Below are 123,254 nucleotides of genomic sequence, written 5' to 3'. Positions count from 1 at the left end.
AATGTGTAAGCGCGTGTAAAATAAAAATAAGGAAAAACAAAAATAAAAAAAATAAAAATGGAGCCAACTCAAAAGGCCCCCGTAGGTACTCACTCACTCACACTTGTCTTAACTAAAGGCTTATCGGAAACAACGGTCGGCGCTGAGCGGACAGGGCGGCGAAACGAGGGGCAGAAGGAGGGGGGAGAAATGAACCATCAGTCTGGATTAATTATAGTTACAGAGCTAACACTAGTAGGTATGGGAGGTTACTACTTCAATCGCCCCATTTGAATGGTTCAAAAGGAATGCAGAGTGGATTTGAAAGGGTAAGGTCAAGTCTTGTAGCAGCGTGGTAGCAGCGCCAAATCTGGAGCTCTGGTAGTATTGTCGTTACCACCTCAATACCAATAACTTGATGATGGTCAGTACAACTTTCATCAACATCATCACTAGGTAGGAGGAAGTACTGGACGATGTTCCTCCGTCCCAGAAGGAAGGGTTCGGCCAGCACTGGGGAATGAACTCACCAGTGATATAATATACAGAGCAACAGGTGAAGTAAACTTTACTTAGTTCCAGGTACTGAGGACTTGATCCGGACGAACCGACACGAATCAGCGACTCGAACAGCTGTGGAGTCTCCATACGAGCGATACCTTTTTTACTTTCACTGCTGGAAAGAGGGACGTAATGAATGAATACTTTCCTTCAAGCGCCTACAGCTGGTTCTGTGAGATTAATGCGCGCTTGGGGAATTATCGGAAAATTCAACACTCGAGCTATAAATAATCTGTCTGATCTATCGGTTTATCCATGTCATCTAGCCTACGTCCAACTCATATCTCCCGATACAGAACAGTATTGGCGGCGGTACGAGACGGTATCAGGAACCCCCGGGGTTTTGCTGTTGCTCAAAGATCCCAGGATGTGGTCAGCCGGGTTACGGGGGGACTCGAGAGAATCTTGTCTCGGTCCTAGTAATTCATAAGGCTGGTTGGCGGTGGGGAGTAAGGGTAATAGAGATCGAGTCTCGAACCTGATGGTCTCCATCGTACCATGGATCTAGCCTTTCCGGGGTCCAGAGGCGTTCACACCCTCTGTCCACGAAGGTAAAGGCACCAGGAACTTGCTTTGGCTTCAGAAGAAAGAAATGAGGGGAAGGAACAATAAGCGGGTGAAATATCCCATGAAATCCTGGGGGATTAACCGTGGCGTGGTTTCTTGCGTTTCATGAATCATGATCTGGTTCATGGAGGAGGTCCTGGCCAGTGACCAGAAACGCCGAACGACGCCGACCGGTCTGTTGGACTTGGTGACGTCCACCATTCGAAGTGTATATCATGGTAACTTTTAACCCATCGATATAAGGGTAAAATCTCCCCCCAATGGCCTTGCAGTAACCAAATCATCAGCTGGCCTGGGGAACTAATCCAGGATCTGGTCGACCCAGTGTGCATGGCAAATTCTTCGGGGCCATGGTTGCTCACGGCCTCGCACCCATAGTTCGGAGTATACCTGAGTTTCCGCTACTTCCTGAACTCAGGTTAACCCTAGTAGACTGATCAAGTAAGAGACGTACTCCGGTATACCGTTCATGCTTGCCCAGGCGATCCCAGCATCAGACTGCGTCAGCAATCCCAATGCGTATGGCTCGATTGTTAAAGAGCCTGGGGCCGCAGAACAATGGCAAATACGAATGGCATGGTTCTGACCCTTCCACTGGCCCAAGTGATAGGCGCTGGAATTCCCCGTACGATCCTTCGGCAGCCCGAGCACATACCATGCAGAAGGGATAGTCCACACTTTGCAGGTACCTTACATTTAGGGCAGTATTTTTCATAACACGGCAACGGACATGGATGAGTCGGTAAGGCTTAGGCGTACTGGGCGTTTCAGTAAATTAAGATATCATTTAGTCGTAGTATTACCTGGATGGCCTAGTGGTGTGATTCTTGCTGTCTGAACAGCACTATCTCCGAGAGGTCCCGCGTCCGTCTTTTTTTTTTCTCTCCTATAAAGAAAACAACACCCTCGCCTTGCTTCTACATATCCCATTCACCTTTCGAATTGGTTTTGATTTTCGATTTCAATTTTTTGCCCTTTATGTTTATCCCCGAGATGACACAGGCTTGGGGCTGGAAACCGCCACTGCCGTTAACAGAGCGCGGGGAAGGCCCAACCCAAGATCTCCCATCTCTGCCAAAGTTTCACGAGAGTTTAAGAATCCAAACATCGAGCAGATTAATTCTAATTCTAATACTCAATCCAATGCTTTAACACACGAATACGGTCTGATAACTGCAAACGGCCACGGGAAACAGTGGAAGCTTCCATCAGTTCCCCTCCATCGATGACATATACTTGATGCAGTCCTGCAGCCAATTGGCAACAAGGAACAACCAAGATAATGCTGAAACGCCGGCGTTTCTGCACGTCACAGAATAGAGCGATGATGTGATTCATTGTTAAATCATAGGGAGCAAAGTTGAAGAACATCCTTGCCCCCCAGGATTGATGCCCCTGTTCGGTTGTCTACTATTGGTGTCGAGTACATCGAACATCCAACAGTGAACTTCCGTCGAATGTATTCTATTTAGGTTTCCTACTAGTACCAGGTAAGTAATTAACTGGACTACCCGACCATCAGTTAACGGGGCGAGTAAGGTTACTAAGAGATCATCTAGTGTATAACGCGGACAGTGCATTAGTTCAACAGTAAAACACCCTCCTTCAGCACCTCATTGGACCAGCCCATGATCCGATCGTGGAGGTACCTTACCTCCTCTCAAGGGGCCCTAACCTTGCTAAGGAAATTGCTCAAGGCCTAAAACAATAAAATTAGCGGTGATGAATTAGACGGAGTTGTTCCTTTCAGCGAAGTGGCGGGCAGAACTCCGGTGCGGAGGGGCTGATCGACGTGGCTGTCAACCAAACAGCACATCCGTCAAGAGCTTCCTCTTGGCCATGAGGGCGACTTTCTCGTTTAGCCCCTCATTGTATCCAAATCCCTAAAAGGGACTGGGCCAAGGGGCATTGACGCCACCACCACCATCGAGGAGGGGAAAAGTTTACGTGGAGGGGTCCCCCGTATCAGGTTTCGTCGTCTCCTCTGGCCTTTTTTCGATCTATCGAGAAATGTCTTGCGTTCGCTTCTCCCATTTCGTCCCCTTTCATTTGTTCAACTTTTCTTTTTACCTTTTCTATTCCTGCTATTTAATCTATGGATTAAAGTTGGCAGGGATGATGATATCAAAACGAATTTCGAGATCCTGGAAAGATACGGTAATTATAGTCATGGAAGGGAAAGTTCCTTATCAGCCTGTTTCTGAAACCTGGAGCGGGGTAAAAAGTCCCGGCTCTGTGGATGTCGCGCACGGTCTTTGCCTACTTTAAGTCCCTTAATCATTTATAGTCCGCTATAGAGTAGGTACACCGCAGGTACCTGCTCTAGTCAATCGGTACTAATTGGTAACCCGGTCCTAGTAGGGAATCAGGACCTACTTGGTTGTACTCTGTAGGTACCCAAGTCACTGGGACTATTAGTTTGTACCTGATTGACCCATTAATTGTGCTAAAATAGCCTCGGGTCTTACGTATACACGCCCGCAGATGAGACACCCCAAGACAATGTCTTGACGTCGTCCCTATTCAAGAAAGATCATGAGTCAATCAGGCCACGGTCTATACGAACCGGACCTGAGCAAAGAATACTATTTCCAGCCTCATAAAGTTTTAGATACGGAGCCAGTGGCGCATCAGCTCGCCCATCTCGTTCCAGGCACCTGTGAACATCTCCAGCGTAGTCCACTGTACCTGTCTTTCTACTCTGTCGTCTTAACAAAGAAAATCCAGTCACGCAATCTTAACAACTAATAATATAATCTACTACGATGTGGCAGCCGACCTGACTCATGACCATGCAAATCATCCTGCATAAACCCACCTGCACCCATCGACACATGTGGCAAGAATGCGGCGTAGCGCCCGAAACTAGCCGCTGGACAATTCACCAAGAAGCATTCGTTGGCATCCATCTGCATAGCTGACTTTTTGCTGATGGCTGCGTGGATGGATTGCGAATCGCTGAGGCTGACACACTCTACAGACATAGGCCGGGTTGTCCCTTGCTGTTTTCTTACACATCTTATTTTATGATTACAATTCGGACGATCTTCGTTTTTATGCCGACGATTGGCATTGCCCCGTTTTGATCAGCTGATCCCTCGTTCTTATGTGTACCTGAATTTTCTGGTTGGCAGGTTGGGGGGAAAAGATATCACATGTAAATGTGAATCCATAAGGTTGTCTGTGCTTATGCTCTGGTCTGTGCGACAACTGAGGCGTCAGATGTACGCGTTGCTTCTGCGGTTTTGGCTTTTCGTCTTGAACCTATCGGGATGGTTTTGGCTCGAAGTATAGATGTATGTATTGAGTTAGGTGTATGTATGTACATACGCTGGGAGGGAAGTATATATGCACAACCGTTGCGCGGGTGTAATGTAGATTTTATCTCGGATATTAGGCTATTTTGTCAAGTATTTTTTTTTCTTTTTGAAAAGAGACAGTCTTATCTGTCTAGGACACTGGCCACGGCACTAACCATCACCGCCGCTTCCCGTTCCCAGTTTCCCTTCGTTCCGGAGTCGGCTCCCATCCGTCCTTTATCGGTCGATGCTGGGAGCTGAGATCCCCGGAGGACACACTCTTTGATGTCCTTTTTGAGGCGGTCCCGGTTAGATCGGAGGGTCCTTGCCGAGACGCCGCCACGGTTGATAATCTCCTGGACACGCGAGGTGAGAGACGAGGCGAGGGAGCGCCAGAAGTGCGATGGGAGGGAAGATGCGTCGAGGGTACTGAGCAGTGGTTGCAGGAGATTATTCTTAGTACCACCTTGTGATTGGGGGTCGGGGGTAGGTGCTGGGGGGAAGAGTGGATGCGATGGCGGTCGAAGGCCGGCGAGGATGGATTCCAGCGCAAAAAGATCCTGGCATTTGGCCGAGATCTCGGCGAGGGTTTTGTCGAGCGTGGGCAGCATGGACAGGGACCGGGATAGGGCGTTGAGGGACGACATGACGGCCGTGTGCATGTAGCCTTGCAAAGTGGAGAGGAGGAGCTCGGGCTGGAAGTCCGATGCCGAAGGTAGGTCCTTAGGGATGGGCGAGAGGAGGTACAGGATTGTGGTGGCGGAGCCGAGTCGGGCTCTTGCATCGCGAGCTTGTTTGTAGCCTGACTGGGTGGACATGGTGAACCGATTGATCGCCTGCTGTGCTCTCGACTTCACCATGTTTTCTCCGGGGATGAGCAGTTCACTCCGTAGCGTCCGGATGACTTTGACTCTTTCTAATCCGTGGCCTTCCTCTCCTGGACCCGTGGCTGTGAACATCCGACGGAGACTCACGATCGTAGACGCAGCGCGTTCCAGAGCGCGGTAATCGTCTCTGCCCGGAGAAGAAGGGGCCGGTCCATCGGCGAGCCCACCACGCCCGGTAACCTCAGCAAGCTGGCCCTCCAGCTGCCTGCCGAGAGTGAGACAGCGCGCAACTGCTCTTGAGAGCCGCACGGTAGCGAGCGACTTCTCTGCGGCTATCCTCACCTCATCTGCGGCCTCCCACTTCCGCAGGACCTCTTTCTCCAGCCGCTCGTACCCCTGGGTCACGGAGGAGACTTGTTCCTCGGCTTCCTTGAGGATGTGGCCTGCCGCAGCGGTTTGATCCCGCGTGTGCGTCAGCAGGGGGAGGGCTGACTTGGTAGTCAGCGTGTGAATATGAGTATCGATCTCTTGTAAATCGAAGAGCACCCGTGACAATGGGGTTGACAGATCCAGCGGTGTGTCTGTCGCATTGTTGGTGGCTACGACCAATGAATTGGCAAAGGAGGCGGGAGAGAAGTCCGGGTCCAAGAAGGCCTCATAGTCAATGTATGACGGTTCACCTTCTGCCATGATTGGGTCCGACTAAGTCCCAGTTGCTTTTATTTTTCCAAGGTAATAACTGTCGTCCAGGTCGATTCAATATAAGACCAGGCAGGAAGAACGCAGACTAGGTAGTTAAAAGCCAATAGCGAGTTTGGGTATCGTAATAGATAGAAGATTGGCTGGGTAAAACAGCGTGTTTTCTCCGAGACACTTTCACACAACAAAAACTCAATACAGTAGGCTAGCCATGCGACAGATCCAATGAATCGAGGCCACTGAACCAGGTCATGGTCAGCCAATTGCTTGTGGAGAGAGATCGAGTATGCGATGTTGCTGATCCGCTCGGAGGTCCATTCATGCCATGTGTCGAGACTATGCCTCTTTGGTCGAAGATTAGTCAGCTGTCTATATAGTTCTCTCTCAAGAGGATGTTGTTTTCTACAACGTATCTAGGGCAACATATATGTATAATGGTATATACGTAAAGGATTTTATAATTGATTTGCTTAGATTATGTGGAGCTATGAGCATTAGGTCTTCTGAAAGCAACCTTGGTTGTTGAAATGGGACGATACGGTTATTTGAGCTTTGTATATATTTCCAACATAACAGTATATACTCAGTCCGTTATTGTATATTTTCACCTTTCCCTAGGTTTCCTAGGACCTTCAAACAAATACCGTACATCCAACAAGTGACTAATTGCCCAAAAATGCCGTATCGTATCCTATCCACAACATACTCATGGAACGGTAAAGTAGAGCCTCGAAACAGATCTATTAGCCCATACCTCTTGAGATGTAGGGTCGATGATATTGTGGCAATGCAGCGGCTCCGTTTGTATAAGTTTGGAACATCGTACCCTAGACTGAATTAGATTGAATATAACGTTTAGCCTGAGAAGGCAATGAGGGATTGCGCATGCCAATAAAGGCAGACGCGGCATAAAGGCCTAAGCAGAAAAGTGATACCAGACCAGACCACGAACAGCTCTGAGAAATGTATGTACACATTACGTATAAGAATATAACAAAAGCTATAATCACGCTGAGTGAATTCCATTCTCCCCATCCATCACCGACCTGGGAGTTGCGCCGGTAACTCGTGAGCTGGAGCATCATGTCGACTCTCCAGCTCATACCGGTACCCCTGCCCATCCACTTCAACGGGCTGATTTGAGATGTATTTGTAGTCATGAATTGGCGCATTCCCGCCTTGCATAGGTGCCGGCTGAGGCCGTGACCGGCGCCTCATGAACAGCCAAACGAAGGCTGCAATGAGAGCCACACCGGCGACACCACCGATAACACCACCTGCAACTGCACCCTTATCTACACCTGATGACGACGAGGAGGATGAGGATGTCTGGGTAGCTGCCGCGGAGGTAGTTGTAGCTGACGTGGCTGTGGATGTTGATGTTTCAGAGGTTGTCGCTGTTGATGGAAATGGTAGAACTATTTCATAGAATGATAAGCATTGAGATATCCTAGCATCCACATGGCGTAGACGAATACATGATATGGTGTGTGTATAAAACGTACCAGTCCCTGAGGAGATAACTTCTAACCTTGTATCCCGCTCACCAAATGAGTAACCTGTACCGGCACAGCCGTCAGTCTGTCCTGCCAGCGCGAATCCTATCGTATCGTGTGGACAGCAAAAATATCCCCCATTGTCATACAAATCCCATGTCGCATTCGCACACCTTGGTTCCTTCACTAACGACTCCGTGCAATTTTCGCCGCTTGGGCAACAATCGATGTTGTAGGCGATAGGGCAGAATGTACCTCCTGGGCAGCAGCCACGAAACCCGCCAACGGTTTCACCACAGTCGGTCTCAGTTCGAAGGCAGGAGCCGTTCTTACGGACAGCAAAACCGCTGGTCATTTTGGCCGTTCTGTTTACGGGAGACAAGGGAGGGATGTTGGTGAGATACGAGTAAGCGAAGAAAATGGAAATGAGCAGCGCCAAATAAGGCCTTTGCGGTCAAATTGACAGTGGAGAACGAGCAGTATGCCATAAGCAACGGGCTCCCTTGTTGGAGGAGCAGTTTCGTGCCCAGAAACCAAGGGATTCATTAAGATCTTCTTACATTTAAGGGGCCTGGGGTTTAGCGACCAATCACCAACTTATACTAAGGCTCCGGAGGGGGGTTGAGCACCCGATAGTTATTCAATTGGTTTACTCAGCGTGGACCCTGAAAGGTCCGGGCTGTGAGAAAAAAAATGGCAGTGGGTGTGGGTTAGGTCTCCAACATTGTCAAGAGGAGACCCTTGTTTCAATTAGGCAGTGATAATCATGATTGAGAGAATGGGCGAAAATAGCGCTGGCCCTGGGGAAATAAATGGGTCCTAGGGTAGGGGCCAGAGGCTAGTGATGGGGGCCGTCTCAGCCTCAATCTCTCTAGAGTAATCTAAAGGACTTTCTTAAGAATAGGCTCGTAGCCTCAAGTAGTTATTTAGAGGGTGTTGCTCATCGCTATATCATTTCTCTCCCCATCACAGAAGAACCCGCCCATTGGTCTCCTCCACAATGAGGTCGAACTCAGGTTGGAATTCAGTATAAAAATGATGCTGTGATGGTCAGTACATGCTCTTCCGAGGTTGTCGCAATGGGGAAGCCATACCGGAGTCTGTACCGCATTGGCCGTATACTGAGCCACTTCATCATTGATGACCTTCTTCGGTACCCCATTGGCAGCGGCTGCTTCAGCCATCAGCTGCGAATGACACGCGTGGTCCAAACTGGAAAGAAGGAAGGCTGCTTCATCTACTGTTCGACCTACGGTTAACAAACTGCGTACATCGTCAGCTGAATTGTACAACAAAACGGGGACCAGAAGCAGGCGATACCCATGGTTTTGCAAAATGCATGCCATGTTGTCCTGCCCTAAAGCCTTCGCAATCTGCTGCCCCTCTTCCTGAGCCAATGCAATTCCACCATGGTCAATATAGACACCTAGTCTACCATAGAAGTTACACGCGTCTACACCTGTCAGTCACTCTCGCCATCTAAGGAGATATCCACAACCTGTGCAAGTCGTCGTACCTTGGGTGATCATCTCGATTCCCTTCCCAAATGCGCTCCACGTCTTTCCATAAACCCCGTGCGTATGCGCAGCAGCAACAACGTCCGGTCTGGCCTTATGGATTTCTGAATGGATCATGAATCCAGCCTCGTTGATGAAGGCCTGATTGCCTCCTTCGGTCACATAGCCATCTTGGTCGACAAGGACGAGATCGGAGGCTTTCATGGCAGAGAAATGTTTGGCGTAGGGGTTCATCCAGAAATGGTCTTTCAAAACAGGATCTGCGAGACACTGTTAGTATAGTTCTCGTGTCTCTACTATTGCTGTAAATAAGTAGCACTCGCCTCTCATGGAGATGTGTCCAGAGATACCTTCGCCGTGTCCATGCTTTCCGAAGAAACGGAACGCGGCCGCCATGTGCTCTTTCATCCATTTACGTTTCTCGTAGAGGTCTGTGAATACTGGAATTCCTGGTAATTTAAGCGTTCCATTACGGTCGCCACGGGCAGTTGCTTGGAAAATGGTATCCTCGACCGCAGGCTTCACATTCATGTTACTGTAGTCTGCAGTGGAAACGACTACCTTCTGCTGGGTAGTAGTTTCGGTTGCCGTTGAAGTTGACATATTGGCTTAGATACCTTTTCTATGGGGAAAACAAAGTCAAAGTTGATAGAGTAACTACTGAAATTTCCAGTCGCGACAATGCTGGGGATATTTATCTCCACTTTCAAGTCTTATCAGTTGAGGTGGAATGTGGTGCCCCCCACATCCAGATAAATGGACCTCAACTCGTTTGGTTTTGATTGACCGGAAACGCCAATTCAGAGCGATTGCCATAGGCGCATATCGCCGACCGTACGGACTTTTGTCCGACAAGACGGATGTTCATGGAAGGCGCATTTTCTGTCTTCCTTGGGTCACGATTGGGTAGATTTGATACCCTTCAGTAGTAGTAAATACTACTCTCTACATGTTTGGGACGTCCCATGTCCCTATGACGTGACGCCATCCCAAAAGGCCATAAAGATTCCATAACAGGATGTTAGATACCAATGTGCCTGCACAAGCCCTTGAATGTCGCCAGAATGTAAGACCATGAAATGTACACATCGGCAAGATGAGAGGATGATACTCGAACCAGAACGCCATCTATACAGGTGCCAACCAGCTAGGGTATACAAAAATTGTGAACATATAGAAATCCGCATGTAAGTCGGTCATGCATCAACGTCAAAATATAAGAGAAAGAGAGGGGAACCGGATACAATCGAAGAAGGGAAGACCCGAAAGAAAGCTATACCGCTTGCTCACCAACCCCCTTCATTTCAGTCATCTCATACTCACCATCTTCACCCTGCAAGCTGCGTTCCCGGCCTCTTCCTCTGGACGGACTGCCCCTATCAGCCGGCGGTTGAGATGAACTTCCAGATGACTGTCCAGCACTGCTACCAGCTATACCGCCAAAGCTGATCGGTCTGAGTTCCCGCCATTGGCAGGCCCAGATACCACCAAAGGTCATTAGAGAAGCACTGGCAAACTGAAGACCCCACCAAAGCAGGTTGGATGGGATGGAGTGGGTGTAAAGGGACGTCGCGAGAAGATGGAGGAAGTGGATAGTGAGTGCAAAGTCAGGAATGAGTTTGGACCGAACGACGAGGAGTAGAAGAAAGATTATTCTGTAACAGTTCGGTTAGCGGCGCATCCTTTTTACGAGAGCAAGGGAGGTGGGCAGCTCACCCCGCAAGACTATTCAACATCCACACCAACCCCAGCATCCATCCAATCGTGGTATCTCCTCTCAGTGAGTCCCAACTCAGAACCAAGTCTAGGGAAAATGGGGTGCCATAGACGAGAGTGGTAAATAAGATCAGGGCCGTCGCGGAGGCATAATAGGCAAGCTGTAAGATAGCAATCTTCCGCACGATCTTCAGCGGCGGGAGCTCTGTCCGAGCCCCCGCAGGAGGCCGTCGGCGCGGGGGCATGAAATGTGTGGTAACTGGTACACACTAGTTATAAAAGTCAAGGGATATTTCGCCGTGAGAAGAGCCGGTGAGATGGTGAGTTCTGGCCGCGGAAAGACCGAGCATATACCCGATGCCTGCCTTTCCTTGGGGTTCTTCCCTCGTTAGTGAGGGATTGCAAGTGGATATGACAGTCGCGTCGCAAATATATTAAGACTGTAAAGAGAAAGCGATGATCTGTTGGGACATCGTCTGATGGGGGAAACTGAAGAAGTTGCTCCAGGTTACTGTGGCGCCACGAGCAGAGCCGCCAAGCGGGCAGAAAGGGACCGCAGATCATGCCGAACGGGAAGCGCATCTCCTAACTACGTCTTAGTATATAAATTTACTTGCGACGGTACCGTTCAGCCTACTTTGCTACTCCCACGCGCTTCATATTCGGTTCTTGATTCCAGTACCTTCCTCGCATCCCTCTTTCTAACTATCACTCGCCAAAAATCCCCAAATCACAATGGGTTGGTTACCGTGGTCCTCCGACTCGAAGAACACCGCTTCCGATGGAGGCCGCATAGCCCCCGATCGGTCCTCTCGACAAAAGTGCTGGGAGGGTCGTGACTTGTTCTTCTCCTGCTTGGACGATAATAATATCTTGGATGCGATCAAGGAGGATAAGGAAGCGCGACGGAAATGTGGGAAGGAGATTGCGGAGTTTGAGTCGGCTTGTTCAAAGGCTTGGGTATGTGCCCCATCTCAGTTTCGTCTACCGTGATGAGGGGTCGGTGGGCGTGACTCAACACACAGACAGAGTCTAGCCTTCCCAATTGTCGTCCCTCATAACAATCTTAGGCTTCCATTGGCTAGATACGGTACAATTGCTGACGATCAAACAAAATAGGTCAAATATTTCAAGGAAAAGCGGGTAATGGAATACAACCGAGACAAGACAATTGAGCGGATCAAGAAAGAGGATGCCGCCAAGGTTCAGGACTTGAAGGCACAGGGATGGAACCCTAGGTAGATGGATGGTTAGTTCGTTCCTATGTTGGGAGAAAACGAACAGCGAGAGAACGGGAGGGATTTATTCCAAGCCAAAAGGCTCTGTACTACATACCATGACTTATCAAAAGCTAATGCCACTCCAATCTTAATAATGTCCCGTGCTCGCATGAGCTCGATACCATTGGCCTTTACATATGTTGCACTGTATAGCGACTATTGAGAAAACCTCTGTAGGTCTGGATTACCGCATACTCAATGTTAGTATTATTTGTCCTTGTCATTACTCCAGCTGACCGCTATGCGCCCTAGTGTATCACAGTAACCGCCGGGAAAAACCATATAATCAGCACCGCGACACAGATAAAAGACACCGTATTCCCATGAAGATCTATTGTCCAGGTGTCCGGAGATTATAAGAATAGAGAAGAAAAAGAAAACCATTGCACTCCTGTCGCAGTTACAGCGTAATAACCGAAGGAAAACGTAAATCAAAATCGACAACCAGGCCATATGATCGTTTCCGATGGCTGAAACCCCATGCCTTAGAAATACCTCAACCGATCGATCAAATTAACGCCAATGCCCATGATGTTCTGTAAAAGATGATAGAGCTCCGGAGAAAAGATGTCAATGAAGAAAAATAGGAAAGAAGATGAGTCATAAAATCATTGCTTCCATTTGCCCAATTGATTCATGATGTTCTGTACATGAGGACCAACGGTTGCCTGATTTTGCGCCTGTTGTCCTCCCAAGCCCTTGGCTAGCAGTGATATCAAGTTGGGATCAGACACCACTGGAGCATTAGGTGCTTGGATTGGGAACGGTTGCGGAGGGAGAGGTTGTTGTGGGTTCGCGGGAACAGGGTGTCGTGTGGCTGCACTCAAAAGACTAGCGAGATCTGCACCGGCATTGGGTGTTGATGCTGTGGTAGAAAATGGCTGTTGCGCAGTTGGGACGGCTGCTTGCCGCTGCTGGAGCGCACCCAAAAGAGACTGTAGAGTAGGTCCGTCGAGGGACGTGATTAGGTTGGCGATGTTGGGGGGATTAGAAAGAGCTGGCAATGGGGCCTGCGGCACAGGCGGAGGTGCCAGGGAAGGAACCGCAAAAGCTGGATTGGGAGGGAATGGAGTAGGAGGCGCGCCGCGCTGCACTGACTGCGCGTGGAAGACGATCTCAGCGGCAATGTTCGGCTCAACATCGGGATACTCTGATGAACTGTTAGCAGGCCAGGCCTTCGTAAACAGATTGGTTGGACAGAAACCGAAACACTTACCATTAAATCGAACGTTGTCTGCACCCCCGCTTCGATCGAAAACCTGTAGAGGAATCTTCCTGGAGAACTGGTTTGGACGGGCGAGTCTCACCACTGCGAGAACACCTTCGTTGATCTGCCGTTGAACGGCCGCATTCAGTGGGATTCGGGGACCCAACACCAAAACATCAACTCGAAGACCTCTATTGCGGAATGCATTTTCCACATGGAAGATGAAGTTTCTAGCAAACTGATTAGCAAGAGACATGTCGCGAAGTGTTAGAACGCAAGACTAACCGGTCTACCTCCTCCAAGACGAGAATTTGCACCTCGGGGACATCTCTTGGGGCCCGTCTAGGCACTGGCAACTCTACATCACCTTCATACCCGCGGCCCGTGGGCTGGGGCTGCGGTATCTTCGGTCCCTTGCATAGGGGGACCGGGATCGGCGTCGTTCGCGTCGATCGTACCGCTCTGGCGTTCTATCCCGGGACCGATATCCGTCCCTTCCGCGGAAGCCACGAGGGGACGGGGATCGAGGGGGAGGCCGATAGTCATCGCGCCTACGGTGAGTAGGCTCATCTCTGAAATCGCTAAATGGAACTCTCGGTGATTCGTATGGTCGGTCGTAGCGATCCGTAGGAGCTCTAGGGTTGCGACTGCTCGACGGTCCCCCTCTGCTGTATTCGGGAGACCTCGAACGCCTGGCCGGCGGAGCGCGAGAAGGTTCTGCAGGAGCTGGGCCTGGCCTCGTATTTCTCTGTGGCTTGGATATTTCAAGGTCTAGGAGGTTCCATTAGTCCGGCTGAGCAATTTTTGAAGTCTGGACAGCTGATACTTACGAACTTTGCGCCCCCTCACCACGGCTCCTTGCTCTACGTCGAGCGCTTGCTTGCAGGCTGGAGCCTCCAGAAACTGTATAAAGCCGTACGCCTGCTTGATAGATATCTGCGCCAACTTCCCGTACTTGTGAAAGATATGATACAGATCTCGCTTGGTCACTCGTTCGGTTGGAAGGTTGCCTGTTGTTTTTGGGAACATGAGACGTCAGTTACTCCACTGCCAGAGTCCAAGATGTGATTCGTAATACTAACCGACAAATAACCTGGATCCCGCTGGGAAACGGTCCCAGAGTCCTTCTGTGACATATACCCTCTCATCATGTAGAAACTCGTCATACTTCTTTTGTACGTCTGGCCCCCAAGGGGCATCATCATCAGCGCTTTTAGATTGCCGAGGCTGCTGTCTATCCACACGCCCAGCCTTATTGGACACTGGGGAGGAAGGTGTCTGCACTTCCGCCGTGGCTGGCGGGGACTGCTGAAAACTAGCCACAGGAGGAGGGGGCAGGGTGCTGACGCCCGAGGTGGTCCCTGGAGCGCCGGCAGCTGCCAAGGAAGGGAGGGCGGGGTTAGACTGGTAATTACTTTGCTGGGCAGAGTAGGAGGCTTGGGCGTAGACGCATGAGGGGGAAGTTGATGATACGAGCGAATATCATCGCTAGGGTTATAGTTGGGATGGATGGAAGGCTTCTCCTGGGGTGGGGGACGAGGAGGCAAGCCCAGGGAAGATTGGAGAGCTTCATCGGTTGCTTGAGGGTCCGCAGAGGCGTCCCCGAAAGGAACGGCCTCAGATATTGCAGGGGCAGAAGGAGCGGTAGAGGAGGGGGAAGATTATCGAGGAGGTTCTGGAAATCCACACCATCCTCACCAGTGTTATGTGGTCTGTTGCGGGTGGCTAAGCGATCCTGTGGAGCCGACGAAGCTGCCCAGGAGGAGGCTGCATGGTCTATTTCGCTCGCAATGGGAATGCTCTGTGAAGCATGGGGAGCAGAGGGAGGGAGATCGGGGAAAGGGTGATGAGTTATATGGGTGGCGGAATCTGATGGAGGAGCAGTGGTTAGAGATGAGTTTGGTTCGAAACCCTGCGCAGCAGAGGTGGTCGCAGTGGTCATGGAAGAAGCACATGCAGATTGGTCTGATGGCAGTGACGCATGGGAAGACGCAACCACATTCTTGTTCATCGAACCGTCGTCCGCCTGAAATGCACCAGAGTGGTGGTAGCTACCTTGTGTTTGAGTTTGGAATTGTCCTGGAGCCTGCACGGAGCCATAGTTTCCTTGCACCCCCCCAGACCCAGCATAATGGGCATAGTGGATGGTAGATCATCATGCAGCTGGGCGCGGTGTTCAACAGCAGACTCGGACTTCTCATAAGTCGAAGTATCGTTGAAGACGGGGTCCATTTGATTCTGAAGCACCGGAATATTGGCTGGTTCCGCGATGTGTAGCGGACGAGGGCTCTCGGGAGTCAGGGTCTTGCCTCGAAAGTGAAGAGCTTCATCTGGGGAACCGGGCGTCATGTAGACCAAGGATGAAGAATTGATTCATCTACAAAACCACGCGAAGAAACAGTCCCAAGAGCCACAGGGGATTAGGGATTTTCCAAAATCGACCAAGCTAAGGTGGGGCTAATCTTGGGAAAAAAAAGAACCGGGCCGTTTGGGAGCTCCGGAGGGCGGTAAAGGGAGGATAAAGATGGAAAATCAATGAGAGGAAGGAGAAGCACCACGGGGGATGAAGAGGAACTGGCTGTTTGATCTGTTTGACGAATAGTAAAACCAAGCAGACGAACACTCCCAATAAGCACGAGACAAACAGAAGGCAGGGAGGAGAAACCGAGCGAGGCCGATAAGAAATAATAATAACAAAATAACAAGGATAAGGCTCGGGTAGGTATATAAAACAAGGTAGGGAGGGAAAAACAAAAGCTCGGACGTATGTAATGGAAAGATCTAGTAAGTATCGAAACGACAATCCGAGGGGTAAGCCCAGGCTATGAGGAGCAGATGAAAAGGATCCTTCCGCCAATCCTTGATAATTAGTCAACAATCGTACTATTAAACGACGCCAGAATTAGTAGATGGGGAAGTTGTTGGTAGTGTATGGAGTAGTATGTAGTCGGTAGTAGTACAGTAGGGAGGGGAGGGGATCGGAGGGGGGCGTGGTGGGAACGAGGGCAAGTGACTCGAAAAAAAAAAAAAACAAGCTAATGTACTCCGGGAGGGGTGACCAGGGTAACTGATGAAGATCCCTCTTTTAGTTGGAATCACACACACACGCACACAAATAAAAAATGTATTAATTAGTTCCAAATGGGTCGAGGAGTGTGGGAGGGTAAAAGGGAAAAAAAAATTCGCATGGCAAGACGGACGATGGAAGATTTTCCATGTTGTAAAGTTACGGTTTGCGCACGTCAGCTTTACAATGCTGCACAAACTTCAAGCGCCTTTCCCTATCGGGTAGGGCGTTAGCGCGCAAGGTCTCCTCATGCCGACGGTATGACTGGATGGTTCCATTGCCAACCAGTCTTAGTGGCGGGTCAAGTCATGCTCTCAATGATTTCCCCTGGAACTGCTCGAAAGTTCCTTCATCATTCGTCAAGAGAGTTATTCTTAGAGTCAGGTCCAGACCCTGGTCAGACCGGAGTATCTCCGTCTATACTATAGCTTGATTCAGCAATCGACACTTGTCAGCACTTGTTATCCCTCATTTCTCCGAATTCTTTTGTACCTTTCAGGTACCCAAATTGTACCGAAGAGTGGATTACCTAAGAATCTTGAACTCCTAGCCACGTTACCACCTGGTGAGGGCGATCTGAAGGGATTCTGTGCCGGTGGAAAGCCCGCGGAAGTGGATGGTACCCAGCTACGAGAGGATACCCACTACCTCACTTGACCTTCCCGATCGGCTATAGCGCCAAGTATCGGGTTCTTCAGTCTCAGAGCACAGCATCTTTCCCGGCAACTAACCTTCAAGCTAAGTCGGATTTCTAGAAGATCCCCATGCTTGTTACCGGTTAGTATCTCATTCTTAATTCAATGTCCGAGTTGCAGGTACTCAGTACTGCGATTACTTCAACCACCAAGGAGAATATAACAAAAGAAACGAGATAACCTCCTGAAGCATAAATGAAAAGAATGGTCACGCTGCAGTTGTGTCCTCGGATAGTTCATTGGTTCCCCCTTCTTCGTCCCTTCTCCGCTCTCACCGCAAGAACATTCGCTTCTAAACAAGCGGCCGCCACGGAACGCCTCCAAGACTCAAATGAGGATCTAGCCGCAGCTCGAAAATGGCTCACGGGACTCACTTTGAAAACCATCCCACGCCATATTTGTGAAATTTCATTTAGTCGCTCCGGTGGTCCTGGGGGGCAGAACGTGAATAAGTCGGTCGACCTCGTGTAAATAACCTCCGATCGTGTCGACTTATCACTAACTGGGCCTTGCGGATCTGAATAGGGTGAACTCTAAAGCTACTCTGAGAGTACCTCTTCATTCTCTCTTACCGCTTGTGCCTCGGATTTTACACCGTCCATTGCGTTCATCACGATACTTCGCCGAGAGATCACAGAGTCTAGTCATACAGTCGGAAGAATCGCGGAAACAAGCCGCCAATGTGGAGTCATGTTACGAGAAACTGCACCAGTTACTTAAGAATACTGCAACAGATGCCATTCCTGGGGAGACATCTCAGGAACAAAGAGATAGGGTATATAAATTGTACGTTTATACACGTTGCTGTATTGGCTTTGTTTCCTTTTTACAAACACCCCGAAAGGCTTCAAGCTCACATTGCACAGGAAGAAGGCTGAAAACGAAGCCAGGATCAAGTCTAAGAAGCTGCACAGCAGCAAAAAGGGCAATCGGCGGGGTAGTAAATTTGATGAATGATTGACACAGAGCTAACTTTTATCTGAACCACCCATGTGCGATGATGAACTCCAATAGGCGCCTTTGAATGACAGCGGAGAAGTAGAAGGGTACGAACAAGAGCAAACGAGGAACTGCCATCTCTAAAGTGAGAGCACACGCTCCGCATTGCGGACCGTAGCAGTAATGGCTTTTTGCAGAGACGGATCCAGACCTTCTGCGTTCTCCAGTGGCCGCAGCCAGTTGATAACCTCCTTTGCGACAGCGGGGTCCTCGCGGTGCTCCTTCAATCGGGCAAAAGATGTAACCAACGCCCGCGGGAATTCGGGCGATGTGGGCTGGATTCCGGCGGTAGGAAGCCTGATATAGCAGATTTGTGTATGATGACTGGTAGGACTGGACTGCTGCAGCGCATTGACAACATGGTCCAAGATTTTGCGCAGACATGGCAAATCAGAAAACTCCACGGCCATGTCGAAGAACTCCCGACCGAATTTGGCATCTTGTTCAAAGTTATTCATTGCTGTATCGAATATGGCCAACGGGATAGCACCGCTCATTGCAGGTGTTGAGCGGAGATTCTCTAACGCCACTTGGTCCACTCCACTACTATCTCCAACGCTCGGATTGATATCTTCACCGGTGATCTGCGGTAGCGCAATCATGTCGGCGTTAGGATCTTCAAAGGAAGCATCTGACGTCGGCTTCGGGGCTTCAATCTCTCTGTCAAGACCCAGGATACGCTGCCGAGCAACAAGTTTGGCTGTATATATCAATTCCAGCTTCGCGTAGTGAACCCATAACTTCCTAGAGCTCTTACAGAACCGTAGCCCACGTTGCATGTGGCTTCGGGACTGCGTCATATCTGCATGGTCATCCAAAGCATATTGCGCTGCATATATCCACAGATCCACGTTTGTTGGGTGTAGCCGTAGGGCATCTTCGAAGATCGTTGAAAGCTTTTTGAAAGCTTTCTGGGCCCTAGCATATTCAATGTATTGAATCCATAACCCAATATCGCCGTGAAATTTGCGAGTTGCGCGATCCAGGATGAAGAAAATTCGCCGCTGGCCAGAATATCCCGCATTGCGAATACCAAGCCGCTTTACTCTTTTGCGTCGGAGGGTATCGAGGTTTATTTCGTATTCTGCATACCGTACAAAGTCGGAAGGTTGAGCACCGCGAGCATTGAGCTTGTGCTCAAAGTCCGACCGTTTCTTGATGATTGCTGTGATCTCATCCTACTCAATGAAAACGTAGTGTAAGTCTTCCGCATACTCTAAGTGTTGTGCAGTTTAAGGAAATACCTTGCTAAAGATCTTCTTTCTCTCATACTCTTTCAGTTCAGGTACTGACTTTTCTAGAAAGAAGCGTGCCTTATCAGTAGCGGCAGACATGGTTGCGATTGTCGTTGCTGCAGGATACCTCTTTGAGATTAAGCAGCCATCAACGGAGTGATAAAAAAAGTTGTCGGCATCCCGCAATCAAAAGCTCCGACCACGTCGAAGTGCCTGTCCGCTTTCCTAACTCGGGCTAGCGCTTATTTACACCCGCAAGTTACCGAGCCTCAGTTCCATTGTCAATCATCGTATGTTCATCTGGCTCAGGGGCTTCTGACCATTGCTGTCTGAATTTCCGTTTGTTAATTTGTTCTTTCTTTTCATATTTTTATTCCATTCTTGACACTCGTTTTGTCTCCTTGATTGCTATTTATTCTCTTCGCTTCCCCCTTGTTTCGTCGAGTGGCCGGGGACTGGTCCGCCTGTCTTCTTCGCTGCCATGGCACCCAAATTCAAAGATGGGGATGCCGTTGTAGCGGTTAGTCTTGGCTATATCAAGAATTGAGGTACTTTGGAGAGTCACTGAACAATTGTTAGGTTAATGGGAAATGGGTGTCTTGGGCGCACACAGTCGCTGCCTATGCGGCCTTCTTGAGCGCTTGGTAGTAGGAATGTCTCTGCATTTCAGGAAAATCGTGCAAAACGAACATTATGGCTATCCTGACGAATGGTTTCCGTCGGTGTCAGCAACGATCGGTGATCGCTATCCCGAACGATCCTTCTTTCAAGTTTTCATCGCTATCACCTCGGGGCCTCGGTTTGCTCTAGTGTTCCTTTGGTACATTCTGACCTCGCGCCCCAACTCAGCTCTTCCTAAGTTTATCGCGGGCGTTGGATTGTTCCGGACGTTTACATGCGGTGGTTGGACGTACGTTACATCGACGGACGACCATGATTGGCATGATATTTTCATGATCTCTTACCTCGTTGCGACGTTGCCCTGGACTCTTGGCTGCCTTGCGCTCAGCCCGAACAACCGTCGCGCTGTGAAGTACAGGAAGATCTTGGCGAGCTGTTTCTTCGGAACTCTTGTTCCTTTAATTTACTATTTCATTCAGCACAAGGTGCACAAGGTCGCGGGAGGTATGTCTGTCGTTATATAGCTTCTTTAGTCCCTTGTTTCTAACTCTATTACTTTTAGCTTACACCAAATACGCCTTTTTTGAATGGTCTCTTATACTGTTTGATGTGGGTTTCGACGCTGTCACTGCACTCGACTTCGAGGCATTTGAGATCGTGGTCAGGGATGTCAAAGGGATTAGCAGAGGGTATGTACAGTGGCTTCCGAAGTAAACCAAGAAGAAAAATGTACGGTTGCCAAGATGTGGATGTTGGAATTTGAGAAGAGTGTTCTAAGGTTTTAATCTCCAGGCAGTTGAAGACCACTGCAGACTCCGTCCTCGAAAAAGAGTGTGTATAATCTACTCTCCAAGGCTATCAGAACTCTTGGCAATTAACTCGTAGCTAGGAAAGGAAAGCCTGTTGGAGCTACGTTCGGCGAAGGTTTCTTCTGGACAGAGATCATTGATGCCGCTGCAGATGCCTACAATATGGTAAACATTAGATTGGCCTCATAAGTGGACTTGATTACTGACCAAGTGTAGTTTGTCTTCTGGTCCTTGTGGACTGCCCTTGGTGTACTCGTCTGGTGTAAGTGTCTGTGAAAGTTTCTCCTACAATCCTCTGACAAAGTTAGACTTCCCTCTTTGGCATATGGGTATCTCTGGCTACGAGTTAGCCATCCTAAGCTATGTGTCTCCGGTCCTCCTGGTTATTCCCTCCTTGAAGTCTGCTGCCACGAGAAATCCTCGTCTTTTCCATTTTCTGTCACTTTCCGGGCTACTGGCGTATAAGGTGCAAGACCCTGCCAATCGACTTTTTATGACCACTTTCGCGGTTGCTTGCAGCTGTATCGCATGGTCTGCGACACTATATGCCGAGAGGGCAAACAGCTCTAGGCTGGAATCCCGTATCTTTGCATGGGGTATTGGTTTGATTATGTCGAGCATAGCTAAATTCGCATGCAAAACAAACAATCCCATCTGGCCGATTATGCATGCAGAGAATGGAGGATGGAATAAATTGGGACTTTTCCTTGGTATCCTGGCCGTCCTCAGGTCACACAGAAGGCCTCCAACTAATGGAGGAGACTACTTCCCCTCGAGCGGCAGGAAAGGCTCTTCGTTATTTGCCGCCTTTGGTATCGGCGGTCTGCTTTTCGCAATGCATTCCCTCCTCTCCGACTCCAGCACCATGATCGCTTGGGTCTGGGAGGGATATCCCGTGCGCGGCCCTATTGCAGTACCTCATGGTGCACTCACTATCCTTGCAATGGGTGCTGGACTTATTTACGGTCTGTATTATCCCCGCGTTGCTGGAAGCTGGACTGCATATGGGATTGCGTCTGTTGGCGCGGCACTGCTTACTTGCTCCAGTCACTGGACTGGATTCTATGGTGGCCTTGTCCTTGCTTTCTACCTTCTTGCGATCACTCCAGTCCTGGTTTCGTCAGCTGTTCGCCATTCACTAGCTAAAACCTTTGGTATCGGTTTCCTCCTGTACACATTCCTGATTCTTTTCCATGTGTGGGTTGTTGCATACGCCTTTGTGCCCGGTGGGCCTCTCGTCAGAGAACACACCGATTGGATTATGATCACCACTATGTTATCTATTGGAGCTGGTGTCTTTTCTGCTGCTGTCACCAACTCATCCGGTACTAAGAGCAAGATTGTCAGCCCGAATGGCAAACGACAGCGGTCATATTTTATCTATATTCTCGCGGCGCTGCAGCTATTTTCCATGGCTATTGCATATCTTCGCTTCCCTACAAACGACTATGTGCCATATCACAAAGAGGATAAGGTTGCGACTGTCGGCATTTGGACAGTTCACTTTGGTCTCGACAATGACATGTGGTCATCGGAACGGCGTATGCGCAATGTTATCCAGGAACTTGAGATTGATGTTATTGGCCTTCTTGAATCTGATAACCAGCGCATCATTATGGGCAATCGCGATATGACCCAGGTCCTGGCGGAAGATCTTGGCATGTACGCAGACTTCGGTCCTGGTCCAAACAAGCACACTTGGGGCTCAGCTTTACTTTCCAAATTCCCAATTGTCAATTCTACTCACCACCTCCTTCCTTCTCCTGTCGGTGAGCTTGCTCCGGCCATTCATGCCACCCTTGATATGTATGGCGAGCTGGTTGATGTTGTCGTGTTCCATTCGGGACAAGAAGAAGACCCGGAAGACCGCCGCCTCCAGACCGAATATTTGTCAAAGCTAATGGGTTCATCCCCTCGCCCCCTTATTTTGCTGAGCTACTTGGTCACAAAGCCACTGGAAGGTAATTACAATACCTACGTCAGTGAACTCAGCGGCATGAAAGACATCGACCCTACTGATTGGGACCGATGGTGTGAGTACATCCTCTACAAGAACTTGAAGAGGACTGGCTACGCACGTGTTAGTCGGGATTCTATCACAGACACAGAGATTCAGGTAAGCCATGCCGTGTATGCCCTCTGCGGAGGGGGAAGCATCTCATCCTTGCTGACCAACTGCCGTGATAGGTTGGCAAATTCGTCATTGGAGAACCCGAGCCTGAGAACGAGATGCGACTGCCAGAAGAAATGGTGCCAGAAGGGCGTCGATTCCCGGGTTTGTTCCGCGGACAGGGAGTCCGCGGTCATCGTTATCATGTCTTTGATGAGCCCAGGTATTGGCAATGAATGCCACGTGGAACGGCCAGTGGACCTTGATTCATTCCCTCTCTGGGCGGCTCAGGGTTCCGGAGCCCTGGATTATTTGTATATTCTACGACGCGAAAAATTCACCCCTTTGATGGCTGGTTATTCGCGATATTTGCCACGACTATGTACTGTGAATCTCAATCAAACTGTTTTTTCATAAACATTTCTATATTTAAGTTTTGAATAACTGCGGTATGTTCCTACTTTTGAAAACAGGAAGCCGTTGTACAGAGCACATGAGACTTAAAAGCAGACTCTAAACGCATTGACTAGAGAACGTGTTGATATGGCCATTGACGTCTACCAAGACGAACTCATCCTGTGTTCTTCCATCACGGATCACAACCGAAGTAATCGCTTGGGAAAGTCAAACCTATCCCCGAACTGGGATGTGGAATGTGGAGATCATACCGTTCCTCCTTGGTGTACGTGACCGAGTACATATGACAAAAGTATGAGCTTCCTGAGCAGTAGCTTATGATTCTCCCATGACTCATCAAGGGAGGGGAGCTCGTTTCACTTGGTCTTTCGAACAAGGTATTCAGGCCGTAAAACTTGCATTGAGCCTTGAATAAGCACATTCCAGCCCTGCAGACTCAACTGCTGATCTTCGCGCCTCGAGCTGTTGCACATCGTATTCTCAATCTACCGTGGAATGTGTGGTTCCTTTCATGATTAACATTTTAATCTTTGCTTATCAGCTAGCTTTCTGGCCCAATTTCGAAACACAGTTAAGCCCCGGGCACGAGTATCTCGTGAATGGCAAAGCTTTTCTTTTTCTTCCTTTCACATATTTCTGCCCCTCAGTAACTTTATTTTGGGACTTCACCTTAAAAAGCAGGCATAGCGATGCTTCTGCCTACTTGTGCGTGCTTCTTTCCATTTCACCAGTTGTCGGGTTCCCAGAACGAGAACGTGCCCAGAAGCCGGTATTCTCGTGTCTTACTCGTGAAGACTTGGTGCACTTCATTTCTTTGGCTTATCTAGCTTTGATTTGTGAGTAATACGTAGCCAAGCGGAGGTACTCGAGTCCCTGTACTCCATCTATCTCTCCAATCATTCCTAGATATGTCGTTAAAAGAATTTCTCGTATATCCGTGTTAACTATTTGCAGACCCATCTCCACCACGACGTATATCGAGAATATCCTGCCGTATAGTATATGAACTTTCGCCTCAACCATACTTTGTCATTTGAATCATATACAAGAAAGAGTTTGGGGAATGTATGAGCGCCCTAGTCGAGGTTTCGTCACCCGTATAGGTTGGGACGACACAGCGAGCTGTCGTATGGTGGACTGCACAAGATCCTCAAAGCTACAATGTCGAAATCGCCAATAGAACCGCATATGCCAAAACCCAAGAAGGATATACAGCGACCCTCCGGCTCAGAAAGTCCGGAAGTTCAACATGTTGAAATGGCCTCTGGCCCTGGGGCGGGTTCACGTTCTAACCCTATTGATCTGAGTGATGAACGCCAGCTCTATTCAAGGACACCTCTTCCTTCGCGTACTCTGGCCAATGCACGAGCTGCACTGCAACAACTAGTTCTAAGATCTAGATATGGTTCTTCATATATATTTGAAGGTTGTGGCTCGCAGGATTCAATTAATCTTCCTCCTCAGCCGCCTCCTGCTAGAGTCGTCGGTCAGTCGGGTGTCTCAAGTCCCAGAAGATCTTCTAGCCATAGCGCGGGCTTTGATGTAAGATGTGCTCAACACGCGCTCCCAGAGATCTCATTCGGGGCCAATGCACCCATGCCACGTTGGCGAATTGAGCATATTCATCCACTACTTGCGCGGGGAAGCCCAACGCTGCAATGGGTGTTCGATTCTGGTACAGACTTTGCCAAATTCGGATGGTCAGGGGATATGGTTTACGAATACGCATACAGGTGGCTTGAGGAAGCCCTTAACGATCCGTCATTTGGACGATACACGAGGTCCAACATTCTAGACGGACATGGCGAAGATCCGTTACCGACCCTCCCGCCAGCACCAAGTACATGCTATTTTCAAATATGGTCTCAATCATCGAGAACCAATGATAACTGGCATACGCATCCGGACTATGAGTCTTTACGGATGGCTTGGCCGATAGGTATGCAATCACAGTTCCAGTTCTATTTTTCGTTTAACTCCCAACATCAACACTTCAGCGAGGACAAAGCTGACGCCTCAGAAGCTCCTAAACAGCCGTTTTCTGGGTATCACGGAATCCACAACAATTATATGTTTGACTTTGAATCTTCCGAACGCTGCAATGAGACAGATCTCGAGCTTGGCCGACATAAATCGACTCAAATGTCGGGGGAAGCAACTATGGACGAAAGCCAGCCAATGCAATTCAATGGATATAGATGGGTGTGGTTCAGCATCGCTTTTTTGGTATTGAGCATGTTTCTGTGTCTTTTCCTATATGCTTTTAGGATCATCAAATGATGTAACTTGTTGTATATTGCTTCGTTCTGATTATTCGATTGTGTTCCTTGCCGTGCCTTTGAGTTGACAATCATGTGGTGTTGAAGTCAGCGAGCAACGGGGAGCTTTAGACAATTTACTGTGTATGCGAAACATTTATCGTTGTACATTCTTGCTTGAGGCGACGGGCCTCCTCCTACTAGTACTAATTTATGGCCGCATTTCTGCCCTTAAGTCCCAGCGGCGAGCTGCCTTTCATCAGGGCCTCAATTCCCGCAAAAGATATATAGTGGAGACCTCCAGGCTGTATACAATCTTCAATTAATTGAATACACCAGGTCATGTGAATGTTAATCTTGCAAACAAGACAAACACCGGATCCGCGATGCTTCATCGGAACTCTCCAATCACCTCAATAACACGATTCCTCCTCAATGCCTTGAGTTTTAATCCATATCTAAGTGAGGAGAGACGTGATGTTATAATTGAAGTCTAATAGCTTTAATCATTCTTGTATTCGGATTGATGACTCGATTGGAAGCGCTGTACCGCTAAGTCCGAGACAAATCCAACTCCGTCGCCGACTTCGAGGTTGGCCGATGAGCGACGCCTGAAAACTGCAAAGATGTTTACGTTCACACCTTTGCTTGGCGCACAGTCGTCCTCCTCGAAGGCTTCTCAGTCAATCTTAGAGCTGGATGGTGGAATCAAAATCCTTGTGGACGTCGGCTGGGACGATACCTTTGATCCTCTGGATTTGCAGGAACTAGAAAAGTAAGCTCCGTTATATGATGACAAGACAGCTAGCTTGTCTTCCTTTTCGATGATCCTTAGTCTGATTGACTGTGGTAGACATGTTCCCACCCTTTCGTTGATCCTTCTGACCCACGCTACCCCTGCGCATATTGGTGCCTTCGCGCATTGCTGCAAGACCTTCCCTCTTTTTACACAGATTCCCGTCTACGCCACGAGCCCCGTTATTGCGCTTGGTCGCACATTGTTACAGGACCTGTACGCCTCCTCGCCGCTAGCTGCAACATTTCTACCCAAAGCCTCGATTTCTGAGCCGGGCGCATCTACTTCTGCAGCGTCTGCCGCAGCATCCGTACCAGAAGGCGAAGGGGGCGCAGATGCTAGTCATTCCGGAAGAATCCTCCTTCAACCTCCTACCGCAGAGGAAATTGCCAGATACTTCTCCCTGATCCTTCCCTTAAAGTACTCGCAGCCACACCAACCACTTCCTTCCCCCTTTTCCCCTCCACTGAACGGCCTTACGCTCACGGCTTACAATGCTGGACACACTGTGGGAGGAACAATATGGCATATACAACATGGCATGGAATCGATCGTTTACGCTGTCGACTGGAACCAAGCACGAGAGAGTGTAATGGCAGGTGCTGCATGGTTCGGCGGGTCAGGCGCCAGTGGAACGGAGGTCATAGAGCAATTGCGCAAACCCACCGCGTTGGTATGTAGTACAAGAGGAGGTGACAAGTTTGCCCTTCCAGGAGGACGAAAAAAGCGAGACGACTTACTATTGGATATGATTCGGAGTACTATCGCCAAAGGAGGCACTGTTTTGATTCCCACTGATACCAGCGCTCGAGTCTTGGAACTGGCATATGCGCTGGAACATGCGTGGCGCGATACTGCTGGAACAGGACAAGAGGAAAATGTGCTAAAGGAGGCCGGACTATACCTCGCAGGTAGGAAGGCTAACACGACGATGAGGTTAGCCCGGAGTATGTTAGAGTGGATGGACGAGAATATTGTGCGAGAGTTCGAGGCCGCGGAAGGTGTAGATGCAGCTACGGGTCAATCTCGAACTAATCCCGGTGGTCAACGTTCTGGCCAAAACCAGGGCAAAGAAGAGAAAGGCACCGGTCCTTTTACTTTCAAACACTTGAAGATCGTCGAGAGGAAAAAGAAGCTGGAGAAGATTTTGAACGACCAGACACCCAAAGTCATTTTGGCTTCCGACACGTCACTGGACTGGGGTTTTGCAAAGGAATCTCTCCGCCTGGTAGCGGGGGGTCCGAACAACCTTCTCCTACTCACTGAGTCTTTCCATAAGGAGAGGCTTGCCGACAACCAGGAAGATCTTCATCGGAAAACTCTGGGTAATATGATCTGGGAATGGTATGAAGAAAGGAAAGATGGTGTCGCATTGGAGAAATCTTCCGACGGTGAGATGATTGAACAGGTTCATAGCGGTGGTCGAGAACTCTCCTGGTCAGACGTTCATCGTGCACCTCTAGACCCTGGTGAACAACTACTCTATCAACAGTATCTTGCCACGAAGAGACAATTACAAGATACTTCCCAAGCGAGGGGACAGGAAAATTTGGATAATGCAGCGGATGCGCTTGATGACCGATCTAGTTCCACATCCGAAGACTCTGAGACAGAACAGCAGGGACGGGTCCTAAACTTCTCAACTTCATTAGCTCATTCCAATCGCAACAAACTCGGTCTCAGTGATGAAGACCTTGGTGTCAATATCCTTTTACGGCGGAAGAACGTGTTCGACTGGGATGTCCGGGGCAAGAAGGGCCGCGAACGAATGTTCCCGTACGTAGCGCCCAGAAAGAAGGGAGATGAGTATGGAGAATTTATCCGACCTGAGGAATACTTACGAGCAGAAGAGCGTGAAGAGATCGACATGCAGCAGCGCAGATCTGACTCTCAGACCAAGCTTGGTCAGAAACGACGATGGGATGAAACAGGACCGGGCGGGCGTCGGTTGTCTAGCAGCGGGGCCAAACGTCAACAATTTCCTGGAAAGAAGGACGCCAGCACAGCGGACGATATGAGCTTGACGGAGGATGGAGAAGGTGCCGATGCTGCCCTGGAGTCGGAAGATGAAGCGGATGGTCAGACGTTCGAGGGGCCCTCCAAAGCGGTCTATCAGAAGGCTAGTCTCACTATTAATGCTCGTATCGCTTTCGTGGACTTTACGGGATTGCACGATAAGCGGAGCTTGGAGATGCTGATCCCGCTCATTCAACCACGCAAACTGATTCTAGTGGGCGGTATGAAGGAGGAGACCACGGCCCTTGCAACAGAGTGCAAGAAGCTCCTCGCAGCTAAGGCTGGAGTTGATGTCTCCGCTGCGGACTCTGCTGTGATTTACACCCCGGCTGTTGGAGAAGTTATTGATGCTAGCGTTGATACAAACGCCTGGATGGTCAAGTTGAGCAACAGTCTCGTTCGGCGCCTGAAATGGCAGCATGTCCGTAGTCTTGGCGTGGTGACATTGACTGCACAGTTGAGGGGTCCTGAATTTAATCCCCCAGAGGACGCAGCGGACTCCCCAAGTAAAAAGCAAAAACTGTTGCAGGAAGAGGCCAGTTCACAAGCTACGGCACCTACGTCGACGGCACTAAACCCACAGCAGACAAGTCTGATGTCTACCCGGTGCTTGACATACTTCCCGCCAACATGGCAGCAGGAACGAGATCTATGACTCGCCCTCTCCACGTGGGTGATTTGCGCCTGGCGGATCTCCGTAAGATCATGCAGGGAGCTGGCCACACGGCCGAGTTCCGTGGTGAAGGAACTCTTCTCATTGACCGTATGGTCGCGGTCCGCAAATCAGGCACAGGAAAGATCGAGATCGAAGCTACGGCTCAATCAGCTGCTGCTGTAGGACGTGGGGCGGGAAGCTTCCTGGACGTGAAGAGGAAAATTTACGAAGGACTGGCTGTTGTTGCGGGTAATTGACTGTAAACTAAACATTATACCTATACCTACTACATTTGAGGCAATCGGAAACCCCGAAGATCGACATTGTCCGACGTAGCAAGTATAAAGAATCAGAACCCCAACCCACCGCCAAAAGGAAACGTGAATGTAACCTAACCCTATGTAAAAGTTCTCTAATTACTGAAGGGACGTAGAATAAGCAACATCCACCGTCCCATAACCACTACCCAGATCCTCAGTAGATACCTCTTGGATGTGATCGTCTGTTCGAGGACCCTTGTATATCCTACACAAACAAGCGTACATACGTCAGCCTCCTATCCCAACCCATGACCAAACCAAACAAAAAAAAGCGAAAGAAAAAAGAAAAAATAAATTTTCACTTACCCCCGTGCAGCAACCCACCACCATACCAAAGCAAAAGCGGCAATGAATGCGCCAACACATATACCGTAATTCCTAGCAACTAAGTCAGCCACCACCCACATCACGACTCACGTACTGTTCCCAGGCACAACACCAGAAGCGGGCACAAAGAACATGCAACTTACATATTAGTAACTGTGATAGGCACACGAGGCGGGAAAAACAACACCGCACTAATGAACAGCACCCAGATCACAGACACCCAGTTGATAAACGGACCCCATTTACCCAACGTGAAGGGCCCCTCGATGAACTTGACTCTGTTCCTGTAGATCCTGTGCGCTAGGATTACGGATATATAGGATATGTCCAGTGCCGGGGCAGTGATGCTGAAGATCGCCGTGGCGGTTTCGGTCGAGCCAATGGCAATGCAGTTTAGGCAGATGCTGAAGAAGACGACGAACCAGACCGCGTTGACCGGCGTGTGGGTGTATTTGTTCACTTTGGAGAGGGTGCTGGATATAGAGGTATTAGGAGCCTTGTTTTTCCCAGGTCAACTTCTTCGGTGGATACGTACGAGGAAAATGGAAGCGCTTCGTCACGGGCGAAGGCATAAGCCATCCTTGTATCTGCCAGCATGGCTGAACAGCCGGTGAAGAACTGGACCAGGATTGCGAGACCCCACATCAGTGTTCCTCCCCTTTTGCCTCCTGCGTTGAGGAAGATCTGGGCTGCGGGAAGCCCGGTGGGGCTGTTCAGGATGCCTTCGAAGTCGCTCAGACAGAAGCACATTGAGACAGTGAGAATCCAGCCTAATGCGCCGGAGACGAAGACTGCGGTCTGAATGGCTATAGGTCCCAGAGTGGCGGCATCGTGGGTTTCTTCGGACATGCTTGTTCTTGGTCAGTTGTTGTTTATTTTTATATTTTTTATATTTTTTTTTCTCTTGGGGGAAAGCAGCTTAGAAACGCACTGGGTAGTTCCGTCATAATCTGTCATTGTCCATGCCACAGAGATGAATCCGAGCAGGAAGGAAAAGAATTTCGAGCCCCATCCTGAACCGTCGGTGAAGTGGGTGAAGACCCAACTGGCTGATTGTTTGTCGGGCGTGTAGGCGAGGAGCACAATGCAGATGATAATCGTCGCGGAAACTGTAATTGTCAGAGCCAACTTGACAAGTATGATGGGCATCGTGCATACTGTTGATGGGAGCAAACCAATATACTATCCGATGCAAAGTCCTGGTTGTTAAGGAGCATATAGCCCCTAATATACACAAGAGAATTATGGATAAGAGAACCGTTTCCAATGCGGTTCTGTATAAGTTAGCTCGAGGCGAAGAGCAGGAAGATCAAAGCATACGGTGAATATGAGTATCTGCCATCGACCAGCTCCGAGTTCATGCTAACGCAGGCAAGTAGCATCTGACTCACAGTGTAGACAACACTGGACACACCAGCAGTTTGACCGAGAAGGTTGCACCAGCCTTGTACCCAAGAAAAGATAGGCACTTGTTCTTCGGGGACAACGTGCTTAGTGACAAAGTACATTCCTCCCGCTGTGGGATACGCAGAAACTAACTCTGCCACCGAACTGCCGATACACATCGCCATACATGAGCCAAAGAACCAGCACCATACGGCTGTAGCTGGGCCACCTGCAGCCAGAGGAGAACCAAAGGTTGCGGGGACAGATCCCAGGATACCCAGGATGGAGATGGCGTAAGAGACCGTGGACCATTTGGAAAATTCTCGGCGCAATTCCTAAGGGAAACAGGGATTAAAACTTTACTAGAATATGTCTGGTTTTGAAGTGTACCTGTTTATAGCCAATTCGAGCTAGAAGAAGCTCGTCGTCGTCGCGAATGCTCGCCATTGAATGAGACACTGACGAAGGATATAGTGTGAATGTTTCTTTGCTTCTTCGTCTTTTCCAATGAATACTGATAAAATAGCGTAGTAAAAATTATAATGAGGTTATAACATAAATCGCTGGGAGATGACCGCACTTTAAGGACAATTTTGATATAGCGCGTGTCAATGGACGAAGACCTGAATACATTGAAGTTGTGTCACAGTTGCGAAGAGACGGTGAGAAAAGCCCCGCCGATCTAAAACAGCGCCGACATGGTCTGACATATAACGGCAAGCTCACGAAGAATTGCAGGTCACAAGTAGCACAGTCCAAATAGCTGTGTCTACCAGAGGAATGATTACACCGGAGCCAGGAAGATGAATTATTCGGTTTATATCAGCAGAAATTCAGAGCACAATGACTCGGCCAGGGGCTTATCGTGGCATTGCGCAATATTGATAAGCCCAGTAAGGGAGACAGACCATTCGGGATGACTACCCTCGGAAATTAATCGAACGAATCAATCCAAGGTATCCATTGAATTCACCCATTCATCTCTAGACTCACCAATCTTCTATTCTTTTGGGTTGCGATTAGATTGATTAGGGTGTAGCATGCCCCGTGCCAGTTTCGGAACAACATATGTCCGTCGGCTTCAGATTAGGTGGTCAGTTGCTTGATTGGGTTAACGGATTTGTTTGGATATACTCCGTACTTGTCGCCCTTTTCGCCCAAACTCCGTTCGGTGATGGTTCGGTGCTAATCGGTCGTGGGCTGTGAAAGACCTACCTTCCTCATTCTTCCTTCCCTGAGTCTGTTCATAAAATTATGAAGCACCATGGCAGACCAATCCATGTATAACACTCTCGGTCAGGGAACCGCTCCCGCTGAAGACCCCTCGAATCCGAATCGAATGGCTCACCAAGTTCCTTCACAATCGCAACCTGCTGCCGGATTTCCTCCAGGCCCTTATCCTCCTCAGCCTGGTGCCTACTACGGGAATCCGCCTCCAAATCAATATGGTGCACCTGCTGCTGCTGCACCACCACCACCACCACCAGCACAGCAGCTGCAATCTCCACCTCCGCGGGGCCTGGCACCTAGTCCTCAACTCGCCTACGGTACCGAGACACAGACACATATGGGAGCCGCTGCAGACCCAATGGCAGGATTGACTTCGCAGATGAGTGGCTTGGGAATAATGGGAGATAGCGGTGCCCGGCCAGGAAAGAAGAAGCACCGACATGCGCATCATGAAATTGGAGGAGCTACTGCTTCGGCGCCTCAGCAGTTTGCCGGGATGCCGCAGGCAGGCATGCAGCCTTCATCTCAGTTCCTGAATACTGGGTTAAACCAGGCACCACGTCCGATCTCACCCGCCGCTGGTGTTCCGCCAGCGGGGATTGTCCCTCAGCCAGGTGTTCCAGCCACAGGCTCTGGCTCTGTCCCTACCCAGGGCAAGATTGACCCGGAACAGATTCCAAGCATCCCCCGGTCTCGCGACATACCGGCACTGTACTACTTCAGCAATATCTATCCGACGATGGAACGGTATCTGCCCCCTCCGGCAGCTGTGCCCTTTGTGGCCCACGACCAAGGAAACTCATCCCCTAAACATGCCCGACTGACTTTGAACAACATCCCCACCACCTCCGACTTCCTCTCTTCCACCGGTCTGCCTCTAGGAATGGTTCTACAGCCCCTGGCTCGCCTCGACCCCGGCGAACATGAGGTCCCAGTGCTCGATTTTGGCGAAATGGGTCCTCCGCGATGCCGGAGGTGCAGGGCGTACATCAATCCTTTCATGACGTTTAAGTCCGGAGGAAACAAGTTCGTCTGTAACATGTGCACCTTCCCCAATGACGTGGCACCAGAATACTTTGCTCCTCTGGATATGTCCGGGGCGCGTGTTGACCGTCTGCAACGGCCGGAGTTGATGACGGGCACAGTTGAGTTCATGGTCCCGAAGGAGTACTGGAACAAGGAACCCGTTGGTCTTCAGCGGCTCTTCTTGATTGACGTCAGTCAAGAATCGGTGAACAGGGGTTTCTTGAAGGGGGTGTGCAAAGGAATCACGGAAGCTTTATACGGCGCACCCGATGCTTCTGAAGAGGATGCAGCTGCGCGACGAGTGCCTGAGGGCTCGAAGATCGGTATTGTCACCTATGATAAAGAAGTGCACTTCTACAATCTCAGCGTGAGTCCTCGTGTGCCTTAAACCCCACCACGATATACTTACAATACCCAGGCACAACTTGATCAGGCACAGATGATGGTGATGACGGATTTGGAGGAGCCATTCGTTCCTTTGAGTGAGGGCCTGTTTGTAGATCCCTATGAATCAAAGTACGCAAGTAATACTGGAACGGTTTGACGAATACAGATCTCTAACATCTACTCATAGGGATATCATTACTTCTCTGCTACATCAAATCCCCAAGATGTTCTCACACATGAAGAAACCTGAACCAGCTCTGCTCCCAGCTCTCAATGCGGCAATGTCTGCTCTGCAAGCTACCGGTGGAAAGATTTTCGCGTCTATATGCAGCTTACCCACTTGGGGCCCCGGCGCGTTGCATATGAGGGACGACCCTAAAGTGCATGGCACGGATGCCGAACGGAAATTATTTACCACAGACAACCAGGCATGGAGAACAACCGCTGGAAAGATGGCCGAACACGGCATCGGTGTTGACATGTTCGTGGCGGCACCTGGCGGGACGTATATTGATGTGGCTACGATAGGTAGGTTTTCTGCGATTTTATTGCTGCAGAATATATGGATATTAATGCTATCTAGGCCATGTCGCCGAAGTATCAGGCGGGGAAACATTCTTCTACCCCAATTTCCACGCTCCGCGAGACATTCTGAAGCTTTCGCAGGAGTTTGCACATGCAGTTACTCGCGAGACAGGCTATCAAGCAATGATGAAAGTCCGTTGTTCCAACGGTCTCCAGGTATCAGCGTATCATGGTAACTTTATACAACATGCTCTCGGGGCGGACTTGGAGATCGGATCCATTGATGCCGACAAAGCGATTGGTGTCATCTTCAGCTATGATGGCAAGCTTGACCCCAAATTGGATGCACACTTCCAAGCCGCCTTGCTGTATACTACGGCCGAAGGGCAGCGACGGGTGCGCTGTATCAACGTGGTAGCAGCAGTCAATGAAGGAGGGTTGGAAACGATGAAATTCATAGACCAGGACGCTGTTGTCAGTATTATGGCTAAAGAGGGTAAGTCAACCACCCAGTGCTGTTATTCAGAGCAGACGTGCTGACAGTTTTAACCACAGCGGCTGCCAAAACCGTGGACAAATCGCTCAAGGACATTCGGGCCAGCATTACAGAAAAGACCGTGGACATCTTCAGCGGCTATCGCAAGGTCTTCTCCGGGTCACACCCACCCGGACAACTTGTACTCCCGGAGAATCTCAAGGAGTTTTCCATGTATATGCTGGGCCTGGTCAAATCACGAGCATTCAAGGGTAGGGACGGCTACATCCGGGTTACACGTGAGAGTGGCTAACTTGAATACGCAGGCGGCCAAGAAGCATCGGACCGACGGATTCACGACATGCGGATGTTACGCTCGATTGGGGTCACAGAACTAGCCCTGTACCTGTATCCCCGGATCATTCCGATCCACAACATGCAACCCCAAGATGGCTTCCCCAATGAGCAAGGACAGCTGCAGGTCCCACCGTCCCTTCGAGCCAGCTTCTCTAAGATTGAGGAGGGTGGGGCATACCTCGTGGACAATGGCCAGATGTGTCTGTTGTGGCTCCATTCCCACGTATCACCCAACCTGCTGGAGGATCTCTTTGGACCTGGGCAGTCGTCTCTTCAGGGACTCAACCCCCAGACGTCGTCGCTCCCTGTGTTGGAAACCCATTTGAATGCGCAAGTGCGCAATCTACTGCAGTACTTCTCGACTATCCGAGGGTCCAAGTCAGTTGCGATCCAGTTGGCTCGCCAAGGGTTGGATGGGGCCGAGTATGAGTTCGCAAGGTTACTGGTGGAGGACCGCAACAATGAAGCGCAGAGTTACGTGGATTGGCTGGTACACATTCATCGGCAAATCAACTTGGAGCTGGCGGGTCATCGCAAACGCGAGGATACCTCTGCCGAGGGGTCGTTGACCAGTCTTGCCGGTCTTCGGGCTCCATACTGGTGATCATATAGACTACCCCGAATTTCATTGTTCCGTTGATATTCTTTACTTTGTATTTTGGTCGCTTTCGAGTGAGAGTTACGCGCTAGTATACCACAGAAGTTGATGTTCCCTGGACCGTATTTCTTGGAGCGAAATTTAATTGTTAAGGCTTTGTTTCATCACGAGAACAGCAAAAAGAGCGCTGTAGCGAGTGGTTAACACAGTGGACCAGCGGCGATGATCCCTGCAAAAGTCTAGAACGCCGAACCGAACTCCCAAAGAATAATAGACTACACACTAGTCAAACGATGATGAGGCCACGGTGAGATCGTCACGGAAACCTCGGCGACTAAAAGAAACGGTTGTGGTGATAAAGGCAAGTCAAGCGCTTGGCGAGGAGTGGATCAGCAACCGGTTTTGATGGTCTGTGTGTAAGGCGTGGCAGTATCTCGGGAAGAGAAGAGAGAACGACAAGAAAAAAAAGTCCCTCGAGTACCATGACTTGTCATCCTTGGAAAGCTCGTCGTCTTTTCCCTTTCAGCCAAAACATCCGTCCTCGCCAAGGGTGTCATGGAGGCCATAAAAACTTGCACATGGCGACGCCGTCTTTGCCGGCAGGCGGACCACAGAACAGAGATTGAACCCTCAGTGAACCCCTCGTTTTCTCTCCACACAAGACCAATAATAGGGGAGGCGAACCATTGGAACCAGCTTAGAAATGTAAAGAATTCTCAAAGAAGTTCATTACTCATTCAGGAAGCTTTCTCGAATGTCACGGTCTTTGTTCGGAGGGAATCCGTGGTTGTAATCCTTTTTTTGCCTTTCGACGGAACCAGGGTTAGGGCTGGCCGAGCGTATTACCACTTCCTCTGTCTAGTCTGTGGATGGCATTCCCACGGGATTCTTTGACAATATCTTTATTTCCACGCATACCGCTCGCTCAGCCACGACCTAGGGTTTTCCAAAGAAGCGGGTGGATCAACGAGATCGAGTGGGACGCGCTGATTCCATCAGGATTCTGCCCAAGTCTGGATTTTGAAGAGTGGGAGGGAAAATGGAGCCGATGGCAAGTGCACCCATTGTGGTTCTCCACTACTCATTACTCAGTACAGGCTGTATGCATGTAATCATTGTCAGCTGCAGTGTCGAACCCCTCGTAGTAAGTAGATCGGGTATGAATCTGGACGGTGTGAGCTGTCGCACCGACAGAATCTAATCTTATTCTCAGTCGACGAGTAGAGCATGGAGGACAGGACCTGTCAGCGCGACTGCTATTGCAACAAGTCTGCGGTCGTGGACGAGTCACAATCGAGTCCCCAAAGTGACGGCAGTATTTCCCGTTGTACAGTACCGGAGTGTCGTTTCATTTTCCACCAGATTCCCTCCACGTTTGGGCCCAGTACCCCCCGTGGCGTCGAAGTCAAACCATGTATCCGATGTCAGGTACAACCTTCTTCAACGTCATGCCAGCGAACCAGAGTTAGTCCCCTGAATGGACCCATATTACAGTCTTGTTTGGGTACTCATGTGGATCATTTTTCTCTGTTCTTTTTTCTTTCTCTAGAGTTTTCTTATCGTTCCAGACTTTACCAGTCTGTCAGGTACCGAGAGTTGGAGATCATTGCCGCCATGATGCCTTCCCAAAAAGATATATAAACCCTGACGAGGTCCATCCTAAATCGTCTCTTCTCCTTCAACCATCGACATTCTCTTATACATTCTCTAGACAAGCTCTGTCTGTCCTTCCTTTCGAGATCGAATCTCGTCCTTCTTTTACCACCCACTTCAAAAAAGTTCCTTCCTTGCGTCTGTAGAACAGGCCCAGTCAATCTCTTGACTTCAAAAAACTCAAAAAACTTCCAACCAGCACAATCTCATCACAGTCTTTTGTCTTCTTCTCCAACTCATTCAAAATGATGTTCAGCAAGACTATCACTTTGGCCGCTCTTGCCAGCCTCACTGCTGCTCTCCCCACTGCCAACCCTGTCAAGCGGAGTGGCGGTGTCAACATTGTCAACAACCTGGGTGAAACCGTTTACGCGTGGTCTGTTTCTGATAGAGTCAGTAACATGCATTCCCTTTCTGCGAACGGTGGCAACTACCAGGAATCCTGGCAAACCAACGACAACGGTGGTGGCATCTCCATCAAGTTGTCCAACACTCAGGAGCAGACCAACGTCCTCCAGTTTGAGTACACCCAGTCCGGTGACACCATCTACTGGGACATGAGCTGCATCGACCTCGGCGGAGACAACGTCTTCACCAAGTACGGTTTCTCCGTTACCCCCTCCACCACTGACGGCAACTGTCCCTCTGTCAACTGCGCTGCCGGTGACACTGCCTGCGCCGAGGCTTACCTCAAGCCCAACGATGACCACGCTACTCACGGCTGCCCCATTGACACCTCCTTCAGTGTCACCATTGGCCTCTAAGCATCTTTTTCTCTTCTTCTTTCAACGAGATAAGATGACTTCACTACGCTCCTTTTTGCTACATCGATTGCTTTTGCTTTCACCAATGGCGACCATCTTACGGTGAATATGATTCCCACGACGAATATGGACAACGGAGTTCGGTATGGTTACGGGGGAAATGGGAAAGAAAAACAAACAACTCCAAATTGACTTGCTTGATGCAAGATTGTGATACCACCATGACAGAGCTGACTCCCGGATGAGTGTTCACTCTCTTTTGCTTTTTTCACGACTTCATGTATCTAGGATACAGGAGTGATTTGATATCACGATCACGAATTTCACGTGGGAAATAGAAATTACGTTACTATAGAAATAGACCTTTTTTTCGAACTTTAAAAAATTTCTCGCTTTTATTTCTGGTTTTGTAGTAGACTTCCTTGTTCCTTTTTTTTCCTCTCTTACTAATTTGGTAAAAGTGATGATGAATTGATCCTTAATCGATGATTCTTTGATTTCAATCAGAAATGGAAAAATCAGAGCACGACACGTAGTCTCGCAGTTCATCAGTCCATGACTCACAGACTCCCCAGGATATCCGGGAAACTCTCGGCCACCGACACTCGTTCTCTCATCGACTTCCGGCCTGAACACTTGTTCAAATCACATGGGTTTTCACTCGCCAATCCTACCGAACCCGTATACCGGGGAACCGGGAAGGACGGACTAGGGTGCTGTGCTGTGGTTTCTCTTCCCTCTTTTTTTTTTTTTTTGCCCTTTCCTCTCGCCTTACATCCCTCTCTCCAATTACAATCCAAGGAAAGTCCGGCAAAGAAAACCCAGACTAAGACATCGAATGTGAGGGAATTACAAGTCCACTACCTAAAGGAAGGTCCAAAGAACAGCCACAGTGGGGTGTGTACGCAGTATCCACAGGGGGACCCTCCGAAAACTGTTGACCATCTCAGATCCAAAGGGCGGTTTGACACTGTCCAATGATCAATCAGCATTGAGGGCCCCAGACGCAGAGCTTATGTAAGGTACCACACCGTCAAGTGTGGTTTGATTGGCTGAATTTGGGTGGGGACACACTGAATTGTAAAGTGGTTGGCATGGCTTTATTGGCTGGGGGTGAATGGGAATTGTTCTGTGATTGGTGAACCTGGGGATGGTTCTTGTCAGCCACTGCTTTTTCAAAGTTGTGGTGAGTTCAAATTTCAATGGAAACGCCGCAGGGCGTGTTTCAAGTGTTGTTTGAGGAGGAGGGGTTCAGGGCCTTTTGCAATTGTGGGATAGATATGGGGGAAACTCATTTCTTTGATTGATTGTGAGTGTGCCTTTTTCCAGATTATCTGGCTGTTTTGCTGGATGTTGTTGTGCTGTGCTGCCTTGGGGGGTTGAGCACAGACGGCAGAGTCTAGACCGTTGTGCATGACGAAGAAAATGGCTCAGTGGCAAGAAGTACTGTCCTCTTTCTTTTTGTTTTTTTGTTTTTTTGTTCTTCTCTTCAAATGGAATTTTTCTTCTCGGAGTACCACGCTCGAGCATGTACCGAATCTCGCTGACTCTTATTCGTCCTAACACACTCGCAGATCCATCGCTCGGGCGTCGACCGAATACTTCCGCGCATTCATTCTCATTGGATGCGTGATATCATATTCTACTACCAGTCAACTACCTAGGTACTAACTGTTATTTCCTTTCCCACCGCATCCCCTTCACCAGCCCGTAAGCAACCACCCGATAAATTATCGTACAAACACCTAAGGCCATCACATTCATCGCCCCGTTCTTGTCCAGGTTGTAGAGCCGGAGCACCTGCCGTCCGTTCTGGATTGGACAGCTTCCATCCGCCAATCGCTGGGCCGCCGTACACACGAACTCTTGGTTCCGCATAGCATAGGACGCCAGGTTGGCGACGGCATATTTGACGGGCGAGAGGTGGTTGAGCCCCTGGAGGACCTCGTTGACGTTCAGACTCATGACACCGCCTAGGATGTTCGCGATGGAGAGCAAGATTGACGTCACGTTGACTGCGAACCCAACGTGCGAGAAGAGCGTGCAGAACATGATGCCCAGCGACTCACCGCAGCTGACGATGCAGAAACAGTTGTACGCGCAGATCAGGAACATCGTGGGACTGCGCCCGAGGTTGTCCGCGTATGCGGCCAGGACGCCGAAGATGAGAGACGACAGCACCTCGAAGGGTACCTCCAGTGTGGTGTACTGCAGGATGAATGTCTCAGCCGAGTAACAATGGTCGGCCTCCTCGCGGTAGAACACATCGCGTTCGTTGGGGTAGATGGCGATGTTTTGAAGCATTCCTGCCCGGTTTTTGGTTAGTCTATACATGCAAGTTTAACTGGAGCCGTAGGTAAGGGGGTTCCCAACGCACCCACAAAGTACAAGGCGCCAAACTCCTGGATGAAGCCCATCCGTGATTGCACCGCGGCGTAATCGTTCTTCAAGGGCGCAAAGAACAATGCCATGATAATTGCGATCCCCACGACCTGCATTGATCGTGCCATGACAAGCGGTGGCTGTCGCCAGAAATTGATCGCCGACCGATGCAGCACCAAGGGGTACGTGATCCGTAATGGGAGCATCTGCCGCTTCAGGCTGCCCAGTTCGGCTGGTGTAGCGATGTGAGATGTTCGCCGTCCGTGATCGAATGTCTTGCGATCCCAGCCGACAATGAGCTTCTGGACCCTCTCGCGGGTCACCGCTTCTCGGTCTGCTTGTTGTAGGTCCACTGTAATCAAGTCCAGCACGAAGTCGGCTGGGTTGGTTGTCTGCGGACAGTGGTATCCCAATGCCCCAAAGTATGATAACATTGTTGAGCCGTCGCCCGCATATACTGGATACCCCCCTCGCGCAAGAAGCAAAACACTGGAGAAATGCTGGAACAAATCCGATCGGGCCTGATGGATGGTCATGACCAGAGTGCGCCCCTCTTCGGCGAGTCCCTTGAGAACCTCAATGATAGACATGGCCGTAAAAGCATCCAGGCCTGAAGTGGGCTCGTCGAGCAGTAACACTTTCGGATCGGTCAGGATTTGAATGGCGATCGTGACGCGCCTTTTCTCTCCGCCACTGATGCCTTTGATCAGTTCGCTCCCAATCAGATTATCGGCACACTCTTTCAACCCCAGCTTGAGCAGAACCTCTTCCGCCCGGCGGTTTTTCTCTTCTCGTGACATCCAAACGGGCAATCGTAGTCCCGCCGCGAATCGAAGACTCTCGCGCACTGTCAGTGAGGGCATTAATGCATCGTCATCTTGGGTCACAAACGACGTGACAGAGCGGATGACACTTTCGGAGGGGACAGCTCCATTGTATAGCATGTCGCCGTGGACCTGGTACTGTGTGTTCAAGGAACCATGTAGTCGTCGCGCAACAGAGTTGAGGAGCGACGTCTTCCCGCTGCCCGAGGGCCCCATAATCACGTTCAGATTACCTGGCTGAAACTCTGCGGTGATAGGTTTGAGAATGGACAATGTTCGCGATCCTCGTCCAAAGAACCCTCGTTTTCGTATGTCAAGAGCATACTTGTCTAGTGATATGGCTACTTTGCGCGCTTCCTCGGCTGGTCGGACGGCCATCTTCTCCACCCCAGTACTCATATCTTTATCGGTCTTCCGTGCCTGCGCTATATCCATTGCAAAGTGATTGTACTGTAGAAGAATACCAGCCAGGAAGTAATGGCCAACGACAAATGCCACTAATACTACGATTGGCCGCCATATCCAATTAGATGGGAATCCTAGGCTCTCCATGATATACCGACCCGTGTATTGCGTGCACGCAGGATCATTGGGGTCGTCGGAATAGGGACAATCGTAGAACTGGCCTTCAGGCGGCCCGTTGGGGCCAATAAACTCATTGGCACATAGCGCCCCAAAGATATAGAAGGTATACGCCACCCACTTTAGCCAACGCACATAGACCGGAATCTGATTTGACTGCACGAAGTAGCCGCACGCGAACGATTGCACCGTAAACGAGAGGTTGCCTACTAGACTCGCCCCAGGGAAGCTCCTGGCGATGCCGATGGAGACGGCCGCAAAAGTTATGGCAATGTAATGAGTGAGGATTGTAATGGCCAGAAAGATAAAAAACTGGTCCACACTCAGGCGATATCCCACCATGAAATAGAAAATGATAGCGAAGATAACTGGAACGGGTAAATCTTCCAAAGGCAGTCTCGCTGCACGTCTACTCAATAAGAAAGCCGGAACCCCAACAACACCTTCCGTTCTCTCCCGGTCAAATTGCCGTATGTCGATCGTTAGTCGGTATGTCTCATAAAGGAGAATGAGATATCCGTTTAGACTGCTTGAGGTATAAAGGCTTCCTTGTCGGGAGCGAATCCCTGCTTGGCTCTCATCCAGCTGCACGAAGATCCAGCCGCTGATGACACCCATGCCGATAGCCTCAAGGAGACTACCCGCGAGACCCATAGGATCACGAATTGTTGTCTTGAATGTACGAGAGGTGAGGACACGGAACTGCCGATTGAAAGATACAGTTTTCGCCATCGGTATGTCTTGTGCCCGTGTAGTTGAACCCTCACGCTTCTCGTCATCTTGCCGTAATCCGCACACTTCCTTGTCGGTCTTCCGTTTAGTTCTCCACGAAGTTTTGAGAAATTCAACTCTCGCCAGGGACGCTGCTTCCAATTCCTCTGTACGGTTGTCAATAGCAGCAAGATCGATCAGAAACTCCGCTGGATTGACAAAGGGAGGAAGCACATGGCTATGACTTTCAAAGTACGTCAAAGACCCGCTTGATGGTCCACTATAAACGACCGACCCCCGGGCTAGGAGAATGACATTATCAAAAAGATTCCAAATCTCTGAGCGAGGGGCATGGATCGAGACGATGACTGTTCTTCCCTCTTGGGCGAGCCGTTTCAACGTTCGGACAATTTGAAAGGCGCTTGTCGCGTCGAGGCCTGTGGTCGGTTCATCGCAGAATAGTACCGACGGGTTTGCCAACATCTGCACCCCAATACTCGTGCGTCTCTTCTCACCCCCACTGCAGCCCTTGTGGATATTGGTGCCTATCCGTGTATCGGCGCATTCTTTCAGGCCTAGCTCCATAATGACCTGCTCTACAATTTGATGGCGCTCCTTCTGCGTGGTAGGCGGCGGGAGCCGTAGATCGGCCGAGTACCGCAGAGTCTCTCGGACCGTCAGTGTGGGTATGAGGACATCTTCCTGCATGACATAGGCACTGCGAACGCTCTCAATGTTGGCATCGCCATTGAAGGTCGTAGTCCCTGCGACAGCGGCCTTGCTCATACCCATTCTGCCTGCCATAAGGTTGAGCAGCGATGTCTTCCCAGATCCACTACTACCAATGATCGCCGTCAAGCTGCCACTCGGCATGGAAGCGTCGATTCCGTCCAGCACGGTTTTCTGCGCATCGGCCGCCGTCTTCCCGCGTAAACGGCGCCATATCTGTGACGGGGCGGTTTCCCATATCGGGGGAGAGATATCAACTTCCAGCGATAGGTTCTTCACGCGTATGTCAACGGGCTGGACTTCGCGAAAGGATAAATTAAAAGTGGCCGATTGGTCTTGTAAACTTTCGACATTGACGCCATGTTTTGGGTCATCCAGTGGGCAAATGTCGTCTCCATCCATGGTAACAGGTCGCCTATACACAGCAGGCAACTCCCAACATTCTCAATTACTCCGTATACAGACCCTTTGTCTATCCACAAAAAATGAAAAGAGGTAGATAAAAAGAGAAAAGGGGCCAGGCCCTCAGGGCATGATAATCGGTAATTAAGCTGGAGGCCCTACTGTACCCACGCGGGCGGGGCCAAGACCAACGGTCTGGGGGAATCGGCCACCGTCGTTGGTTTGGCGTATCAGAGCTAAAAGGAGCATAAACCCCAAAGAGACTAGCTGGAAGCCATCGGGAATTATTGGCTGGAAGGTTGGTCAGCCTAACGGGAGTCGACATTTCTGTAAGGATAGTCGGGAAGCCTCTTAAGTCTTTCGTTTCTTTTTTCTCTGTTGGGAAAGGATGATGCGATAAACTAGTTATATATTGACGTAGAAGCCATTAATGCATCCTTGATCCTTGTGGAGACAGAAGAGAATCATACAGAATATCCCGAGTGTCTTGCAGAAGCCTCAGCGATTGTGACCGCGAGTCTGATTTTTTATAATGAAAAAACCAAATCATGTGCCCTTGTATATAGTGGCACAAAGGCACACCAACTAGATCTGGGACCTCGCCATGGTGTTGTGTCAGGCAGCTTGCTCAAAATGGGATATCTCTTCCTGAATGGAAGTCCATTCAGTACCCTTGGCTTGGTTTGTCCCATAAGCAGTATCGATGGGTCTCGAGTGATGGTCTCAGTCTGATAAAAAAACCATCCTTTCGCTTATTATATAGAGATTCATGTATTATGCCGAAATGATAAGATGCAAATAAGATTAAGTAAAGCGAAGGACTTGACGCTTGGAAAAAGAGAGTGACTCTGGTGTACGTGGAGAACGAGTTATAGTAATCCTAGATGTAGACTCGTAGATAGCTGAAATACAATAGGAAAGTAAAGTAATGGTAAGGGGAGAAAGACGGACATTCCCAGTAGCATCTGCTAAATATTCACCATAGCGATACACAGAGGCAGTCCTGCAAAGCAGCTCACCTGATACACCTTCATAGTATATATCCTCTAGTAATTATTGGGAACCTGTCGATCACCAGCTAAACACCCTACTTAAAAACAGCTTGAGCTACTATAGGTTCTCCTCCGTCCTCTTTAAGTTTGTAGACTTTTCGAACTAGCAAGGTTTTGTCGCGTAAACATGATATCTGTACACATTTGTATACTCATTACTCCTGAGTAGGTTATATTATGTAGACAGTTGACGTTTGATATCAAAAGTTGAATAGAAATATTCACTCATAACCGCAATCGTTATACAAAGAAAGGAAAAGGTCATCAAAGTCAATCAAACCACGAAGAGCTCATCGACACAACTGGATATATAGAATACAGGCAAAAATAGAAGCTGATAGTCGTCCGGCAATTCCCCTTAGACACTCCACCAATGAAAATCTGAGATACAATATACTGTAATCCATGACCGCGCGTGCCATCAATCATGCACTGACACCATTTCCCTATTCCGTAGCCGTAGAGAAACACGGACTTCGTGCTCTCATCCTTATTTTTGACACCGGGTTCCGATCCCCCGACCACTCCCTATCGCCAAAAGAAGCAAGGAAAAGAAAAAAAAAAAAAAAAAAAAACACCAAAAGAAAATGCTTGCATGGGCCACATAACGCCATGTGCTCACTCCCTAGATGGATAGTGAACAGTGCAGATCGAAGAAATCGAAATATCGTTCCAAAAACTGTCGTATCAGATAGAAGATATACGCGGTCAATATGCAATAATGCAGATGAGATTGCGAATTTTGACTCAGGTAATGAGAAAATCCATCTCCATATCATTGATGATTTTCTCCCAATCCCAACTTTCTTCGATGTTGGAGTCCATGACTTCCCACACCTTTTCTACGACCTTGAATGCAGGTTCGATGTTGCGAAGGTTGGAGTATGACTTGAGGGTTTCGAATCCTTTCTGGATTCGCTCCCGCTGGTGCTGCAAGAACGCCGAGCATCCGAGGAGGAACAATGGCATCAGGACAATGCTATACGCGCCAGCGTCCTGTGGAAGCTGATCCAGGTATGCCAGGCCATCATCCACCACTTGACCTATCTTGTCACCTGGTTGCGAAGGGCGAATGGTACGATAGAGGTACACCCAGGTCGACTGCCGATAAAGCTGTGCCAAAGACCAGTTCGCAGTGTTGGGCGGATAGGACGTTTCCCAAAGCCGGATAGCGGAGTCGATGGAGACGGCCTCACTTAGTATCTGGTAGTCAACCGCTGGCTCATACCCTTCATTGTGTCGCTGCCTGATCTTGTCCCTCAACCTAGTCACCTCGGAAATGTAGTTAAAGAGCCCATCGAATACCCCCAGAAACATACCCGCCTGTGCATGTGGCACAAAGTCGGGTAGTCTAAGGTCGCCATTTAAATGGGCCGGCCGTCGGTCCAGCGAGGTGACCGAGTTGGAAACATCGTGGTATTGAAAGAATTCAACAATGAACTGCCGAAATTTCTCGTTCCTCGGTTTCTGGTGTTTCAGAAGATGCTTTGCGGCATCCATGTGCATCCGGTACTCCCCCTTAGTTTCACCTTCACATATCGTGTTCAAACTGAGCGCTATTGTCGATGCTATTATTGGATCCTCAACTAGAAGGTCGGGATCCTCTCCCGGGTTGCTCGGTTTTGAAGAAGCTTTAATAAGAAGGTTGTGCTGCAGGTCTTGGATTGCGCAATGGAAATGGTGGTATTTTCGGGCTATAAACTTCGGCTCTGGGTCCAGTCCCGATAAGTGTGAGCCGGATAGGCACATAAGCGAATGCATTAGTCCCCGGTGTTGTGTAGCCATGGGAAGGAGTATCTCCTTGAAGGGGTTCGAGTCATCATTAATCAATGTCAAAACGCGACTGAATCCGTAGACAAAGTGGTCCAAGAAGCGTCGGTCGGTATCGTCTTCAATTCCGTCGATCAAGAAGGGAAGGGAGCGAGAGACCATACAGGCCCGAGCTGCTATGTTTAAAAAGAAAAGGGATTAGAATGCATGTTGATTGAAGAGGTTGTTGTAACGGTAGATATGGAGCCATAGAAGAAAAGGAGACCGGATGCAGTACAGGTGCAAGGACTGGGTAAAAAGAGAACTTACATTCTTCTAGTTTCTGCTTTCCACTCTTCCATACCTCCTTCCTAGGATATCCTTCACAGACAACCGCGTTCTTTTGGCAGTTCAAACAACTGAGAGGGGACAAAGAATAGTTAGTCAATTTTCGCACTCATCACAATCTAGAGATCCTGTGAGAAGACCAGGGAGGGAGAGAATTTACGATGGCTTGGTTTCGTCGCATTTCTTCTTTCGTCTCCGACAGGTTATGCAGCCTGTCTTGGAACGACCTTTGGTAATTTTGAGTTGGCCTCCAGGAATCGGAAGAGGATGTTTGCGAGGTCGCCCACGTTTCCGTGGAACATTGACGGGAGTAGCCGTGACCTCCGAATTCGCATTGGCCATCGGATCCACCGCCAAAGGTTTTATACTCTGCAACTCATCCGCATCGTCTAACTCTTCGATTTTAGGAGTCACGTCATCCATAGAGACATCAGATTCGTGAGATGTAACCATGTTGAAAGTAAATGTTGCGGTTGTTGTGGAAGGGAATGTCGAGTGGAGCGACTGCGACACGTCGTGGATCTTCACCTCCAGTTCCGGAACAGGTGAGCTGGCAGACGGACCATCGCCGTCCCAGGATTCGAGAGACTCATTAGAAAGGCCATCGGTACTAATACTGGCTCGATGGGAGACCGAAGAGTCATCTATGAACGGACAGTCGGCGAGAGCGGGGTTTTCCGAAAAACTGCCCGAGCGGGTGGAGTTGCCTTGATGACGGTGGCTGCTGTCAAGTTCCGTCGGAGTAAACACAAAAGCTGAGCTTTTTTGCATGGACAACATTGACCAAACATTCACCTCGGGTATTTGAGGTGCTGGAAAAAAGATTTCTTTTAATTTTTTTTCCCCTTCTGTTTTCTTTCCCCCTTTTTGAATGGGTGCTGTAAGAAATAACAGAATGTTATGGGAAGAGTTGTCACCACGAGTGGTTGAGGTTGGTTGTCAATCAGGATAAAGGAAGAGGAGCAGAGAAGAGGGGCAGCAACGAAAATTCCAATACAGAATGTGACTGTGACTGGGTTTAAGAGGTGGTTTTAATTAATGCACAGGCCGGAGAGGAGAGAGGGGGGATGAAAGAAAGACTGAAAGCTTGATGATGAGGTCCTTAGGCGGGGAGTAAACTAGACTTGGCTGTGATTTAGTGGTGGTCAACGAGAATGTTGGTTTGGTAAGTTTAGTAGTAGTTAGTTTCGCAGGTGTAGTGAAAGTATAGGCTGTGGTGGATCAGAGTGGGAATGGTTAATGGGATGGGTCGATCTTCGTATGGGGACTCTTGAGTAGTAGTCGGAGTGGATTATATGCATGTATCGGAGGATGTGGTAAATGGGGTTGTTTGCTCGTTTCGCTTCGTTTGGTTGGCTTGGAAAGGGATTTTATCTAGCAAGTGGAGAGAGGAGGGGAAATTGGGAAATGGGAATGGGGGTTTTAATAAGAGTAGTTAGTAGTGAACTAGCTCTCTACGTATGTAGGTCCGTAGTTACGAAACATCCCGAATGAAATAAATATTAATTAGGTATTAATTCAAAAATTATATAGATACATAGAGAGGAGAAATCATATTTTTTCCCTCATTTTTATTTTTCTTTTTGAGTTAGTCCCTAAATAAAATTTGGAGTCCGTTGCACTGGATCTGGAGGCAAGAATGAGAGGGTCAGATGAATTACATGTAGAGTATGGAGTATGTCAATCCTCTGTGCTCTGGTGGTTAGCATGCTGGTGGATCCTCATAGGCAGGGCACCCAAACTAGGCAAACTTTCTTTCGGATCATCAATTGGAGTCGATGAATATTAATAGGTATTATCTAGCTAGGGAAAAGAAAATTGAACTGCCACACTAATTACCAAGTTGGCAGTTGCAGAAATGCTGCGGCCTTATTGGAGACAAGAGACAATTAATCTTAGAATTATGAAAGAGTGATCCATCCATGATCCCATTTCCAATGTTTTTTTCTACTACTAATACTACTACTACTTACGAGAAGCATTTTTATTATTATTATTATGATTATTATTTTCTATCTCTACTTCCTGCCACGCACTTCATTAAACTCTGACCATGCGGGGAGCAAGAATGCCAAGCTTGTTGGATTTCCACTGCTGATTTGTTGGTCCAAGCGAGGAAGAGAAAGCCTAAACGAAAATCATAATGGGATTGAAAATCAGAAAGGGAACCCGGAATATTCAGTAGGTCGGATCAAATCATGTTCAAAGCAAATCAGAGTCCATCGAAATGGACAGAGCAACAAAAGCAATTATGCCCATTGAACCAACTGCTCGAAATTCCCACTTAACCTAAATAATCGCATGGGTGACGACGGCGGATGATCCTGATTACCCTCTTGGGAAGTGAGTCGCTCTCACTTGATGGACGCATAATCCAAGCCAGTCCGAACTGGCATGGATGAACTCCAGGGGTATGCCTTTGTAGTGCATAATCGGTACAAGTTGAGGCTCGTACATATTTGACGGCCCGGATTGAGATTCTGGTGGATTTGGCTGGTTTTCAATCGACCGATAATGAAATGGCTAGGAAACCGGCCAGGTGGGAGTCAGGACATTCTTCGCTTGGTAACAACCATTCAAAACTTCCTGAATCATTAAGGGAAGTTCCTCAGCTCAATTCAACTCAATCGAGCTACTCCGAAGTACTACCACAATGGTGAGGATAGGACGCATGTAGACATCAGAACCTAGTGGGTATAGTGGACGATCGATATAGAGTTTTCCGGGACATCCGTCTGTATCGTTACAATACATACATACCTCACCACCACCTGCACGCACTCCTTCCGCTGGTACGTACCAGGCCACCTAAAATTGTCAGTGCTAACTTGATACTGAAAGGACGCGACTAACAAATGCCACTAACCCGGACAAAGCCCATCTTACGGCCATGATTGCCCCGTCCGGGTGTTATGTCTGCATTACTTGCATGCCAGGATAGACACTTCTCCGGCTCAGGTGGACGCCACACCCCACGCTACTGACCAGCGCAGTCTTGTCACTCACCAGCGCGGAGATGGGCCGGTGTCCAGGCAGCGACACCGCAGGCCACTTTCCTTTTGAGGAATGAAGCTCCCTGCATCTGGGAGTATTGTGACCAGTCGCGTCCTCGTCCGATCTTTTTTACCTCGCACTTCTGGTCTTACGTCAAGTGTGATGGTGTGGTGATTCTTCTTCTGTATTACATAGGTTCGTTCAACCTGACCCCGAGACCGGGGAGAAGCAACAAAAGAGAAAAAACAAAAACGAAATAAAACCTCTCATTCCTTCACACAATCTGGGGAAGTGGGCCAGATCTTCTGTGCACAAGGCACGGACATCCGACCACTGCAGAAGAGACTTCATCCTTTTACTTTAACCTGCCAAACCCAAGGAGCCGTATCAGGTGATCGCTGGGGGTTACTCTGCTCATCCTTGTTGCCTGGATAGACTTTTCCTATTGCATTCAAAAATGCAGACGCTGGACGATGTCGGCACAGTTCAGAACATTGAAGCTGTTGCCTCCTTAACGGTTGTCGTCATCAATCAGATCAATGGAGTATCACTCGACCTCTGTTCCCCTCCTAGCTCCAGTACGATTCCACTGTCTCTACTCATCATCATTGGGTGATTGAATTTCCGAGTGCTTGGGCCTCGTTTTGCTGATGCGAAACTGGTTGGAATGGGGAGCCCACTCCATCTGCCAGGCGACAAATTGGGAAGTGAGGACGTGCACGGTGTAGCTCAGGGCTCCCTTTTTTCCTGGTTTTCTGTTTCTTAAGCCTTGGCTTCTTCCCACCGCCTATGAGAAAAAACCCTCTGTTTATTCGAATCTCAGTAGATTAAGCTTGACGATCGGTGTCTGGGAAGGGACGGGCAGAAGGTTAAACTACCGCACAGTCACCCTGAGATTCTGGCATCACTGTACGGTACGGTAATGACCGTATTTGGCTTTCTTGGGGCGCATCAGATGAGCACTGCGGATTTCCTATCGCGGAAAGCCGGCAGCTGGCGTGGTATCTTTGACAATGAATTAGGGATAAATAGGAATAAAGCTCAGAGATGGGACAGGGATTGAGCTCTGAAGTAGGTAAGGTACGATGTGAAGACCAATAGACTTGATATACACTACTACCTACTTTGATCTCCCCGAAGACCATTTATAACGGCTCACCTGCACATATTTAACCTGACACAGGTGACCACGACAATGTAATAAGCATCAAAGAATGTTAGTGAAACAACAAGCCCCACTGAGAAAAATAAAAAATAAAAATGTATGTGTCTTCATGCACTCCATATCCAACTACTGTATGCATTAGAAGTCCAATTCAGACTAAAGGCAACGAACTGAACCTTAGTTGAACTATTAAGATCACCACCGCCATCCGGATGGACATGACTCGCTTCTTGTGTATACAGTATTTTTGTGCCCCGAAGGATTGAGTCCCAGTCCTTCATCCACCGCGATTTGGGGAACACACGAATCCAGTGGAGCCAACAGAAGGGTATTCCCGTAAAAGAGGGGTGTGTGTGATCTAGGTCGTCTCCCATCCTTGTTGATGAGATCCATGTGCAGGCAACCAGAGCCCCAGTCTCTCATCCCGCGGAGCAACTTGTGGCTGGGGAACAAACTTTCCCTCTGGTGTCTGTTCATTGCAGATGAGCAACATCCTACCTACCCCCCTCAAGCTTTTTTGTTGCCTCTACTTCATTCCTGTTGGTCTTCGTCATCCGGTACTCCCTTGCGTAAATGCGGAGTTGACAGGGGCTAGCCTGACTTACCCCGTATTTAGACGGAAGATTCAGGATGAGGCTACCCAGGGATCGACCTTCACGAAGTAAGTAAGTATAATAAGTATCATCTTATGCGTGAACTCGGTTGCTATTGAGATTTATTGCTGCTGAGCGGTTTCCAAAGTGTCTGTGGCATTAGACTGTGTAGCCTCTTTTTCTCTGCTCTTCGACACCCTGTTGAGCACTTTATGCTTGTATATAGCTTTCCTTGCTGTTGGCAGTGTTCATCTCTACCTTACCAGTAGTCAAGCATGTATGTACTATTCCCGCAATATCGGTATGTACTGTACCTGAGTACTGCCTCGTACCGAACCGCCCGAGAACACGACCCAGACCACATGACCTCGTGTCCGTCACAAACCACAGGGGTAAGTGAGCCGAAGTCGAGCCTATCAAAAGCGGACCTGATGGCGCGATTTAGCTACGGGGCGAAGTCTAAGTGACCTTAAATCCCCTTTTTCGATTTATCTAGTTTCTTAGTTTCTTTCCAAGATGTTCGGTCGCTTTCTGTTCTGTGCACGGCCGCATGGGAAGTGAGGCTTGGAACTATCCCGGTTGGGTAAGAAGGACGGTGGATGCGGTTGGCGGTGGCTCTTTGGGGAGGCAAGATGGTTGGGGCCTTCTGGTTCTGTTTCTGGGTGATATGTGGAGACACCTGAGTCGCGGGCTTTGTTGGATGTACATACATAGCAAGTGTTGGTTGTGGACTCCACCGGGCTTAAATAGGTAAGAGACATGGGTAGCTAAGGATAGCTTCGGATAGACATTCCTTATGCGAAACATGATTGAATTAATAAACTATATGTTTTATGTTTTATGTTGATACAGGTTGTCTCGTTTCTTCGCTATAGTCGTGTTCTGATATAGAACATCGTGGGAAATGTCTCCACTAGGATATATACCCTCTTCCATGGATCGCATAATTGTTTCTTTCAACTGTGGGGTCAGATTGAATTAAACTTCAGTGCAGGAAAAGAAAAGCCCAACAAGTCCCGAAGCATCTGCCATACTTCTTTCTCTCTCAGCTTGTACAGAAAAGAAAATGGTCGCACAGAATGAATCCACAAGGCTCTCTCGAGTCTCAGCTCTCCAACCCGGACGATTAATCATGACTAAAATAATTTAGGCCACGACCCAGACCCACCCTTCGCTGCCATTGACCAATTTCACTGGATATCTGGAAGAATACTCCGACTTCACAGAACCCAAAATAGTCCATTACGATCTTCTCACTGGACGATCATGTCTGTCAAGAAGATCTCTTACTCTCCGTTCGTTCATTGGTGTCAGCCCTCAACCTCATCTTTCGCCTCCAGTGCAAGTCGCACATACCCAGAACATGACTCATAGGGGGGGGAAAAAATATCAACTGTCAAACAGACGGGTCTGGAACAAACCATAACGCCCTGTATAGAAACCTAAAGGTGCCTAACATCACCCATTCATTACACATAAGCGTGTCAAGTACGCACAATGACAAAAAAACTTGTTGGGCACCAAATTATTGTCGTAAAAGTACTGTACTTGCCCCCAAATTTCTTTCTAGGGATTCGTGGCAAGCCCCGTATTCTAGCATAGCGAAGTCGCCAATCATCGCTTTTATATTCTGATCTGCCTGTTTCGTATCACGCCCGCGAATGGAGGTCGCGTGTCCGCCGTGGGAGTCAGTTCAACTTGGGAGAAGATCTTGCGCGGATCCACAATAAGGCCATCATTTTGGGGTGGGAAGAAATGTGCCAGATTTCAATGACTAAAATGATACGGTCAGTTTTGAATGTACATGACATCATAGGGCATTTGGCAAGGGGAAGTGATTTGAGAAAATAAACCGGGTTTGGGCCAGGGGTTTTTGGCACACGATAGAGCTTGGGAAATACTGTGGGTGTTCTGCAGGATGCATTACCGATGGTTTTGAAACTGATGAAGATGCGGCAGGGGCTACAGAGCTTGAATAATCTGGTCTATGCTTCTTGGAGCAAGGTTCCCGCGTGCAAACCGGCGACTCCGTGTATAGTAGATAGATCTATGACCTGGTTTAACCTATCTTGTCTTGGTTCTCTCGGATTATACCACATCCTGGCCGAATGCTGGTGGCATGCCTCCTGTATACCATGACCGCGCTTGGCCTGAATGGTAAATGCCGCAAAGCAGGGAGAAGTAATTGATAATATCTTGCTTCTGACTAGATAGGTCAGATTGTGGACTGTGCCTGAGGGTGTCTGGCCTATAGATCGGGCTGTGATCGAGGTTGTTATGTTATGGACCAGATCAAGTATACTAGGCATGTGTTGATCAAGGGTATCGCTTGAATGCCCAGTCAACAATTGGAGATTTAGTACTTGTCTGATTGTATATCTGTTTTTGCTTTTTCAAGGACGGGATATTGTCGCAAGGGGAGAAGCATCCTCAGGGTCAACTTGTTTCGTATTGCTGTGTCATCCTGACTACCTGCTTTTGGTTTTGTCATTGTCAAGTCCTAGGATGAGGTATCAACTAGTGTATACTTTGATCAAGACTGACATGTTCAGGCATAATGTCATAGGGTTGGAGATGGAGTAAACGAGCTTCAAGAGAAATAGGAACAAGGGGGTATGTGCTCTATCAATTATCCGTGCATCATCCTTCAACTCCAGATTCCATATCTCGGGAAATAGATCAAGTTACGTCATACCCAAGGTTCTTCTCCCTTTGCCTCCCAGAATCATTTGTAGACACTGACAGCTGGCATTTGAATCCTCAAGTTGTGGCCTCAGAGCGCAGAGTTCCTCCCTTTAATTCTTACACGCAGCCACTGTAGCATATTCGAATACTTCAATGGGTATCCGTGTGACTGCACAGTGTAATCACATGCAAGCAATACAGGTGTCACTGACCGATGTCCTATACGAAGAAGCGTTACTCAAACCATATTGCTTTAAGGCGACAAGTTCACTCCAATTGATAAAACGAGGACGCCTGTCCTTGCATGAAGACACCAACTCCTTGTTTGCATGTATTCTGTATACGATCCAAGCCGTTACCTTGGAGATAGGTAGAGGATCCTTGTCAACTCCAAACAGAGGAAACGCCACATACAGAGAGGAGCGATACGACGAATGCCAAGGGGCAAAAGGAGTTGATAAAAAAGAAAAATGATGACCTATGCATTCTCCGATCATGATGCTCACTAGTTGAATTGAGTTAAGGTTCGTATTCGGCGTGGGATCGTGAAACGGCCGAATCATGCTGAGCATGAACTTGGTCTGGGGTATGGAATGGGTGCAATACCTCCGTACCCAGAAAAAAGAAAAGAGAAAGTGGCTGGCCCTGGACCCGGCAGAGAATCACCCGCATACCAGGAAATGCCTCATTTTGAGCCGGCTGTGCTCCTGCAAGTCGACGATCCTCGGCTTGTGCTCTTCTCACACGTCGCAATGATACGCATGCTGGGGTCGTAAAGTGCAGCTCCCTCGCGCGGGGTGGAGAAGGGATGTGTGCCCGGGGCAGTGTGATGTCTCATCTGTCGTCTGCCTATCATCTGATATCATTTCGACAGGGGTAGGTGTTTCTCTGGAGAGTGTTTCTGTTGCATTCTCTAGTTTCTCCGTGGTGCATGAGAAGAGAATGAAATTCCCTGTGACCTGTAGTGTTGATTTATCCCGATCGGGACTGTGCTCTACTGGTCTTATGTAAGCGTCACGATAAGAGGATTTTCTCTTATCTCTGATCTTATCGATAAGACTCATTCTCGTCACATGCATATCATGGAGCGACTTCACCAACTTCCCAATGAGGCAAGAAACTTCTGCAAACCGCAATCACTGAACAGAAGTTAGACCCTTTCGGAGCTTATGGTTCCTCGTGGCTGATCTGTGGCACGGTATGTGATATGACTCTGAACCGCGGATCCGATTAGGTCTTCCCGTTGGATCGCAGGGCCACTCTACGCATCATAGACTGTGCCCTGAATGCGACCTCATCTCTCGTCATGCCTCTATCAGCCTCCGAGTTTTCCGCGGTTGCAATTATGCTGCTCGCAACTCTCTTTTCCTTGTCAAGGCGCAATTGCTGCCAACAGTCCCCGCAACGGGAACGCGGCATTGAGCTGCCGTACAGATAAAATCGCTGCATATCTCTCTCCGGTGATGGGCTGTAAATACACAGCTCATTCATTATGACGCTGTTGTACATACGGGGACTAGCCCCCTACCAACCTGGTGACAACGGTACCGATGTGATAATCAACGAAGTGCACTTCAATCGAACCGCGCTCGATACCTACAACTACAGGCTCTACACCAACGGGACACTGTCCAATGGCACGAACTGCTTCCTAGCGTTCCAGCGATTCAGGCCTCACATGTTCGATGAGAATGGCACATTCATCAATGGAACCTCGTGCTACGCGCCTATCAACGCTATCGGCCAACATGCGTCTCTCGGCCTAGCATATGCCCTGATGTTCGTCATCACCATCTTCCTCAGCCTCCGCAACCTCCGCAAGCACAGCCGGAGTTACCTGCCGCACGACCGTCGCTGGAACATCGTAAGCCGACGACTTAAATGGTGCTGGCTCATATTCGTCGCTGTCTGCGGCGCCATCAGCTGCTTCATGAGCATCGATGTCGATAGAAACTACCTCCAAAGCGCACCCCTGATCCTCCAAAGCGTATTCTACACACTCCTAACCCCGGGTCTAATGGCTGCAGTCTGGGAAGCCGTCCGACACTGGTAAACCCCCCTACCTTCACAAACCAACCAGCCAGCCAAGCAGCTAAGATGAAAAACACAGGGCAAGATGGCAAACCCGCCAAATCCACGACCGCGACCCTTACGCCTTCACCAAAGCCAGCACACGCAGTTGGCAGGAAACCCTCCTCCCTATCCTCTTCTACGTCCTCGCCCTCTTAAACTTCATCCTCACTGTACCCCGCAGCTGGTCCGCCATCGAGCTCCAACGCAGTGAAGAGCAACAGACCCTCACGCCCGCCCAGTGGCAACAGACACCCGCTGGCGCGTAGCAGGCTTCATAGCCCTTGCTGGAATGCTGGTGATAACCTACAGCCTCGAACACAGCATCTACCGCTACAAGCCCCGCCCATCAAGTCTAGTCGGCCAACTCCTCTTCTATTTAAACGCCGCGCCCTCGCAATTCCTCCTCGCCATCGCCATCCTGGGAATCAAAATCGGTTACGCCATCGCTTCAGCCTTCGATTGGACCCTCTCGCCGCTGAAATACGACGTCCAGTCCGCCTGGATCTATGGCCTAGGCTATACCCCCGCCCTACTCATCATTCTCCTCTTCAATATCTGCGGCTACTGCGAGCTAAACGAAGACAAGGCACTTATCGCACAACGCGGGGAGCTAGAATCCGCGTTAGCCAACGACGAGGGCATCGGACAGCGAAATCCACCGTGGTGGAAGAAGCAGCGGCTGCGTTCGTTCGCGAGGGAGATTACAGGTCGGGGATCCCCGATCGACAGAGATAGGGAGGATATGGCCCGGTACGTCGAGATGGGGATCATCAAACCGCAGGAGCAGAGCGGGGATAGAGTCATGGGTGTCTCAGAGGTGAACAAGGAGGAACCCGGCGTTACGACGCGGCAGGCGACAAGCACTACTTTTGAGGATGATGGGTCGGAGTCGCCGCTGGATCATATCGAGTATGTTGTGCAACCGGAGCGGAGTGCGTCTCCGCAGCCCATCCCCGGGGGAAGGAATATATGAAGGAGGGGGGCTTGCATTGTATGCAGGTATAATAGGGCGTGTTATTATAAGGGTTTAAATTGCTTTCTGGAACGGGAGTTGGGTAATTAGTTCAATGGGTGTTCAGGGGACTTGGCTCGGAGTGTAACATTGGGTTATTTTTAGATTCGGTTCTAATACCAATTGGATGTTTGGACTGAGTACCACATGTAATGGATGCATATTGTTGACTTTATGGTGGCATGCTCGGGTTTTTTTATTTACATGTATCCCATGGGTAGCTATGTACATGGTACAGGGGAGAGACTTTTACACACTTTTGACATGGACACAGTAAGTTCAGCCGGAATGATCAATCATCAACATGATCAATTGGTATATCGAGTCATCCTAACCACAGCAAAGGCTAGTCCCAAAGCGTATATCAACAAAATGCCGTGAAAACAGTGGCCTCAGGAATATGAAATAGACAAGCTATAATGGAAGACAAAAAGCAAAAGACCCCACCCATGCTTTATGATGCACCCTCTTTAACAACGCCGGTCCTGCCCAAAATCACAATAAATAACAAAACAAGATCGTTATGACCGTTCCATATCACTTTTGGATACCAGCGAACGGGTACATCTCATACAATGAGCTAAGTTAAACAAAAAAAAAAAAAGAAAAGGCAGATGGTAAGGAATGATGGAGTAATGTGCAAGGTGCTGGGTGTGGAGTATCGGAGAATGACTTTAGAGGCAAGGGAGATGCAAGGAATCCCGGTCACGTTCACGCAGTGAACACCCGGTCTAATTGTCGGAGGGCCCGCATGTCCTCTCCTCCGAACCCAATCTTGTCGCTGGGGATATCGCGCGGTCCTTCGGCTCGTCCCGAGGACGGTGCGGTGATCGACGGCAAGGAGCCACTAGCTGGAGTGCCGTTCATCAGAGCTCCAATGCTGGGCACGGTTGTGCCAGAGCTGCTGGGCTCGGGCGGTTTGATGGTAGTGGTCGGGGGAGAGATGTGTGCCGCGCTTGAAGGAACTTGGTTCAACAAGCGTGGGCTTCGCGCAACCAACCCGGCAGCGGGAGGAACAGATGGGGGTTGTGTGCGTGGTGATGCCCTTCGAAGGTCTGCTGGTCCGTATTCTTGGGGACTGCGCTGATGAATCTCGTGGGGATCTGCAACTAGCCGCGGTGACCGGCCATTTGCAATGACCGGTAACGACGGATGCTGCACGCTCGGGGCTTGTATTGTCGGGGCTAATGCCTCAATTGGATGCACCGGTCGCTCGTAAGGCGTGGCCAACGGTTGCGGAGGCGGTGGGGGAGGCAGGGCGTGTGGTTGATGGTGAGCATATGGCACGTGGCCATTCGATCCCGATACCGGAGGGAGATACGAGGGATAATGGACTGGGACGGTTGGCGGGGTGGCTAATGGGGTTGGCGGCCAAGCGTACGACGGAGTGTATGATTGAGGATGCGTGGCTCCCGAGCGGGCATATGCACCCATTGGATGAGGTGGTACCGAGTAGGTAGCTCCAGCCATTGGCCCGCGTGTCACTACTGGCAGATTTTGTTGATCATTGACAGTAGATTCTGGGTACAGACCTTTCTGCGGGCGAACATGACGCAGAGCGGGATCGGTCGATGGCTGTTGAAGGTTGGCGGCGGAGGGATGTGACCTAGAGTAGTAGCTGATGAGATGAAGATGTTGCCCAGTAGAGGTGGTTATGCTGAAAGACTGCTTCATCAGACCGTCAGGCTTGTATCTGTAGCCATCCGGACCCTCATCTGGGCCGTCGCCGCGGTCATCGTCGCTGCCTCGGCTCTCGGGGGTCTTGCCCGCTCTCGACATGGTGGATTGCGCCACGCCCGTTCCTCCTCGCTTGCCCTCCATTTCACGATATGTCAAAAAGCTGCCTGACACGCGACTGGCGCTCCAAGACTTCCCATCCGTCCATCTGCGCATCCCCGCTTCCCGCTCATCCCACACGAAGACCGATCCGGAGCGTATTAATTGGCGTTCTTTCTCGGATAATCGTCTCTGTACGCGGGGCAGGAGGCCAATGCGACATGCTTCGAAGAGGATGATAGCGTCCGCCGGCGTGCGGACGTGGCCGTGATACGTCTCCATCCACCTTCGGTGATCTGTGTAGGACCCCGTAATGGTTGTAGGCTTCAACGCCAGGGTAGGCTGTTTACTGAGGTACGGAATGTTGATAAGATTGAGCGGCTGGCTACTTGGAGCAATGCCTCCTTTGAGCCCGGCTTGTTTCTTTATTTAGTGACGTTTCTCCTATCAAAGGATTTGGGGGGCGATCCACGAGTATATTTCCCTAAAGCGGAAATGGGGACCGGCTCACGGGAGGGAAAGTCACGTCCGATCCTGTGAGCAGTCCACCACCGGTGAAGGATATTCGGTGGGAATCTTGGGGAGGATTGATATTAGTATTTCATCAATGCCCACGGGAGGTCCTGGCCACTTGCGATGTCGGAGTAAAGGATTAAAGGGAAGAGGGAGGAGGGGGATGGAATGTAGAACAAGTTAAGGCAGCAAGGAAGGGGACGTAGGGGAGTGGGGAGGGCTGATAGGAGAATAAAGAATGCAGGCAAGCGGACCAAGTCATTAAGATTATGAGACAAGGATACATTTGGAACATGACAGGGACGGGAAAGGGAGGGAAAAGGGAAAGAAAACGAAAAAAGACCTCGTAAATTACTCACCTGGATCGTGTTATGTTAGAGAAGTGACTTAAAGACACGGGTTCGGTAAAAGAGAACCTGAACAATGCGAGGACGGTAGTTGGTGGATTGGAAGACGAGAGACGAAGGGAAAGAAAGGAAGAAGAGGTTCCAGACAGATTTGAACGGAGTAGGTCGTCGAGTAATCGGTAGCAGTGAGGTAGTAAAGAGTATGTAAAAGAAAACGAAACGCAGACAAAGGGAGGCATTAAAGCATGAGTATCAGAGATAGAGTGGAGCCTTTGCAACTCTGGACCCCACAGGGTTGTTTTAATATTTTTTAAATGGATTTATTTTTTATTATTTATTTTCTTTTTTCGTAATTTTTTAATTATTATTAATGCATTTTTGGGGGAATATTTTATTTTAGTCTATTTCCCCATCAGAAAAGAGTAAATGTATTACTTCTTTCCTATGGACTCTGTATTCTATTATGTATTCTGAACCCATTATTAACTCGGGATTTCGATTTTGATTTTCTCGATTCTTCTTCCTTCCTTCCTTCTCGCCTTGTCTCATGAGTCCAAGACAGTCAGTAATCAAATCAAGAAGCGAGCAAACCCATTGAATGACCGAAGGGGATGGCTTGGACCTCTAGGCGTTGGTCATGCCGAGAAGCCATCAGAAGACAAAGTGTGGGTAAAGCACAAAGGGCCGCGGCAAATCATTTCATCTGATGCCCTTTGGACAGGAGCCTGGGCGTGGTAGACGGCGAAAAAATAAAAAATAAAAAAGTAAAAGGATTAAATCTGAATAAATGGCAACCTTGATTTTAACCTTTATGTTTTCCATAGTCGCTCATCCATGGTTCGTGGGGGAGGAGAGGCGGACATGACCTCGTTTTGTCGGGAACGACTGAATCATTCATTACTGTTAGTTACTACCCAAGATATTATAATTCAACATCGATTCTTATTATTAACGTTTGATGACTGTTACCTTTTTTTTTGTTGTTTCCTCTCAGCTGATAGGGTAAAAGGAAAACTGTGACCTTAATCCATCGTCCGTTCCTCAGTCCCAGAGAGGATGATCCCAGGACAATGTGGAAGGGTGATCGAAACCAAAAAAGAAAGTAAGTTGAGTTGTGGAGTCATTCTAAACTAAGCTTGATAGTAGTAATACTTGGAGATGGGACATGGGTGTGTATAATGGTGTAATACTGGATCTAATAATTGGATGGCTTTATTACGGTTACACTTGAATTTTTTTTCATTTTTCTGATTTTGATTAATATTATTTCCTCTCTTTGGGGCACTGGTTGTCATTCAACGATTAATTTATCTTTCCAACGTATGTCTCTTCCAAGTAAGAAGCGCCCCCAAGATAGTTTTTTTTTTTCCAAAATAGTGCTTACGGTTAATTCTACATACCAGATGTTCAGTCCAGTTCAGGAATGCTGCACGGGATCAAATATTCTCCATTGATCTAGCCTCTGATTAAAGACAAGAAGGACAAGAGCTTGGCAAAGTCTTTGTATTTCTTGGCTCCAAGTTTCGGCTTTTGCCTTGAAACGCAAGAAAGGGAAAAATACCATGACAGGTGCGATCGATGACAACAAAAAATAAAAAGAAGAAGAAGAAATAGGAATGATCACCGAATGAAACATAATGAAAAGAAAAGAAAGGGAAAAATTCAAATCTTCCCCGAATAAACCCACCTCCTGAGAGATAAATAGAGGCCAATAAAGTTGTCCAAGCAAGTAACATTCGCATAACAATCAATAACTCATCATAAAACGGTATTACACTAGAAAGATACCAGTGGCGCTCTGATCGCTTGATCCCATCCGAAAAGCGATTAGTACGCGACTTTCTGAAGCTTAAGCTTAATCCAACACGAGGAACCTTAAGCTCGCTTAGAAAAGAGGCCCCCCTCGGGGTTCCACTTGTTCCAAATGGAGGTGGCCTTTGGGTTTCAATTTTTAATCGACAATCCTTGGGTTTGATTATGCTACTCTTATGTATCACCCCACCTAGCCAATCGCCGACTCCCAATCCGTCAAATTATGCAGTTATGCAAATAGGGTTAAACTCTCCCCGGGGTTGTGCAGCGGTTCAGCCCGAAAGTGACCCTTCAATGGCCAAGGCTGACGACATTGGCTTTGCCGTTTTGCCGTCCACGGCGGACTCTAATTTGGAACAGAGAAAAATAAAATAATACGACCAAATCAGAAAAAAAACCGGCCAAATATCCAAATGGTCGCCGCCTTCGATGCAACACACTTTAATCTAATATATGGTTAAGATGCTGTGCTTTTTCTCTTTTCGGCTCCGGAGCCCGGCAGATGACAGCAGCCACCGTGGCGATTATATTCGTATTCGTAATTGCCCAAGCCACAGGATTTGGAGAGTTTATCAAGTTGATGATACTCTTTGTACTATATGATGTCGTGAAGTCGGGTGTTGCCTTTACCTTCCTCAACAAATAATAAATCACAAGGAAAGAAGAAAGAGAAGCCGATAACCCCCACGTCAATGAATCTGATAGGATAGGGCTAATGTCAGTCGACTACTATAGAGGATAGGTAATTTATAACTCAAAAAAGTGCACACTAGCTCGACCAAACTACTCCGGAGTACAATGGAACTGGAAGGTGTTCGGACTCCAACTCCAACTCCTATAATTTGTCCACCTGAAACTAGCCATGAAACAGGGATCTTAGCTGTGTGCACAGAGCGAACATCAACCTAAAATAAATTATCCGCCCGTGACGGTGGCCTCTTTGGGTAACTCCTCGATGGGACTCCAATATAGTATCGAATTTAGACACCTGCCTAGCTGAGAATTCAAACCCACCTGCATGTTCATCGTCCACGGCTAGTGGCGGGCTCATTTAATCCATTCCCCTCCCCTCTCCTCCGACAGGTCCTTTGTATCTGTACGATGATGTATGTCCATACATAGTCTAGCACCTAATCGTAATCAAACTATTAGAAGCTTGACGAATCTTATCCAACCCCCGAAGAGGAAGGGTACTTTATTAGAAACAGAAAAACAAAACAAACACCAACCCATTGAAGATGCCTTAACTTTACGAGCATAGAGGTTTTTTTTCTTGTTTTCTTTGTATTTTAGACCTTGATTCGGGCGAGGCAAGGTGAGCAGTCATATGCAACCCAATGCCACGTAAGGCACAGACCGGAAAACCCGGCTGTTTTACCCATCATTTAACCATATTGACAATTCTCTCATAAGGCTTTCCTTCTTGGATTGCTAATACTGTGATGCGGACTACGGATACCATAGTCCCGGAAGTTATTGTCCAGTCACGTTGATCGGAGTCGCCAGATAAAGTTGGCGGGCGCAGTCGAAGGATCGAGCTTTGGCCTTGCTTATTTACTATACATAGTACGGATTGGGGGCTTGTGCTGTACATCAGCTTGCTCTTGTACATATATAATGAGATATGAGATGTATGACTAGGCTTTTCCTTTTCCTTTTATTTTTAATTTTATTAATTCCTTTTTTTTTGTTTAAAAAAATTTTTTTTCAAAGGATTTTAGAATGAGAATCAATGCATTAATAACCCGAGGTTACTTCTACACAGCCTACCCTAACCTATTTCTGTTCTGTGACGAATATGATTGATTGATCTGATATTGGTTGGTTGCCCCATTCAACATTGAACATCCGGCACTGCCGCTCAGGCTACCATAAAACCGAGGTCCCCAAAAGCCAAAGAAAAACGAATAATTAATTATAATACTCAAAAATAACATCGCCTAATCACTTGTATGCAAGTTACAATGACGCTAGTGCTCACGATAAGCGTATCGCCAGCAACGTCAGTTGAATGGTAACCAATTCTCTTGGCTCCTTGGCCGGTCCACTTAAAGACGACGAGATTACTTGAAGCCAAGCAGCGTCGGCGAGGGTGGTTGGGAGTCAGGAGAACAGGTGTCGCTTTGCAGCTGATGTCTCACATGGCTGAACGGTGAAAACAAGTAGTGGTTTCAAGCATAAAATTTGTAATACGGCTAGGCGTGAAGGAGAGGTCACCTCAATCACATCTGCACTGAGAGTGATAATGCTGATCATTGCAGGTCAGGCCTAGGGTTTTGCAGCAAATTGTGTAGCCCTAAGCAGTAATGGTGGACATGCCACAGCAGCGTTGCACGGTAGCTTTTGTAAGAGCCACCAACAAAACTCTTATTTATCAGTTCCTCTCGCGGGTATGGCGGCGGAGCGTACATATCACCTGCAGAATGCCTGTCGATACTCTGAGAGAGTGACGGTCCAAGCAAGGTACATCCGGTACCGACACGGACTGATATCACACTTCCTCGTCGCGGGCGGTGGTACAAAAGCACAAAGGCTTCGATACTTCGGTGCTACTTACACCCTTCCAGCAAGATAATCCTAGTACGTCGTTGTGATAGGGGGTTGACGGTCGTCCGGGATTCCACCTGGTTCACTCCGTTGATTTAGCCTGAGCCTCGCGAGAGCATCCCTGCAAGTATGTGCCACACTATCAGCCAACAAAGACAACTAAGCTTTGTCCCCCTCGAATGTAACTTAGCTCTACACTAAGCTACGGTGCCATGGTCAATATTAATATGAGAGTTATTACTATCTCCTGTCCGGACTTGAGTACCTGGGAGGATAGGGTTGTAGGTATGTATGGGTAGTATTGTACATTGTTACGGGACCGATCGGACTTAACACATGATTCAAGTGCCGATGAAGCCGAGACTATTCATGACTTCAATGACTAAATTACTACTACCATACTACCTAGGTAACTAGGTACATCCACGATTTTAGCATCATCCACCCAGTTGTACATGGTATACTCAGGTGCAGCCTGGAGGACATACCTTCGTTCACCCCTGATCCTCTCGCAACTTTTCCCCCTTGAGGATCCCCTTGCTTCCTATCAGGTCGCACGAGGATTTAGTCACACCCATCTGAGACCTGTAGATAGCATTTAATGCATGCCACTGCAATGCAACCCTTGATTGGAATCAAAGTTGCCAAGCAGGCCTGTGTGTGAAACGTTGCACGGGTTTATCTCCACTAGCATAATCAGTTTAAGGTAAGGTCAAATAGTCCTCTACCTGAGAAGCTCGACTTTCTTTCATTCACAATTCAGTTCCTTATTCGCTCAAAGCATGGAGAGAGGGGGGGAGGGATTTCCACAATTGCCCGGGGAGGGAAATTTGTGCGGTGTTTGGTGCGCGCGCACGCGCGTGTGTGTGTGTAATCTAAACCGAGTAACTCCCTCCCCAATAAACCTGAAATCAGGAATGCATGGGGATCCCTCTTCCTGTCACCGTGACTGGTTACTTTCGGGGTAGTTGTAGATCAACTGCCCGACATAGATAACTTTGAGAGGATCATCCCCTCATTCCCATTTGCATGATGATCGATCACAGATAGTCTGTTGAATTAGGTTAAGGTACGGAAGAAGATAGTTTCGTCTATCCCACCTGACTGGATTTTCATTTTATGATACTCGATGTACTTTTTAATAGAATTATTTTCTTTTTTGCTTTCTGGATAGGAAGGACACAGTCCTCTGTACTCCGTCAGTAAAGACTACTACGGAGGAGGCCCCAGCTCTCGGCACCCACCGTTGCCACACTCTTAGTCCATATAGTCTCAAGAACTAGGTAACTAGTCCCCCCTAACAAAGAACAACCTACCAGAAATCCAGTCCAGTGAGGTACAGTACAACCCCCCCCTCCATAATTAAAAATCGAAAACAAGGCCCGAGGATCCCTATCCTGGCCCTAATACCAAGCGTCAAAGCGCTGCAGAGCCAAGCCTATCCCCGCCGTCTAAACGAAGAGGGATGAGAGTAAAACAAAATAAAATAAAATAAAATAAAATAAAATAAAAAAACACGAGAGTTTTGACTGGATCCCCAACATTCAGATAGCCAAGGCTTAGCCTAGTGTGGCTGAAGGACTAATCCGACTAGTTTACCTCCGTTGTCTTGCCTCTTGTATTTCCGAGGGGATCCGCTGTTGTATCCATGCTTGCATGCATGTATGTATATGTACTGTACGTATGTATGTATGTATGTATGTACCTAGGTAAGTATGTACACCCAGAGGGGGGATTGAATTTAAATATTCAGAATTGAATGTACGGAGTATACCTGGGCGTATATATACATGTGTATAGTTTGCAGACCTTCCTGGGAATGATTGATATCATGTGGCTTGGTTTGGCTTTTTTAATTAATAAAAATGAAGATGGGGAAGCTCGCTTCGTATTTGATGCGAAGTTGGTACTATATTGGATTGTGACGGCCTCCATTGTTATTAAAGACCGAGAAATACGGGAGGTCTGATAGGCTTTTCCACGGATCGAACAGACCGATTAGGTAATTCACAGCGATCGGGAACATTGATTGATTGATTAATCAAGAGAAATTAAAATGAACCCAGAAGAAAGTTTTCATAAAAACTCGTTTTCACCCAGGATTGTGTACATCAAAGTGTACAAGTGGCCTCAACAAGGACAGGCAAAAGGCAAGGAAAGAATAAAATATGACTCAGCATGCCGAGGATTAGCCATGATACGTCCGATACGAGGGAAATACGAGCCCACCGGCACTTCTAGGCAGTGTCATCGCCAACGGACGCCGGAAAAAGGCCGACATGATATGCTTAACACCAGTAAGGTTGGCAACTTGGCAGTTTTCCCCGCGTGCGATCCTCCGCAGCATTCCCTATGAAATTGGACGGAATTTCCGGACAATCGGAATGTTTCGTTTCGTAATCTAGGGGGAAGGAAGAAGAATATGGTCCTCCTCGGTGTTCGAATATAGAAGTTTTTCAGTGGAAAACATGCTGGCCAGGATGTAACAAGGAATCATGGTGGAATATGTTGAGTGCATACTAAAGAGAACAAGATATCCCTTCTCGCCTCTTCCCAATTTCAGCAAATGGAGTCTCAGGCCAGTTGAACCAAGTCGGACGTGATTCCTCGTCCGACCGTCGCCAAAGCGAGGTGGATCGCCGGCAGCCCAATGGTATCGGGGCTTGTAGGCGAGGCTCCGCCCAGACCGCAGCTTGGAGGTATTAAAGTATCCGATGGAACCAGTCAGCATACGCCGGGTCTGGTGTTCCTGCTTCTTTTAGATAAAGCTGTAATCCAGCGGTTAGGTAATATCTCTGTCTTATTGGATCCTCCGGACCTTCGCCTTTTTTTTCCGCCATAGCCGAGACCTGGCCCCAAGACTAGAGACACATGGATACCTCCGGTACAGTGAGGGAGGGAGAGAGAGTCTGTGGGAGACACAGACCTCACACAAGGAGAGCTTCCAGAATCCGCAATCGAATGATGAAAAGAACTCCGGGTCCTCCGGATGATCCACTCAGGGGAAAATGTGGTTCATGATTCCTATTTTCTCTTCAATATAACCCTTTCCAGAATCGTATCGGACTCGATTCCGTCACCGCCGACGGGGTGGACTCCCCTTCATGTGTTGCCTTGTTCTGCCGAGTAGAGTTACATTCTCGTCCAGGGATGGGATGGGGCCAGAGGATTTTTCCTTTTTTTAATTTTTTTTTTTTTTTCACCACCACCCCCTTGGGCGCTGTTTTCGGACTTAGGAGATCCGTTGGATACGTCGCTTCCTGCCGCAAGGGGTAACCTGAGCGATCGACTGACTCTAAACAAAAGAAAGTATTAGGGTTTTTGGACCGGTCCTAGTATTGCCTTCCCGCTGAAGCTTGACATCACTGTACATACCACATCGAGACTCTGTTCAGGGTTCAGACGGAGGAACCTCCGTTCATGCATCCCCTTCGACATATACATTTTTGATTTGCTTTTACTTTTTTTTTGACTTTCTTTCATAGACATTCCTCACGTAGAGAGCAGGGGAGGCTTAGATTCTATTACGTTTCTCTCTCGATCTCTTCTTTGTGCCCTCTTCCCGAATCCACATGTGTCTCGGCGCTAAACAAAATTACAATGTATAATAATAGTATAACTTGTCTATATTATGAACTACAACGTCCTCTCGTTATGCCCGGCTCTAATTAAAGTAGCCAATCCCTGCTCCTCAACCCATGCCCTATACAAGTGGACTCCTCCCCGGTCCTCCTCCTGTATATCTAGTTAATTTATAGGGCTGCTAGCACTATACGTTATCGAAAGGGGTTCGTGAAAAGGATACAAAGTGGAGCTGTGTCAAATCTCGCTACGGCCCCGGTCTTGTTTCAAATTTATAGGGGAATCCATAGTGCCTTGGGCCAGTGATGGGGTATAAACAATGTCTCATATGTATTATCGCTATAGATGTAGTACTGTTTTCATGGTGGTCATGTCATGAGACTTGCTGCCGGTCGTATATGTAGGCGGGGATAGTATGCCGCTTAATTGACTGCTAAATTGGGAAAGGAGATTTTGAATTTTGAAAGTTCGTGTTGCCTTTTAGTGGAGATGAGGGTATCTTAGCGTTTACATTGAATGATATTGAAGGAACAACGTACACCCCTCATTAATATACATCTATATACTGTACCTGTGGAGGTGAAACTCCTTCGCACACCACTATCCCATGGTCCAAAGAAGACGAATCTCAAGAGTATCTTGATATATCCAGCTCGTATTGTTCGCAGAGGGTCGACGGTGTTCCCTCTTGAAAGTGGAATAGTAAATTTACAATATGTACAAGTACGGAACTATATTACCCCATAAAAATACATACCTAATGTTGAACTACAAGACTCCCCCTTGTTTATTGCATATGCCTTACTCCTCTGCATAAGTAGTTCCCGTCGAGCTAGGCCTTCATCTGCGGGTCGCAAACGAGTTGCCAAGTGCAGGTGCATGGATTGGCACTAGTCGAAGAGTATCAAGGATTACAGTACCTTCCATTCCATAAATCCAGACAGGATGTGACGAGTATGTGCAATGGCGTCCGGGCACTGTCGATTTACAGAGTAGTCAGGTGATGGGATGCCCTGGGCATCTGTCTGGCCTTGCTGGCATTAACCATAGTACTACAGGGTAGTATGTACATGCATGAAATGCTGTGTCTCCATCTGTGATATCATCTGACCAAGTGTCATCTGCACAACGTTATTGATCTGGTAACCTGGTAGAACTTCTAGATCGTTTACACCGAGGATTTAAGAATGTGCGTTTTGGACACAATATCACTATAATCCTGATTTATTGACCGGGGATGTATCTTATGAGCTTCGACCTTATTGATATATATGACCTTCTCCGTATCAAACAGGAAACAAGTTGGACGAGGTACATTGCCAGTGTGGGTAAGTCACTTTTGTTTGCAATATCCTTAGCTAAGTACCCTCTTTGACCTATTCCAGCCGCTGATAGATTCTCATTATTGCAAAAGATATAGACATGGAAATGAAGGGCCGATATCAGCTCCCCGCACTAATTTGCTGAGCATACGCCCCATCACTACAGACAGGTACTCAACGAAGTCCCAGAAGAGCCAATGAAGCGCCTAAGAATGATAATTCCTGGTCTTCTACCTTATTCTCCATTACTGAGGCTCTTGGGTCATCCCATGGCTGATTTAACTCATTTTTGAACTCAATCGATTACAGCAACAGTGTGGGCAGTGACGAGTGTGAATCCACGCATACACCACCTTTGTTGCCCACAAATGTAGAAGAGTGCAATTCTCAAGCACGGTTTCTTCAGCGGAACAATAGCCACGCTGTGTTGGAATCCCCGCCAACTCAGCAAGATATAAGCACTTATGGAGCAGTCCTATGTAACCATATACACATATAGCAAATTGATTCTCACCTTATACACCACATCAATATTGGCAAGATCTACGACATTCATGCCAATGGTTAATAGAGTAGCTATCTCGCCGCATTAGGTTCGATCTCGGTATCCCCTGCTGCTGTGCATGGGATATACATTTCTGGCTGCTGGTGCCGCAGCACAGATATCTGCTTCTAGAAACTATAGTCACGGGAGAGATAGGATGCAGGTTGGCATATTTCCGATGTGAATAGAGCATGAGGTTATGGTGTGTAAGGTAGTGCCCGCATGTCCTGAATAGGACGCCTGCACCGACAATGGTATGCTCCTCACTACCGTGATTCTCCAGCTCAGCATTGCTACCGGTACCGTTGCAGACAAGCTCTTTGCTAGACTTGCCAACAATAATCACTAGGATGTGACTGGGATGCATGTTGCCATCTAGTCGATACAATATTAAGCCGCCCGGGTTCTTCAAGTACTTCAAATTCAACCTCGTTGGGTGTGTCGTGTCCTTGCATCTTGCCCATCTATGAGCCCTCCTGGACCATACCAAAAAGGGTGCACAATTGAATATCTTGGTATGGAAGGGACCTAGTGACGGTGAGGGGAAGCTTATCGACCTCCTTCATGGAATAGAGTAACAGCAGCCATGTAGGAGAGCTTGGGTCTTGTCATAGCTACCTTGTAGGGTACAAAAGGAAAATGATAACTCAAGCCCTTACCCATACAATATACTCTATCGAACAGTCGAACAGTCGATGGCCCTGTTTGCTATTGAGGGTGTTGGTCTTTTTCACAATACAAGCTTAATCTTGCCTTCATGTAATCTATTTTATGCCTAAAAACATACGTGCCTGGATCTCTTGCATGGTATATGGCTCTCCTCGTTACTCCCCGAGGTGCGCCACCCGTATCAGTCAGTTAAAACACCTATCGGTGAATTTAGTCCGAACTACTCAACTGTGCATTATCTTGGTAGTTACTCATTATATATGTTTATGTAAGCCTTATATAAAAGTGTTAAAAAGCCAGTCGCATATGTATAGTATAGGCGGATACTGTGTACATAGAGAGCCAAGGTAGTCTCTTGGGCATTAACAAAAAAAAAAAAAAAAAAAGCTCCATATTCCCATATTCCGGGTATTGACATGTCATGGGCATATAGATCTCACGTCTCGACCGCAGCCATTCGAATTTACTAGTAGGTTCGTCAAGAGGACCTGTCTTTCTCAACACCCCCTCTCCATTGAGATGATTGCAACTATATATTTAGGAACAACCGTCCTTCAAACACCCAATATGGGTTATGCTCGAGTACTCCATATTCCACAACCATAAGACCCGCTCTACGTATAAAGTAATTAACCACCCAACATCAACCCAACAGCATCCTAGAACTCCTCCATACCCACTTACAAGATACAAACTCTGGTTCATAGTCCCAGTTTTGTTTTGCACATTTTTGTATATAGATACTAAAACCGAGCTATGACGACATGATAGGGCGGCTGGCCTAATGGTAAGGCGCTAGATTTCGGCTCTAGAGATTGCAGGTTCGATCCCTGCGTCGCTCGATCTTTTTGCGTTTTTTTTTGGTTTTCTATTATATCCTAGTTGCATTGTATTGCCCCTATCTGGTTAGTTTTTGTAAGTAGGGGTCTTGGCTAGGCTATGCCGTTGGAGTGAATAATGATCTCCGTTGATAGCCGTAGTATATACTGACCAGTACAGTTTGCGCAGTACCCTAGGTAGGTCTCGCCTCGGTCTTCTAGTAGGACTACGTCTCGCAGACTCTCCTCGACTGGAGTTGCTTGGGTGAAACTACTACTGGGGACGAGCGGTTGATATTGACCATCGTACATGTCTATCTAGTGTACATTTCAGGGTAGAGTAGAGTAAGATACATTATTTACAGATCAGCAGTCCGCCCTGCCAAAATACCGAGGGAAAGATACCACGTCCCGGATGCTGGAGACGCCGGCTAGGTATCCCAGGAATCGGTCAAAGCCGAGACCAAATCCTCCATGAGGCGCAGTTCCCCACCGTCGAAGATCCGCATACCACTGGAGATGGCCCAGGTCTTCGCCGGGCAAGAGGTGAGGGTACATCGGCGTCTCGGAATCGGCTTGTGTTCCCGCTTCCGTTTCCGCACCCGGAGCGGGCGGTGCGCGGGCCTTGATCAGCCCGTGCTCGCGCATGTTCTGGATGATTTCGGGGAGGCGGTGCTCGCGGAGCGAGCCCCCTGCAACTTCGCTAACCTCTGGGAGGAGGAGATCAAAGCATGCGACTGTTTCGCCTGGTGCTGCGGAGCCGTCCCCACTGGATGGCAGCATGTAGAATGGCTTGACAGCCTTAGGGTAGTCGGTCACGAACACAGGGCGGCCGTTGTGAATCACGTCGACGATGTACTTCTCGTGCTCCAGCTGGAGACCGCCGGTCCATTCGGGTGCATGTTCAAAGGTGGCTTGTCCCTTGGCGACTGCGTCCTGGAGCTTTTCAATTGCTTGTGTGTAGGTCATACGACCCCACTTGGGTCCCTCCATCATATCATTCCATCGTTGGCTTAGATCAGCACTGGATCCTTCAGTTTGATCTTGACCGGACTCGCCCGACCGCTTTGCGGACAAGATCTCCTGGCCAACAGGTGTGTCATGTAACCGACGAACCAGGTCACGGAGAATGTACTCTACGGAGTCGGTCAGCGAGTCTAAGTCATGCATGTAATTCATCTCCGCCTCCAGCATGTAGAACTCGCTAAGATGGCGCGGCGTATCGCTCTTCTCGGCCCGGAACATGGGCGATATCGTCCATACATTTCCTAACTCTGCCGCGTAGGCCTCAAGGTGGAGCTGCGACGACACCGTTAGGTATTTGGGTGCCCGGAAGAAATGCTCGCCCTCCGACTGTGTCCCCATAGCTTCCCGCGGCAGAACCGTGAATGTCTCCCCAGCACCTTCGCAATCCGACGACGTGATCAACGGTGGGTGGACTTGAACGTAGCCCCCGTTCGGGGCGAAGCGAAACACATTTCCTAGCTGGTACATGCATTCGGATCTGAACCGCGAGAGGAGGGAGTTGAATGGTGTGCGCATGCGGAGGTGGGGAATCTGACGAAGGAAGTCGGGGCTGTGGTACTTTTTCTGGATAGGGTAGGTCTGTTCGTATTATGATAGTTAGCTGCATCGCCCTTCGGGTCGTTTGTATAATCTCCAGAAGGCCTCGTCTACCTCAGGGTCTGCACTCCCAAGAACATTCACGTCTGTTGTTTGAAGCTCATGGGTTTGCTCCTTGCCCGGTGGGCAAGCCTTCCAAATTCCAGATATTTCCACAGCAGTTCCAGTAGACAGACTAGAGATACATTGATTAGAGCCCAGTGCTTCGGAATAAATCAAGGGTGGTCAAGCTCAGTAGGAAGGCGGACGTACTCGGCAGCCTGTGCTGGCCTCAAAAAGGCCTGTAAAGGCTCAATTGTAGACCCGTCTGTGATCTCGGCGAACGCAAAGCGTTTCTGCTTTCGGACGGAGCGAATGAACCCATTCAACTTGATCTCTTGATCTTCCAAACTGCAGGGTCCATTCTTGCTTTGCTCAAGGACTTGTGCGCATCGTAAGAGCGTGGGGCCGACGCCCTGGCTTGCAGGTTTATGGCTCAGTCTGGCAACAGACGTAGCGAAGGTTCGCCGCCATGTTCGCATTTCTTGTGGAAAAGGTACCGAGCTGGTTGTGGTGATGTGTTGAGGGCTCTGTTCTGGGGAATGCGCGTGCGCCTAAGCGCCGGAGGACGGCGCGCAAATTAACTTATTTGGCCCGATAAATAACTTCCTGTTATCTCCGCGCCTTTCAAACGAACTCGAAAGACATCTAGAAAAACTGAAGTATACTATATAATTCTGCGCATCCAAATGGCCATAACAAGCCCCGCTAGCTCAGTTGGCTAGAGCGCCAGACTTTTAAAGCAAAAGCCTTGCTGCAATCTGGATGTCAGGAGTTCGAGCCTCCTGCGGGGCGATGTTCTCTTTTTGTCTGAATATTTTTTTGTCTATTTTCCCTTCTTTTTCGAACGGATATGATTTTTTCTAGTGAACCTATTCTTTCTTATTCACCATATATTGGTGAATAAAAGGTCATAGCCCTTGACGATGGGGGTCATCCAGATCCTTTTCTAGCCAACTCCACAGCCCTAGAATCGTAACAGTGCCCTGGTTGTCCATAGCAGATGGGACATGTTCTTCGTTCTCACATAGTACTCTGCCCAGGCGCCTCCTGAATACTTTAGCAAAGCTATTGTGCAGCGTCAAAGTTGGCTAGTAGTGGTCCGATCTTCTGGCATGACAGCCGATGGACACGTAGATCATCTTCTGAACCGGAAGAGCGTCCTCGCATATGGAGCCACATCAAGAGTTAAGTTGAATCTGTAAACCCAGGCAAGGCAGTCGAACAAATCTTGATGGTTTGCTCACAGAGTGCCCGTTGATTTGAATGCAAAGATATCTGGTATGTTGGAAGCATGGATTCCGCCTGCGAAAACCCTCTAGATTTCTTCCTACCTTAGCAGGAATGCTGCATCTCTATAGCCAAGAGGCTCATTGGAATAGGTTAGCTGTCACACTAGGCTCCTCGGGGCCTTGCATCCACAGGTGGTGCTACCTGTAACAATGGGGACGCTGCTAGGCTCAATATTGTTATCCGAGGCTGATCCAGCAACAGAAAGGCTGTGCTCATCGGAACCTTTCATATTGGCATCACTAGTATCCTCCTGTGGAGTAGGCGTCGCCTCTAACCTGGGTAGCATAGGTGTTTGTCTCATAGGTAAGGACAGGTGTAATAGAGAACGCCTCTGTAGTTCTTACATCGGTATCTCTTGTTCCGCAAAGGAACCCATCAGATCCAAAAACGAGCCCCAGTCCCATGACGTCTGCATCACAGATCATAGTAAGGCTTAGGGCGTTTAAGACTTTTCAAGACGTCGCCGTGATTGATGCCCTCTAGCCGAGGGTTTCCTTTCTTAGCTTAGCGAAGGTGACTAAGAATCTCGTTGTTAAGGGCACGCTGGACATGTATGAATTGTGTGTTGTTGTGAATAATCTTTGACACTCAATCAGCCATCGACCAGTTCCTGATGTTTGCAAAAGGCATCGCGGATTTAGAAGGACCCAAAATGGAAGAATCAGCGAAATACGCTGTAGATCTTTCTTGTGCATCTTCTTAAGCGGGATCGCCTCTCTCCACCCGTCCTGAAAGACATCAAGAATGTTGATAGTGTCAAGAATCGAGATGGTCCGCTTTCCGAGGAAAATATGCTATTTTCAGACGCGTGGGAGCGCAGAGGACATAGGGCAGACATCTTAGGGCACGATATCTTGGCTGCCGCTGTAGTTTGATGTGATGAACGAACCCGAGATACGAAGGTAGAATGCGATGCACAGGAGGAGGGATATCGAAGCAGATGGAGATGAGGCAGAGGCAAAGAAATGAAGAAGGCAGGTGAATAAAGAAAAGGGCTTACTACAGCAGGCTCTTTGAGTTCTTAGATACAAAAAATATAGCAGTGTTCACACATCTCGGCCCACAATGACACACCACACTGATGCTAAAATGGCGAAGGACAAGATTTCCAGGCTCACATAGAGGCATTGTGCGTTTCCCCTCGAAGTCTGTAATAGACTGCCCAGAAATGTTAACCCCTGGCCTCCTATACTTCACATTGGTATAACATCAAATGCAGATAATCTAGATTCTAGTTACTAGTACTCTGTAGTGAGCCAACCAGAGTGCAAAACCTACCTTCAAGATATCCCCTTTAACTGTGTCTTCTTGAGCGTCAATGGCACAAATCTATCTCTAACCCTTAGTACACTCTGCTCAAGGGAGACTTTTTGGCACTGGACGTATGTTTCCTGCTGATTCCTGCATAAAATAGATACCACTAGGTTGGTACAATATAGACAAGGGCCAGCCTTTAGGGTCAGAGAAGACAAAATAATTCTTCCAGTAATTCTCTATCCCTTACCAACAAGATACCAGGTTACATCTTATAATGTTAATCTCGCGCAGTACAGACTCGTTTTCTTCCTGGCTCCTCCTCCATAGACGCCTGGGTCGGAGAGATTTCTCGGCTGAAGCTCGTAGCGAGGGCAACATCGCAGTGTCATAGTATGCGCTATACAAGTAGTACATTGGGAGAAATGGGACAATATAAGATCACCGACTGCATCTCAGGAAAAGGGGGTCAGTAAAGTAGAATTCAGGTCATTATTGACTGATGTACTCCGTAAGTACTTGGTACCTTCGGCTAAGTGCTGAGACTAATAATGTCAACGGGCCAGATCCGCTCTGAATGGTATCTTGACCTTTCTATATCAAAAGGCTACTACAAGTCTACAACTGTACGTATTGGCCTTTGTCTCGCTTTCTGCTTTCGCCACCGCCTGCCATTTACTCGTATAAATTTGTCCTCGAAGCTCCAAGCCTCCAACTTCTCTGCAGTACATACCCCCATTCCCATTCAAATCTCTTGTCTTGTTTACGCTATGCCACCCGGCAGCGCGGATACAGCTTATATCAACGCATTTCATGTTGCGTGTAGCAATGGTGATCTGCCGAAAGTCCGGGAGGCCCTCGCCAGCGGGCGACTCTCTGCTGAGCCTCTTAACAACGGACTCAGTCTCGCCACCCAAGCGGCACATCTGGATATCGTGACGGCGCTCTTCGATGCCGGCGTGCCCATAACACCCGGGGCAGTAGGCTCTCTTTGCGGGAAGGAAGACCATCAGGACCCGCGTATAATTCGCCTCTACTTTGACCGTGGCCTGAAACCTAGAAAATGTACCACGTCCCTCGGCGAGCCTCTTCTCCGGTACGTTGATGGCCAGTTGAGTTAATCTCTGATTGCAAGACTAACTTCTAGGGAATATAGCTTTTTGAATGCTGCCTGTGCTCGCGAGTTACTGGAGCGAGGCGTTGACCCCAACCGTTGCGGCCCGAAGAAGACAAAACCCCTGGCCAGCGCTCTTGAACAGGCCTATAAAGACAACGGAGCTTTGTTCGACCTGCTCGTCGAATACGGCGCTAAGGTAGAATCCAGTCTCTTCTTTTCCGCTATTTGTTGGAGCAGGTCGAGTACAGTGTTCAAAACTAGATTCCCTTCTTGCCAAAGGTCTCGACCCGAACACGACCTCCGCGGACTGGGGCACGCCTTTACACTGCGCTGTCTGTCTCGCTATGGAGAACCTGGTTCAAATACTACTAGACGCGGGCGCAGATCCTACGGCACAACTGGGGTGCAAACAATTCCGTGACCGAAGCCCTGCAGAAGTAGCAGAGTTACTCATACGGGTCAAGGATCCCAGCAGCCAGGCCAAGTATCAGAGTATACTCAAACTCCTTGTAGCTGCAGAAATTAGTCACACTAATTCTACAACCGCTTTGTCGAAAAAGCTGATCAAGCATAAGCAGGCAACAAACTCGGTACAAGCTGATACAGAGAAGCCAAGCGCCGGGGATACTACAGAGCCCATAGCAAGAGACAGAAAACTAATACCCAGCATACTGCTGTTACGAATACTCCGATAGGGGATATTTCTCAGAATAGGATTAGCAGCCGAACACGAAGTCGTACCAAGTTGTCTCCTAACTAGATCTACTGCGGTTAATAGCTTGTTTCGCGGTAGTAGAGCAGGGTAGTAGGTTGGCTATACAGGAAATATAAGCTCCTTCAGTCTTACAAGCAGTCAGATACTATTCCTTTTTACGGAGTATACTTCAGCTTGCTGTAGCGTAACTAATTGTCCTGAATGCTCCAAGTGCCTGTTATTCCTGTCCTCCTTTCTACCTCTGATTCGCCAGGATCCGTTCCGTTGTACTATGTCGGTTTTTGATGACTTCTCCTTGGGATATATTATACATGAGACGACAATAAAATATAGACAATTGCCAACAGTTGTTGATCACACCAGATCCCGCATATGGCTCGCCATTTGTCCTTGTGGTAGTTCCGGTCTTCAACCCACAACATAGCCCATTGCTGCGTTTGCACCCCCCTCCCCCAATGTCCTAGGCTCGGTCGTATTTGAAGAGATTCCTTCCTCTGACTGTATCTTCTAAGAAGAGTTCTGAATCTTCTTCCACCGTCTTGTACGCAATGTCTGTCCAGCGTGATTGGTCTTGCAGCATGGGCACCAGCTCGCCGACAGTGTCACGGATCTGATTCCACTGTATGGTGTAGTCGGCAGCACTTGGATCTGCTGCCAACTGCCGGAAAACCTTGGCTGGGTAGATAAGATAAGCGTGGACGTAGTCGTTCTCGATCAGGTCGGCGTCGAGTTTCCTGTGGTATTTCCCCCGTCTCTCAGTATATCAGTGACAGTGAGCTTGAACAGTTCAGCGTTTGTTTGGGTCGGCGGGTCCCGCATTCTATTTCCGGGTCGAAGGAGATATTCTCCCACCTGTGGGTCGCATATACTGCCTTGCGGCTGATGATATACAAGGTGGTGTACCCCTTGAGGCCCTGGAGACCGGTGCTCCACTCCCTCCTCCGTAACCGGCCGAATTCTTGCAGGATCGCTGTGCTCATCTAGGTCACATGAGGGGCGGAGTCGCATGTCACGATCGGTCTCGAAATCTTGGGGAGCTCTTGCTCGTAGAATTTCCCCAGCGATTCTTCCGGCAGCTTCACCCATTTTGCTAGACTGGCGTATGGCTAGGTTATGTTGTCGTTGTTAGGTGAGCAAGAGAGAAGCAGAATTGAAATGCTAAGCGAGGGGTTCCAAGGTGATGGTCGCTCTAGAACCTAGTGGCGACGACCTGGTGGATCTCTTACAGATCTGGCAGCTCGATGGATTAGCGGCTGACTATTTGTCAATTATGGCCTACATTGATCCACGAGATATCCCGCAGTCGATTCTTCCACCTGCAGCTTCAGCGAAAAACCAAGCGGAGGCAATAGGTCTTCTGAAGGTGTATTCCTTTATTAGTGCACAGGTTCGTGATGGTCTATTCGGTCTGCGTTGACTTGTGCATCTTGCGACTCGAAATTGGATGAGGATAAACAGGACTCTTGATATTGTAGTGGGGTGATACCCCCTACCTATCACATGATCCCATATCCTTTGTGCATATATTAGGTAGCCGCTCGCCATGGCTTAGAGAAATCAGGCAATTTCTCCATTCTTCCACAAGACCGTACCAACCGGTAGTGTAGGAATGTATGTGCAACTACGTGATCAGCGAACATCGGAATGAGATAGAGTAGCGGTACGACCGACCCACCCGCTTTACAATATTTGGGCAGAAAGAGCAGCATGCTAGCTAAATAATGTCTTCCCTGATGGTGACCATACTAGTATACTCACCGCTGCAAATCTTAGATCTTGCGTTCAATAGTTGGGCGGTACTAGAGGGATGATAGTAGTAGTACATACACTACTTGATAGATTAGAGAGGCAATGTATACGTTCAAGTAAAAAGTGTTTAGATATAGATCGTCGAGCCATTCTATGGAGTATATGTTAATCTACGGAGTAGAATATCGGGTTCAACTGGTCGGTGTGGCTAGGCAAATCATGCATGGCCTGAACCAAGAGCGGGAGTGTGGCGGCAATTGTTAGACTTTCTCTCATATAGGCAGAGTGTAAAGAAATTCACATCCACCGCCCGGATGGTCTAGTGGTATGATTCGCGCTTAGGGAAAACCCAAGCATTGACTGCGCGAGGTCCCCGGTTCGATCCCGGGTTCGGGCCTATCTTTTCATTTTTTTATTATTTTAAATACCTCTGTCTCATTGTACTAATATATCGAGCAAATTGCGTCGAAGGACTTGCTCATTAGGGTTGTCAGAATATGATCCCGTAATTAAGGTACTTCTTCGGGTGGTCCGCTGGTCTATGACCCTGATTTCGCTGTCCATTCATTCATTCATAGGCAGCTGGGCCTCCACCATACACTCGTGAAGCTTAGATCTACGCACTTTCATAGGAATATACCAGCACGGATGGCCGAGTGCCAAAGGTGCGAGATATCTAGCCGTTTACCGTGAAAGGCCGCGTATGGCGTTATATCGACGCCTGAGCTTCACAGTTCCTTAGACGAAAAGTTAACGTCGACTAATAGCTGAGGCCAAAGAGAGTTTAGAAATTGCATTTCAAACATAACACCGACGAGGGACTTGATAAGATAGCGATTACGCACTTCCGCAACGCCATTCAGCTCCGGAGTGTGAGCTAGCTAGGTCCCAAACGATACTTCAACCTTTGCGATATGCTTGCCGGTGTTTGTCGCTGTGTATGGACTAGACTCGGTAATCTTTTCCCGCTTGGGATATGCATCTAGCCACTTGGGTAGAAACCTCGAAAATCTCGTCATTCGACTTCAATAGAAAAACGCAGCAAAATCCACTAGCATCGTCGATGAAGGTGGCGTAGTAGCGGAAACCTCTGAGTTTTTGCATTGAAACGGGACCGCTAGTATTGTCAATATGCAAGCGCTTGCTCGGCTTAGTACGAGTACGGCTTGCCCATCAAACAAGGCAGACAGTTTATAGATATTGTTGTACCTTTTTAGATAAAACGGTCCTCGCAAGCGTGACAGGCGTGTCGGCATGCAACTTCCATTGAGATTAGAGTCAATGTACGCTAAGTTGCCGCCGTAGAGGTGTCAGTAGAGGCATCAGTAGTCAGCTTCAGCCACAAATTGTGAGTGTTAGTAACGAGCAGCTTAGCTGCACGACAGCTAACTGATCGTAGCTCGTGGAGTGAAGCCAGTACTAGCCTCGCGATAGTGCACCGCACGCTAATGCACAGTGGTCCCACTGAGCTTTCAGAGTCGCAAATTCAATGCTAGTATGTGTCTCAACTCCAGTCTGCGTTAGTTCGGGGCAATAAATGAAACTTTGGGCCAATACTGACACCAGCCAGACTATCGACAGCGTCAAGGTGTAGCCTAAAGCACCTCCAATAACAACGTCGGGCTTGACCTCGAAGGTAACATCCCTGTAGTCTCGGCAAAGACTGGATACATATCTGCCAATACCACAAGCAGTCTGCAATCCGTGAATTTGATGGAATTAACTCTAAATGATGTTGAATTGTCTGAAACTCCGGAACCTAGTATGCAGAAGTTTCCCCCTTCCTTTAATGTCAACTGCAGCTTGAGATGTGGATAAACTGCCAGCTGTAACACGGAAGTAGAACTCGGCATTGAGTTTGATTGCTGATTCATTGTTAAGAAATGAGGCCATATAAGAATTGATGTAGCAGAAGCCTTAGCGGCAGTTCTTGGCTTAGGGCTACGTAAGACCTTACGACAGTTAAAACTGTACTAAAACGACTCCTAGCTGGCATAGTAAACTGTAAAGTTGCAGTTCGACCGCGATCTCGGCCTCTACTGTTATCTCGACTGATTGATGGTGAATTCGTATTTGTATTGTGGTCGTCGTCGCCCTTGCCGATCCGTACATGCAGTTGGTTGTTTGTGTCTCATTGCCGCTTAGTTCTTTGTTTACTACTACTACTGTGGCCTCGATTGTCTCTGTCAGACTTGTCAAACCTGTCGATCGTTGCAGTTATCGATATGAAGGGCTGGGAATAGCCGAAGGCAGTAGGGGTATAGTGCAAAAGCGAGGGTCATTCCCTATACAAGAAAGGTCGAGATGGTTATTAGGAGTTGACTGGGTCTATAGAAGGTAGCACACCATCCTGTGTGTGTGGATGGGCAAAAAGATAGGCCCGAACCCGGGATCGAACCGGGGACCTCGCGCAGTCAATGCTTGGGTTTTCCCTAAGCGCGAATCATACCACTAGACCATCCGGGCGGTGGATGTGAATTTCTTCAAACTCTGCCTATATGAGAGAAAACCAGGTTCTAGTACTGCGGCATTGTATCTGATAGTTACTACAACTATGGAAATTGTGAGACTAACAGCCTGTGTGTTTAGTTTATCAACTACTAGTTAACTAAGTGCCAAATTCCTTATTTAGGTACTCACTGTGCTCCTACCAGTGTTAACTTCTACAGTAGTGACTGCCTGTATGAACTATAGTTATCGCAATTTCAGTGTCGGACAGTGCGGGAAGCCTTTCTCACCAAGCTGTTCTTGATCATAGTACTACTCATATTGAATGTGACTCTAATATTGGTTAAGGAAGAAGTCCTTGTCAGGTTAGATCATCCAGTAGCACGAGTTAATAATGCTGAGAAGTTATCTTGGCTTCATTTTACATGTAGATTATTTGTGTGTCCTTACAAAGTCTACTTTACTGCTCTGAACTCTTTCTTACTTCCCATAGTGACTGTAATACTGTAATGTAGACACCTCAGCCCATCAAAAAGAATTCCCAAAAACACGCGATTTGCATTAATCTCCCACACCCTCAGAAATCACACAACAGGGCTGAAATCAAAGCCACAGAAAGATCCCATTATAACTCTTGAAGATCTGACAGTCGCATGACCCTGAAATCTAATGGCACCCTACTAGAGCACCCCAGTCCCCATAGGATAGGATTAATGCAGAAAAACCACCTTAATTACATTGAAATTTAGTGTGAGGGTGGGTGATCTTCCAACAGGACGAAAGTTTTCCTTTTATGCATTTTTCGAGGTGTTGTTATTGTTGCTGGCACTGTCATCCTCGGTATCATCGCTTGGTCTTGGGCGGTTGGCTCTATGATCTGATTAGCTGGACCTAAGCCGGCAAACCTTGTAACCTTGCACTTGGATACAGGATTTTTAACATACGCGAGCTTGAAAATGTCTTTGCCAACATCCTTCAGAAACGTTAAGGATGACTTTGTCGCCTTCTTGGCGGCATTCCCAAATGCTTCCACAGCCTCTTTAGACGTATGCTCGGTTTGGTACACAAGCTAGGCAAGTAACTCGTCGTCAGCCTTACATGCGAGGACCCACTGGCTGTCAACTTCACATAAGGACTTATACACATTTGACCCATGGATGCTAGGGTAAAAGCGGGTCTCGTCCCTCGCGCTGGTAACAACCACGCTGCGTGGGTTTGTGTCGGGCACTCGCCATGACCCGCTTGTCAGTGAAGAGGTACCGACCACATATTGATAGACAACTGAACTCGACATTGACACAGACCAGACTTGGCAGGTTTCCTCCCAAGTATCGCCGTTGCTGCCGGTATCATGCTCCGTATAAGTAAACTGCCCACCAAGATGGTACTACAGCCAGTCGTCCAGGAAAGATGTTAATTGCACATCCTTGAGTGACATCTGTGGGTGTGGCTCGACAGTCCGAGGACTTGCGTGTTTGCACGTCTCTGGACAATTCCACCACCTGGTACAACTGACTCCTTACACGACATCTGAAGGGTAGCCTTGATGGAATAGTCGTATTCAGCTTCAGCTCATAATTTGGCGCATCGCCGTAGGACTGAATGGCGGCAGCAGGCGTCACGAAATGTCAAACTTGTCAGTAACTTCATCTTGAGTTTCCATGGTCGGGCATGAAATGAGTTTGCCTAAGACCTGCTCCACAACCCAGCTCTTTGTCAGTTTATTGACATGTTGCCCAATGGATGAAGAGTGCCTGGCATGGATTTCATGTACGATTAATACGAAAAGGATTCATTATAGAAGATAACAATAGGAGCGGACAGACAGAACATATATGCATTAAGAGGATGGAGCCGATTGGCCATCAATAGGGGATTAGTTATATCAAGCAAAATTGGATGTTCCTAGGTTATTCAACCCAAATTGTGAGTAATTATATTCACTAGAGTAGTCTAATGCTGCAAGGAGCTAAATCCCTATCCTCAAATGGATATTCGCTTAGCCAGCATCTAACCTTTATTTTGCTCGGCTGAGATTTCTTAATAGTACTAGGTTGCTGGCGCCGATCGGGGTTGGTTGGAGACTTTAGCGGCCATTTGCGATCAAAGTGGTTGTTGTGTACTGAACGGGATCTAAAAGCGGCCCGATGCGGACTGCAGAAGCGATCAACCGACGATCGGAGCTTGCCCTAACTCGGCCAAACCCATTAATCCCAATGACGACACCCAACCTGCGACTTTTACAACTGAATATATGTGCAACTAGAAAACATTTCACCTATACTCGATAATAACTTAAAATACAAAAATCACGCGTATACTAATACATAACCATAAATAATACAAGAAGATACCATCCAATTTTGAAAACTTTCACATCAACATAACCAACGTGGGATGCCCACAAACGGTCAACCCCAATTCAATCCCATCAACCCCGTCCCCTCAATACATCCAACATACTCACACTCCATATCTTTCCCCTTCAAGATGCTAGTCTCAACCCACAAGCGCAACTGCCCAGGCAATTCAGTCATCACACCCTTCGGCCCATAACTCTGCGCGAACTCGCGTCGCAGCTTAACATGCCCTGCATTCTCCCTCCCAAATTTTTGCATTGCCTCCATATCCAAGAAATAGAACAGCTGTACCTTGTCGTTGAAGCTTAACTCCCGCGGCGGGGAATCGGCGTCCTTGTACGTCCCACTGTCAGGGCGGTAGCATAATCTCGAATCCAAAATCCCCTTTTCTGGGCCCGCTTCGACTAGATCGCATATCCAATTTGTTGTTAGCTGGTCGAAGTTCTCGAGCCAGTGCTCTTTTTCCTCTGGGAGGATAAGACCGTGGTCTTGACCCTCGACCACAAATGCTATGTTATCCGGTAGAGTGGGAAGTTGGATTCTTCCTCTGCGGATGGGCAGATTGCTGCCGGTGCTGGGCGTAATAGACAATGGATGTGTCCTGGTCGGCTTCTTGGTGACTGGAGTGGGGAGTTTACTCTCCCTCTTATTGACATCACTCATCCGATCATAGTAGCATCCCCAATACCCCGATTTATCAAGAATTGACTCGAATTTACCCAAGGGTGCCATGCCAGATGGACGGTCTGTGATGCTCGTTCCATGTTGCGTCTTGCCAGGCGGCATAGTGAGAATCTCGCGGTACACGCCGGCGTCGTCAGGGAGGGAGCCCCAGAACGAGGCGACAGGCTCACTGGTCCACCATTTCTGATACGCGGCGGTGGAGGGCCAATATGTGAGCCAGACGCGGGTTGGGACGGGGTTGTCCTGTTCGAGGTTTTCAATGCGGGCGGGCTGGTTGACTATCAGGCTGTCAAAGATGTTTATGAGGGTAGAGTTGTCCCTGGAAGGGTCGTGTTGGATTCCAAAGACCGCGGTGACAATGGGGGTTCCTGCGGGTAGTTTTACTCCCCACATTTTGAATATCAGGTAATCGTTATTCCGTGAGAAACACCAGTGTACTATGTTTGATAGACACTTCGTTGGTCAATGAATTACATCGGGTACTAAACCCCTTTTACACTATAAACCCCTAGCTACTTGTAGACAAATTTGGCCTTTGACATAGTATAGATTCAGTACTCTGGAGTAGATTCCCGCTAGTGCGATTCCGCATATTTCCGCCTTTGACATGGTGGAGGTTTGGTAGGTTTCAGCCAGCGTGATTCCGCAGGTTTCCGCAGGGGTCAGTTAGTCAGTTATTCTAGGCTCTACGGCCTGGCCTTCCCTTCCAGCCTACCCGCTTGTATCTCCAATGTTTGGTCTAGATCATTACTGCTGTTGGGTAGATGCGTCAATTCCCAAGGAAGGAAGAAATTGGTTTCACAATTCGGTCGAGTCATTGAGAATGAAGTGGAGACAAAGACTATGATCTCTGCCTTAGCTTTCCGTGGTTTAGTGAAATAATTCGTAATGTCGTGCAAATATAACATTACGTAGAGACGGAAACGAAAGAGTAGGCCCGAATGGTAAGTTAGAGCCTTCTACTGTATCTCACCTATATCGAGTTCCGGTTTCTCGGAGGCGGCTGACGCGGAGTACGGACGTACAAACCAGAAGCATATATCTCGATTACGAAGGTGGCGCCCTTCCGGCCACAGTGAAGCAGTTGATACCTTTATATAAATTCACAGACAGGACCCTTTGCCATCGGGCCAAACACAACATTTATTCTACTATGAGTGCACTATCGCTTAGTCGCGGATCATCGATTGATAGAAGTCTCAATATGAGAAATACACGGAACATTTTTGAAGGCCTCGTGGCGTTTCCTATTACTCCTACGGATTCGCATGGCATCGTCAATACTGCCACACTCGGTCGAATTATTGAGAGGCTAGATATTCCGGGTGTTGATTCGATTGGATTGCTGGGGAGTACGGGGACCTACATGTATCTGACAAGAGCACAACGCAAGCGGGCATTGGACGCGGCCATACAAACTCTGCAAGGCAGAAAACCACTCATTGTTTCTGTTGGTGCACTTCGTACAGATGATGCACAGCAATTGGCCAAGGATGCTGAAGAAGCGGGCGCCGATGGGCTGCTACTTGCACCTGTCTCGTACAATCCGTTGAGTGAAGAGGAAGTCTACCAGCATTACGAGTCGGTCACTGGTTCAACCACGTTACCCCTCTGTATCTACAATACTCCGAGCACGACTCACTTTACCTTCAGTGACACACTTCTTGCTTGCATTGCAGGGCTGCCAAATGTCGTTGCGCTTAAGCAACCCGCCCCCGCTTCTGAGGCGACAGAAAGACATGAAGCACTTCGCGCAAAGCTTCCGTCTGGCTTTTCTATCGGATACAGTGCGGACTGGCTGGTGGCTGACTCGCTTTTGGCAGGAGGCTCTGCATGGTACAGTGTGATTGCGGGAGTACTCCCCGCACCATCAGTCGCGCTGATGGCTGCCATTCGCAAAGGAGACGATATCGAAGTGAGGCGTATCTCGGCTCTTTTCCAGCCAATGTGGGACCTGTTTGAAGAGCTAAGTGACCTCAAGGTGGCTTTTGCACTGGCTAACGAGCTTGACCTTTGCAAAGCAGCGCCCCCTCGGCCTATTCTCCCCATAGCTGCTTCACATCACAATCGGATTCGCTCTGCGTTGGCGAGGCTGAATGAAGGCATAAAGGAGATGCCTTGGAAAATATGAAGCGAGCTTAAGAGTTCTCAAAGGGCTGACCGATATGACTAAAGAGGCAAAAGCTAGGAACTAAGAATGTGCGCAGATGGCATTCAGAGATTGGTAAGAAGATTAAGTAGATAGGTCTGTAGAGATTATGGGAGGAAATAGTGTTCCCCTTATGTAGATCTTAAACTTCATATAATGATATCAACTGCCCGGATGGTCTAGTGGTATGATTCGCGCTTAGGGCTCACCCAAAGCATTGCATGACTGCGCGAGGTCCCCGGTTCGATCCCGGGTTCGGGCCTTCTTTTTTTACCACCATTTTTGTTTCTCTATAGCATTCATTCTTAGATGCACCAATCAACCTTGTACCCGATGTACAGTAGCAATGGCAATGGTAATTGAATGAATATCAACTGTACACCAGAAAATTCTCCATACCTTGGAGTGCGGCGATGATGATATGATGTGCCAACCAACGATGGATGCTGTGATTGCAAGGCTGTCGTGGGAAGCATTTTCTTCATTTTCTTACTTTTCTGTTATTATTCCCACCATCTAATGGAACTACTAGATGGATTATTCAATTGGAAGGGGAGTGTCATGGCAGTGAATATAGAGGTAGGTTTGTTTGTTGTGCTTGTTTCGTTGTTATACGACGCTCCTCCTCCTTACGTTATTTTGTTGAACAGAGCCTGTATTCTTATCGTAGTACAGTATGTCCGCCATGATAAGTGTTTCTAATTCGAATTGTATTTGCTGCCTACTTATATGATTGGCGGTGATTGGATGGTATAAAATTGTATATCAATCCCACTTTACCCGGCTTAAAAGAGATATAGCATGTAGTACAACCGGCTAGGAGGCATTTCTATGACCACTATATATATGGTAGGCATGAACTAATATCGTCAATCACGCCAGTAAAAATGAAAAGTCGCTACAGCGCAGGTAGCGCCGACATTTACTGCTGGGCTCTGGCCCATTACATTGTACGGCCTCAAGGAATTCTGAATATGTATACATAAATTCGAGCTGGTACTATAGATAACTGTCGAATTTACTATTGAGGCCTTTGCGGAATGCTGAGGAGTAGAGAATCCCTTTACCTTGCAATATAAGCCGCAAACTTTGGAAGGAATCGGTGTCCTGCTCGATTGAGAGTAGACATTTCTTACCTTCTTGAATCTCCTCTGGATTGTTATAGACCAGCCGGAGTTGCTTAAGGATCGTTTTATATTCGTGTATATTATTATCGCGAGCGGTTGCAAGCTGTGGAGGCACCATTGCTCGAACCTTCAAGTTGGGGTTGAGGACATATTAAATCTGCGCTATATCCTCCCCAGCAGAAGAACTGTCGGTAGCAATTTTAACATGATCTATTGTGTCCTATATGTGATACTTGATTGAACTACCGGGGAATCTCTCTGGGCCGGAAAGTGAATGTTTTAGTCGTTTTGGTGATGATGCTAAATCGTCTGTCTTTAGCTATCGATCCCGTGTTGAACTTTGATTGAGGGGGCGAATTCAGCACTAGGCTAGGGGCGTAGCAAGTCCACCTCAATGATAAATTAAGGTAGCAGGAGAATCGCAAAGAAGGAAGGGGGGGCTGTTATTGTAAAACGAGCAAAGCAAACAAGGATAAAATCACTACAGTCATAAGACCTCCCCTCATGTAGGCTTAATTCAAGAAAACTAGACATCTACTGCCCGGATGGTCTAGTGGTATGATTCGCGCTTAGGGCTCACCCAAAGCATTGCATAACTGCGCGAGGTCCCCGGTTCGATCCCGGGTTCGGGCCTATGTTTTTGTCCATTCTATCTAGTATTTCGCAGTACCATAATTGAAGTTCCCTAGTTTCCCGGGTCCAGGATTTCTTTCTGTCTTTTTTAGTCTGTTACTTTGCATTCAATCAATGGATCTGTGTGTTACAGCACTTGTGAAAGAAGTGTTAAGCCCAAATTAATTTGACTGAGTATTGTTGCTGTTGAACTGTTTATATAAGCCCAAGGAAGGAACGGATAGTTATATTTGCAGTGGATTCAGCGCGGTGGGTAGAGGCATTCTTGTGACATGCATGGTTAGATCTGGGACCTGATCTGTTACTCTCCTCCGATTCCAAGTATAAACGTGCGTCCAATCCTGCTATTGATGGGGCTGTCAGCGGGTCGTTCGTAGCTGATATGCTAGTTACCGAATCTCATGGGTAAGACCAGCATAAGACTGCATTAAGTCGTTTGACCATTAAGTATCTGGGTACTTACTGCCAGATTAGGGCCTGCCCCAAGGAAACGGTATTTACCTACCTAAGCATACAACGATAACTATAAACACCGGGTTGGATCACTAAATAAGCAAGAAGCACAACTATTCTGACAGCCTCTAGTATTGATCCTACTAAGTGACCCTACCCAAGGATTAGGGTGGACCTTTCGTGGGGGTTTAGAGAATCTAGAGATTGAGTAAACCCAAGCAATGTATAAGAGACATAACCAGGGCATTATATCCCACAAGACTAAAAGATCAGATAATTCTGGACCAACGATCCAGAATGCCCTAGGGTCACCTATATAGTATACCGCCGTTACACAAGGGCCAATTCTAATGAGCTATGTCCCCCATCCTCTCCTCTTGTCACTATCTTTCCGTCTAACATGGTTTATATATCCCTTAATGTGATAAAAGCGCCGTGTCCTCCTACGATACCATAATCAAATACTCGTGCGTCGTATCTGTACTTTATCCCGGTCTCCCCTCTCCATAACTCTCCTCCCAGGAGCTTCCCCCCTTGTTTGGACTTGACTCCCGCAGCCATTATAGTAGGCTGACACCCCCTACTTATTACATGATCATGTATGGTACATATACTAGGTAGCCGTTTGCCATAGCCTAGAGGAATCAAACAAGTTCTTCGTTCTTTCGTGGACTGTACCGGCCGGTAGTATAGGAATGTACGTGCGACGACGCGAGCAGCGAACATCGGAATGAGATAGAATAGCGGTGGTGACCGACGCACCCGCTTTACACTATGCTAACAGCAGTCTCCAAATATGGTCGGATGCCCTGACCGATGCTGGCGCCCATGAATCGCTCCTCGAATGTGCGAAGCGCACTGTAGTCTCCGAGACCTCTAGCCTCTCCCATATCGGGCTCGTATCCTGTCCAGCTCTCGATGCCAGCCGCGACCAACACACGTTATCCGAACTGCCTTCGACTCAGTATGCTATGTTTCCGTAGGACCCGACCGGAGGGGCTGCAGATCGTCTACAATTTGCGAGGGTATGGATCCTTCATGGCTGGACTTACTAACGCAATATCACATTGCAGGATACGCTGCGAAACCTAGGTAGGACAGTACATTTTACTTTATATTCCGTATAGTATTGAATGTTGGGATGAAATGCCTAATCCGCTTATTGTTTAACTACCCCATACGTAGACAGGTATGAATAATATTGTTGTGGGCCGCTAGGCCAACCAGGGCTATGGCTATGATCTAAGCGCATGGCCATGGGGTTTGGATTTTAGGATGTCTAGCTTATGTGGTGAGTGGGAGTGCGCTTCCTTGGCTAGATTCGTAGCCGTCTCTGGAAGGTAAGAACAAGAGGTAAAAAGATAGCGAAAGGAGGTAAAGAGGCAGCGGAGGTAAAGAGGGAACGAAAAGAGGGGTGGAAAAAAGAGGCCCGAACCCGGGATCGAACCGGGGACCTCGCGCAATCATGCAATGCTTTGGGTGAGCCCTAAGCGCGAATCATACCACTAGACCATCCGGGCAGTAGATGTCTAGATTTCTTGAATTAAGCCTACATGAGGGAATTTTTAGCGACCACTGCAATTTCAAAACAGCTAATCTTACATACAAGTTCATGAGTTTATCTTGTACCTCTAGTGCTTTCATTCACCGGTCAAATTCAGCCAACAGACGAGCAAAGTGTCAGATAGCTGGGATACATCAAGGACATTCATTGCATGGCATTGCAAGCAGCACAACCGATTGTGGAGCAGACGTAGAAGATACTCTAGATATCAAACCTCAGTGATAGTGAACATGCAAGCCAGGATAGCTGTGATATCACGAGCTCAGCCTCGCAGAACATCTGAGACTTGCTCTCTGTGGCGGAGCGAAAAGCAATATTCCGGAGCATATTCAAGAGCCTACATCTAGTATTCTCCATGTCAGATACCCGTGGCCAAGAACCGGACTATTTAAATGATAGCGTTGATTGGCTGGAATTGGGTGACTATTGTGCTTTTCTAAAAATATGAAACACTGCAAGTTCCTGGGTCCTAGAAGTTGCATCCTTGCTGCAGGCAGCACGGACTAGGTTTAATCTTTAAATCCACTATCATATACTTTAAAAGCTTTTAGTATAAACTAGATGAGATTCAAAAATAGATACCTCCTCCATAGTAGATAGAGCTCGGTAGAAATTCTGGACGGTTTCTATTGTGAATGCTTCCTTAACTTGACCTATTGTATTTCATGTATGAGTCTATCAAAATTTGAATCCTTCAGCTATACTTTTCATATTCAGGAGAGAGCAGGTAGCGGGGATATAGCTCTAAGTGCATTGCGTGGAGATTCATCAGGCATCTGAATATTCACCTGAAGACCCCAGAACGTGAGTGGCAAAGCGTGAGAAAAGTTGTGTGCTGTTGTATATCTTTTTATTTTCTGTATCGTCATACATATAGTTACCCTTGACTTATCCCTTGCTTATCCTAGGCATAAAATAGAGTCTACAAGATTAATCCTGGTGAATAGTTCACAAAGGGAATAAGATTTTGAAATCAAATTGTTAATATAATAAGTAGCCCGCCTACACCAGAGCAGTACCACAGTAGAGGAGAACATAGCAATCATTCCTGAACACCAAACTCCCGACGAAGTACTAACCAAGAAATAGAAATATGGGCAAACAGCTAGTGGCAGACTTTACTTCAGATAGTGAGATCGTTCAAAAGTAATACAGCAAAAGAATGCAGTCATCACCTCACTGATCCTTGTTGCTCGTAAGCCTTCCGCTCTTCCTCAATCATCTCAATAGCATCTGATACCCTGCCATCCACTGCTGCCGCATACACAGCGATCCTCTGAAGTCCGCCTTCCTCGGCGCTTCCATAGCCCAAGCTAGCCAGAGCAGACACACAGTCATCAATGCTGCGTTGTCTTCCAGGACCGCTCTCAGCCGTAGATGTGCTTGGGCGGGGCATGGCATCACTGCGGTATGATCGCCGATTGAAGGTATTCGTCGGGCCCATCTCCCTACCATCCCGGAGGGAATTACGTTCAGTAGCCCGTCGCCTTAGGGGCCTGGTATTATCATGAGACTCTTCAGCTCGTAGGGTATCCCACGGACCCGAATGTCTTCGAGACGGATGGAAAGATCTCACAGTCCTGGGGCGACGGCGGTAGCATGAGGCAGACATACGATCGCTGTTGTTTTGCTGCTGCACAGCATCGGTTTCTAGCGACGAAGGGCGCGGTTGATAACTATCTTGAGGGTCCTGGGGAAATGCACCGGGTAGGTTTGGTGGTGTCGGCCCATACAAACTGTCATGGCTGTCAACTCCGACACTCCTCTGGAGAGTCGATCTAGTTCTGGAAGTGGAAGCTTCACTAGACGATTCTGCTCCGCCGCGTTGTTCAGCCAGAAAGTGTGCGTCCAACTGTGACACCGGTGGGAAACGGCGTTCTTCAGGCTCACGACTGAGATCTGGGAGCTGCGTAGATGTGTTGTTGCTTACCATAGGTTGTTGAGGAGAACCTTCAGGCAAGAGCGAGGGATATAGAGTATTGAGTCGTTCCGAGTCCAAAAGTGAGGAGCCAACCAAGCTGGTTTCGCTAGAAGACGCCCTAGCTGATTGGCGGATATCGCTCGAGCAGAGGTCCGCTACAGTCAAGGGCGCCGATCTCTGCTCGTTGGATGAACCATGTTCTCCAATAGTTTGCGGTTCAGACGTCTGCCCCACTCTAGTTGGGGCAATAGAGGAAGACTGAAGCTCCGAAGGCGCTTGTGCTGATTAGAATGCTCTTCACGGCCCTGTGATGTGTCCAGCGTGGTGATCGGAGAGTGATCACTGATCTCCAGATTGATCGAGTGTCCATCTATATGAGCACCTTGCAAAGCGTCCAACGCCGCCTTTGCTGCGTGGATGGAAGGGAAGCGCAGGTAGCCAAAGCCTGCGTGCCTTCCTGTCTCTGCATCTAGCGGCAAATGTACATCAACTAAGAATCCCTTGGAAGCGAAAACATCGCGAATCATTGCTTCGTGAACACCGAATCCCACATTACCAATGAAAAGTGATGCTCCGGCAGAGCTAGCTGTGAACGAAGAGGGCAAGTCGTGTTCAGAATGGCGAATTGTTTCAGGTGCCGGTGCTCCATTGCCATTCTGCCTATGGTGGAACGCAGGCCAGTCTCTATGCCGGTGGCGAGGTGGTCGCGGAGGTACAGGCAGGACACTTGTCGGGGGATAAAATGGCCCGTGGTGTGGAGCATGTGGGTGAGGAGAATGGGAGAGGAAGCCATGTGGTGGGGGAGGAGGCGGAGGGGGATGTTGGTGATGATGATGATGATGATGAGGAGGAGGGGGAGGAGGAGGGTGAGGTCCGTGAGGATGTCCATGAGGTGGAGGGGGACCATGGTGTGGCCAGAACACGGGAGGAGGCACTGGGAATGGCGGAGGTGGATAGAACGTGTTTGGCGTGGCGAACGGAGGTCGGACATTGCGGGATGAGGGATGAGGCCTGTGAGGAAGGGGGTGTGGTCTGTTCCATAAGCTAGGAAACTGCGTGTGAATATCTGGGCTTGGTGGAGATGTCGGCGACGAAGACCCTGGCTGTTGGCGTGACGCCATCGAAGGATCGGCGTTGTGATTCGTGGGCACTGAGACTTCCGGTGATTCAACCTCCGTCGATGGAGCAGTTGGTGTCTCGATTGCCAAAGGTTCTTTCTCGTTCTCGCAATTTGCGGCTGGAGTGGATTGCTGAGCTTCGGGTGATGTTGTCGAGATATCAGGCCGGGCGCCAGCAGTGGGCTCGGTTGGCTGTGAATCTCCAGGGGCTCGCTGATTTTGGGTTCTTGAGACATTGCATCTAAACTCGGATTCGAAGGCCTCAAACAATGTGTTTCCCATGTGGCCAAGTTCGGATGCCATGTTACGAAGTCCCTCTATAGTTGCGGCTGGGGTAGGTAGTTCAGTTTGAAAAAGATATCCGGCTCTTTGTCCTCCCACAGCCGATGCGTTATTGAGTGCTTGGATCAGGTGCCTCGCCTGACTATCCAAAGCTGCAAGGGCTACTTGCACCGACGACCCAACATGTTCTGGAAGAGTGCGTTGAACATTCTGTAACTGCCGCTCGAATTCCGGCAGCCTAGATCTCACACCAGCACCAATCATTTCAGCACCCTCGACCAGATTGTGCAGAGCATGTATAAAGGCATCGCCCGGATGCTGACGTCGGTCATTGGATTCTGTTCTTGCTGGCGTCTCGGCCGAAGGCTCTGGTTGAGCGTTGCCGTCACGCACGGTGGTAGTAGCATTCAAAATCCTGGCCATCTCAGCCTCAAATGCGGCCAAGAGCGGCTCTGGAACATCAGTCATAGTGGGGCCAGGATTCTCACAACTGGAGTTAGGCTCCTCCTGTGCATTAGATTGAGAAGCATCCGCGGCTGCAGGAACCGTGTCGATCTCATTCCTATCCTGATGGTCTTCCAAGTGAGGCTTATATTCAAACTTCTTCCATAGGTTCTTCACTGAGTTAGACCGTCGAATGTCGAATATATGCATCGGCCCAGGGGCGATCGATTCCAGCGTCGGTTGTGGAATGGCAGAAGTATCAACGGGTTCTTCTAAACGCTGGGAAAGCTCGAGAGATGACCCCACCTACAATTCACTATTAGCATGGTAGACAGATATGTTTGTATGAGGAGACATACTGTGATGAGCTCGTCGTCGTCATCATCGACGTATGTAAGCCGGGCTCTAGGATGATTCGTCGTTATCTCATCATACTCTGTAGCAGACAACTGGACAATGCCCTGATGGTGACTCTCAAGGGTACTGCGGTCTTCTACCACGGCATGATCAAGACTTTGAGATGCAGCGAGACTGTCTTGGGATGAAGATCGATGAAGATCTCTTATCTGAAAAGGTTTCAACATTTTGGCTTTCACTAAAATAGCCGCTCGGGGCAACGGGAAGGGTATATTCGGAAAGAGACGACAGCGTAATAGATAGACAGAGAAACGAGAGGCGAGATCGTGTTAATTCGACCGATGGATTTCAAGACAAAGAGTGAAAAAGAACAGGAGACGTGAGATTAAAGATGGACTAGCCAGAGGTCGGGAGTAACATGAAGCTTGCTGATGAGGCGAAGGTGACGAGAGGCTATGCTGTTGCCTATGCGAGAGCGATGGCAAAAGCAAGTTAAGACGGTAGGTAGGTTACTACTCTTCCTACCTACCAAAGGAAAGCGTTGCCCATTGTCATCCGGATGGCGAAAAGCTGTGTAACGAATCAAGTTCGAAAGGGATATAGGCAACCGAGTTAGTTTCGTCGGAGACGGAGGAGAGAATTGCTTGTTGCGGTCGACAAAAGGATTTAATAGTAGAGTTAATGCGATAACTCCAGTAAATTTAGAGGTAAAGCTTTGGCCCCGCATGACAGGCAGTGATTGGAATATGGCCGCTATCAAGTGACCCTCATCTTACGTACTCCCGCAGGCTTAAACCCTTTTCGAGCCTTTGATTTGATGTTTTATTACATGAACTTTCTTTCATGTGTGCTGCTGCAGCACCTGCCGCTTGAATATTGGCAGGAACAGTATTGTTTCTTGGTATTGTCATGATTGTTATGACACGATTATCATTCTTCCTCAATTGAGTATGTCATAACACATGTTCTCACTTGGTTTGAACCTTCTCTCTAATTGGAATCGGTGATTCCGTTCCTAAAGCTATCGCAACGCTGTGATACCCGCTCTCTTTGACCGCGACAAACACGTCCTATACCAACCACGCCAATGGCCATCCCTTCAGAAATACGCATCAAAGGCAAATCCACACCTATAGATCACCGGACGGAGTTTTAAAATCCTCCCGCTTGCTCTCGCGATTCCCTCGCCCTTTCTCGTCGCAAACACTCCATGGCGCCTCCCAACAATGCCCCGTCGCACACGAAACCGTCCGCGGACCGTAACGTGAAACACGTCGTGCTAGGTGACCTCCTTTTTCAGACCTGGTACCAGTCCATCTACCCAGAAGACCTTGTGAGCAAGGATACGGATCGGTTATACGTCTGTCGCTGGTGTTTCCGGTATTCGTGCGACACAGACGCCTATGCCAAACACACACGGGTTTGCGAAAACCGAACGACACCTCCGGGGACCAAGGTCTACGACCATGGCGGGTACGCCGTATGGGAGGTAGACGGTGAGGACCATAAACTATTTGCGCAGAATCTCTCCCTGTTCGCGAAACTATTCCTCGATCATAAGTCGGTCTTTTTCGATGTCGCGTCCTTCCTCTACTACCTCCTCACGTTCACGGACCCCGATGATCCAGAAAATTATTATATCCTGGGATTCTTCTCAAAAGAGAAGCTCTCATGGGACGCAAACAACCTTGCTTGCATTTTGATCTTCCCTCCGTATCAGCATAAACAGCTGGGCAAGCTGTTGATGGGTGTGAGTTATAAACTGAGTGATTGGGAAAAAGACGGAGGTTTGATAGGTGGGCCGGAAAAACCACTAAGTGAGATGGGACGAAAGAGCTATAGTCGATTCTGGGAGGAACGGATTGCTCGATATTTACTATTACATGGCTCTGATTCTGCAGACATGGAGGACTCGCCACAGCAGAAGCCCAAGCCGTCCAAGGGCTCTCGCAAAAAGCATCCCCATGAAGTCATGACAGTACAGGATATAGGATTGGCCACCGGGATGTTAACGGAAGATGTCATCACAGCTCTCAAAGGCATGGGAATTGTTGAACCTACAACACCGACTAAAAAACGTAAGGCGAATCAAGATGCTGGCGAACCTGATGACGGCGGAACAGTGATGATACGAAAATCGGATGTGCTTGAATGGGCAAAAGCTCATCGTGTTACATTACGAGATCCTGTTAGAGATGAGGGCTTTCTTGGAAGATGGGCACCACGCGACACACCTGAAATCAGCGATTCAGGCAGTGGTGAGGGTGATGAGTAAATGTATAAAATTAATTTTGGCTACGCCAGATCTGGCAACCAGTATGTATTAGTATACTGTGATGATAGACCTTCATGAACTCAATGTTAAACCGAGCGAGATGAATGGACACGCATTATGAAGTAACTTAGTACCATCTAACTCCCGATCTTTGCCAGAGCCATATGACTCGCATACGGACAATGAATGGATACTTTACCTCGACTGAAGCATCGTACAGGCTGTTGTTAACTCCCCTTTGATTGCTGTTTCTATTGCTTTTGCTCATAATGTGACAGCCCAATCTCTATCAATGATTTGGATATCTTGCCACCACCGGCGTAGATTATTATTCAGGGCACACTAGATTACCCAAGCTCATTAGCATGGCGTTCTGTATTTATGGAATACATTTTGGCATCAACTATTTTTGAACGGGGAAAACCGAAGATAAATCCTGTCCGAGCTCCTTTACATGATCTGATCTATACGTTGTGACAGCATTACTCATCCATACCACCTGGTCCTCCCTGCTTACCCATCTGCCTGGCCTTCAGTAGCTCGTCGCACAGAAGCAAGTTAGAAGCGATACCAGTGCTTGATGCGACACAGTTGCGCAAGACACGGAAGGAATCGAAGACACCCTCCTGCACGGGGTCCATCGGCTCGCCAGTAGTCAAATCCAAACCAACAATGTTGCCGTCTGTCCGCTCATCTTGCAGGGCTGCCAAAGAGTCTTGAATGTCGTGACCTGAGTTGGCTGCAAGCGTCTTGGGAATGACCAAAAGGGCATCCGCAAAGGCGGCGACACCCCACTTAGCCTTACCCTTCACAGTCTTGCGGAAGTTCTCGGACGACAGATGGGCGGCGCAGGCAACTTGGAACGCACCGGCGCCGGGGATGACACAGCCATCGACGATGGAGTTGTACACGGACCGCAGGCCATCACGGACGGCATCCTTAACCTGAGCGATGGTATGCTGGTTGGGTCCCTTGATGAGGATGGTGACAGACTTGGGGTCCTTAACTTCTTCGACGAAAGTATACTTCTCTTCCCCGAGCTGGTGTTCGTAAACAAGACCGGCCCATCCGAGAACGTCAGGCGTTAAATCCTCTACACTGTTCTGGGCGACACCACCGCAGATCAACTGGAGACGCTCCATGTTTCTCCGCTTAGCTCTCCGAAGGGCAAGGATACCGTTCTTGCTAAGGACATCCAAGCTCAGGGGATCAATACCCTTTTGGTTGATAACAACGAAGTTCTTCTTCGGATCCAGGCCGCAGACCTGCTTCTTGAGCTCCACAATCTTCTGCAGTTTGGAGTCCACAAACTTGCGCTCACTCTCCACCAATTTATCTCGTTGTTCAGCAGAAGAGTAGTAGAAACCGGAGTTGATCTCTGATTTCTCATACTCTAAACTGACGTTCAAGGTGAGGATGAAAGCATTTTCAACCCTCTTAGGCATATCAGGGTGTCTTGCACCGTGGTCCAGGGCAAGACCACGAATGAGTTGGGTGTCGGAAGATGTGCGGTGTTGCATGGTCATGATCTCAACCATGTGCAGATCTGGCTTCTCGGGAGCTCTGTGGATAGCGAGAACGGCATCGACAATGTCGGGGGTAAGCTTCTCGGCAAGTGCACTGTTCAATTTCGTACTGAGCGAAGTCCGAGCGACAGACAGCAACAGCTCACGGTCGATTGCACGCTCAATCTTAAACTGATCAAGGAACTGTATACAAAAGTATCAGCCTCGACGCTCATATGAACACCAGTCTCTCAGTACTGACCTTAAGAGCCTCGTTCTTCGCGATCTCATATCCATCTGTGATTACTCTAGGGTGCAATCCTTCGGAGATGTAACGATCTGCCTGCTTCAGAAGTTCTCCCACCAACAACACCACGGAAGTTGTTCCATCACCAGTGATATCATCCTGTGCTGTCGCAGCTCGGGCAATCATGACCTTCGCCAAATCAGTATTCGAAGGGGTCTCTGGAAACGTGAGGAAGGCATCTTACGGCGGTGGGGTTTTGGATTTGCTGTACAAACATTAGCCTGTGCCTGAGGGTTCATAGATTTGCCTAAGCCTTACCATCTCTCGCAATAGCACATTTCCATCCTTAGTCAGTTTGATCTATTTTGCATGCTCATTAGGTAGCTGATTTTGCGATAAGGGGAAATATATCATACTCCGCCGGCACCGTCCACCAACCTAAATTTTGTCAGTGCTTTCCCGTCTTGCATCTATCACGTATGAGAACGTACATCTTCAATGTCCCGGAGGGGCCCAGGTTAGATTTAAGAACATCCTGGAGACCTTCACCAGCACTAATATTGACTCTCAAGGCTTCCGCCCTCCGCTGTGCAATGTTAATTTGCGTGTGACCACTGAGGGGCTACTTCTGAGGGGGAAATTATCAGTGACATACCCTCGACTCGGCCTTGGGATTAAGTAACTGAGTTGCAGACATTTTTGCTGAATGGGTAAATAACAATCAGCAATCCCCAGCGAACTAACTCGTAGAAAAACAGGCTTGCTGGTGCTATCGGCCCCAAAGAATAGCCCGCACTGGCACAAAGCTGGTGGTGTTTGCCGTCGAATGCGGTGAGCTCGTAGTTTTGGCAAAAAGCCCACATTCAGTATTCGCACTAGCGCCGCCGCGAAAAAAAAGAGCTCCGACGGCTCGACTCTCCAAATTTGCCCTCCAGCCTTTTTTTACCAACTCCACGGCGCTCCACGGCAAGTCTACGACCGCAGACTCCCGGGATTTGGGTAAGGGGCTCGATCGATTACACTTGAAGGAAATTTTTCCCTTGTTATATTGGCCCTTTGACTCAATTTCACCATGGCCGACTTCCTACTTTTCGAGGGCCCTATGGGCTACGGACTTTTCAAGGTCGCCCACCAGGGTGACAGCGTCGGCAATCGCTTGAAGGAGGTCCAGGATGGTGTTAACGATCTTTCTAAGTTTGGAAAAATGGTTGAGTTGGCTAGTTTCCTCCCATTCGAGTATGTCCGACTTCCTGATTGGGTTCTTTAATAAAGACTGACTAGTCCCAGGAACAACAAGATGGCTTTGAGCGAAATTAACGATGTCTCGGAAGGTGTTGCCTCCGATACTCTTATTTCCTTCCTCGAATTGAACCTTCCTAAGCCTAACAAGAAGAAGAAGATTGTTCTGGGCGTCCTGGACAAGGCTTTGGCCGGAAGTATCAAGTCTGCCTTTTCTTTCGTTGACTGCGAAACCGGCGACACCAGCGAGGTTGTCCAAGACATGCTCCGTGGTATCAGGCTTCACGCTACCAAGTTGCTGAAGCAACTCCGTGAGGGTGATATGGACACTGCTCAACTTGGTCTTGGTCACGCTTACTCCCGTGCCAAGGTCAAGTTCTCTGTCCAGCGTGACGATAACCATATCATCCAGGCCATTGCTATCCTTGACCAGCTCGACAAGGCTATTAACACATTCTCTATGAGAGTTCGGGAGTGGTACTCGTGGCATTTCCCTGAGCTCATCAAGATCGTTTCGGACAACCAGCGCTATGCGCAAATCGCTCTGTTCGTGAAGGATAAGACCACTCTGACTGACGACAAATTGCACGATCTTGCTGCTCTTGTGGAGGACGATGAGGGCGTTGCCCAAAGCATTATTGATGCTGCGAAGCACAGTATGGGCCAAGAGATTTCTGAGACCGACATGGAGAACGTCACCGCTTTTGCGCAAAGAGTCGTCAGCCTTTCTCAGTACCGCAAGTCTCTGCATTCGTACCTGACTTCCAAGATGAGCGTTGTTGCCCCCAATCTTGCTGCCTTGATTGGAGAGATCGTTGGTGCTCGTCTCATTTCGCATGCCGGAAGCTTGACCAACCTTTCCAAATACCCCGCTTCCACTGTGCAGATTCTCGGTGCTGAGAAGGCTCTCTTCAGAGCCTTGAAGACTAAGGGAAACACCCCTAAGTACGGTCTTCTGTACCACTCTTCTTTCATTGGCAAGGCTGGCCCCAAGAACAAGGGTCGGATCTCTCGATTCCTTGCGAACAAGTGCTCTATCGCCTCTAGAATCGATAACTTCTCTGAGGAGCCTACGACCAAGTTTGGTGAAGTCCTCAAGAAGCAAGTTGAGGAGCGTTTGGAGTTCTATGCTACCGGAGCGGCCCCTACTAAGAATGAAATTGCTATGGTATGTTTTCCTCCATTATCACCATTGCTCTCAACTTTTGGGTGATATACTAATGTTGCATCTAGAAAAACGCCATGGATGCTGTCTTAGCTGATATGGACGTCGATGTGGATCAGAGCGATGAAGAGATGGAAGATGCTGAGGCTGAGAGCAAGAAGGAGAAAAAGGACAAGAAGGAGAAGAAGGAAAAGAAGGAGAAGAGTGAGAAGAAGGAGAAGAAGAAGGAGAAGGGCGACAAGGAGGAGAAGAAGAAGAAGAGGAAGTCCGATGTTGGTGAGGGCGAGTCTGAGAAGAAGAAGCGGAAGCACGACAGCGATGCTGAGCCGTCCAAGAAGAAGAAGAAGGTTTAAATGCACCATTTTCTGGGACACGAGGGCGTCATTGTCGCGGCGTTGTAGGGTTGATTTTGAGTTTATATTTTCCTATCTATGTTTTGTTTTACTTCACGACTTGTTGGGCTGGGTATTTGTAAATTATTCGATTGAGGCCTCCGTCGTGCTAAAATTTTGTCTGTAGCTCCTGAAAATGTCAATCGGATTTTTATGTTCTACATGGATCTGAGCATTATGCGATACTTGTACATTAGTACCTGCTAGACTACTATATTACACTCATTCAGCCCTACAGTTATTCAATTGCCATGGCGTTTTAGATCGGAAAGAAGGCGGAATCGTACTGCCGTCGTCCACAGGAGACAAACTGCCGCAAACCCCCTCTCGAACAATGAACCAACCCCATTGCTTCTCACTCAATGGCGATGGCCCGAGCCCTTGCATACTCTGCAATCCTCCATTTATATGAGCTATGATGGCTGCAAGTGATACAAACTCGGGATAGGACCTATAGAAGATGATGATCTGCTGAGATCCCTGTTCCTGTGAACTTGAGAGTCTCTACTTTATCAATGAAGGCTTATCAAAGTGATGCCCCCACATCTGCCTTCAGTTTCAGCCCCGCGATGATGCCTACGAGTTCACCGACAATGATTTTGAACTCGCCCAAGCCCAAGCGCAGCGCTTCAGAAGAATCCGATAGCTACAGCCCTTCTATATCATCTCCATCTAGCGTTTCGGCTCCTAGCCTACCAGAAGTGAAGCTTCGCGAGGAAGAAGAGTTCGGGAGATATAGTCCTCGAGCCGCCGTTGCTGGTCGCCTAGGGCAGCTGGCCATACGTGGGGACCACTTTCCGACACCGCAATTTCTGAATGGTAATATAAGCCAGTCACCACTTGTGCACTACGCAGAGTCGGGATGTTGGGCTACTTCCTATAACAGTTCTTATGATATGTCCGAGTCGAACCCAGCGACAGAAACCAACACTGTCGCCAGTGGGCCTTCTGAAGCAATTATCGATAATCGGAGCAATGCTACACCAACTCCGTCTCCCAAGAAACAGACAGCACAAAGCCCTCGCAAGAGACGAACCCCCACAAAAACACAACGACCACGTAAGAAGTCACCGCCACCCACTAGCAGTGCAGCTAACGACTCGCTTACATGGCACGACTCCGAGATAACCGGGCATGATCCAAGTGATCCGAACGACGATGGATATGGTATCAATGGAATAGGCTTTAAACCGACAGCGGCAATGGCCTGGTCCAGATCACAGAAGAGGCAGAAGCAGCTTGCGGAATGGAAGAGTCGTGAGGCAAGGGAAGCGCGAGAAAAAAGAAGGGAAAAACGAGACGCTGTTGGTTTCGAAAAGCTACGGACTATCCAGTCGGGCGCCATTCAGAAGAGAGTCAAATTTGACGTCTGATTGATTTCACCTACCATCTCTTTGTCTTGTTCCTTTCTTTTCTATTTTTTACTTGCCCTTGGTCTCCCAAGTTTTCTTTCTTTTTTCTTCTTGGATTGGCGCAACTTTTGATGCAATGGAGCATGGGATATGAATGAGCTGGCGTTGGTTTGGATATTGATATGCGATCACGAAACTATTCTTCCTTGGCAGGCTGGAGCCTGATGAGATAGAAATATGTACTGTACATCCCACTCGAAATTTACAAAGCGATCCCAGCAAACTCCATGACTCCGGGAAATGCGCGAAAGGACTACCAGACTTATAGTTCGAAAGGTTCGTCCAGCTCTTCTTTTTCTTCTCTTCCTCTGCCAAACGCGCGACCTCCGCAGCCTTCTCTTCCTTCTCTCGCTGTTTCTTGATCTTCAGCTCTTTCATCAACTCCACAGCTTGTTTCATACCGTCCAACTCTTGTACTCGACGCCGCTGGCAGAACTCGTGCGCTGCGAGAGACGTGAGGGCAAATGCGCCAACAGCCCAATTGGAAGCAGTCCATAATGAGCGCAATCCTAAACAATCATTATTTTAGGGTTACCAAATGTCATGTCCTAAGAAAATCCGAGTGAATAAAGTCACTTACCTCCTAATACACCTCTGATGCCACCAATTCCGAACCCTGCTCCAATACCCAGCAGTAGGGAGTCTCGTGCGCATGGTGCTTTGTAGAATGATGTGACATCTTTAAGGGACATTGACTTCATAGCTTCCGTGACCGTAGCGTCCTTCGAGCCCCTCCCAGAGGGTCCAGCCCCCGTTGCTAGCACGTTCGCAGACTCTTCGGGATTCCCAAAAGCATCCCATAGCTTTCCGACCTGTGACTTGGGGAATTCATGCTTGGGCTTGTTTTGTTGGGAGGCCTCTTGGGAGCTGTTATGCTGCTCAATGTTCGGGGTAGACGATTCCAGAGTGTCCCCCGCCATGGCGTATGACCTATATTGAATTGTTGTTTAAGCCCAGTCAACACGTACTATCACCTAGATCGCTGGCAGACTCTTGCAAGAACAATGATCTATCGGAGAAGATATGATCCGGAGGTCCTGATACTGCCAACCCTGGTTAATTTTACCGGGGGCGGTGGATGTCTGGCCAAAAGGCACGCGTATAGTGGAACGCGAACGCGTCCGAGTGGTACCCGCAGATTAGCAACCAAATTTGGGCTTCTCAGTAGCTTAGCATGATCTGAGTTAACAAGATTGAGTACACTGGGCCTTCAAACTTTGATCAATTTTCTACTAAGTTTACAATTTGGCAGGAACCAAACATGCCCATTCTGTGTTCTACTAATAATTAATACTTAACGTTTGCGTTCCATGCTTAAGCAACTTTCACATCTCCCACAGTGATCCAGCCCTAGCCAGTGGGCATATCGTCGCAATGCCTCAGAGGAAACCCAGCAAGTACGGAAACAAGTTTCGATCGAATGCTGCATCTTTCAAACCAAAACGGACAAAGACCATCGAATTTTCTTCTCTTCGATCGACAGAAGCCACCTCACAAGATGAGAAATTCGAGGCGATTCGGCTGGCGAACAGCATCGACGAATCATTGGGATTCCCGCGCTTTGAGTCCGGCGAGAAAAGGATTGGTTGGCTTACCAATATGCACAGTACTTCAGTAGAAGATCCGAATGTCCCCGGGGGACGCGCCGGTGTGGACTATTACTTTCTTGAAGACAACGGCGGAAGTTTCAAGGCAACAGTTGAATATGACCCATATTTTCTCCTCGCAGTGAAGAAGGGACACGAGGCTGAAGTTGAGGAATGGTGTCGGAGAATGTTCGAAGGACTTATCAAGAAGGTCACGAGAGTAGAGAAAGAAGACCTCAAGCTACCGAACCACCTGCTCGGGCACCGGAGAACTTTCCTTCAAATGTACTTTGCAAATGTAAGCCATCTGCTGGAAGTTCGAAGGACTCTTCTACCACTGGCGGAAAAGAACAAGAAAAATGTGAATGTGATGGATACTTACGTGGAGATTTCAAGGTTTGTTGAACTCAGGCGGATGCTAGCTGGATTGGTTAGGAGCTAACTATGTTCTTAAGCGCAAATGCTGGCTTTGATCTCTTTGATGACGAAATAATTAATGAGTCACGATCTAATGGAACTATGGAAGCGAGTGATTTTATAATTGATATCCGGGAATATGACGTTCCTTACCATGTTAGAGTGGCGATTGACAAAGGTAGGCGACTCCTTCCAATGATGTGGATTACCTGACTGACACATCGTCTTGAAGATATCCGTATAGGAAAATGGTACACTGTAGAGGCAAAACACGGTGTGATCTCATTGACTTGCATAGAGGAACGAGTCCAACGTCCTGACCCGGTTGTTCTCGCTTTTGATATTGAAACGACTAAACTGCCGCTGAAATTCCCTGACTCTGTCATCGATCAAATTATGATGATTTCGTACATGATTGACGGGCAAGGATTCTTGATTACGAATCGAGAGATAGTATCTGAAGATATCAACGATTTCGAGTACACGCCCAAGCCCGAATACTACGGTCCATTCATGATTTTCAATGAACCCGATGAAAGGAGTGTCCTAGAAAGATTTTTTGGGCACATAAAAGAGGCCAAACCGACTGTCATCGCTACATATAACGGTGATTTCTTCGATTGGCCGTTCGTTGAAGCGAGAGCAAGTGTCCTTGGAATCGATATGTATACGGAGATCGGCTTTCGCAAAAACAGTGAAGACATTTATCAGAGCGATCACTGCGTGCATATGGATTGCTTTGCTTGGGTCAACCGTGATAGTTACCTCCCCCAGGGAAGTCGTGGTTTAAAAGCCGTCACTGTTGCAAAGCTCGGATATGACCCTGATGAACTCGACCCGGAACTCATGACCCCGTACGCAAGTGAACGCCCTCAAACACTAGCCGAATATTCGGTGTCCGATGCCGTCGCCACATATTATTTATATATGAAATACGTCCATCCTTTCATCTTCTCGCTTTGTACCATTGTCCCGCTTAATCCCGATGACACGCTGCGGAAAGGAACAGGTACTCTTTGTGAGATGCTGCTGATGGTTCAAGCATATCAAGGCGAGATCGTTCTGCCTAACAAGCACAAAGAACCCCCCGAAGCTTTCTATGAAGGCCACCTTCTGGAGTCAGAGACATATGTTGGTGGACACGTGGAAAGTATCGAAGCTGGTGTGTTTCGAAGTGATATCCCCGTTACATTCAAGATCGATCCTACTGCCATCGATGAACTGCTTCGCGATTTGGACGCGGCTCTGACATTCAGCATTGAGGTGGAAGAGAAAAAGTCATTGGATGATGTCGTCAACTACGAGGAAGTCAAGGAACAGATCTCCAAGCTTTTGATCGCCCTGAAGGAAAATCCGAACAGGGAGGAGAATCCTTTCATCTACCATTTGGATGTTGCTTCCATGTACCCGAATATCATCACCACAAATCGATTACAGCCAGATGCCATGATCCAGGAATCCAACTGCGCTGCCTGCGACTTCAACCGACCTGGCAAAACCTGTGACAGGCGAATGCCGTGGGCCTGGAGAGGCGAATTTCTTCCTGCTAAACGTGATGAATATAACATGGTTCGGCAAGCGGTTGCAAACGAAAGATTTCCAGGCAAGACGAAAAACAGTCCGATGAGGTTGTTTGGCGATATGAGCGTTGAAGAACAGTCTGCTATAGTCAAGAAGAGGCTTCAGGACTATAGTAAGAAAATTTACCACAAAATTCACGACAGCAAGACAATGGTCCGAGAGGCTATTATCTGCCAGCGAGAGAATCCCTTCTACGTGAACACGGTCCGCAACTTCCGAGATCGCCGATACGATTTCAAAGGCAAACAAAAAGTTTGGAAAAACAAGACTGATTCCCTCAAATCGGCAGGTGCTTCGGCGGCGGACATTGAAGAAGCAAAAAAGATGATCATTTTGTTCGACTCGCTACAGCTTGCCCATAAAGTCATCCTAAACAGTTTCTACGGTTACGTCATGAGAAAGGGATCTCGATGGTATTCACTGGAAATGGCTGGCGTGACGTGTCTGACAGGTGCTCGAATCATTCAGATGGCAAGAGAGCTAGTTGAACGTATCGGTCGTCCACTGGAGCTTGACACAGACGGTATCTGGTGTATGCTTCCTGGATCCTTCCCCGAGAACTTTTCTTTCACTCTGAAGAATGGGAAGAAGCTGGGGATTTCTTATCCATGTGTTATGCTGAATCACCTTGTCCATGGAAGTTATACTAATCACCAGTACCAAACCCTTGCCGATCCAAAGACTTTTAGATACGAGACGCATAGTGACAACTCCATTTTCTTCGAGGTCGACGGACCGTATAAAGCAATGATTCTGCCAACCTCGAAAGAGGAGGATAAGAACTTGAAGAAGCGCTATGCTGTTTTCAATCATGATGGGTCTTTGGCTGAGCTGAAAGGGTTCGAAGTGAAGCGGAGAGGAGAGTTGAAGCTGATTAAGATTTTCCAGACTCAAATCTTCAAGTTCTTCTTAGAAGGAACGTCGCTTGAAGAAACATATGCTGCTGTAGCCCGAGTAGCTGACAGATGGCTGGATGTGCTATATGAACATGGAACTACATTGGCCGATGAGGAATTGATCGAACTCATTTCTGAGAACAGGAGTATGACGAAGACTCTGGAAGAATATGGTAGCCAGAAATCCACATCTATCACTACGGCACGCCGTCTAGCAGAGTTCTTGGGAGAGCAAATGGTCAAAGACAAAGGTCTCAACTGCAAATACATCATATCTGCAAGGCCAAGGAATACACCTGTTACGGAGCGAGCTATTCCAGTAGCGATCTTCTCGGCTGAAGAAAGTGTGAAACGGTTCTTCTTGCGGAAATGGCTGAAAGATGACCCTGGCGATTGTGACCCTCGAACTGTGATTGATTGGGATTATTATCTGGAGCGACTGGGATCTGTCGTGCAGAAACTTATCACAATCCCTGCTGCTCTCCAGAAGGTCCGCAACCCAGTGCCTCGAGTCGCTCACCCAGATTGGCTGCAGAGGCGGATCAATGTGAAGGACGATAAGTTTAAGCAAATTAAGATGACCGACGTATTTGCGAAGAGCGAGAAAAACCCATTGACAGACATCTCTACGAATATCCTCGACCATCGTGTGCAACATAGCGGTGATATAGGTGAGGTAATTGCAAGCTCAACTGAGAAGTTGAAGTCCTCCCCAAACAGTAAGACATCGCAGAAAAGAAAGCTTCCGGAAGGTCCTACGAAAACTTCTCTCGACCCTTTTGCTAGCCTGCCATCAAGGATGCCGCCAATGGCAGACGATTATGTCGGATTCTTGAAATATCAAAAGCAAAAGTGGAAAATCCAGAAGCAAGCACGCACCCGCCGCCGCCAGCTTTTCGGCGAAAGGACAAATATTGCCAATGACTCTTTGAGTCATCTTTTCAGAAACCAAGCCGAGCTTCTTTATATCAGTACCTGGCAAGTTTTGCAGCTGACTGAAACGACAAGGCCAGGCATCGTTCGAGCTTTTGTCTTGATTGATAAAAAGGTTCATACTCTCACAGTCAAAGTTCCCCGGCAGATGTACATCAATCTGAAACGAGACTCTCTCCCTGATGTTGATGTTCCAGATTGTGAGGTTGAGAAAGTCAATCACACTTTGCCGAACGGGCATCCTTCAGTGCATTTGTTCAAATTGACTTTGTCTGAGGAGACCTATTTGCGTGAGGCTGACAAGATGGATACACTTCTACAGCATCCAAGCATTGAAGGTGTCTATGAGAAGAGCATTCCTTTGAATGTTCGTGCTATCTTGAAACTTGGTAGTATATGTACTTTTGACGAGGAACAGCGAGGTGTTCTGGGAGAAGGATTGGAGAGTGGATTTGATCTGTCGACTTTATGTCGTACATCATCAGACCAGCCGTATCTCATGGACTCACCGCTAGTCTATCACTACCTATATCATGTCGCTTCTGGTGATAGGCAGATTTTCGCCCTGTTCTCAACAACTAAAAGTGAGGCACATGTTGTCATCTTGAACCGCACGAGGGATGTCCAGGGCCTTCCGAACGTCGACAAAATATACACGGATCTTCTCATGCGGAGGAAGCAGAACATATCCGGAGATGAGCCTCAAAATGCATTCGAGTACCAGGAGAAGATTCACTTCCGAACCACGCAAGTCACAACCAGAAGAAAGGCATATCTAGAGGTCGGCGACTTGATCAAGAAATTCAGAAGCGAAGAAGCCCAGCCAACGGTTCTTGTTATACAATCGCAGCAAAGAAGTCGTCTATGCCACGACATCCCCATGCTGAGGGAGTATCCAATTATGTCAGTGAAACCAGAAGTGTCTGATATGGATCTTCCCCCTCTAGGCTGGCAGGCATTCATTGCAAGGCGACTTGTCACACACTACCTGTATCTCTCGGCTTGGATCCAGCATCTGACTATGCTGGCAAGATACGGCGACGTTCCCCTCTGCAACTTGGAAAGTGACGACCCCCGGTATCTTATTGACATATCATACGCCAGGCGCCTTCAACAGAACAATGTCGTCCTCTGGTGGTCTTCCGGCCCAAGGCCTGATCATGCAGGGTACGAAAAGGATGACATAACAGGCCCTCTAGAGAAGGTATCCATGCCATCTGTCAATGTCCCAAGCGCTTACACCACCGTGTGTATCGAGCTTGAAGTTCGCAATCTTGCCATTAATACTATCCTAACATCCTCGATCATTAACGAGATGGAAGGTGCGGATACACTTCTAGCATCATCCGAGCCTTCAGCTGATTCCAACGGGTCCGGCGTCCTTTATTCGGAGAAGGCGTTCGCATCAGCGGGTGCAATTGTACTACGGGAAATGGTGAAACACTGGTGGACTGAGGCCTGTGAAGGAAACAATATGGCAGATATCATGGTGCAGCACCTGATTCGCTGGGTAGAGAGCCCAGTCTCGTGCCTTTATGATCGGTCTCTACATAACTACGTGCGCATGTTGTCCAGAAAGTCGTTTCAGCGACTTATGGCTGAGTTTAGACGCGTTGGGTCAAATATTGTTTTCGCTAGCTCTACACGCCTCTTGCTTCAGACAACTAAGGCTGAAGTCGGAAACGCCTACGCATACAGTCAATATGTATTGAAATCGATCCGCGCAAACCCATCTTTCCATTTTATTGATCTCGAAATCAAGGAATACTGGGACTACCTGGTCTGGTATGACGAGTACAATTACGGCGGAAAAGGCTGTCGGGAAGTGGTTGGATCCGATGAACAGGAACTGGAAACTGTCATGCATTGGCAGCTCAGCCGTTTCCTCCCGGGCCCAATGCAGACAATCTTCCATGATTGGGTGGTGGAATATATCGATCTGATGCACAGCATCAAGCACCCCGAATCGGCCGACTCGTCCACTCCCCGAATGACGCAGATCCCGATCGCGCCCGACAGACGAGGACGATGATGAAGTATCTGCTGTCCTTGCGGAGAAATTCTCGAAGCCCTTGAAGAAGCAAATATCTGGTCTTATCCGCCGTCAGCGCGAGGAAATGCTACACCCTGAGCTTGCATCTGACTACCTTTTCCCCGTTCTTCCCGGGGTGTTGTCGGACCCCAACGAAGAGAAGCGCAATCCTGTGTTAGAATTGGTCAAAATGTTGATGCAGGTCCTTAGTCTCTCCAAGACGACAAGCTTGGAGAACCGACTTCTACGTCGCGAACTACTAGCCATGTTTGAGGTACGAGAGTTCAGCAAAGAGGGTCGATTTGAGAATCCGGCTGCCAGTTTGAAACTTCCCGAGCTGACCTGCAGCGCATGCTGCTTGATTCGAGATCTGGACCTGTGCCGCGATGAAGATGTCCTCCCGGATCCCGGATCTGACCCAAGCAAGGCCGTGACGAAGCCCTGGCGCTGTCCTTTCTGTCAAACTGAATATGATCGACTGGCTCAGGAAGAGATCCTTATCGGCCAGGTTCATGGATTGATCGTTGGCTGGCAGACACAGGATTTGAAGTGCTCCAAATGTGGAGGGCTGAAGGTCAGCGAGTTCATGGAGCATTGCTCGTGCAGTGGTAAATGGGTGGAAACCATGGATCGTGCAGAAGCGGAAAAGAAACTGCGAGTCCTCAACAGTGTCGCGAAGTTCCATGGGCTTAAGCTCTTGGAGAATGTGGTGGAAGGAGTCCTAGAACAGATATGATCAAATTCGTGCGACTTTTTTGGTTTTTTCTTTTTATCTCTGTTTTCATGATTTCTGATCGGTACATCTATGTACGTGGGAGTAAGAAGGACTGCATGATCATCTTCAGTACTATACATGGCGTTTGGGATGCTTGGGGGGAATCTTTTGTGTGTGAGGGTTTTATTGTATAGTATATCCATCAGTGTATGTATGCGTCTGTAATGCCAGGGAATTTTACAGAACCCAAAATTGGTAAACTTATTTTGACCTGTCAATCAATAAGGTTGGAACCGGCGGTCACGAAGTGATCAGCTCACTTTCTCTTTTCTTCTTTTCTCCACGGTGTTCAGATCCTCTGCCGGTCCTCTGCCATTCCCAAGAGTTCTTTGTTCATGATAGTTCGAGTATTTATATTTGCGGAGCTCCAGCGTTTGAGATCAGTCAAGCCCCCACTCCATCATTTTATCAGCGGCGACGGTTATCGAGATTGCGTTTCAACCAATTAATTAACCCCGCCATCGATTTCCGCGACAATTTCACCGCAAGTGCGACAGACCCATCCCACCGTCCCTGCGACCGGTGAACCTCTCAAACCGGTGGGTTCCCTTGCCAAGCGGACATATCTGCAGCCTAATTTGACTATAAGGGGTTGAAACCCCCTACAGCTTGACGGTCTCTTGCTGACGATATAGTCAACAGTGCCGGCTCACGAAGCGCGTCCTATCCTTTTCTGCTCTACCGCGCGGAGACCAAACGGCTTCTTCCGATATCGAAGGACTCCCTGGTTGGATACCTTATTTCTCTCCTTAAATGGCATCACAGGCACAAGCTCAGGCTCAGGCCCAGGCCCAGCGACCCAAGGTCCAGCCTTGTCGATACAAGACGGGGAAGACCCTGGGCGCTGGATCTTACTCCGTTGTGAAGGAGTGCGTACACATCGACACTGGTCGGTATTATGCCGCGAAGGTGATCAATAAGCGACTGATGGCGGGGCGCGAACACATGGTATGGGTGTCTACTAGGAAATGCCCAGAGGATATACGATCGCTGGCAATATGAGTTGACTATGATTGTAGGTTCGCAACGAGATCGCTGTGCTCAAGAAGGTGTCAATGGGTCATCAGAACATTTTGACCTTGGTCGATTACTTTGAAACTATGAATAACTGTATGTCTCATCCCGGATCCTGGCCTATGAATAGTACCCTAAGTTAACCGTCCTGGTTGTGCAGTATATCTGGTCACCGACCTCGCACTGGGCGGCGAGCTGTTCGACCGTATCTGTCGTAAAGGCAGCTACTTCGAATCAGATGCTGCGGATCTTATCCGTGCCATTCTGTCGGCTGTGGCCTACTTACATGATCACGGTATCGTGCACCGTGACTTGAAGCCGGAGAATCTGCTATTTCGCACCCCGGAGGATAATGCGGATCTTTTGATTGCCGACTTTGGATTGTCCAGAATCATGGACGAAGAACAGTTCCATGTTCTCACTACGACATGCGGTACACCCGGGTACATGGCGCCCGAGATTTTCAAAAAGAGCGGCCACGGAAAACCAGTGTATGTTCCCACGAAGTGCCCATCCATTGCAACCGCCTGAATAGGCCAAATTTCTGGTTTTCAACAGTACGTCTGACATAATGCAACAGGGATATCTGGGCCATCGGTGTCATTACCTACTTCTTGCTCTGCGGCTACACCCCCTTTGACCGCGACTCCAACCTGGAAGAGATGCAGGCCATCCTTGCAGCTGACTACTCTTTTACCCCGCTCGAATACTGGCGCGGCGTCTCGCCGCACGCCCGGGATTTCATCAAACGGTGTCTGACCGTCGATCCCGAAGCACGCATGACCGCCCATGAAGCCCTCCAACACATCTGGGTCAACCCGCCCTACGACCCATACGCCGACCAGTCCGGCGAAGACTTGCTCCCGACCGTCAAGAAGAACTTCAACGCTCGTCGTACACTTCACAAGGCCATCGATACCGTCCGTGCGATCAACAAGCTCCGCGAAGGCGGCGGCCTGATGATGGACGGGGTGATGAGCGTAGACCCGAAGCCGGAAAGGGTCAACGGCAACCAAGTCGTCGAGGAAAAATCACACCACGACGGACAGATGGACCTCGACGCCGCGGTGATGCGCGCGGCCAGACGGAGGAACAGATCCGGGCACAGGAGCAAAGAGTGAAGCAGATGGTAGCCGGATTGTGGAGTAGATCTGCGAAGAAATGACGAGAAAAACGAATCTGATGATAGATATGCCAAGATTTTCAGCCACCGTTTTTGCTTATGATCGGGCTTTTCCTTTTTCATTTGCTTCTTTGCGTGTCTTATACAGTTTTGTTTCTTGCTTGGTTGGTTTTGCTGCCATTGCTTGAGCTCTGACGATTGTTTATGTCGATGCATGGCAATGCATTGATTACTATTTGGTATATGATGCATTTTGGATATATGTGTATGTAGATATATATATCCCTGCCGCGGGGGCTCTCCATACTCTTGGAGTGGGAATTAAACATATATATAAAGAAATGTAACACATACTTTTGCACTGTGTCTAATAATGGGGCTATACAGTATTACAATAATCGATTGCCTGATGTCGAAGCAAATCGGGGGAAGTAAGGCTGGTGGTACACCAACAAACCCTACATTCTAACTGCATTGCAAAAACCACATCCTATGCTTGTACATCGAACAATAAAACTGAAATAAAATAAAATAAAAGGGTATAGAAAACCATACTGAATAGTAGAATAAATAAGTGATACACAGTTCAACTACGATAATAGAATTGAAGGATGGGATTAGACGTGATATGCCTCAATTTCGGGATATCGCTTGATATTCAAAAAACAATGTAGACCCTGAAAAAATATTAAACCGAACACACCATTACCTCTTCATTGACACCATCACATTATTAGCCAAATAAACAGGCGGTCTCCAAAATGCACCTCCCAGGCCAAGGGCTAGAAAGTATCACTCGCAGAATAGAAACCAAGACTATCATATTTGTTCATACAGCTGGACTCAACAGCTTCTCACTTCCATCCCCCAGGGACAGAACCCACTGCCGCCATTCCTGCCATTCGGCGTAGCTCGCGGAGGCCTTCAAACCTTGATACTTGACTACTCGGAAGTCGGAGACCTGCTCCCATGGCTTGCTGGAGGTGGGGGTGTGACCTCCGCTGCTGCTACCTCTTAGAAATCTCCTGGTCATGCTTTCGTGGCCACCATCCCAGCCTGCTTTTTCCATCAAGCTTCTTAGTGTCTGCTCTTTGGTCCACCCTTGCTCCACGGGGACGTCCGGTAGGTAGGTTGCCCCGTAGCGTCGACCGCGGTTAATGAAAGAGATACGGATTCCATGGACTCCGAGAGTCCAGTCTAAAGCGTTAGTGCAAGGCTCAAAGGACCCAAGGAGGGTTAAAGAGCATGATAGGGTGGGTATAGCGGCGGCTGGAATCGGAGTGAAGCGGCTATCCTCGAATGCACTACGACCGCGTTAGCAACAGGCGTCGAGGTGGGAGACGATCCATCTGCTCCCACATCGGTGATACATACGAAGTGATGGCGTAGGATTCCAAGCTGCAGCAAGCTCCTGCGCCTCAAAAGTACCGATACAACCGCGAAGTGACTTACGGCCGCTCCTGGACACGGTGTTCCAAGTTACGAATAACGGATACTGCTGGTCTTTTCCCCTTTGTCGTCTCCAGCCGCTCGCATCGGACTGCAGCGACTGTGAGCTTGGTGTGGTCATGGTAGTAGTGGGAGTGGAACTAGATAGGCCTGAATGCGAGGAATTACTCGACGGCGTGGTAACAGAGCTCGAGCCCGGCGAGATCTGGCTTTGGAGGCGACTGATATTGGGTAGCTTCAATCCCCGAGGGCCGTTCTTGGATTTAGAGGATACACCGTCTATGTCATCATCGTCATCCCCAGACTGCAGGCCAAGACTCTCGCTCTCCCTCAGAGAAACCGACTCATCGTGGTCCTGGAGAGCAGAAACCTTCCTAAACTGCTCGTATCGTTCCCATAGCTCCTCCACGGCTGAGAGGCTAATGTGCTCTTGACCTTTATACGAGACGGCGAGGCATTCAAAGCAGTAATAGCAATGGGCGGGGGTTGCCATATTCTCAGAAGCGCCAGGATCACGGGCAAGAGGTGAAAGAAATTACTGCAAAGCAAGCCAGGTGTCCTTGTCCTTGAAAAGAGCCAGGTTTCCTGTGACAGGTCTTCTGATACTAACAGACACCTTGCTCCACCCGGATGGACACCGCCGCTTGCCGCTTATCTCGCGAGAGGATACACAAGATCAGCACTACTTATGAACAGATTTCAAGCCCGTTTGAGTCAATTTATTCTGAGAGGAGGCAGATGAATCCAGCCGCGAAGCTCACTGTCTGGTTCCGTCTGTGTTTGTGTCTGGTAGAGGAGAGGGGAAAGAAGGAATGAGGGGGAAGTACTCCCATTACATATCAGGCGTCGATAAGATAAGCTCCACGTGATGGTATGGTTGGTTATCCTCCCGTGACCAGATTAGACGCAGAAAAAGAGATTGAAGAATTCCAACGTTTCACGGGATTGCTTTTCATACGATGACGCAAAGGAAAACTCGAGACAAGCTCCTTAGGGCTACTGAATACTTCGCTGCAACTTGATTGACTAGCGGGGGTTGTTCCAGGGTTATAAGGCGGCGGAACCTGGTTCGGTGGTCCCTGAATAACCCTTCCCGTGATCTAGATACTAACTTCAACCACTCTACGGAGATTCTTTACCATGAGCAATACTTGCAAGTCAGTAAGTCTCTCCCTTTCGGCTGTACTTAGGTACACGGAGGGGAAAAAGATGAATCATATAAACTACATACTACAACAGCCCTAACCATTCCTACTTGGTCCGAACGCTCCGTGGACATGTTAAGGACCGGCCCCACCATACTAATCAATATTTGGCTTCGCCACGCTTTAAAAAGAGTCTTAGGAAGCAACACCAGAAGACAAAAAGAGAGAAGAAACGTCAGCGACAGGATTTGAACCTGTGCGGGCGAACCCAACAGATTTCTAGTCTGTCGCCTTAACCACTCGGCCACACTGACGGTTGTTGATGTTTAGATGTATCCTTAAGTAAAATATAAAGCAATTTTAGGAATGTCCTTGGCTAAACCGCTTGCTACACGCCGGCACAGGTAAGTAGATAGCAAGGACAGTCGAAGGGGGAAACAAACCTCCCCCCTAAAAAAAATTAAAAAGCTTTATTACTTCTATCACTATCTCTTAATATCTTACAGGGCTGTTCTTCCATACCGTCACTACTGGTCTGCCTTACCACCCCATGCTATGGACACTCTAGTCTATACGAGGAAGGCAAACACCCCACTGTGTTCATTTGTCACTGTCTTCGTACCTGCAATCGTAGCAGATCACTGGAGTCGTAAACATGATTATAGTATCACATGATAGGCGAGCCCTACCTGGGAAAGGTTGTGGGAGGTCAACCAATCAGAATATATCTACTATCGTCTATTGTCTTGCGGCTATGAAAACCACCCTTTCTTTATTTTCATTACTTTTCAGTAGGAATTCGAGTAACCTTGCTGTTGGTGGAAACCAAAGATCTGAGGATAACGATGGGAGTCAGCGAGGAAGGCTCTGGATAGACATGGCTGGGCCTAGAACTAAGAATCCAGAAAAAGGATCATGGAGAATTATATACATAAGATTTGTTTGAACGTTGTCAGACTACTATTTGTACAATTTTGCCTCCCGAGGTGAAAAAAATAAAGATGTTTTTGTTTTCTTGGACAACAACCTGCATGCAGAAGTCCTGCTTGGGCTATCGCAATGTAAGTATCGTCATGTCTTTTGTATCTTGAGTGATATATATGTATGTACTTATAGCAAGCAGGTGCACTCTAGGGTTCTATGCAATCTCGCTGCAGCTGCAAAGAGCCCAATGCGCACACCTAAGAGCAAAGTGCCCCCAACAGCATACACCACGGTCTAACATTGGTGAGCAGCGCCTTGTGTCTGTACGTCTTTCGAAACGGCCAAGGCGCGATCTATTAGAACGCTAAACCAAACGGTTGTGAAGCATGGCTGTTCCTAGACATTAGACCAGGCGAATCACTTTACGACAGACCACGAGCTAGTGATTAGTCGAACAGTCGCCTGGAGCAACCTTCAGGTTATCTGGGTGGAGTTGAAGGCTATCTGTGAGATAAGTTTCGTAGCTGAGCTGGTCACTATCACCGCCCACGATCGTCCTTCGGTATAGGCAAGTTCAACATAGACAGCATATTTCGTGCGGGCCCTGCACCACCCGCCTGACTTTGAAGGGCTTCTAGCAAGTTCTTCGCGAGATTTATGTCGATATCTCCATCCTCAAGGTCGGGTATTTCCCCTTCACCTTCATCATGGTCCTCGCTTGGCTTTCCTTCAGACAACGCCTGCTTACCTGCTGATGCCATACCGGGGCGATTCAGGTCAAGCACACCCGTGCCTCTCAGCTCGGCTTCCATCTGCCGTGATAGCTCTTGTATCTGTTCGGTATCATCTTCAGATTCAGCATCTAGTTCTTCCACTCGACTACGAGGCATCGATGGCCGAGATGAGCCCTTGGAGCCAGATGCTGAGGGCATTCCCATCATCTCTTTCATCATCTTTGAGAACTCCTCTTCATCAAAGGATGCCTCCTTGTCCTCCCCATCACTGCTTACTTCGTCATCGTCATCATCATCACCGTTGTCGGAATCAGAGCCATAATCGTCAAAAAAGTCAGCCCCATCGAGACCAGCTGAGTCATTATTCAGAAACTCTTCAAAGCGTGCAACAATGCGCTGAAGATTCTCTTGGGCGTTAGCATCGCCAAAATTTCCCTTGGGAAGTTTCCCGTCATCCTTTTCCTTCCCTTTCCCCTTCAGCTCCCTGTCGAGATCCTCAAAACTGATGTCTAGCCACTTTTCGTCATCCTCTGTTTGGTCCCAGGTAGAGATCTCCTCATCGGTAGGCAGATTCTCATCTCCGCTTTCGATATCTTCCAAGACAAGTTTTATCTCCCTCACGACGGCCTTGTCTTGGTTTTGTGGGTCGGTGAGAAGCATTTCAAATCCACAGGCAAGTTTCATACCCAGTTCTGCCTTGTCATAAGCCTTTTGATCATCCTTGGGAGGTAACACTCCAGCCCATGATTTTGGCACTGGGAAATCCTGGCTTTTGAGCTGGGCATAACCGACTCTAGTGAACCGGACGCTGACCGTGACGAAATCCTCGGGCTTAAAGACGAAACTATCGGGTTCCTTAGCTCGGAGAGGTCGTAATGCAATTGGGTCCCTTAGATAAAAGGCTTCCACTGCTGATGATATATAGGCGGGCTTCTGGTGTAATAAGTAGGCGATCTTGCGTGGGATCCTTATCAGTGCGGAGTGAAGGTTTTCGCGGATTTGCTGGGGATAATTGCGCAATCGGTAGAATGCCTCCTCCTGAATCATTGCTGAGCGCATAAGCCGTGCAGGTTCCTCGACGATGATCTTCCTCGAATCTGGAAGGGATAGCTTCTCCGTCACTTTGCCCTTTTGTTTCTTCGGCTTGATGATAACAAGTTCACCACGATGTATCCACACCTACAGAGATCATAAGCACTATGCAACGGACTCACAAACAATGATCTTCTTACTCGATTATCTGCTACTTCGGGCTCCAGCCATGCCGGCAGTGCCCCTGCAGCTTCGATGAGAAGGAACTGCCCATCACCATCCGTGACCTTGACCCAGACATCCTTATGCTTTTTCGAAAGCTCGCGCAGTAAATACACGACTACCCATTCATCTTCGATCGAGTCGCCGAAATTGGTGCGTCCGCGCAGAAAGGTGATTCCTAGTTATAGTTAAATCATCAGCATGGCCCTGTGGTTTCGCCTTAGTTGTGAAAGATGCAATCACATACCATCTTCCTTAGTAATCTCCAAGCGGAACCCTTCTCTCTGCCATATATAGTCTTTAAGGAGGTCCTTTGTCAATTCCGCTGCAGTACGTTGTACTTCCACCAAGCGCGATCTCGTTTCTGCGACTTCGTCGACGATAGCGGGGGAGGGGTCGGAGGAGATATGATAGAGCGAATACTCCACACAATCGTCGGGGAGCTCAGGTTTCGGGATGGGATGAAAAGTGGACTTAAACCATTCTAGGTCTTCCTGCGACATGGGTGGCATAGCGACAACTTCAACACGCCAGTCGTTCGCAGGCGCAAGGAATCAGTTTCGCTCCATCAAAAGAAAAATTACTGGCAATGACTTCATACCGAACGAGACGCGGTGAATCTCCCGGGCCGGCACCCGTGACCTCAACACTAAGCCTTTTCCGGCTAGATATCAACAAGCCAACGGTTGTGGGTCCTCACCGCCCAAAACACGTCCTCGTAATGCCGCATACACGGCTTGTACTCTAATCCTAATCTACTTTACTGCATTTTAGTGTTGCTTCACTTCACACGCGCCAAGATTTAGAGATGATCGCGCGCTGGCAAAAACATTGAGTCAATTCAACACCTCAACTCTTACGAATTTTTCGCGTGATCCGCCTTGACAATGGTGGTGCCGTACATCGACACACCGCGCACCGAAGTCGACGGAAACGCGACTTACCTGACCAATGGCTTTCGCAGCGTCGGACGGCACAACCTATCGGCGCTCGATTCGGTCGAGAACTCGTTCCAGACACCCTCGAAAGATGAAGACCTTCTGAAAGGACTCGGTGATGATCGGAGACGAAGCTCCGGCGGATTCAAACTCAGTACACCGCGTGCAGGCACCGGTTCAAAATCGACAAGAAACGCGTTGAACGGCCAGCACCACCTTCCGACCGCAGCACCACCCAAGGGCGAATTTACTCCATTGATGCGGAGTGCTGCAAAGAACAATTTCTTACGAAACATGTCTACGGCGAGGGGCAACGGTCACAAAACCCCAGGATATATGAAGGAAGGCCGCAGCAATATCCATACCCCCGGCCTGCCGAGTTACGATATGACGGGTATCGACGAGGAGGATGAAACCGATGACCAACCCACGCCGCTACCGCAGGTTGCGAGCAGTAGTGTGCAAAGTACACCCCTTCCGGGGTTGTCGGGTAGAGGCGGGAATGGTCTCTTGAACGATGGGCAGAATATGACCCTGAGGGAACAGGAAAAGGTGAGCATTTCTTCCTTGTGTTGTTTCCATAGGGGGTGAAATAGTGCAACTGACTTTTATAGATAATCGACAAACTAGACAAGGATAACTTCGGCCTGAAGTTAAAGATTCACTATTTGCAAGAGCAACTGGAGAAAGCAGGCCCGTCTTACAACCAAGCGGCACTTAAAGAAAACACCGAGCTCAAGGTGTCGAAGCTCACGATGCAACGAGATATCTCCCGATATAAGAAGAGTCTCCAACAGGCAGAGCGCGATCTCGAAGCCTACCGCGTACAATTTCAAGAACTCCGGGAGAAAGTGCGGAGGGGTCAATTGGATGAAACATCACAGCGCGAAATGAATCTGATGCGGGAGGAACTGGAATCGAAAGATCATCGAGTCAGAGAACTCCAGGAAGAACTTCGAGACGCGAAGGATAGACAATCGGAGGAGATTGAAAAACTCCGCGATGAGATCGAGGACCTGGAAGCCTCCCTCAGAGAAAAAGAGCGTACGATTGACGAGCGCGATGAGGAGCTTGAAGAGTTGAAAGACAAGGATAGCAAGGAAAATGGAGCACTCGCTGAACTTGAATCTGAACTTCAACGCGCAAAGGAGCAGATGGAGGAGCTACATGACTCTCTTGACCAAGCAAAGTCTGAAGCCCGAGAGGCAAGGGAATCTGAAAGCCGTGCGAGGAGCGACAAGGAGGAGGCCGAGAGAAACTTGCAAGAGCTACACGATGAGATGGCGAACAAGTCCATTAGTACAAAGGGGCTGACTCGCCAACTAGAAGAAAAATCAAATAAGTTGGAAGAAGAGCTCCGGACACTGCAAGAGCAAAACAGCGTACTGAAAGAAGAGCTTGAAAGGAAGGCCCGGAATGAATCCCACCTTGAAGAACAGTACCAACGGGCTCAGCAGAGCATAAATGATGAAGGACAGAAGTTACATGACGATGTTGCACTAGCAATACATGAACGAAATGTAGCTCAGCGGGAACGCGACACGCTCTCTGCTCAATTGCAAGAAGCGCTCGATGAGATCCAGCGTAAGACAGAGGAAAAGGAGCTTCTCCAAACACGCCATTACGCTTTAACCGATGAATCCGGTGGCCTGCAGGATGAGTTAGCCCAGGCGCAAGCCAGGATACGAGAGCTCCAACACTCCATCAATGATGCGAAAGAGCATGCCCTGGCGGACGCCGATACCATTCGCACCCAATATAGAGAGGAGATTGAGAGACTCCAGGAAGAAATCGAGGCTCTCAATCATGAGATTGAAGATAAAGAAGGCCAATTTGCATTGGAACAGGACAGATGGGAAAGCACCAAACGAGCTTTGCAACTTCAGAAGGACAGAGCAGAAGACCAAGCGGCTGGTTTCAAGCGTACTATTGAGAAGCTTGAGCAAGTTGAACATACTCTTACGGGCAAAGAAACCAAGCTTCAGGAAGTTATTGATAGCGAGAAAGAGCGGCACTTTAATTCGGAAGCGGTCTTAAGTCGCCAAGTAAAGGAGTTGAACGATGAGCTCTTATCAAAGAGACAAATTATTGATGACCAGCGAACTGAGCTTCTTTCAGTTAAAGAAGAACTTCGACTCGCCAAACGCGAAGAGGCAGCATTGACCGAAAAAGTACAGGCTCTGGAGGATGAGGTCGTGGTTTTGCAAGCGAACTTGGAGGAAGAACGAGAATACGCCAAGGGACGAATGCAGAAAGGCTCCAGCGATCATGACAACAGGCTGCAGAACTTGATATCTGAAAAGCAAAAACTTCGTGATCAGTTGGCCAATGCTCATGTCGAATTACATGACCTACGGACGTCGGTGGCTGATCTCGAGGCTGAGCGTGATGAGCTCCAGTCTCAGCTCGACCAAGCTCAGCATCAAGTTGACGACACTACCAAGTACGATAAAGAAAAGGTTGAGCTCCGCAAATCTACCCTGCGTCTCGAAGGCGAGCTCAAGAGGCTGAGGGAGGAGAAGTCATCGCTTGTGGAAACGAAGGAGGCTCTTGAAAAGCAGCTCAGCTCTGAAGTTGAAAGAGCTACGATGGAAGAAAATCGTCTTGCGATTGAGATCGATCAACTTCAAGACAAGCTGCAAGCAACCTCGGGTGGAAAAGATAGGGAACTGACTTCGGCAAAGAGTAAAACACAGCGTCTCGAAAGGCGAGTACAGGAACTAGAGGCACTTCTAGAGAACCAGCCTTTAGGCGAACATGAACACTCGACCCCGAACGCAGACCTCTCGATGCTGCGTCATACCCTAGACGAGGCGCGGAAACGAGAGAAGGCCCTCCTCCAGCGAGAAGCAGACCAGAAGGCCTCCGTCCGAAGCTGCAAATCAAGAATCGCCGAGCTTGAGAGAGAGTTGCACGATACTATGATGCGGAAATTTGAGGACCACTCTCCTCATGCGTCACCATCTAATAAACTCCACGAAGAGCTACGAAGCTTGCGAAAGCAACTATCTGAGGCGCATCGCACACTCAGAGAACTGAAAATAAAGAACCGAGACCTCGAGCGAGCTGCAATGAGGGAGGAAGATCAGCGAGATCTGCACGAGCTGCTGAGATCGTCTACTCTTGAGGCCGAGTCTTTGGCCCTGAAGGTATCTGAGCGGGATGCGCGATTGAGTGAACTAAGAGCCCAAGTACGCAGGATCCGGGAGGAGCGCGCCTTCTGTGCACGAAAGGCCGAGGCGGCCATCAAAGACTTGGAATCTCTTCAAGAACGTTACAACCAACTTGTGGAGAAGGCCGGCTCCAAATCAGATAGCAAGAACAGACACGACAAGGAGATTCTGGGCTTAGGCAAGGAGATCATTTGGCTTCGTGCTCGGCTGAAGCGAGAGGAGAAGTTCCGACGTGACCTGGCTTGGAGCAAGGGCCTGATGGAGCTTGGAGAGCGGGTCCGCGTTGCATGGTACGTGAAAATCCAACTATTCTTCCATTGGCCTACCAACTAACCAACTTCTTTTCCTTGCAGTAACGAGGCCGACCTCAGAATGATCTCCGAGATGGGAGTTAAGCCCCGTGATCGCAGTATGCTTCGCAGCCCACGACAGAAGCTCAAGACCGGCATCTTCATGGTCAAAGCAATTGTACGGATGCAGCGCATGGGCCAGCAGTGGCAAAAGACGAAGAAAATAGGCGAGGGCCTCAAACGGGCCAAGAACGAGGTGCTGAAGAGGAGAGAGGCGTCGAGTAGCAAGGCATCGGTGTAATTGCCGTACTACTTCTGTT

General features: G+C 48.5%; 35 protein-coding genes across 35 annotated transcripts; 15 read left to right on the top strand and 20 right to left on the bottom strand.

Moving 5' to 3' along the window:
* Positions 1 to 256: 256 nt before the first annotated feature.
* Positions 257 to 687, bottom strand: ANOM_004318 (uncharacterized protein; the record flags this gene model as incomplete). Its single annotated transcript, XM_015549575.1, has 2 exons — positions 450 to 687; positions 257 to 393 (listed from the first exon to the last, which is right to left on the bottom strand). Exons 1-2 carry the CDS (start codon positions 625 to 627, stop codon positions 257 to 259), a joined length of 315 nt encoding a protein of 104 aa, XP_015409327.1. The 5' UTR covers positions 628 to 687.
* Positions 688 to 4,549: 3,862 nt separating this feature from the next.
* On the bottom strand, positions 4,550 to 5,923 carry ANOM_004317 (Golgi transport complex subunit COG5; the record flags this gene model as incomplete). Its single annotated transcript, XM_015549574.1, has 1 exon — positions 4,550 to 5,923. One exon carries the CDS (start codon positions 5,921 to 5,923, stop codon positions 4,550 to 4,552), a length of 1,374 nt encoding a protein of 457 aa, XP_015409328.1.
* A 1,047-nt stretch (positions 5,924 to 6,970) lies between these two features.
* ANOM_004316 (uncharacterized protein) lies at positions 6,971 to 7,783 on the bottom strand (the record flags this gene model as incomplete). The annotated part of the gene is made up of 2 exons (XM_015549573.1): positions 6,971 to 7,350; positions 7,438 to 7,783. 2 exons carry the CDS (start codon positions 7,781 to 7,783, stop codon positions 6,971 to 6,973), a joined length of 726 nt encoding a protein of 241 aa, XP_015409329.1.
* Positions 7,784 to 8,394: 611 nt separating this feature from the next.
* ANOM_004315 (class II aldolase/adducin domain protein) lies at positions 8,395 to 9,548 on the bottom strand (the record flags this gene model as incomplete). Its single annotated transcript, XM_015549572.1, has 4 exons — positions 8,395 to 8,469; positions 8,523 to 8,881; positions 8,945 to 9,205; positions 9,296 to 9,548. The coding sequence occupies 4 exons, from the start codon at positions 9,546 to 9,548 to the stop codon at positions 8,395 to 8,397; spliced, it is 948 nt and encodes a 315-aa protein (XP_015409330.1).
* Positions 9,549 to 10,218: 670 nt separating this feature from the next.
* On the bottom strand, positions 10,219 to 11,043 carry ANOM_004314 (protein SYS1; the record flags this gene model as incomplete). Its single annotated transcript, XM_015549571.1, has 2 exons — positions 10,662 to 11,043; positions 10,219 to 10,600 (listed from the first exon to the last, which is right to left on the bottom strand). The coding sequence occupies exons 1-2, from the start codon at positions 10,904 to 10,906 to the stop codon at positions 10,219 to 10,221; spliced, it is 627 nt and encodes a 208-aa protein (XP_015409331.1). The 5' UTR covers positions 10,907 to 11,043.
* A 277-nt stretch (positions 11,044 to 11,320) lies between these two features.
* ANOM_004313 (cytochrome c oxidase subunit 6B family protein) lies at positions 11,321 to 12,015 on the top strand. The gene is made up of 2 exons (XM_015549570.1): positions 11,321 to 11,621; positions 11,781 to 12,015. The coding sequence occupies exons 1-2, from the start codon at positions 11,397 to 11,399 to the stop codon at positions 11,901 to 11,903; spliced, it is 348 nt and encodes a 115-aa protein (XP_015409332.1). The 5' UTR covers positions 11,321 to 11,396; the 3' UTR covers positions 11,904 to 12,015.
* Positions 12,016 to 12,549: 534 nt separating this feature from the next.
* On the bottom strand, positions 12,550 to 15,497 carry ANOM_004312 (putative RNA-binding protein (Nab3); the record flags this gene model as incomplete). The annotated part of the gene is made up of 8 exons (XM_015549569.1): positions 12,550 to 13,091; positions 13,158 to 13,378; positions 13,434 to 13,465; positions 13,524 to 13,919; positions 13,998 to 14,158; positions 14,231 to 14,524; positions 14,622 to 15,227; positions 15,272 to 15,497. 8 exons carry the CDS (start codon positions 15,495 to 15,497, stop codon positions 12,550 to 12,552), a joined length of 2,478 nt encoding a protein of 825 aa, XP_015409333.1.
* Positions 15,498 to 17,114: 1,617 nt separating this feature from the next.
* ANOM_004311 (peptidyl-tRNA hydrolase domain protein) lies at positions 17,115 to 17,951 on the top strand (the record flags this gene model as incomplete). Its single annotated transcript, XM_015549568.1, has 3 exons — positions 17,115 to 17,377; positions 17,436 to 17,696; positions 17,777 to 17,951. The coding sequence occupies 3 exons, from the start codon at positions 17,115 to 17,117 to the stop codon at positions 17,865 to 17,867; spliced, it is 615 nt and encodes a 204-aa protein (XP_015409334.1). The 3' UTR covers positions 17,868 to 17,951.
* Positions 17,952 to 17,989: 38 nt separating this feature from the next.
* ANOM_004310 (snoRNA-binding rRNA-processing protein UTP6) lies at positions 17,990 to 19,243 on the bottom strand (the record flags this gene model as incomplete). The annotated part of the gene is made up of 2 exons (XM_015549567.1): positions 17,990 to 19,087; positions 19,154 to 19,243. 2 exons carry the CDS (start codon positions 19,241 to 19,243, stop codon positions 17,990 to 17,992), a joined length of 1,188 nt encoding a protein of 395 aa, XP_015409335.1.
* Positions 19,244 to 19,486: 243 nt separating this feature from the next.
* Positions 19,487 to 22,920, top strand: ANOM_004309 (putative integral plasma membrane protein; the record flags this gene model as incomplete). Its single annotated transcript, XM_015549566.1, has 8 exons — positions 19,487 to 19,664; positions 19,724 to 20,269; positions 20,328 to 20,454; positions 20,558 to 20,596; positions 20,655 to 20,739; positions 20,791 to 20,836; positions 20,883 to 22,690; positions 22,762 to 22,920. The coding sequence occupies exons 2-8, from the start codon at positions 19,735 to 19,737 to the stop codon at positions 22,918 to 22,920; spliced, it is 2,799 nt and encodes a 932-aa protein (XP_015409349.1). The 5' UTR covers positions 19,487 to 19,664; positions 19,724 to 19,734.
* A 3,065-nt stretch (positions 22,921 to 25,985) lies between these two features.
* Positions 25,986 to 29,074, top strand: ANOM_004308 (cleavage polyadenylation factor subunit CFT2; the record flags this gene model as incomplete). The annotated part of the gene is made up of 3 exons (XM_015549565.1): positions 25,986 to 26,134; positions 26,213 to 28,592; positions 28,712 to 29,074. Coding segments are annotated over 3 exons (2,892 nt in total), but the record flags the coding sequence as incomplete, so codon positions are not given.
* Positions 29,075 to 29,242: 168 nt separating this feature from the next.
* On the bottom strand, positions 29,243 to 31,306 carry ANOM_004307 (amino acid permease; the record flags this gene model as incomplete). The annotated part of the gene is made up of 8 exons (XM_015549564.1): positions 29,243 to 29,351; positions 29,453 to 29,524; positions 29,617 to 29,946; positions 30,009 to 30,323; positions 30,405 to 30,582; positions 30,632 to 30,747; positions 30,794 to 31,194; positions 31,250 to 31,306. 8 exons carry the CDS (start codon positions 31,304 to 31,306, stop codon positions 29,243 to 29,245), a joined length of 1,578 nt encoding a protein of 525 aa, XP_015409352.1.
* Positions 31,307 to 32,123: 817 nt separating this feature from the next.
* Positions 32,124 to 35,572, top strand: ANOM_004306 (Sec23/Sec24 family protein; the record flags this gene model as incomplete). Its single annotated transcript, XM_015549563.1, has 6 exons — positions 32,124 to 33,482; positions 33,534 to 33,631; positions 33,690 to 34,030; positions 34,086 to 34,523; positions 34,583 to 34,774; positions 34,829 to 35,572. The coding sequence occupies 6 exons, from the start codon at positions 32,124 to 32,126 to the stop codon at positions 35,461 to 35,463; spliced, it is 3,063 nt and encodes a 1,020-aa protein (XP_015409351.1). The 3' UTR covers positions 35,464 to 35,572.
* Positions 35,573 to 37,355: 1,783 nt separating this feature from the next.
* On the top strand, positions 37,356 to 37,874 carry ANOM_004305 (putative extracellular thaumatin domain protein; the record flags this gene model as incomplete). The annotated part of the gene is made up of 1 exon (XM_015549562.1): positions 37,356 to 37,874. One exon carries the CDS (start codon positions 37,356 to 37,358, stop codon positions 37,872 to 37,874), a length of 519 nt encoding a protein of 172 aa, XP_015409347.1.
* Positions 37,875 to 39,548: 1,674 nt separating this feature from the next.
* On the bottom strand, positions 39,549 to 43,504 carry ANOM_004304 (putative ABC efflux transporter; the record flags this gene model as incomplete). Its single annotated transcript, XM_015549561.1, has 2 exons — positions 39,549 to 40,180; positions 40,252 to 43,504. The coding sequence occupies 2 exons, from the start codon at positions 43,502 to 43,504 to the stop codon at positions 39,549 to 39,551; spliced, it is 3,885 nt and encodes a 1,294-aa protein (XP_015409350.1).
* Positions 43,505 to 45,303: 1,799 nt separating this feature from the next.
* On the bottom strand, positions 45,304 to 46,766 carry ANOM_004303 (fungal specific transcription factor domain-containing protein; the record flags this gene model as incomplete). Its single annotated transcript, XM_015549560.1, has 2 exons — positions 45,304 to 46,502; positions 46,763 to 46,766. 2 exons carry the CDS (start codon positions 46,764 to 46,766, stop codon positions 45,304 to 45,306), a joined length of 1,203 nt encoding a protein of 400 aa, XP_015409356.1.
* A 43-nt stretch (positions 46,767 to 46,809) lies between these two features.
* ANOM_004302 (Zn(II)2Cys6 transcription factor domain-containing protein) lies at positions 46,810 to 47,433 on the bottom strand (the record flags this gene model as incomplete). Its single annotated transcript, XM_015549559.1, has 1 exon — positions 46,810 to 47,433. One exon carries the CDS (start codon positions 47,431 to 47,433, stop codon positions 46,810 to 46,812), a length of 624 nt encoding a protein of 207 aa, XP_015409355.1.
* An 8,149-nt stretch (positions 47,434 to 55,582) lies between these two features.
* ANOM_004301 (DUF2434 domain-containing protein) lies at positions 55,583 to 57,136 on the top strand (the record flags this gene model as incomplete). Its single annotated transcript, XM_015549558.1, has 3 exons — positions 55,583 to 56,139; positions 56,201 to 56,425; positions 56,485 to 57,136. The coding sequence occupies 3 exons, from the start codon at positions 55,583 to 55,585 to the stop codon at positions 57,134 to 57,136; spliced, it is 1,434 nt and encodes a 477-aa protein (XP_015409354.1).
* Positions 57,137 to 57,886: 750 nt separating this feature from the next.
* On the bottom strand, positions 57,887 to 67,614 carry ANOM_004300 (camp independent regulatory protein; the record flags this gene model as incomplete). Its single annotated transcript, XM_015549557.1, has 2 exons — positions 57,887 to 59,374; positions 67,546 to 67,614. 2 exons carry the CDS (start codon positions 67,612 to 67,614, stop codon positions 57,887 to 57,889), a joined length of 1,557 nt encoding a protein of 518 aa, XP_015409353.1.
* Positions 67,615 to 71,471: 3,857 nt separating this feature from the next.
* ANOM_004299 (asparagine--tRNA ligase SLM5) lies at positions 71,472 to 73,295 on the bottom strand (the record flags this gene model as incomplete). Its single annotated transcript, XM_015549556.1, has 3 exons — positions 72,981 to 73,295; positions 72,783 to 72,903; positions 71,472 to 72,710 (listed from the first exon to the last, which is right to left on the bottom strand). The coding sequence occupies exons 1-3, from the start codon at positions 73,247 to 73,249 to the stop codon at positions 71,472 to 71,474; spliced, it is 1,629 nt and encodes a 542-aa protein (XP_015409324.1). The 5' UTR covers positions 73,250 to 73,295.
* A 2,789-nt stretch (positions 73,296 to 76,084) lies between these two features.
* Positions 76,085 to 77,126, top strand: ANOM_004298 (uncharacterized protein; the record flags this gene model as incomplete). The annotated part of the gene is made up of 3 exons (XM_015549555.1): positions 76,085 to 76,410; positions 76,471 to 76,627; positions 76,680 to 77,126. 3 exons carry the CDS (start codon positions 76,085 to 76,087, stop codon positions 77,124 to 77,126), a joined length of 930 nt encoding a protein of 309 aa, XP_015409323.1.
* Positions 77,127 to 77,606: 480 nt separating this feature from the next.
* Positions 77,607 to 78,126, bottom strand: ANOM_004297 (uncharacterized protein; the record flags this gene model as incomplete). Its single annotated transcript, XM_015549554.1, has 2 exons — positions 77,607 to 77,880; positions 77,999 to 78,126. The coding sequence occupies 2 exons, from the start codon at positions 78,124 to 78,126 to the stop codon at positions 77,607 to 77,609; spliced, it is 402 nt and encodes a 133-aa protein (XP_015409340.1).
* Positions 78,127 to 83,754: 5,628 nt separating this feature from the next.
* Positions 83,755 to 84,780, bottom strand: ANOM_004296 (phenylacetaldoxime dehydratase family protein; the record flags this gene model as incomplete). The annotated part of the gene is made up of 1 exon (XM_015549553.1): positions 83,755 to 84,780. One exon carries the CDS (start codon positions 84,778 to 84,780, stop codon positions 83,755 to 83,757), a length of 1,026 nt encoding a protein of 341 aa, XP_015409322.1.
* Positions 84,781 to 85,591: 811 nt separating this feature from the next.
* ANOM_004295 (dihydrodipicolinate synthase family protein) lies at positions 85,592 to 86,518 on the top strand (the record flags this gene model as incomplete). Its single annotated transcript, XM_015549552.1, has 1 exon — positions 85,592 to 86,518. The coding sequence occupies one exon, from the start codon at positions 85,592 to 85,594 to the stop codon at positions 86,516 to 86,518; it is 927 nt and encodes a 308-aa protein (XP_015409342.1).
* A 4,966-nt stretch (positions 86,519 to 91,484) lies between these two features.
* On the bottom strand, positions 91,485 to 94,732 carry ANOM_004294 (uncharacterized protein; the record flags this gene model as incomplete). The annotated part of the gene is made up of 3 exons (XM_015549551.1): positions 91,485 to 92,389; positions 92,458 to 94,384; positions 94,438 to 94,732. Coding segments are annotated over 3 exons (3,090 nt in total), but the record flags the coding sequence as incomplete, so codon positions are not given.
* Positions 94,733 to 95,645: 913 nt separating this feature from the next.
* ANOM_004293 (putative histone acetyltransferase (MysT1)) lies at positions 95,646 to 96,710 on the top strand (the record flags this gene model as incomplete). Its single annotated transcript, XM_015549550.1, has 1 exon — positions 95,646 to 96,710. The coding sequence occupies one exon, from the start codon at positions 95,646 to 95,648 to the stop codon at positions 96,708 to 96,710; it is 1,065 nt and encodes a 354-aa protein (XP_015409337.1).
* Positions 96,711 to 97,192: 482 nt separating this feature from the next.
* ANOM_004292 (chaperonin-containing T-complex subunit CCT6) lies at positions 97,193 to 99,227 on the bottom strand (the record flags this gene model as incomplete). Its single annotated transcript, XM_015549549.1, has 7 exons — positions 97,193 to 98,419; positions 98,478 to 98,651; positions 98,707 to 98,727; positions 98,781 to 98,822; positions 98,879 to 98,900; positions 98,954 to 99,048; positions 99,118 to 99,227. Coding segments are annotated over 7 exons (1,647 nt in total), but the record flags the coding sequence as incomplete, so codon positions are not given.
* A 182-nt stretch (positions 99,228 to 99,409) lies between these two features.
* On the top strand, positions 99,410 to 101,382 carry sik1 (snoRNP complex protein NOP56). Its single transcript, XM_015549548.1, has 3 exons — positions 99,410 to 99,698; positions 99,750 to 100,869; positions 100,935 to 101,382. The coding sequence occupies exons 1-3, from the start codon at positions 99,535 to 99,537 to the stop codon at positions 101,217 to 101,219; spliced, it is 1,569 nt and encodes a 522-aa protein (XP_015409339.1). The 5' UTR covers positions 99,410 to 99,534; the 3' UTR covers positions 101,220 to 101,382.
* Positions 101,383 to 101,830: 448 nt separating this feature from the next.
* On the top strand, positions 101,831 to 102,631 carry ANOM_004290 (uncharacterized protein; the record flags this gene model as incomplete). The annotated part of the gene is made up of 1 exon (XM_015549547.1): positions 101,831 to 102,631. The coding sequence occupies one exon, from the start codon at positions 101,831 to 101,833 to the stop codon at positions 102,629 to 102,631; it is 801 nt and encodes a 266-aa protein (XP_015409338.1).
* Positions 102,632 to 102,806: 175 nt separating this feature from the next.
* Positions 102,807 to 103,590, bottom strand: ANOM_004289 (uncharacterized protein; the record flags this gene model as incomplete). Its single annotated transcript, XM_015549546.1, has 3 exons — positions 102,807 to 102,831; positions 102,903 to 103,179; positions 103,251 to 103,590. The coding sequence occupies 3 exons, from the start codon at positions 103,588 to 103,590 to the stop codon at positions 102,807 to 102,809; spliced, it is 642 nt and encodes a 213-aa protein (XP_015409343.1).
* Positions 103,591 to 104,044: 454 nt separating this feature from the next.
* ANOM_004288 (DNA polymerase epsilon catalytic subunit POL2) lies at positions 104,045 to 110,851 on the top strand (the record flags this gene model as incomplete). The annotated part of the gene is made up of 4 exons (XM_015549545.1): positions 104,045 to 104,652; positions 104,712 to 104,851; positions 104,906 to 110,060; positions 110,083 to 110,851. 4 exons carry the CDS (start codon positions 104,045 to 104,047, stop codon positions 110,849 to 110,851), a joined length of 6,672 nt encoding a protein of 2,223 aa, XP_015409344.1.
* Positions 110,852 to 111,643: 792 nt separating this feature from the next.
* On the top strand, positions 111,644 to 113,025 carry ANOM_004287 (serine/threonine-protein kinase; the record flags this gene model as incomplete). The annotated part of the gene is made up of 4 exons (XM_015549544.1): positions 111,644 to 111,838; positions 111,910 to 112,000; positions 112,065 to 112,395; positions 112,485 to 113,025. 4 exons carry the CDS (start codon positions 111,644 to 111,646, stop codon positions 113,023 to 113,025), a joined length of 1,158 nt encoding a protein of 385 aa, XP_015409346.1.
* Positions 113,026 to 113,856: 831 nt separating this feature from the next.
* ANOM_004286 (AMMECR1 domain-containing protein) lies at positions 113,857 to 114,969 on the bottom strand (the record flags this gene model as incomplete). The annotated part of the gene is made up of 2 exons (XM_015549543.1): positions 113,857 to 114,331; positions 114,398 to 114,969. The coding sequence occupies 2 exons, from the start codon at positions 114,967 to 114,969 to the stop codon at positions 113,857 to 113,859; spliced, it is 1,047 nt and encodes a 348-aa protein (XP_015409325.1).
* Positions 114,970 to 117,084: 2,115 nt separating this feature from the next.
* Positions 117,085 to 119,045, bottom strand: ANOM_004285 (putative regulatory factor Sgt1; the record flags this gene model as incomplete). The annotated part of the gene is made up of 3 exons (XM_015549542.1): positions 117,085 to 118,458; positions 118,512 to 118,711; positions 118,781 to 119,045. The coding sequence occupies 3 exons, from the start codon at positions 119,043 to 119,045 to the stop codon at positions 117,085 to 117,087; spliced, it is 1,839 nt and encodes a 612-aa protein (XP_015409345.1).
* A 375-nt stretch (positions 119,046 to 119,420) lies between these two features.
* On the top strand, positions 119,421 to 123,235 carry ANOM_004284 (putative spindle-pole body protein (Pcp1); the record flags this gene model as incomplete). Its single annotated transcript, XM_015549541.1, has 3 exons — positions 119,421 to 120,023; positions 120,086 to 122,934; positions 122,998 to 123,235. 3 exons carry the CDS (start codon positions 119,421 to 119,423, stop codon positions 123,233 to 123,235), a joined length of 3,690 nt encoding a protein of 1,229 aa, XP_015409326.1.
* Between the last annotated feature and the right edge of the window lie 19 nt (positions 123,236 to 123,254).

Source organism: Aspergillus nomiae, assembly GCF_001204775.2.
Source record: "Aspergillus nomiae NRRL 13137 chromosome Unknown contig00053, whole genome shotgun sequence".
NCBI lineage: Eukaryota > Fungi > Ascomycota > Eurotiomycetes > Eurotiales > Aspergillaceae > Aspergillus > Aspergillus nomiae.
The sequence above is the reverse complement of the archived record's forward strand: the minus strand, read 5'-3'. Positions and strand labels throughout refer to the sequence as shown.

Coding starts and splice junctions, on each gene's coding strand:
- sik1 (XM_015549548.1), top strand. CDS start 99,535: ATGGCCGACTTCCTACTTTTCGAGGGCCCTATGGGCTACGGACTTTTC. Junction 99,699..99,749: donor GCTAGTTTCCTCCCATTCGA/GTATGTCCGACT, acceptor GACTAGTCCCAG/GAACAACAAGATGGCTTTGA. Junction 100,870..100,934: donor CTAAGAATGAAATTGCTATG/GTATGTTTTCCT, acceptor TGTTGCATCTAG/AAAAACGCCATGGATGCTGT.
- ANOM_004313 (XM_015549570.1), top strand. CDS start 11,397: ATGGGTTGGTTACCGTGGTCCTCCGACTCGAAGAACACCGCTTCCGAT. Junction 11,622..11,780: donor CGGCTTGTTCAAAGGCTTGG/GTATGTGCCCCA, acceptor CAAACAAAATAG/GTCAAATATTTCAAGGAAAA.